Source organism: Polyodon spathula, chromosome 19 (genome assembly GCF_017654505.1).
Source record: "Polyodon spathula isolate WHYD16114869_AA chromosome 19, ASM1765450v1, whole genome shotgun sequence".
In the NCBI taxonomy this organism is placed as follows: domain Eukaryota; kingdom Metazoa; phylum Chordata; class Actinopteri; order Acipenseriformes; family Polyodontidae; genus Polyodon; species Polyodon spathula.
The window spans coordinates 12,053,075-12,184,819 of record NC_054552.1 but is presented as its reverse complement, the minus strand read 5'-3'; the positions used below and the strand labels follow the sequence as shown (position 1 = coordinate 12,184,819).

Sequence of the window (131,745 nt, the reverse complement as noted above, 5' to 3'; positions counted from 1 at the left end):
CGCTCAGCGGCCGCTTGTGTTGCTATAGTGTTGCAATCGCCTCGAACACTAGCTCTTCTGCATTCTTAGACAGATGTAGGCTTCTTGAGCACATCCCCCCAGCTATAAGGACCTCCCAATAAGCTCAGCCCCCGGCAAGCCTTCAAGTCCTCCCTGTCACAGAGACTTATTTAATTTAGTATTCTTTATTTATTCTACCTTAAATACTTCTATAGCAGCACATAATAACAACATAATTTTACATAGAAAATGCATGTCTGATACAAGCTGGTAACAAATATGCTCTTCCCTTGAAAGGCAACTATACCAGCTTGTATTCAGCAATTATCAATTATTATTGAAAACCCTAACATCACATTTCCCTATTTATGCTGTTTTTAATATCAACCTGAACGGATATATAAACAAAGTTTTTGTGCAATTAATTTTCTTCCTTACCTACCTGCCCTAATTCTATAATTCTGTAAAGCTGTGTGGTCCAGTGGTTAAAACAAAGGGCTTGTAACTAGGAGGTCCCCATTTCAATTCCCCTGTCTTTTGGCTGAGATACAAGTACAAGGTTGTCCTGGAAGAAAACTTTCTTCCTTCTGCTCTAACAATGTTCCCCAACTCTGAGGATTGGTTTTTCCAGCAGGACAATGCTCCATGCCACACAGCCAGGTCAATCAAGGTGTGGACGGAGGACCACCAGATAAAGACCCTGTCATGGCCAGCCCAATCACCAGACCTGAACCCCATTGAAAACCTTTGGAATGTGATCAAGAGGAAGATGGATGGTCACAAGCCATCAAACAAAGCCGAGCTGCTTGAATTTTTGTGCTAGGAGTGGCATAAAGTCACTCAACATCAATGTGAAAGACTGGTGGAGAGCATGCCAAGACGCATGAATTTTATTCCACCAAATATTGATTTCTGAACTCTTCCTAAGGTAAAACATTAGTATTGTGTTGTTTAAAAATAAATATGGACTTATTTTCTTTGCATTATTCGAGGTCTGACAAAACTGCTTTTTTGTTATTTTGACCAGTTGTAATTTTCTGCAAATAAATGCTCTAAATGACAATATTTTTATTTGGAATTTGGGAGAAATGTTGGCAGTAGTTTATAGAATAAAACAAAAATGTTCATTTTACCCAAACACATACCTATAAATAGTAAAACCAGAGAAACTGATAATTTTGCAGTGGTCTCTTAATTTTTTCCAGAGCTGTATATATATATATATATATATATATATATATATATATATATATATATATATATATATATATATATATATATATGTGTGTGTGTGTGTGTGTGTGTGTGTGTGTGTGTGTGTAACAAATGAATGCACTTACCCATCACATGCGATTTCCAACTCCGTCACCAGTTTTGTGATTCAAAGCCCATCTCTTCAATGTTACAATTTATCTGAATTTCCATCACAGCCCGTGTTTAACAAGAAATATATATTGTGCAGTTTCACCTGACAAAAATGCACCCAAAACAAAGCGAACGTGACAAGCTAGGGCAATGTAACAGTTAATCAGTAAATAGGTTTACATACTGTGAGATCTTTTGTTGCTTTTGTGCATTTTCATTTGCAAGTGAACTGTGACATTAGGGCCTATCGAGCACTGTATTCTGCAATTTAGAATACTAACTTAGGATACTGCTTTAATTCTGGAAACTAGTGTTTTTTTTTTTCTTTTTTGTTTTTTGTTTTGCTAAATTGCATTGCCTTTTACATTTTACATGGTTCTGTGTATGGGTAACATTTTGATTTAATTTTGCTGTTGGGCCGTTAATGGGAAACTTTACATACAGCTACAGTGCATACTGGATTTAAAAGTATTACAGTTAGCGTGTTGTCTCTTTCGTATCTTTCGAAATTAAAATACTACTTCTGCTAAAAATATAGTACTGTACCAGCAAAACCAACACGGTACATCTAAATGGAAGCCTACTTACTTTAAAACACAGTCCTTGCAGATATGTATTTTTGATATGGTTTGTTTTTCAGGGGACACAAAAAAGATACAAGGGTTGGAAGGGGTCAAAATGAATTAATCTTATATAATTCATACACGTTTAACGTTGCTGTGGTCTAAATTTTATATGGTCCAGGATATATAAGTGCTTATCTTGGGAAGAGCCGAGTTCAAATCAGCATGAAGTTTTTAACATCTACTCTCATGTAATGGAAATCATCATAAACTTGTTTCATGCTGCATTGAAAAAATATATATTAACTAGAGTTGCAAGCAACTTTACGGCTTCCAAGCAGTTATTGTGAAATTTAAGCGCATTGGTTGTTAATGTGGCCAAAACATCAGTATGGCCACCACCCATGTGACCAATCAGCTCCATTTAGTGGTGGAGATTACTTCTCATAGGTCTCTAGAACTGTGTAAAGTCAATGCAACTGTGTTCTTGTTATGGATTACGCAAAATGTGAGTGAAAAGTCAAAATGGCCGCCAACCATGTGATCAATCACCTTTATTTTGTGGTTGTCATTACTTCCCTTTGGTCTCTACAACTGTGTGAAGTTACAAGAGCTTCTGTGCATCTGTGTTCATTTTATAGAACATGCAAATTTTGGTCAAAAAGTCGATATGGCGGCCAAACCATGTAACCAATCAGCTTCATTACGTTACTGACATTACTTCTCATAGTCCTCTACTACTATACAAAGTTTCATAAGTCTACTGCTTTGTACCACTGACATATACTGCAATATGTGCAAAAAGACAATGCTGAATTCTCACTGCTAGTACTGTACTCTGTGTGCTTATAGCAGTCTGCAACTGATGCTTGCCTCATCTGCTGAAAAAAACTCTCTTGGCTCCTCCAATTAAAACCTGTGCTCAGATCATATGATCTGCTACCACTAGGACTGTGGTTAATAAAAGATAGGCGACCATAATGGAGACTTGCCTCCTCCGAGGAGCCAGAACTGCTGTTAATATAGGAATCTTGAATCTACGGTTTTGGTTAAAATGTATTATAATGCTGCACAATTCTCTCTCTCTCTCTCTCTCTCTCTCTCTCTCTCTCTCTCTCTCTCTCTATATATATATATATATATATATATATATATATATATATATATATATATAATATAATGAGTGCGAACAGCCAATCAGCTTCCAGATCTAGCAGATAAATACCAGCTTTTTCTCTTAATATTCTAATCTGATAACATAAAAAACTACTTAAACATACTTTCTGATGCTGGTCTAGAGACAAGCAAAATCAATATCTGTCTGTGACAGGACACGGTAATGAAGGCTCAATTCGCAGCTGCTGGACAGCAAATCAATAGGGAAGACACGATTGATCCACAATTCTGTTCAACCCTCCCTCAAAATCAGCCAGTCAAACTGCCAACCCTGTTTCAGTTCTTTCCGCACCAGCCTGTCCACTCCCTGCCTGCTTGAATGACGCCCCGCCTCCAACTACAAGTTTCGAGTCCGACTCAACACTACGCAAACTATTCAACAATTGTACATGTCCAGATAAATTATAATAAGAAAGAGTAAGACCCCAATAATTAAATGTCAACAATAACAATAATTTTAATAATAATTATAACATTTTCTCTACGTGTATGTTATTTTTCTATTCTAATTATGTTAGGGACTATTTTCCTCAGTGAAATGTTACCTGCTGAAATAACAGAAGTTCAAGGTTTTAAGGCTTTTTTTTAAAAAATAAAATAAATAAATAAAACGTTTTCTAATAGCGATAGAGTCCTCTCGGTGCGGGCTCTACCATGTGGTGGATGACCTTGACTTTCACTAGTGACCTCGCCTATGGCTCGGGACATATAACTCCAGTTGCAGTCATCTACCACATGGTGCAATCTACTTCTATCACTTAAATTATACTTGCAAAAGTATTCAGACCCTTCCTATGGTGTCCCATTTTGTGAAATTACAAGATGATGCGTACACATTTTTTTAAAACTTAATATTTTATTCAAAACAAACTGAAGACTTCTAAGGGTAAGATAAGTTACAGTAAATGTCAGCAAAAACTAAAGAAAAAAAACTGAAATATGTTGAATTCAGACCCATCAACTCAATATTTGGTGGAAGCACCTTTGGCAGCAATTACAGCCACAAGTCTTTTTGGGTAAGGCTCTACCAACTTTGCACACCAGCTTGATGCAATTTGCTCTTGACAGATTTGCTCAAGCTCTCTCAACTTGCTTGAGGATTGCTTATGGACAGCAGTTTTCAAGTCTTTCCACAGATTCTCAATAGGTTTCAAGTCAGGACTTTGACTGGGCCACACAAGGACATTCACTTTCTTATTCTTAAGCCACTCCAGTATAACTTTGACCTTGTGTTTTGGATCATTGTCCTGCTGAAAAGTGAATTTTGCCCAGGTTTTAAGTCTTTAACAGACTGAAACAGGTTTTCTTCTATTATTTGCCTGTACTTTGCTCCATCCATTTTTCCTTCAATCCTAACAAGCTTTCCAGTCCCTGCTGGGGAGAAGCATCCCCATAGCATGATGCTGCCACCACCATGCTTGACTGTAGGGATGGTGTTGACTGAGAGATGTGCTGTGTTGGGTCTGTGCCAAATGTAAAACTTTGCATTTAGAACAAAAAGTTCCAATTTGGTCTCATCTGACCACAACACCTTTTCCCACGTTTTTGCAGGATCATTCAGGTGCTTTGTTGCAAATTCTATGCAGGCTTTGAGATGGCCTATTTTTAGTAATGGCTTCCTTCTTGCCACCCTGCCATAGAGGCTACTTTTGTGAAGTGTTCTGGATATTGTTGACTGATGCACATTTTCTCCCATCTCAGCCATTGAACTCTGTAGCTCTTTCAAAGTTGTCGCTGGCCTCACAGTGGCATCCCTCACCAGTATCTGGGTGGTACAATGCACCTTCCATTTCTTGATGATTGAGTAGTCTGCACTCACAAGAATATTCAGACTTCGATATTTTTTTGTACCCTTCTCCTGATCTGTGATTTTCAATGACTGTATCCCTGGCTTGCTTTGAAAGCTCCTTGGTCTTTATGGTTGAGTCTGTGCTTGAAATTCACTACCTGGCCAAGGAACCTCACAGAGACAGGTGCTTTTATTCAGAAATCATGAGAACCACCAAAATTGCACAAAGACAGAGACCATTCAACCAATTGTGTGGTTTGGGCACATGAATTAATTTAGAAAACGGTTATGTAATCATGACTTTTCCATTTTTATTATCTATTTACTTCTTTTTGTTTTTGCTTTGAATGTGTGGAGCAGGTTGCGTATATAACGCATATTAATTCCTACTTCAAAGTGTCATGAATGCAAGCTTTAAAGCAACAAAAAGTGAAAACTGTGAGAAGGTCTGAATACTTTTGCATACTGATCATCCCTGTCAGCACAATGAAGTCCATCACTAAGAAGTGGAAGATGCATCATACCACTCAGACACCACCCAGATCAGGTCGCCCTCCCAAACTGAGCAGCCGGGCAAGCAGGAAACTGGTTCGGGATGTCACTCTGAAGCCAACAGTGACCTTGAGAGATCTGCAAAGTTCTGTCTCAGAGATAGGAGTCAGTGTTCATACATCAACAATAAGCCTGTCCTTACACAAAGCTGGCCTGTATGGTCGGGTGGCAAGAAAGAAGCTATTACTCAAGAAGCCTCATCTTAAAGCACAAATGAAGTTTGTGAAAAAGCATGCAAATCATACTGCAGACATGTGGAAAAAAGGTTGTGTGGTCAGATGAGACAAAAATGTAACTTTTCGATCTAAATTCCTAGTGTTATGTCGGGCACAAGCCCAACACTGCACATCACCCTTTCAACACCATCCCAACTGTCAAGCATGGTGGTGGCAACATCATGTTATAGGGAGGTTTCTCTTTAGCAGGAAATGGGAAGCTTGTCAGAATAGAGGGGAGAATGGATGCTGCAAAGCACATGCAAATCCTTGAGGAAAACATGTTTGAATCAGCCAAGACTGAAACTGGTAAGGAAATTCACATTTCAGAAGGACAATGACTCGAAGCACAAAGCCAAAGCCACACTGGAGTGGTTGAACAAGAAGAGAATTAATGTTCTTGAGTGGCCCAGTCAAAGTCCTGACTTGAATTCAATCTAAAATTTACAGCGAGACTTGAAGATTGCAGTTCATCAACAATCCCCAACAAACTTATCAGAACTGGAGCAATTTTCCCATGAAGAATGGGCAAAAATGGCACCATCCTACTGTGCAAAGCTAGTAGAGACCTACCCAAAAAGACTCAACAATACTTAACAATAATTGCTGTAAAAGGTGCTTCTACCAAGTACTGACTTAAGGGGCTGAATACTTATGCAACCAGTAAAAAATCATTTTGTACATTTTCTTTGCAAGTTTTGCTTACATTTAACCTCCTCCTGATATAACAGTTTTCAGTTTAACCACTAGAGTTTTGAATAAAAATGTTTGTTTGAAAAACTTTGCCCCCTTATTTTGTAATTCAACAAAATTACTGGTAGCGGGTGAATACTTCTGCAAATCACGGGGTATATATAATTTTTAAAACATTTTCACTGAAATTTTGAGGAGGCCTTGCCTCCACCGGTGTAAACGTGCTAGTCAGTATTCATTATTGTTTTGTTTAACCCTTTTATTTTGGCCCTCGTGCCAGTTTATTTGTTCCTGTGTTTGTGTAATAAATGTGTGCTTTGAACTGCAGCTTCCAACTCCAACTTATATATCTCAAGCTGTTTGTTTTTCATTTTCTTCCAATAATTTGAAATCTTCTCTGTTAAATAAATAGCAGTTAATTAAAGACCGGAGGAAACACTTGGAACTAAGTACAGCCAGTTAAAATATAAAAAAAGAGTCCAAAAGTGCCATTTACTTACAAGACAAAAAAGACTCACACTGCTGGAGAGGTTTGTTTTCAAAAAATCCACTTCTTTAATGATGTATTGTAGCAGTGTTTATATTACAACCCTTTATTTCTTCCTGGATCAGTTCACTAAGTAGCTGACTGTCTATCATGGCCCTGCCAGATAGTAAGAAAAAACATATTCCAGTGACTGAGACAAAGCATCTCATACAGTGCTGTTCTTTCATGTAGTAGCTTTTTATTTTCAATAAACCATGAGAAGACCAGTCAGTGTGACTTTTGGTCCACGTAACACCTTGTTAAGACTAGCTGTGTACGCTTTTAAAAAAGGGGAGCCTTCTCCATTGATTCACTCAAACCCATTCATCCCTGTAATGATGTTGCAGAAAATGTCCAACACAGCCACTGACTGCGTATTTGCTTACAAAGACTGCACTGTTACTAAGAGACTGTTATTTAATTTTTTTAAGCACCTTCCAATGCTTTTCTGTTACTAGGAGATTGTGAAAGGCTACCTCGTGGAATCATTATGCAGAACACTAAACCACTGTCAATGCAGCTGCGATCAGCCAAAACCATGTCCCTTTCAAAAACACATGTACTGCCCCTGAAACTGACTGCTACAGAACCGGAAAGGACATCATGTGCCCTGAATTTTATTCAGTGAAAAAGACATACGAGGATAAAACTGCTTCTGTGTGGCCACCATTCATCAAAAACAGCACATTTCATTTTACAGGGACACACAACACTATTGATCAATAATGACAATTATTTATCTGTTGCCAAGTACTGAATGGTTATCAGTTCAATCAAACCGGTATTCTAACATTTACTGCTCACAGGTTTTATGTATCTGTAGCGTTTTTGTTTGATTTGACATCTAAATTATTCTTTGATTAGGAGTCACTGTATAAAACTGCAACCACCCAAAAAGGCTTGAATCAAGCCTTTGATGAGATTTCAGAAATTTACAAAATGAATACTTAATTTACAAAATGAATACTTAATTTTTTTGAGTATCATATAATGGAGATGACATTTCTATTTTATAAAACAGTCTTTGCAGAAATTGTAAAATGTGAACCCTTTACACAGTTATCTTTAAACATAAGGATCTCAGCACTAGGTTAGCATTTTAAGCCCAATGCCATACCTGACTGTAGGCAGTGTCATTATCACTCATCTTTAACAAGCAAGTGCCTGTAGCAGTGTCTGACTTGGTAACAGCACAACTGCATGGTGTACAGGATGAGTCATAAGCCTCTTTCACTCTGACATACTCTACCCAAGTGGACCCTACCCAGGTCGCAACCCGGTGTCATGCAGTTTGGCTATGCGATTTCATACTGCTTTTGAAGAAGCAAGGTTGACCTGGATGTCAGAATCCTGGGTAGGAGTGCCAGTGTGAAAGGGGCTGTACAGTCAGGGAAGCATAGGTTTGCATCCTGGCTGTGCAAAGCCATCGGTTTTTACTGGGAATTCCATAGGGAGCACAGCATTAACACTCCTGGGGGTTCACAAAGCAAAACCGGCAGGACTGTTTCTCCTCTTCGTGCTACAATGGACCGTGCTTCAATGAACACTACAGACCAGACGCTTAGTGAGATCAGTCGGACACTTGGAGCTAACCTTTTTCCTCCAAAGGGCGCTGACATTTGCTCTCAAGTTCCTGTGTGTAAAGAAGCAATTGACTTGGTCATGGGAGAGAATCAGGGTCAAAATTATATATATATATATATATATTTTTTAATCGGCGAGCAAGTTTACTCAGTTTACGTTAAAACTTTAACATAAAGTTATGCAGGTAAATAAAATAAGGAAATGCGTTACATTAGGTACCTTTTTTTAGCAGTTGCCTCTGATGATGGTTCCAGTTGTATTTCTAATTGGACTGGTGGTGTTTAGGCTTCAACCTGTGTAGCTTTGGATTTTTCTTATTCTTACTGATTGGCTGCAAAGACAACAGGGTTAGCCAGAGATTGGTTAATGTTTATTGGGTTAGTTTTTCTTGTGTACAGTTTCCTAGTAACTGAAGACATTGTATTCTGGGAGCTGTAGTTGTTTGTGGAAGTTTCAGGGGAGGCTGGAGGGGAGACAGATAAGCTGTGCAGCAAATTGCAATGCATGTTTTTATGCATTCAATTTAAATTTAGTGTGTATTTCTGATTTTTTAATGCATAAAAACAGCAGGTACGCAGCTTATCTGATCCACTGCTTCCGACATTTGCCAATTATTTTCTAAAATAGAACGCAGCAAGAAAGTACAGTGCAGCCTATGTGACACATGTCTGGGATATTCTGGTTACACTCATTTGATTGACAATTTAATGAGATGGGACCCTACAAAACTCCAAACAAAATTTGACAGTGCTAAAAATAAGCATGTACCGCCAGTTGCTGCTTTAAAAAAATAAATAAGTAAAAAATATCTTAATAGTGACAGAGCAAAGCAGATTACAGTTATGGTTATGGATGTAGAGACGCAAGATGTATTGTAAGGCCTGCAAATATTGTTGAGGGAGCTGTGTTCTGAAAACTGGTTACAAATCTTGCACCAGGCTACCAGATGCTTTGTCCGAAAGATGGTGTCCAGGTAAAATACAATTTACTGAACTGCTGTGGACAGTGTTTACTTTTTGTAAATTAGTTATGTTGTTCTCATTGGTTGTTAAACTGAATGGATTTATAGTTTTTCTGAATCGCTTGAGCACATTTCTCAAAAAATCATCCACTTTTTCAAAACATTTAACACAACCCCCCCCCCAAACTGTAACTGCAAAATGACACATTTCATTTGCAAAAGGGACTAAGACTCTCAAAACAGCAAATACATGTCACAAAATCAAATAAGTCCATCAAAACAGTATCATTTGTCATCTAATAAAAAGTTCTTATCAGCCTTTTTACAATGACACAATAAATTCTAACTATGAGCATCAATATGACCATATGGCATGGTCAATATGTCTATTGTCTGCTTGTTGGTAAAATAAGCGGAAATGGTAAGTAAACATTTCACCACAGCATGAGCTGTATTCATGTTCTGTGGGCCAAAGACCAAAGTAGAAAGAATTTCACTCAACAGCAAAAAACACTTTGACAAAAGATTTTACTTAATTCAGTTACAGTAGTGTTCCTGATAGATCGAATGATGCTGGAAATACTTTGAAGATACTCAGGACCAAGCTGGAAGTTACGACAAAAAATAATACATATTAAAGCAACAACAAAAATAATTGTTCATTTACGTAATCCATTTTTTGCTGTCTGTCAGGCCACATATTCTCATCCACATCACATTGAATATTTTCCCTGGCAATACAGTGAGGGAAAAACCTCCTGGCATGTCGGAGACATCCTTGGCAATCTTCTGCGGAGATTGCCAGACAACCCACATTTATGGCATCAAGAAGCGACATTTGGTTATACGGATGGTTGTCACGCTCCTTCCATTGCCAGGCCGAAAAGAACTCCTAGATGGGGTTAAGAAAGGGGAATTGCATGGACATGTGTGGGTGGGCTTCAAACCACTCTCTTACTAGATGAGAGTGGTGGTTTGCTACATTGCCCCATATAACCACAAAGTTTAAAATATCAGGCCTCACCATCTCTCTCTCTTCAGGGGGTACAATTCTATTGTACAAGACTTCAAGGAATGCAATTAGGTGTGCTGTATTGTATGGTCCAACAGTGGGGATGTGGGAAAAAACACTTTCTCTTGAGATGGCTGCACACATGGTAATATTCCTACCTCTTTGGCCTGGCACATTGACTGTGGCTCTGTGACCGATGATGTTGCTCCCACGTCTCCTCACTTTGGACAAATTGAATCCCGCTTCATCCACGTATATGAATACATGTGGCAACACATTTGCCTCAAGCTCCATTATTCTTTCAGAGAAACACAAAATGAACACAGGTAGGCATTCTAACTGTCTGCAGTGAAATATTGTAAGGAAATACATCACTGTGATGAACCTTTACCTGTACATACTGGAACCTAATCTCCTTCACCCTTTCAAAAGGTACCCTGTACAGCTGTTTCATCCTTAGTTGGTGTCGTTTCAAGACCCAGTCAATAGTTGCCAGACTGACACAATGTACATTCTAAAAAATGTTATGGTCTTGTATAATTGTAGTCTTCCTCAAATGTTTTGAGTTGTTTGCAACCACCATATCTACAATGGCAGCCTCCTGTTCAGAGTTGAAGACCAGAGCGGGGTTGTCTTTCAGTTCTACAAATGGATATAATGAGATTTTCATGGTCAAGGAGAATGACGGGAAAACTCCTTATGTGTATATTGTATAGTACTGTAATGCAGTGAAGTAATATATGGTCACTTACCAATTCGCATTTCTGAATATTCTAATTATTGATGCCACAGTTGACCTGCTTAGATTGGGTTGCAACCTCTGCCCAGCCTCTCACATTGAAAGGCCATGATTTATCACATGGTCAACGATAGTGGCAAGTATGTCATTGGAAACATCTGTTCTGCGTCTTCCCTTTTGAGCTGCTATACCACCTCGCATGTGAACCCCTCTTCCTCTATGAGCTCCTGATTGTGGTTCCCCTCTTTCTCCCCTTTGTCTTTGCCTTCTGACTTGCTCCATTTCTCACCAACACCAACTCACTGGTGACTTCTTTTATATGTGAATATGGACTGATTGTTGATTGAACAATTGAGCAATGAGGATTTGCACATGTGCAGTAGAGATTCATACTTGTGGGAGTAAGTGCTATCTGCTGTGAAAAAATGATATAATTTTGTTTGACAAGACTTACCCAATTGGTTTGTGTGTCATGTATAGAGTTGTTTACTGTTTTGCAAAAATGTGCTTGGCATTTGCATTTTGTGTAAAAGCAACAATAATGACTTACTGTTTTGCAAAAATGTATACTGTTCTGCTCGTTTAGTTTATGGTGTTGGTCATGTGGACCACAGTTTCATTCACATTGACTTAGCAATCGACAAAAACTGTAAACAACTTTTTATTTATTTATTTTAAATAAATGGGTTTTGCTTAACTCTCAACATGGATAAGGCAAGAACATTATTAAATATTTTTGTTTGTTTGTTTTTGTTATTATAGTATATGCACAAACTGATGTAATCAGCTTAATGGTTTTTAAACGCCGAGGTCTGCGAGTGCCATAATTGCGTCACAGGCTCTGCGAGCATCTTTGATATATTTATTCAGGTTTCAGGTCTTAAAGAGGTTAATATTCATTTGTTAATGGTTACATTTCGTACTTGAAAGGGAACACACAGATTTATTACGGTTATGACTTGGAGAGACCTGGCAATCAATATGTAACTACTTTTACACTAACATTTTCTCAGTAGCTGTTTGGTTAGTTACCAATAAAGATACAATGTGCAATACAAACAATGTGTTAAAATGCCAAATTATTAATGTTTATGTATTTTAACTAAGCAAATGCTTTATCATTTGAGGAATGGGGACAGCTCTGCACACTGGTGAGATTTCAGTGTTTTTATCAGCGATTTTGTGTAAAGTTACGTATATACTGTATTGTAATTTTATATTTAGAAATACATTTGTGTTATTTGTTCTGAAGCTGTGTGATAACGATTTCTTCACAAACGATTTGCAGCAGGGGATCAAGGTGTGAACGCGCATTTCTAAAATCTAGAATACAGTACAATGATGGTATAAAGATGACAATTCTAAAAAAAGAAAAAATAATGGTATTGACAGGTATTACTATACAGTAATTTATAAAGACATGACACTAGCGGTGGTATAATCCCCATCTCATGTGGCACACTGGGGTAATATAATCCTCATCTCATGCCGTACACTGGGGTGGTATAATCCCCATCTCATGCTGTACACTGGGGTGGTATAATCCCCATCTCATGCTGTACACTGGGGTGGTATAATCCTCATCTCATGCTGTACACTGGGGTGGTATAATCCCCATCTGATGCTGTACACTGGGGTGGTATAATCCTCATCTCATGCCGTACACTGGGGTGGTATAATCCTCATCTCATGCCGTACACTGGGGTGGTATAATCCACATCTCATGCTGTACACTGGGGTGGTATAAATCAGTTTCCTCCTAATAAAGAGCACAAAAACTGAAACATAACAACAATGTTGACAGGGTAGTCAGGGAATTAAACTTTATTTATCTCTTAATTATAACACATTAACTTTAATAATTTACAAAACAATGTTCAGACATGAATCATATAGGATAATATCCAAGAGTGGGGAAGGAATGCCTTTCCTTCCCTGTAACATCACTTTGAACCTCTTGAAGTTAAACAGTTAGCTAGAGGTGTGAAAGCTGCATCCCTTATGCAGTACCCCATCCCACCTGTTGGAGATACCACCAGTTTTGTGATGCAGTCAAATAAAGGGTACCTTTAGGGGACCAGACAAAAACAACACAGTATCCTGATGAATGAGACTGCCAGAATGCAGTGTTATGGCGTGAAGCTGCTGTACCATCGCACAAAAGCAAAATAACAGGAAATAAATGTCAAATTCTGATACATATTTCTCCTGGATGATTTCCCAGAAAAATGCGTGGTCGTGATGATGTCATTCTCAGCGAGTGAAGCTTAGAATGATAAAAAGCTCTGTACAACCAAGACCTTTTTCTCTTCTACACAATAGCTTCCTGTGTAACTTAGATACCAATGGCAAGTCTCCAGTCATGTGTTGGATCACTAAATCGAGGGGAGAAGCGGTATGAACTAACCAAATCATGTTGATTTGATCACTGGCATTCACAAAAAAAAAAAAAAAAAAATTTTAACACCTGGGGTGTACAACAAACTAGAAAAATGTGTCGTACACAGGGCTGCAATATACTGTGCTTACTTACGGTCCACAGTAGCTTTTACACGTTCTATCAACTGTGAAAGGGCCCTTCACTGATTCACTGCTCTTCATATAGAATTCCGATGGGTAAGCTGAGGAACTATATATAACTGTATAGGAAGTGTGCCAAGGTGGGAAATCAGCCACCTGATATTTTGAAAACAATAATTCAGTGGCGATATTTAATTTGTTGCAGCACATCAAATGTTTGTTTTATGGGAAAAAAAGTTTTTATGGTTATAAAATGTACTGATACCCCATTGGCTCAAAGTTAGTCATTTGGTTTTCAGAGTAAAACTTAATTTATTGCAATTATAGCTGGGTTCCTAAAATATTGCATTAACGGTTCAAATACAAGTCAAAACAGCACATTTTGGCCAAAATGCCTAATCTCCCATTTGATAGGCACTTATCTTTTCTAAACATAGATTTACTGCGTGGTCTAGCAGAATCATGACATAAGATATTGGCCACCTACAGCAGAGTTCATTCACTGAAAATGATCTTACAAGTGCACCAAGGGAATGGACAGAAAACAAAATAAATACATCAAGAATAACGATGAGATTGTCCATTCTGTGGTCTTAAAAAAAAAAAAAAAAAAACACTTTTGTAACAGACTGCATTCACAACTGCTGTGGTCAATTTAATGTTTAGGTTTTCTTCAGTAATACTAAATAAAAACAAATGTTTGGGCAAATACCTTAATCACAGAATGTTACTGAGAAACAATATATTGTTTTCCAAAACCTTCTTATAATATTACTGAAGAATGTTTGGGGTTATAGTTTCTTTCTGATTTGGGTAAGAAATATTCAGTGAAGTCTACAGTTTCAGAGGGTGTGCTCTACACAGTGAGAAAAGGAACCACATTCACACAGAGAACATGGGTATTGTGATGAGAAAGGTGATCAGCCAAATATCATCCTAAGAAAATTTAAAACGTTTACGAACGAGAGCGGGCCATTCAAACCAGTAGTGTCAAGCCACACATGCCATTTCAAGATTTTCCAAATTGAAGTCTGCCATAATATTCTATGTATACTAATTACAGTGTTAATCTTGATGAAAAAATAAGACATACAGGGTGGACCAAAAGTCTTGCAACATTGTCAGTCCCTTTTTTTCTTTTCAGGTAACAGTCGTAGTGCTTAAAGCAGACACGTTCAGATGGGTTTAAAAGAACAAGGACAGCAATTGGTGAGGATTTGTTGAACTAAAATGAACAACCTCCATTTTGCATAACTTTTGACACATCCTGTGAAGATAGATAGAGGGTGACTATCAAGTCAGTTAGCGACTTTGTGCTGCTGTTGTCCATCACAAAGCAATGCAGCTAGTGTTCTGGGACTACAGCATAATATCTTTAATTGCTTAAGAAGCACACCGTCACCAAAAGGATAGTTTAAATCAAGATGTTAAAACTGAAAATACTAGAATGCAGGAAGGTTCAGAGTTTTCAGATTTCACAGGTTTTTCCACAACAGCAAGTGCAAAGTGGCCAACCAACTTCATCAGCCCCCTTTATATCGGTTTGGAACTTTATTACACCAAGTAAACAGAGGATGACATGGTCCTCCTCCCCTCCTCTCCAGTTCACGTCGTTCCTCTCTAATCCATCCCGGGAATATTCAGATGAGTGCCATGCGCTGGGGCCTCTCCAGGTTGGCTCTGAACTTGTCCAGGAACTGAGCAGCCAACTGGTCATCTAGCAGGCGCCCGTCACTGGACAGAGTCACCGTCATGATCTGCTGCTGTCGCAGTGCAGGGATGCCATCAGAGTCTAGGCAGGGAGAGAGCTCGGGCCGTGAGCGCCCCACTGCCAGGATGCAAGCCTGCGGGGGGTTAATTACTGCGCTGAAGCCGCTGATCCCAAACATGCCCAGGTTAGAGATGCTACAAGAGGAAGAGACATGGAGAATACTTGTATATACCACATCTATACAACAACCATTCACAAAATGTCCTGTTATGTTCTTAAAGAGTAAGTAATGGCGTTATAAGTCTTGACGTGTTGCTACAACTGTTTAAACAATGTACCTGTAATGTTTTTTATTCATTGTTAACATCCTGACAACTTTTTACACTTGCAACAAAGTCTGTTTCAAAGCTCTTTTCAAAATGTCCACTCTAGTGCACTGGGGTTTGAGATCAGTACTCAAAATCACTGCAGGAAGAGCGATTAAAAAAAAAAAAGAAACAAGTGCCCTAAGGCTGTCAGTTAAGCCTCCAAAAAGAAATTGATTAATTGGACACATAAAATATAATTGTTTGAATAAATATCAATGATTGTACCGCCCACATACATTTTTGACACGTTCATACTTGGGGGGACGCACTTAGCTACACTATATATTTGTGTTTTGTTTTCCATGTTTTGGACTACTGTCTGATTGCGGCTGTGATGAGTTTAGTTTGACTTCGTTTTTGCTCTGTGATTCTAATGTTTTTTTATGCCGATGTAGAACTGTAGCACTAGTTCTTGTTTATATGTATATAAAGATGCCAACCCCCCTCCTTCTGCTCACACACTGACATACGGACATGTTTTTTTCTAAATAGTTTGGGAACCGTAATCAAACTCAAAATACCCAATTCCAATGAAATGCCCGTTTCGGATCCCATTCCAAATAGCTCCACAAATGCACATCATTAGTTTTATCAGCTGTGGGCAGATAAATGGTGTGGTCATCAATCAGGAAAGATAGACGAAGCACGCAGCCCAGTTTGAAAAATACCCAGTAAAAACATAAAAAAGCAGCACTATTCCCCAGTTTAACAGTTAATTTTGAAACTCTAAAGAAGTGCACGCTATTCACAGTCTGTTTTCTTCAGCGTGCACAATTTATTTACATGTTGTTTGCCAGGAATACAAGCCTGTCATCCTACTCTGGATCCAAGATGGCGTACTTTTTATCTACATCATATACACAGAGGGCCGTACTTACAAAGCATTTTCAAAACTGATTCGCTGGTAGGATGAGACTAGCAAATCAGATGCTAGTTAACAATAGAAGAAAAAGAAGAGCACGCCCACTGCTTGTCTTTGGCAGAAATATCGTAAATAGCAAGGCAGAGTGTTCAGTGCAGTTTCGTTAACAAACCTAAATAATGTTATTAACTATGCACATTCAAAAATGTAATTATTTAATAGATTTTCAAGTTAATCGTATCAGCCCTAAAGTGCTCTGGCTTTTCTGTTCTGTACCACATCATGGATCGTTATTGCTGTGTTACCTGTTTGAGGCAATTATCCTTACACTGTCAGTGGACATTTTGAAAAAAGCTTTGAAAACAGGCAAGTTAGAAGTGTAAAAAGTTGCAAGGATGTTAATGAACATCTTCCAGAATCTCTTACTCTTTAACACCTAAAAGACAGTTCTTGGTCAGTATTATCATGTTTGTTTGTATTCAAACTGACTTTTTTTTGATAATATAAATGATAATCTTTTATTGCTAATTTAAAAAATAAAATAACAGTAATTTTTATTGCTAGTAAAAAATAATATATATATATATATATATATTATATATATATATATATATATATATATATATATATATATATATATATATATATATATATATATATATATATATTAAAAGAATTATCATTTATATTATCCAACAAAAGTCAGTTTGAGTACAATCATAATATAGTATCATTCAAAAATGCTAACTAAAATACAAATTAACATTTTGTTCAGTTTGCTTCATTAGTTTCTCCAGACTAATAGTGCCAATTTAATTAATCATTTTTTAAAACCAGTAACATGGTTCAGATTTAGGGCCTGGTTCATAACATTTTAAAGACTGATCAAAGGAATAATTTTCCACCACTGTTAACAGCCCTGTACACACCTACATAACCCTGCTAGGTTTCACTACCTTGAAATATAAATCTGAGGATGGAGAATATGTGATCTGAGAGCGTTTTCTTTTACTAAGGGGCTACCTAATAGTACAGAAGGGCTGTTTCCATGGAAACATGAACACTGGTCATTGTTAGAGCTGCCTCTCTGAGATGAGGCATCCCTTATGCTTTATTGCAATACTAACTGCTATTTAATAAATGTAAAAAAAAATCTTATGAAAAAAATATGCTCCCAAGGTTCAGTAATGGACAGTGTCAGGATGACATTAATCTACAATGCCACCTCTTTTGGTTTTCAGAAGATGACAAGTCTAAGGCATTTACAATGGGCCTTGGATGGCTGGCTATGTATATGAAAAAAAAGAAAAACTGTTGTACTCTGTGTTTCATGATTTTCTGCTGAGAGTAACTCCCTTTATTAGTAAGAAGTAAAAGTTTATAGCAAGATGTGCTTGACTTATTTTCATATTGTATGTTTCTTTTAATACAACAATTAGTCATACTCTACCATTGGATAAATACCATTTTTTGAATGATTTAGTTATATTTTTATATAAGTTGTTGTTTTGTTGTTAGTGCATGATATGGTTAACACAGATGCTTTTAATGTTTACTGTTGTACAGAGATTTATCAGAGTATCAAAACATGAAAAAACTCTAAATTATTTCTCCCCTTCGTAAATCAAATTCATGTTGTACACACTGCTAGAAGCAACAGGACAGATACAGATCTAGTGAACTCGGCCTGCCTGCAATGAAATGATAAGGACCCCAAAGCGTTCTTAATTTCCTAATAGAGTTGAGTACTTACTGCTGTTAACAGAAAATAGGGGGTGGCACCTGATCGCGCTAGTGATCTAATACTAAATCAAAAGTAAAATGAGCTTTGAAGATCTGGGTGTCACATTTCTGTTGACATTTATTATTGTCCTTAAGATCTACAGAGGCTGTGGGAACTGAACAGACAATAGACAATTCAGCCAGAATTCACGATCCTCCATAGATTGTGCTAGAATTGATAAAAACAAAAGAGAACTAGAACAAATAAAGCATCCCAGGAGTAGAATGATTTCTGAAAGTGACATAAAATGGATGAGAATCTCAAAGGTACACTGTGGCAGTGAAATTGTTTATGTTTACTGTACAACACCCACAATGGAACTTAAGTGAGACAATCAGCTGTGTATTGAATTTTAAAGATAACGTTTTGTCTTTTTCATTAGGAAACCAAAACATCACATGACTACAATATTGCAGCCTTCGGTCAAAGGCCAAAGAGAGGGGTCAAAGAAATGTGAAGGCTGTCATTACAAAAACATTTCACGTGGTTTGCAAGACACCTCCACTGAAATACGGTATTTGTTAGAATAATCCTCTCCTAAGCATACCGTTTCTCTCAGCCCAGCTTACCTGAATGAGCCACCTTGGTATTCCTCTGGTAGCAGCTTTCCATCCCGAGCTTTCTGGGCCAATGCCTGAGGAGACAGCACACAAAAACAGTTCAGATCCAGTATCAGGTGGCCCTATATTCTGGGGCTAAAAAGCAGAGTAGAAATCTTCTTCACGTACAGATTAACTGCCCAGCTCAGCTGCACTCGAGTGCAAACAAACCTTATATTGTACCTTCTATCTTTTTTTTTTTTAAATACATTTTGTGTGCTCAATTATTTTACCCCCCCCCCCCATTTTCAGTAGCACCAGATTCAATGTGACGCAACAAAATCATCCCAGAAAAAATCATGGGACTACGGTAGCTGGATTGTACATTTATGTTTTGTTTTTAGTTTTTCATTATTTGAACAGTGGTCGTATGGATTTACATTTCTTTCCTGCAATCACACTTGTTGGGCATTCAAACCAATACTGACTACTTGAGAGACAAAATATGGTCACAATCCACAGGTTTAGGCTGTTTACCCAGACATGTGGTTTCATTAATTTTCTTAAAACCAAAAGCAGCATATATACATTAGCTTACAAAAACCTACAACCACAGCCTTAAATGTACATTACTTCTGGCAAATAAATGGTAAGAGCTGCTTTAATTAAACAATTTTGAATGACAGAACTCTGTTCCATACTAAACCAATTAATCTTTTAGGCTATTCAAAATATTAACCAGCACCTGCCTTAATGAATTGCTTTCCTGTTAATACTGTATGCCGTAGCTATTCTATGCATGTCAATAGACTTTAATACACAGTCCCTGAGGAATTACATTTAAATACAAACTTAGAATGTTCTATAATGCCATGCTCACCTACTCACATTAGTAGAAACCACACTTAAATTGAATTGCCTCAATTTGATGTTTTTAATTACCAGCATCTCAACTATAACAATCATGAGAGATCTGCCTAGAACAGGGGGTGTTGCCTGGCACTGGAAAAAGAGTTTTCCTAAAAGAGCTGAAAATGTCTACAAATCAAAAGCACATTTTCTGCAATTCTCCTCTAACTATCTTGTTTGGTTGTAAAGCATCCAAAATGTATGATACACAATAAAATCACTATGCACTAAGGTTCGCCACAGCCATTTTGCAATGTGAATTCTGATCTTTTAACTGGAAAATGTGTAGGGACTAGACAAACTAACTCTGAATCTCCCACACACTAGGACTAGATTAGATGTTCAGATTTGTAGGTTTTATAATTTAGATAAATATTGAACACATTTTTTTAAAATCAGAATATATACAGAGAGTAGGGTGAATTAAGGTTCATTCTGATCATCCCCCAAAACATCAGAGCTTTGTTTTTTGAAAATACAGGTAATTTGTTTAAGTAAATACCCTGTATCTATAATATCAACCTAACATTAGTAAATGGGTTGTCAGGTTAATATCTAATTTAAATAAATAAATAAATTGTATTTGAGATTATAAATGTATTTTTATTGGATAAAACCATTAAATCTGAACCACCTACCATACTTGAACATTGTGAACTGCACTTTCATATGCATGAGAAAGCTGACCAGGTTATAGAAGACTTGCATATCCTGTCCACACATACAGTATTTAGAACTACAGAAAGTAGCTTGATACCTATCACGTTTCAATGACATGATCATGTGTTTAATGCTCCACCCACGTGAACTTCTAGATAAACGCTGACAGCACTATGATAAAAACAAGCACTATGTTAACACATGATTTCCTGCGTTTTTGCTAGTTACAATTTCAATCATAACTTAAAATGTAGTCTTTTTCCACTAATAGTACAATTTTAAAGACTTTAGAACCATAACAACATGACTATTGTATTAGTGTTCTTGTGTTATTCACCAGATTGAAGGTGTAGAGAGCAGGGGTATTTATTAAATACAGTTGAAAACTAATTTTCAGACTTATGAACAACATCCCTACCCAAGGTGTTCATAACTCTGAGGTATATACAAATAAATTAAATTACAAAATGAGCTTAAATATTCAGTCTAAACAGCTTATAAGAAGCATGCAGAGAACTCTAGTTTTCCATATTTCAATAAACAATACGGCCAACAAAACAGAAATAAATTAATGTAACTATTGAACCATCGAATGCTTGAATGACATTGACTTCAAGGGTAAGAAGGAGGCATTTCCTTTGTCATTTTTTGAATTACAATCACAATATTTTGAACCTTGCGATACATTTAAATGTGTTGTAGTTCTGAGCAGCATTCCCTTTACATAGCCCCTGCCCTGTAAAAGATCCCAGACTGTCACCAGTCTCGGTGACGTTACTGCATTCTGTGGAACAAGAGAACAGTATGGGAAAACAGTTTGGGACAGGGAGCACCTTCTGACTTTGTTTTTCTCTGCATACCCTAAATGCCATCCGGTTTAAGCATGATATTCTTGGTTTGACTGTTTCCTTTGCAAATAAATAAACCGGACCTATAGTAATAAATATAAACATGTACATCCCTACAGGTGAACGGGTAATGGGTGAGCTTGGGCATTTACAGGCTTCAGGTTTGCTGCTTAACAAAACAACACTAAACATGTTAGACCTGCACAGTGAAGTGCGTAATAGGTAAGATTAATGGAATTATTGAAATAGCTGGGACCACTTAAAGACAGGGGGTTCTGCATGAAACATACTACTAAACATATATTAATTGTAAAAGCCATCATATGGTCACATGACTATATAACACAGTTTCCAGTTATTGCTAACAAAACCTAACTATTTAATTGGGAGAAAATAAAGAAGTGAAGAATTGTTTCAATAACCACAGTATGGCAGCCACTTTAGATAACAGGTCAAAGTGCAAGGTTAGATATTTCCAGAATACTGAAAACATGCAGTTGCAAGTTGAAATAGTTATTACATAAGAGCAGTAGAAACAGCAGCACTTCACAGTGATGCTTCAAGCATGTAAATGACCCTTATAAGACACAATCCTATGGAATTCTAAAAGCAGAGGGCTAAAGCAAATGGGCTATATACCGATTATGACTAATATATCCATATATATATATATATATATATATATATATATATATATATATATATATATATATATATATATATTACTATATCAATAGATCAATTAAGCACAAATGGTACACTTGTTCAAAGTGAGACAATCACAATATAAAATCTTTAGTTTTAGATGTATTTTTTTCTTAAACATAAATAAAGGCTCAACTCTAACTGTTGCTGACAGCTGCAAGAAAAACTGGAGTTAGTACTAATGCAGATTGCGCTTTATGATACACATGTTAACTGCCCACCTTGTAAATAACTGCATCCTGTGTACAGCTCGCCACAATGCTTCTAAAATTTGAAAAAGGGCGTGCTTATTCCAAAAGCTACAGTATGGCTTTTAGTGACTTCACGGTATCCATGAAGCTGGTGTAAAAGCAACCCTTATCAAGTCCTGTTTCTCATAGTTTAGTTTCAGATTAAAATTATTACTTATCCAGGCCAGATGCTGAAGAAACAGAATTAGAAACAATGAATAAGGCACAACTTCAGAACTTGCTCAGTGCAAAGCTAATGGAAAGAACGACCGCATACATAATGTAGGGCTTTAATTACTCAGTTGCCCCACTGTCTGAACCACACTGCCACGTTCATCACTTTACAGTTTATGATGAGATGTTGTTCTCAAATTGAATACACTGTGTAACAATTTTTTTTTTTTTTTTTTTTTCCTGGGTAGTAAATACAGTATAATGGTAAATCTCGAAAAACTACTCACTTCTAATTCTTTTGTAGTCATCTTTGTATTACTTTAGTATAAATACATGTTAATTTGGATTCATATGTTGTTTTTTTCTGACTTTATGTGAACGAAAAGCCACACATTTTCCCATTGGAAATAGTGATATTTCAAAATATCACTGTCCTGGTCACAAAAGCAAAGTCTGTGGGGAATAATAGCCATTTTCTATACTTCTGAGGCATAAGCAATTAGGAAATAACACTTACTACCCAGGAACAAAAATTGTGTTACATAGTGATATCAATGCAAGGATGAAAAAATAGATAATTCTAGTATTTCACATTGTTCAGATTGATACATTTTTGAATATTTAAATAAATAACAATAATTAAACAAAAAAATTTAGTTTAGGGCATATATACATTAAATATACAGAATAAAGAAGTGGAGATAACAATTTTGAATAAAAAACAAGCACAACTAGAAAAAGGACTTTTAGTGAACAAAAACAAACCACTCCAGAACAATAATCGAATGAGCATGTCATATCTGACTGAATGGTTTGTAAATATGAAGCAACATAGAAATGTGAAAAAGATTGATTACTGAGGTTAAAGGCATGTGGCAGTGGAAATTTACATTTTTTACTACACAATAGCTGTACTGGAACTTTATTGAGGGAATGACACAATACAACTGCGTACCAACTATAAAGGCCAGGTGTCAAAGAATGGGGTTTGTATCACTGGACTGGCCAGAGGTTAACACAATCAGGCAATGAAAAGCTACATTTTTACAGGAATTAAGTAATGGAACTTAAATAAGACATTCAAAGCATGCAGCTGTGTACCAAATATTGAGACAGTAACTCAAAATGTATTGTCCTAATGCAGCTGTAGAAAAAGGCAATATAAGAACATAACAAATGTACAAATGAAAAGGAGGCCATTCAGCCCATTCGTGCTCATCTGGTTCCTAGCATTGATTTCAGAACTTTGATAAGCTGGGTCTTAAAGAATCCAAGTGCTTCTGCCTCAACAACATGATTAGCTAGCCCACTCCATGTTCTCAACACTCTCTGTGTGAAGAAGTGTCTCCTTCCATGTTCTATCTCCTTCATTTCCAACTGTTTCCTCTGAAGCTGGTTTGTGTATCAATATGGAAGTCATAGCAGGAATACATGGCTTGACACTGAGAAACAGTGCAGATATATATATATATATATATATATATAGTCATATATATATATATATATATATATATATATATATATATATATATATATTTTTTTTTTTCAACCCTTAAAATCAACCTTGACCTATAGAATCACAAAATACAGATGTGATACATTGATGAGCTAGGTATTTATCATACCCGAAACCAAAAAATGACATGCTCCCATTTGGTGACTATATTAGGTTACAGGTCAAAGTGAAGGGTGATCTTAGATTTTACCCATAACACTAAAAACATTAAGCTGCCAGCTTAAATGGTTTATGAGCTATTAACAATAGTACGTGGTAAAGTCATACAAACTCCCTTAGCGGGGATGCTTGATAATCAAAGTTGGGGGTATTATTAAAGGCTAGTAAGTGCCGTAATTAACAAAGGTTTTGTTAAACATTTTCCATGTTTCAATGCAAAGTAAAGAGGAAATCACAAAATTGACTTTAGTATTATATTTTAAGTGCTTCAAATGCCACATGCATACATTTTATAAGATTTATTCAATTGAAAAGGAGTTCTGTGACTTTCTCATTTATGAAACCGATTTCAATGTTGTTCTCATTTGGTCTGGTTATTTGTGTCACACACCGTTTGGAGAGGAATGAATGCAATTTTGACTGAAATGAATACCATATTTATATGAAAGCACCTGCAATGTCAAGTCCCTGATCAATCCCAACCTTTAATAATATAAAAGAGAAGATTAGATGAATAAAGACTATGTTTTACCAAGGGCTTGGATTTATCCATTTCTCAATGTTTTCAAGCAGTCACCTCTGACCCATTTAACACTGGATTACCCTTGAGTAATTCTTTCCTTTTAGTCTAACATTCCTTATGTGGTTCTTGACTAGAATTGTCTTCCTTGAAATGTGTTACAACATATATATTGCAGCCTGTTAATAATCTGTTAAGCATTTAAGATTCAAACATATGTACGGCACAATGACTCGTAATACTTACATTTTCTCTTGAAATGTTAGTGTTTTTGGTCAATGACCACACAGCAATAAAAAAACTCAATAACTGAGAGGAAATGGGATTGTGCTGTTGAGCCACACACCAGCAGCACTTTGAGCCTGTAATCGAGTATGCTTCTAGCAGTATATTAAACTTAGCTACTCTGGGCCAGCTCCAAAGGGATGTCATTATTTTTTAAATGACTCTGGATGCAGTGTCTGGATGTGCTTGCCACAGCACGTCTAAGAGACAATAATACTTTCAACCGTTTATCTCTTGATGTCAAAGAATATGGAATATGTTTCAAAGAACATGGAAAATCTTTGCACATGCAACCATATCTCACAGAAAGAGCAACCCACATACAGCTGCTGTGGTAGTAAATTTAGAAGATTCACCCACACCAATCTGGGTTGTAATACAAGTGAAATGAGGTGTATTTAGCGCTCATGACAAAAAGCACCATATTGAAAATGCTCCTTCATTTTACTGTAATTCTTCCAAAACGATGCACACTTTTACATATTTTAGCAGCACGCTATACACAGTACGTGTGTTATATATGAGGTGTGGTGTGTATCTGAGTGCAGTTTACATGTGTACCAAAAATCACAACCTACATGAATATTAAACTGTTTTTCTTGTAGCTGTTGGCAAAAGCACATTTTACAATTGAGCCTTTATTTATGTTTAAGAAAAAAATGTATTTAAAACCAAAGACTTTATATTGGGATTGTTTGACTTTCTAGCACAGTTTATGCTTGACTGGTACATTAATAATATAGTATATAGACACAGTTTAAAGTATGATTGATCCTACCAAGTATTATTGTGTGCATTACTCCTGTGCTTTAGCATACCAAATGAGCTTTACGTTCTGATAATTACGGTAAGTTACACATTGCTCCTCAATATTTTACGATTTGATCATTCACAATCAGGCTATGTTGACTATAAATTAAACACAGTATAAGGGCCCTTTACTGTTGTAAATATTTCCCAATTTCTTTATGTGCAAGACCAACAGCGAAATAACTATGTTGCACCACATATCCCAGTTTAAAGTATGGGCTTAAAGAAAATAAATGTAATTAGAGTAAAATGATAATCATACAAAATAATGTCTTATTACAGCAGAGCACAGTTATCATAACCCTGGTTCCCTGCTTCGCACAGCACACAAGGCCGTGCGTGGTTGGGCTTAATCAGAACCTAGGTTACAACAGAATTATACGCTTAATATTAAAGCAAAATTATTATCATCTCTGTAGTCTTGACTTATAAAGTCAGAGCTCACTCCTTTCTCAGGCAGGCTGAAAGAAAAATGGCACTGATCCCCTTGCGATGGTCACTGATATCTCCTGGGGGCGGAGACGACGCAGACAGGGCTCTAAAAGAAGCAGCTTTGATACAACTACTCACGTAATTCTTGATTTAAGAGTTATATCCCATTTGGTAATGGTTACATTTTGTACTTGAAAAGGAAAACTGCATTTCACCCTTTTCAGAATTTGCAAATAGTTTACTAGATATTGCTCGTAGTTTGAAAAAAGGTGTAATAACCCTCACTGTACGTCATTTAACAAATTAGATGCTGTTGTACTGAGTGATACTCTATACTGTGCCTAAGGGTGAAATAAACAAACTAAGATATAGCTAAACCCAACCATGCCATATATGTGATAAAATAAATCAGAAGAGAATGCTGCATCAATGTATGGTTGTAAACGAATGTGTGTCATGAAAGTTTAGGCCATGACCATTTTTACTGTACCGTCCAAATAAGCAAACAGACAAGGTGATGGATTTGCTGTATGATTCATTTTAACAGCTCAAGTGGTTGACACCAAGTCTCCCCGAGATGTATCAAAGAAGATGTAGGTAATAAAATGTAGGTTATAAAACATATAATAACGTGCACAATAATGTGCGGAAAACGTGAGTTTGTAAAATCTCATGTCCCTCCCCACTCCTCTTTGGCAGAGTCCAGTCTTACCTTGGCATTAGCTGCAATCTCTTGCACCCCTTTGGTGGCGGCATCTCGTATGATGGGCGTGAGCAAACCCTTCTCGGTTGCCACGGCAATGGAGATGTGGATTGAGCCCAATGACTGTGGCCCCTCCCCGCTCCAAGTCACGTTCACCTCTGGCATTTCCTGGCAAGAGAGTGGAAAGATTGGGAGAGGTGCGGCACAAACCACTGAGATTCTGTCATTCTAAAGCAATGCACGGAATATTAAAGAAATGTCTGCAGCACTACAGTTTGCTATGAACATTTTTCAAAAAAATAATTATATATTTTTTTTTTCATTGGCTAAAATGCATTAAAAAATTAAAGATATGAAGCTAACATGTGGGCAATGTGGTTAATAAAAAAGCCATAATAAGCCAGTTGGCCCTAGTGTCTGTATTTCTTCTTGTACAGCTGACCCACTTTTTTTCTCAAGTCTGAATGCACATCTGTGGTTGGTCTTTTTTTTTTTTTAAAAGGATCAGTTGTAATGAACCAGGCTAGTTTATTTTGGGGTATTTCATTTCATAATTATATAAATATGAATGGAAGAACGGTTGCGTTTGGTGTTACCATACTATATTAAATAAAAACCCATAAAATACAAAATAAAACTACATTCATGTTTGACTTAACACACTTTAGAACCATGTTTCACACAGCAAAATACACCCTATTTGTGTATATTATGGGTAGTTTAAAAGCACAATTGTCAACTTCTTTTTATTGAACCCCACGTGATCCTCTGAGAAAGTTTAATAAGAGCATCATGAACTTCCAGGCTGCTATTTTAATCTAGTAAACAAAGCAATAGAATGTCTGAAACGCTGTCAAACACCAAAGCTGAAATGTTTCAAATAAATAACTCTGTGTCATATGTAGCTAACTCACACTGCAGTACACATTTTAGATAATGCTGTCTAAGCCTTGTCAACAACACATTAATCCCATCATTCAAGCTAGGCATTTACACAATAGCAGTCTGTATTTACCAGCACAAATAAGCAACAGTTTTTTTTTTCATATATATATATATATATATATATATATATATATATATATATATATATATATATATATATATATATATATATATATATAATAATTATTGCTGATTACAGGAGCCTGTACACTGAAGTCATCTGTGTCACAGGAAGTGTTGGCATGAGTTCATCAAGTTAATCACATTTGTAACTGATTTCAAACACTTTTCTCTCCCCCCCCCGCCCCCAAAGAAAATTTCCGAACGACAGGAAGCCAACCAGCCCATCTAAATTCACCTGGTTCCTGGTAGGTGATTGATCTCAAAATGTTGGGTCTTAAGGAATCCAAGCGATTCTGCCTAAACAACATGACTAGGTAACATGACACTCTCTGTGTGAAGAAGTGCATAATTTGCTCTATCCTGAGTCTACCTCCACTTAATTTTCAACTGTGTCTTCTGGTCCTGATTTCTGTACTGCACTCAGGGTAAGGGTCAACTATGTCAAGTCCTTTTAAGATTTTAAAGACTTAAATCAGTCCATCCCTAATTATTCTTTGATCTAGGCTAAATATATTCAGTTATTTCAGCTCATTCATTTAAACCATGGCATTGGTCTGGTTGCTCTTCTTTCAACAATCCAGGGCCACAGTGTAATGTAATGTAAATGCAAGTGGATACAAATCTTGCTTAAAACACAGAAAGCAGAGAGTACTTGTAAGAGGGGAAGCCTCTCACTGGGGAAGTGTACTCAGTGGGGTGCTGCAGGGCCATCATGTTTCTTATCTACATCAATGACTCAGATTGGGGGATAATTAGCAAACTTGTCAAATTGCAAACAATGCAAAGTTTGGCAGACACACTTACCACCAACCAGAAAATCCAAAAAGATTATCGGGGTATTGATAGCTGGCAGGTGTGCTGTTTGACCACAATCAATATTCATTTATTAGTCACACACAATATTTATTTTTGATAGAAATGAGTGACAAATCCCGAGCCTGCTTTATTTCAGGATCTCATTTAGTTTAACAATTGCACTTTTGAGGATATTAGAATCACAGTATTTGTTTCAAGAGATATTTGTACTTTTGTAATGATTTATCTTTAAAAAAAAATAAAAATATATATATATATATATATATATATATATATATATATATATATATATATATATATATAATATATATATATATATATATATAAATGTCACAAGACACACCCTATTGAGTCATACATCTTTTATAGACAACAATGTGTTTGAAAGATGCTGAATCTAAGAGATGGGGCTTGTATCCATAGTTATAAACCTGTTCATTCCTCTGTGAGCCTGTGTATGCCCTGGAGTGAGCTTACAATGATTCTGGAAAAATCCAAGACAACCAAAACACCATCCCAAGTCACATTCACTTGCACTGGCATGTTTGGGTGATTACTCAAAATTTGCATTATTAAATCATGTTACATTCACTTCAATCTAATTGGCATGTAAAAACAGCATCGTGTTTGATCACTAGGATGAATCAAAGAAAGCTTTCTCTGCCCTCCCACGATATGGGCATGATGAATCTTAGAATGGTACCTATTCCTGTTCTCTCTATTCCAGCCTGCATTCCAGCTTGCATTGGGTTATAAAAAATGCATGTGCTCATCACAGGTCACAGTGAAGCCCTTTGCGATTTGTTGTTCTGGGGCAGCCTTGAAACAAGCACATTCATACATGCGCTACTAATATACATAGTGCTTAATGCTGATATGGTAGAATGAAAAACACATGAAAGAAATGAGTCTAAACCATTTCAGTAGGCAGGTGACAATTAACTAAGACAAAATATATACAGTACTGCAAAAAGTAGACTACCTTGATAGGATATTGTTTTTAATAAATTTAACTCAGTCCTACATGCAGAAATGAAATTAAAGCTATGAGCCAACAATTTCTTGGTGAAATGACCAAGCAAGTGCAATACTATCTGAAGTGAGTAAGAGACCAGGTCCGACATTACAATTTTCCCTTTCCCGTCCAAAAGACGTAAAGCATAGGTCTCTAGTCGTTTTTTATCCGAATATCACTGACATTTGCAGAGCTTAGTAATTATAGTAATAAAACAATGACTTGGATCGCATTATTGACGAGTTTGGTGATAAAATGAGTGATCAGGAGAGGATGTGTCAGTATGCAAGTCTATAAAGAGGTATGTGAAAAATACCGTGAACAAGGAGTGGGGCTTGGCTAGAGATGCAGTACTGAGTGTCCTTTTGCAATTCAATGCCTTTTAAACATGTTGTACTCTGAAAAAATAAAAAATAAATTGGACCTGACGTGCCTGACAAGCGCGGAATAATAAATGGACAGCAAAGGGTTAAGCCATAGACATGTATCTCTAAGCAGAATACAGAATTAAAAAATACTTTGCATTTAAAAAAAAATTCTAATAATAAAACCCAAGAATATTGTTTTGAAAAGATGAATCCCCATTACATTTAGGAAAATAAGTTTTGTTTCTTGCAGCTATGCAGATACAATTTGAATTAGAATGATTGAAAACCTCTCTGAAGAATTTGGAGACTCTGATTTATTTATTAAATCCATGCACCCAGTGGAAATTCAGGGCAGTATCTCTGGATAGAGAATGATGAGAAATGCTGGATACCCATTATTATTCAGAATCTTCTGGAAGGGAAGTGGGTAACGTAACATTTACTTCTTTATTTATTTATTTATTTATTTATTTTGTTACCTTCTTGCAACTTGACGTTGACCTTTCCATATAATTTTTTTCAGATTTTTATTATTGGAGCTTTTTCCAAGAGGTCAAAAAACTTGGTAAGGGGTAACTTTAGTTATTTAATTTAATTTTAAATGTCTTTTTTTAAATACACAATTCCCCCCAAAAAGACACCTAACACAAGTCTCCAGGTCAAATAATTTTTTGGTTAAAGACCAATTAAAAGGTTGGGGGGTCTAAAATTAACCAAAATGTTACCCCTCTATAACTTTTGACCCCTTGACCCGATTAGGCTGAAAACTAAAATTAGTTCTGTTTTTTTGCCATGAACCATCCTGAGCACCGAGTTTAGTGTTAATCAGAAATGGTAAAATCCAATACTTTGTGGGTGATTGGTAATGGATTGACACGATTATATTTTCTGCTAATGATATTTTTCCAGTATTATCAGTATAAACATATATGCCATTAACAGCAGCAGCCACAGGCTGACAGGCTGACTAAGTAAGTACAAGCCAGCTGCTGAAGAGACTAATTTAAAACAACAAGGTACCGTGTTTGTGTGATTTTTGTTTTGTTTTGTTTGCTGGTAAACGGCTTAGCCGTCCAGCTGTAGTTAGGGACAGGGAAAGTTTTGTTAGTACTCCAAAGTGAAGTTGGGTTTTTGAAAGCTGTATAGTAATTGTATGTTTAGAGCTAGGTTTCTTCCTCTTGAAGTTTAATTAAGCATTATGCATCTTACTTTAACGAGACAGATGAATTGTTTTTTGTAATCTCAAATACCATTCCCCTGCCTCTCTCATTTGGAAAACACTAGCAATGGATTTCAAGGTGCGGATCTTAAAGTTCCAACTCTATTTCTGTTCCGCATCTACAACAAAAATAGAGGTAGCATGCTACAGTAGTAGGACTATTATTCCAATTATGACATGCATTAACAACAGACTTCATAATACTGTGCCAGTGGGTGTAATTAAGAAGGGGCTACACTAATATTTTGGGTGCTAATGACTTCAAGATTTTAGAATTACAAAAACACTACAATTTTACTTTCTAAACTGTGGTAAATGTAAATCTCTAAAGGGTTGTGAAACGTAATTATTTGTTAAATGTTTAAGATTCCTTTGCAGCACAAAAAATAAAATAAAATGCTGTATTAAATTTGTGCCAATACTTCTATTAACTGAGTTGAAGATTATTTGTGACCTATGTACTATTAGAAAACGATTCAGTACCATCAGTCAATCAGCTTCCAGCTATAGCGGGCATTAATACACAGTAGATTCCTGCTGGAATGTCACTGCATCACCTGTGAACCCAATTTAAAGTCAATCTGTGCAAGTACTGGCTTTTTAATTTTGACTAAAAAGACACAAAATCGTTCCAAGTGGATTTTATTATCCATCAAAACCAGCCAACCAACACTTAGCATCAACAAAAGCAACCAATTCTGTACTTGCAACTGCCGAGTCAGCCATTCACAGCCTTCACATGGACAGTTCAGTAGTATTGCTCCATTTAGATATCTGGCACTGTTTAGGTAAACTATAAGCAGCTCTGACAAGTAAAGTTATTTGCTTAATAAAAGGTTTTTTTTTTTTTCCCCACCCTCACATTATGTTTGTAATCCTTTACGAACCTTATTTTCCTAAAAGCGGAAGGGTACCCAACGAGTTATTATAAGTGCAATCTAGTGCAAGGTTTTAAAGCCAAAAAAAAAAAAAAAAAACATAAAAGTAATTTTCTAATAGCGGCAGTGCCCTCTCGAAGGTTCTTCTGTGACTTTCATTAGTGCCCATGCCTTTGGCTCAATTTTTAACTCTAAACCAATACAATTTTTAAAGAAAGTCAATCACTACTATATTGTTGTAGTAGTTGTAGTACTATGTAACAATTCTTTTCAACAGAGCTCAATGTTAAGAGCTTAAAGACGACAATCAAATTATTTTATGATTGACCTACAGAGCGTTCCGCTGGAAGTGTGAATATCTCAAATGTATTTGTAATTTATATTTATATATAAACTGTCCAAACTGGATTAAAATGTTTACTTGGGGAACAGCTTACTCAGGAAAGTCTGTTGTGAAATGCCTGAGAATGTACGATTAACAACTGCGATGATGCACTGCTGCAGTTCTCTGCCTTTGCCAGGTTGAGATTAATAGTGAGTTTCATTGGCCCGTTTGTTATTTTTGTGAGACACCATTCCTTAACACAAGATTTGCAACACAATTACAGAAGATCAGAAAGTCTCATTTTTGTCTCAGCATGACGATTCTTCAATTTGTCCCTGGAATACATGTAACAAATACTGTATTGGTATCACTTACTTTTAATGTAACAGCAGCTGCCTTGATAATGAAATCATTGACTGACACCTTGATCGCATCTGTAAAACAAAGAAGAGGTGCAAGTTACAATAGCAGGCCCTGCAAGATGGCCTTTGATTTGCAGTGCACAAGCTGCCTGAAGTCAGGCAAGAATGGGATCCCAGCTGATCAATCTGAGAAATCAACAATAATGGGTCTGCTGACAGCCAGCTCTTCTGGCAGTCAATGTCCTCCACACTAATGACTACATAGGGATATTTCCAGGAAGGGGATTACTGTTCATAGCAGGATACGGCCTCTGCTCCACTTTCAATTTCTTTCTGAAGAGCAAGGGGGCAAAAGGTTAAGAATACATTTCTCCACACGGCTCAGGAAAAGGTCACCGCTGCATAATCCTCCCAGGGAGTGTGGCTTTTAGGTGGGACACCTCACCGCTGGCATTTGTACATGCTGTGTTCTATAGCTCAAAGAGTAGGTAGCGGGAGGAGGACCATGTCAAAGGGCTGCAGGCTGCCCAGACAATTTAATTATTGGTTCCAGTCAGAGCACTTCAAGGCCTGATTGGGGCAAATGTCAGCCCTTTTGTTGGCCCCTCCGATATGACCTCTATTTTATTTCATTGTTCAAATGGAAAGAGATTTATTTAATACCAAAGAAGGGTTGTTTATCCTGGCATGCCAAGGGCCCTATCCTGGGCTTCCAGGACAAAAAGCTGTTACCTTTTGTACTTCTCCCTGCAGCTGTTTGATCACCATCAAATCACAGGCTTCACATCATTTAAGCGGAATTTTGACACAGTTGTGAGATCAATCAACTGCTCTTAACCGGATGAGCTGCGACAGACTGCATGGTGGCCTTTCGTTCATACATGTTCTTACATTGTTATGTTTTCTTATGTGCTGACTGAGGGAGACTTGGACTGTTTCAGTTAGAAAGTATATCATGTCGAGCGACAGTAGCACAGAGCAAAAACAGTGCAAGTCAGAACAGAAAGTGGTACGTCAATCACCAAGAGAATACATAAACTGCGCTTCAGGACACAGGAGATTGCTAACATGTTAATATTAATTCATCCACTACTTCTGGACCTGGATATTAGCTGTGCTCTACATAATGTGTCATAATATGTGGTTTATGTATTCTCTCCCAATGGCATGTTCTTGTATGTGCTAACTAGGTCCACACGCTGTATGTACCACAATTTTTGTTTCAATAAACCAATTTCGCCTAACTACGCTGTTTCTTTTGTGATGCATTAATGAAAATAATATTACATACCTGATATGTTTGATCACCATCAAATTCACAGGCTTCACATCATTTAAGCGGAATTTTGACACAGTTGCGAGATCAATCAACTGCTCTTAACCGGATGAGCTGCGATGGGCTGCATGGTGGCCTTTCGTTCATACGTGTTCTTACATTGTTATGTTTTCTTATGTACTGACTGAGGGAGACTTGGACTTTTTCAGTTAAGAATAGTATATGCTGTGACCTATTCTCGGGATATTTCTGTAACTGCTTAGTGGATAATGTTTATCTCGAGCAGTGCTGCTTTTGTTAAGATAAACAGCAACCCCCATAGTTTTTTGGCCACGAGAACATACAAGCTAAAAAATAAGTTATGTGAAAATGCAACACCAATCAACAGCACTGACTGCAACATTTGATGCAGTTACTAAAAGTCTTACCATTTGGCAACACCCCTTTCCTTTGACAATCTGGGGTCTAAACTATATTCTCCAGCTGGAGTCATTTGTTTTGTGACCAGTGGACCTGGGTTAGATATTTAGTTTCCCGCCAATTCCCATGTGCAGAGTGTCAGCTAGGAGTGCTGATTGGTCAGCTCCCAGCTGACATTCCTAAAGTAATTGACTCTGAGCTTTCCGGCTGAGGTCTGATACAACCTTTTTATAGTTTTGATACAACCCCCATTTAAAGTGTTTAAATTGTAAAAGTATCATTTACACTTGTTTGAGTTTTTTATATTGCTGCACTTTGTCGTCAACTATGCTTTGAAGACAGTAAACATTGGTATGGCATGATGTCCCCACCTTTAGCAAGATCCATTCGCAGCTGCTGCACAGCCCCAAGGTCACAGTCGATAGAGGCGTAAGAGTGGGGGATGGTGGTCTTGGACTCTGTCAGTCTCTTGGCAATCACACGTCGCACGTTACTTGAGGGGAACTCTGTAAACGTGCCCTGTGGAACAAACACACACAATGCACAACAATACAGCAGTTTAGAATAGGGCAGAACACTATCAAATGCAATACCATTTTGATTTGTATAGCGTGGTACATTAAACAAACATATAAGGCATGAGCATAGCTGAGCATCTCAGAATTCAGGGAAATACAGGAATCTTTTCATTTTCTTCCTTTATACACGCCTTATTGGCAAACTTTCCAAGAACCACCTATGGGATGGATTCAACAGTAAAACAATAACACAGGACAGTGCTATATGTCCTTCTGGTTCGCAAAGTCAAGACAGGTGCTAAATTGAAATTCAGCTGAGTGTTCAGAATCTGAAGAGTAAATTCAGTTTGCAATAAGCAGCTGAGCTTCTGTAAAATGTTGCAACATTAACAGATTCTAGTAATGTTTTATGGAAAAACCAAAATTGGCTCAACATAAATACATTACTTAAAAAAAAAAATATATATATATAATAAATAAAAATATATATATATATATATATATATATATACATAAATCAGTCACCTTTTAAAGAAAAAAAGAAAATGAAGTGCCCACAGCATGCAACTACCCCTTTGATACCCGAGGAATGCTCTCAGCTCATTCTTTTTCCACAGCGTGTTTAAAATTAATAGTTAATATATTTTCCATTTTTACTCTGAAGAGGACAACTAGCATCAAGAGACTGTGATTTTGCATAATCCCGAAGACTGAATACAACAGTATTAAATGCAGCTTTTGAAATGTAAATTTGTCAATGAAATTTGGGCCTGTGAAAGCAGAGGGGAGGCATAATCCTGCTCCCCCCAACTGGTCCAACACATTTTCCTGAAGGTATGTTTTATAGATATACTTGTAGCATATTTACATTTAAAAAAAAAAAAAAAAAAACAGTGCAAGAATGTTAGTGGCACACTGACAGTGCCCAGACAACAAACGCTGAGTAGGTTGTGGAATCTGCTACCCAATCAGGGCCAGGCAACAATCCCTTTAAGAGACAGAATGCGCTTGTGTCACCGCAAGGCTTCGTTTTGAATGTAGAAGTGGCGATCATGTCGAGCGACAGTAGCACAGAGCAAAAAAAAAACAGTGCAATTCAGAACAGCAAGTGGTAGTTCAATCACCAAGAGAATACATAAACTGCGCTTCAGGACACAGGAGATTGCTAACATGTTAACATTCATTCATCCACTACTTCTGGACCTGGATATTAGCTGTGCTCTACATAATGTGTGTCATAATGTGTGGTTTATGTATTCTCTCCCATTGGCCTGTTCTTGTATGTGCTAACTAGGTCCACACGCTGTATGTACCACACTTTTTGTTTCAATAAATCAATTTCGTATAACAACGCTGTTTCTTTTGTGATGCGTTGATGAAAATAATATTACATACCTGATATACCCTTCCTCTCAATGGATGAAATTATAGTATGTAAACACCCATGATTGTTAGGGGTCTATTTAAATCATGGAGAATTTACATATTTTTCCTGGGTAGGTTATGGAATAAAATTATGATTTTGTGGACCCGTTTAAACATTAAATAAACCTATATATGATAATTCAGAGCACTATAAAATCCTAAAAATAGTGGCCTTCTTCCTTCCTAAAACAGAGTGCTGTCATTTGTTAAGTTAAAGGCAAGCATACAACCAGAGGTGGAGAAAGAGGAAGATGAGTCCCAGTGCAGGACCTTATTGTGGGCCCCCCTTCCCAAATGTTAATTTAACCGTTAGTTATAAACATCAAAACATACCAAATCAAGCGTTCAAAATATTGAACTATATTTAATTGTCAGAATGTTAGCATGAATGAAACAGTAGGTAATAAAAACATTTTCTACTCACCTACTTTATTTTATTTTGTGTATATCTTTGCATCCAACATTACACTATTGTTTAATCTTAAACAAACAGGTTTAATCACTAACCTTACCTGGATTCCCCAGTTCTGAGATCACAGAAATGATTACAGAATTCACAATTTTGCACAAACATTTGCAGAAATTGTCTCACATAGGAAACAGTTTGTTTATTATCATTATTTTTAAATCAGAAATGCAGGCGTGTTGATTTGCTGTAGTTTATTTTGGTGCCTCCAGCAGCACCCAACAGCTTCCATCTAAACTACAAGGTGGAATCGTGCACACAGAATATAATTGCAAATGTCTGTGCTGAATAGTACCCCAAAACCTTCCATGAAGGCGTGCCTCGCACCAGCCTCCGGGGGAAAAGTTAGGATAATTAAGACAATAGCGATACCTGTTGAAATGAGAGAGGATACAATCTGACTTACTGGCACCGCACACCGGCAGCTACAGTGATACAAACGTGTAACATCTGCAAATATAAATGCCAAGGGTATTATCATTGTTCAAAAACAAATAAATCTAAACTTTCAAATGCCTCCGGGGCCCTCTGAGTGCGCGGGCCTGTGTGCAGTTGCACCTGCTGCACCTGCTATTGCTCTGCCACTGCATGCAACGTCCCCCAGCAATTGATGTCGACATTCTCTGTTGTGAAGACTTGCCCATACATTTAGACTGCACATTCTGCATCCAATGAATTGGTTGGAAGTGTAAGGCAATGCTTTGACAAGTTATATAGATGTGGAAATCGATAAGAAACATTCCCAAAACTCGGTTACCCTCAAGGGCATCTGGCATTCTTTAATAAAGGCTATATATGCAGCACGATCGTTTTCAAGTTTTGTCCCATGCAGGAATTCATTTTATTAGAACAGTGAAAAGAAAGAAAACATGCTATTCGGATCTATAAATTCTAACTGTGTTTAAAAAGTAAGCTGCAGGTTGTTTGAAGAAAGGTGGCTGTGCTAGATCGTTACTGTAGTGCTGATTTAACTTGGGTACAACTGACAGGAATGCTTTTTTGTCTGTGCTGACTTTCAAGTTTGTTTTCTGAAAGCTGTCGTTTGTTTTACGTTCTGTATAGCAGCCTTTCTTAGTGTGTGATTCTGAAGCTGAATAGCGATCGATTGTATTTTCTCTAAAGTCCCCTACAACACGTGCAAAATAATTTGCCTCCATCATCATGTAAAGTTTGACATGATCTTCAGCCGTAATATACCTTGCTTTCTTTGCTTTGTTGTCCATTTCTGGTATTTTACCTCCAATGCTGAGAACTAGATTTTAGCAACCTAAATCCAAATAACAATGCAACACTGACTTTGTCCCACCCCCTACTGCACAGTACAGGTCACAGAAGAGCCAGTACAGACACACTGATAGGTTGACTAAAACATCATTGTCATGTGAACATTAAGCAAGAAAAGTTAACCAATACTGTGCTTTTTTTTTTTTTAATGGTATTTTGTCCAAAGAGGTTTTTTTTCTTTTCTTTTACTTTCCTTTCTTTGGTTTTCTCTTTGTGTGTCAGTCCAAATGCACACAGTTGCTCCTTAGGACTATTTAGTTTTTTATAGTGTGTTTAATTTTTAAAGGTCCTGATTGCACCACTAAATAAACCTGGTTTCAGCGGGTCTTAAATTAGTGCTCAATTGTCTATTTGGGATCCCACGCAGTGGGGTACCAAATATCAACATCAGAATCAATTCGGCGAATATGCCGACCCGTGACGATGGGGCAGACACTCTATAAAAAGGCGCAAGACATGTCTTCAGAATACCAATTCAGTGCAATGTTTTCATTCCATTTATGTGGCACAGAATTTGGGACAAGCACCATTTGAACTTGCACTCGCATTTGCACTGTAATTAGAAAACAGCCCTATGTTTTTAAATATTTTGTATGAATTCATAACCTCATTTCTTTTCAACATATACATGTTAATGAATTTATTAACATAAATGTGAAAGGAATAATTGAAAATAGTCTGTAAAAATGACTTAAAATGGCAGTTTTCAGCAAGAATGAGGAGAAAATATAACTGACTGGTGCAGCTGGTTTTCCTGGGACTGAGATGGGAGGAATGGAAGGCCGTGGGTAAGCCTGGGAGGTGGATGTCGGATGTGCTGGCTGTGAGGGCTGTGGGGGCTGGGGAGCTGCAGAAGGGACTGATGCTACTTTGGATGCTGCTGGTCCTCTGGATCCAGTCTGCTTCAACAGGTTGAGGGCATCCCTGGAGGTGAGACAAAAGAAAGTGCAATAAAGACATGTATCTGGGAGAATACAGCTTCTTATGTTCTTATGAGCTTGTATAATGCAATGGTGACGCCACACTTGAGTTTTGTGTCCAGTTCAGGTCACCACAATACCAAAGGAACATTGTGGGCCTGGAGAAGGTCCAACAAAGAGCAACCAGAATAATCTTAGGGTTTAGAGGAGAGAGCCAAGAAGGCTGAAAGAATCTATTTAGCATAGAACAAAGATTAATTATGGGGGTCGGGGGGCATGTTGGAAGTCTTCACATTCTTAAAAGGAGTTGACAAAATTAACCCTATTGAACCAATATTGTAGACGAAGCACAGAAACCTGGATCAGAGGATACACAGTTGGAATTAAGTGGATAGAGGGAAGACACTTCCTCACAGAATGGGGGGGGGGGGGGGGGGGGTATGGAATTAGTTAGCTAGTCATGTTGTTAGTGGTGAATCACTTGGATCCTTTAAGACTTGACTTGACACAGTTCTGAGATCTATCAGCTACAGAAACGGGCAAGTACAGATGGGCCGAATGGCCTCCTCTCGTTGGTACATTTTCTAATGTAAAATGTATAAGTCAGTAGACAGTGCAATGATTTAGACTTCTTTGTTATGACAAAGACGGCACAACATGGCAAGTTCACAACAAAGTACATTCATTTACTGCACCTTATAGACACATGGGCTTATGATACAATCACATTCATTCAAGACCATCAGCAAGGTGTAACAAGTGTAAAGCAAGCTAATTAGGAATCGGCTAAAGAAATGTAAATGAAAAGTGGAATTTAAATACAGGTAGTCTAATTAAGAATATACACAGTCGCTGAAATTAGGTTTTATCATTAATATGAAAAGATAATGACTAATTACAACACAATCCTACAAGATGGTTGCTAGACCACCGTTCTTAATAGAAGATCAAAGGAATGACCACCCGTCAAATTCCTCATGGTATGTATTACACCTGCTGGTCTCTTTAAAACAAAACCATCAAAGGACAATGAAGTAGAGCCTGGTAAGTAGAGACTGGTAAGCTGCTGTCATCAAGCCCAGAAGTTTCTGGAACGTCCGACAGAGTGGACAGCATGGACCTGGAGTCCAAGCATACTCCTAGATAGGAGGCAGTGTGAGAAGGTGTGAGCTGGCTCTTCACATGATTCAATGCAAGGCCCTGCCGTTGAAGGTGGCTGGTGACAAGTTCCATGTGGGCTGGACATTCGGTACAAATGCACAGTCATCCACATAATTGAGTGCTCTGATGCCTTTGAGTCTCAGTAGGGCCAGGAAAGCCTCCACCCCATTAAAAAGGCACAGGGAGCTAGTGAGAGGCCAAATGGCAAGCCAGGGACCTGAAAGGTGAACTGCAGGTACTTCCTGTGTGCTGGTTTTATGGGGATGTGGAAATAACTGTCTTTGAGGTCCACCATGGTGAACCACTCACCTGGCCTGAGAGCGGTGAGAGTGCTGCAGCACATCGTCCACCACAGGACCCAAAGCCTGACCTGGAGTGATCGGGGCATCCTATAGTGATGCTTTGTCCCCATCAGGCACGCATGCCTGGGAAAGCCAAAAAGATGTTTGCGGCCAGCTACCAGCACAGTCAGGTTTCTGCCTACAGCCTACCCATTCAGTGTTGACAGACAGAGGAGGTTGGTGGTGAGGACCTGTGGCTGTCAGAGAGGGACCTCCGTAAATAGCACCAGTAGGCTGCTAGAATACTATTAATGTTGCCCACCCATGCAGCGAATGCTTTGGTTGAATAGGCATGCTTGAGGATCACCTCTGAGACCCGGCACTGTTTATTGGGCCAGATAGCGTCATTGGACAGAAGCGTTAAATTAGGCGCTGTAATTGAAGGCTCCACCAGCGGAAATTGGGCCAGGCCTATATAGGGTGTCCATACACCGGGAAACAGCAGCTGTAGCCAGGCCATCTCAAAAAGAAAATCTGAATGCACAGGGCGGTGGGGGTTCCTTGGGAAATGTGGTAGGCTCGTCAAAGATGAACTGCCTTTTCTCACCTTGTGTAGGCCGGGGCACTTGAAAGACTACTGTGGCCCTCTTGATCAGCGGTAGAAGCCTTGCTAAAAAGGAGTGCCTAACCGCAAGAGATATGCTGTCGGACTCCACGTCCTCATACGGGAATGCCACCTCCTGTTTGCCCATCTCCTCAGCTGCGATGGAGAGCACGTCATCCTGCTGCCAATCTGCGCTCATAGCCCTGTCACAGACCCCAAGGGAACAAGTGGGGCAGATGGCAGTGAACTCTGCGAGCACTGTTCCTTGGTGGGGAAACTGCTGCCCAGAGCTTCTTCATCTGTTCCGAGTCTGCCGTTCGCTTGGAAGGACGATTCTTCTTCCTCGGGGGAGGAGAGGCAGAGGAGGATGAGGAAGATCGTGATGACAGCTTCCAAAGTGGACTCCTTTCTTGGGTGTGTTGTCCAGTCTCCCTTGGCAAAGAGCCATGGGGTGAGGATGCAGCAGTCTAACAGAAGGTGATGGTGAAGAAGGCTGTGCAGCAGTGAGTGATGTAGAGCGCTCTGTAAAGCTGCAGGAAAGACATTTCTTCAGCGTGCGCCTGGAGAAATGTGCACAAACTTACAGAAACTGCGCTTCACCAGTGCCTCCTTCGTGTGCTCTGGCCCCAGGCAGGAAGAACATCATGCTTGTCCTCAACAGGCAGACTGGCCCTTGCAACTGAAACTGAGAATACCTTCAACTGTTTATGCCTGCCTCTGCTCACTAATCATTGGACAGCTGCAGAGAAAGTGCAGTCTATTAGTTGATTACAATTTTTGTAAAAAAAAAAAATGTAATTGTAAAAAAAAAAAAGTCTGATAATCTGTTCATTGGTCACACACACACAGTACCAGTCAAAAGTTTGTTTGCTAGAAACTAGTTTTTTTTCATAATTGACTGTTTTACATCATATACATTTCTGTAAATACTTGAAAATGAACACACATGTTATAATATACAAAACAAAACATAAGGAGTATCAAAGCAATGTTCAAGAAAATTCTCTCTAAATCTTGGATTCCTCAAAATATCCTCCCTTTGCCTTAATAACAGCCTCACAAACACGAGGCATTCAGTTAACAAGTTTCAGCAGGAAATCACCCAACATGTCTTCCCAGCTCTTCTGCAGCAATTCCCAGAGATGCAAGGCACTTGTGGGTAGCTTTGCTGTGACTCTTCTTTCCAGTTCATCCTATACAAGTTCTATGGGATTGAGGTCTGGAGACTGGGAAGGCCAGGTCATTAGACTGAATTGTCCTTTCACTTCTTCGCTAGATAGTTCTTGCACAACTTTGAGGTGTGTTTCGGGTCATTATCTTGCTTATCTGTGTTCTTTTAGTAATAGTAAGTAAACCAACATCCTGTGATCGTCTGGGAACATCTAGGGTTAAAAGATTATTTAAATAGCAAGGCCATTTATAGCCTTAGAAGTTAAAAGCAACACCTTAGAATCTATCCTAAAACAAGACAGAAAGCCAGTGCAGAGATGCACAGGGGTAATGTGTTCTTCTCTTTTAGTTACTGTTAAAACTCTAGCTGCAGCATTTTGTACAAGTTGCAGGTAAGATAGAACATGACTACGAGTCCTAGACGATACAAAAGCAAGCATCAATCTCAGCATCTGGTAAGGAAAAAATTCTTCAATTGGTGATATTTTAGACCAAAAAAAGACATTTTAGTAGCATTTCTAATGTGTGGTTCAAAAGAAAGATCTTGGTCGAATAGCACAACTAAATGTCTAATTTTGGCTTTAAATTCAGGAGAGAAGGGGCCAAGGAAAAAAATAAACTAATGTATCTTATTTTGTCGTTTCTGAGATCCCAGAATCATCACTTCTGTTTCATCTGAGTTTAACATTTTTGATGTCAGCAAGACAGGTACTAAGAATATTTGCAGCTGAGGTGCGAGGTGAGAGATGGATATAAAATGAAACCCATGTCTACGAATAATGTCACCCAAAGGTAGCACATAGAAAGAAAACAGAGTTGGGCCAAGATTCGAGACTTAACAGAAGAGTTCATTGAAATTCAATAATTCTCTCAATGGGAAAGATATTTATATTTGCTGACCTAATATAAAGCTACAGTGGCAGAGAACCTGAGTCATTGTTAAATCAGATACTCTGCATGACACTGAATCACCTCCAAGACTAGAAACAAGCTTTCTTCCCCGCATCTCTCTTCTTCCTAGGGCTCCTGTGGAGCTGGAGTGCAAGTTCCCATGGAAACAGACCTTAATGAAAGAGCTAGAGGGTCCGCTGGGTAGTGGAGGAGGGGGATCTGACACCAGCTGTAGAATGTGAAAGATATTCAACACCCACCTAGCTAAGTGAGAATGGGCAGCTAATACAGGTGATATACAGAGTTTAGCAGCTGGATTTCAGGCAGTAACACTATTTAACAGCACTGAAGCTATGTGGGGATCTACAAACCATTGAACATCCTACTAATTGTACATAGCTACAATAAGATTTCATGGGAAAAAAACGATTGTGTCTTAAATCACTTACCCTTTAACATTTAGTTCTTTTGACTTGTAAAGTGTTAAACCGCAGGAAGCATCGTAAAGGGAAAGCCATCTGTCTGTTTTACCTTCCTTTACAGTAGTTTAAATAAAACACTGCTATTAAAAGGAAACATTTTATCTAAGGTTGACTGCTTTCCTTATTTTAGCCATGAAGATATTAGGTATTTGAGGGTCGAGATGAGGTCATGCAGCCTCTTTGTAGGGTTGAATTAGAACCACACATGTGCACGCTTTTCTTTTCACTCTTGCCTACCCCTCTTTAACCCAGGTTTATCAGGCAGCAACTTACTCCTTGTTGATGAGGCCTCTGGGCCCAGATGGTTTGGCCTGTCCTGGATCCAGTCCGTGAGTGTCTAGGATGTGCCTGGCAGCTGGGCTAAGCCTTAGTCTGGAAGGGAAGGAAAGAGACACTAATATTAATCTCTTGGTTTTGTATCTTTGTAAAATACTAAAATAAAAACAACACCTGATGACTGAAACCAGTATAAGTTTATGCTTGCTAAAAAACAGCCTCCATATATCTCCAGAATATGATACACGCAATAATTTGTACTAAAAACAATGTAATTTGCAAGTTTCATCAGTATTGCATAAATGAGTTCTTTAGCTACATGAAAAAGAAATGTTAGTGTGACTGTAACAGGGCGATGTTACATACATGGGTCGTCACTGAATAATACCGAGGCAGACACAGAGCACTGGGTGTTGGCTTGCCGCACAGGTGTGCAGAATTAATTACCAACACAGTCTCGATGCTAGGGTACCAACAATGGTAATCCTAGCGCCGGATTTAATTAAGAAAAGAAAAAGAAGAATTTGCCACACAAGGCGAGCGCTAGTCCCATTAAAAGGAACGTCCCACTCCAGGCACCTACTACTCCACGCAAACCTTCTCTTACTGTTTTGAATGAACATCCCCTTAACATGACCTACTTCTGGGCTCCCGGAGTCCCGGCATCCTTATGGCGACTCCGGCCTCTTCAAATGGCCTCAGCTAGGCAATGCCTTCATGAGCACGATCTTGGAATGGAAGGGTTTTGTGTAGTAGTTCTCTCCATGTTGGATGATCTCCTCCTCGATGTCAACACTGCAAACCTTCGCTCAGAGCTGGTTTGTATGGCTATGGCCATGCAGTAGCCTCGAACTGTGGCGCAGACACTTTGAGCTGAGCACAGGCTCCCCCCGGGCACGTCCCCAGCCAATCAGGACCTCACAATCAACTCGGCCCCGAGCGAGCCTTCTTGCTCAATATGTTGCTTAGCAATGCGTCTCCTGTTGAGTGTCCCAGCTGCTTCCATAAAGGCACACATGCACTCAAGAACAAGCGATCGGGTCTCCCTGTCACATAACCTCCCCCTCAGTATGGCACCATCAGTCAGATCGATACCTCCGGCTGGTTCCTCTTCTATTTGGGGTTGGGTCCACGGTCGTCTTTTCAAAAGGCTTGAGAAACGGCAACAAGGGAACCGGCCGGTGTGGGCAAGGCCACCAGAGTGCAGGCTGGTTCTTCTGACTGCACATCCTGGCAGCCAACTTCTCTGGGCCTATCCTGCCTCATCTCTGTGGGACCAGTGACATCCCACTTCTGACATCAAGTGTAATAGGGCAATGTTACATGCGTGGGTTGTCACTAAAATAATACTGAGGCAGACAGAGCATTGGGTGTTGACACACCGCACAAGCACGCAGATTTAATTATCAACACAGGCTCGATGCTAGGGTACCAACAATGGTAATTCAAGCACGTGACTTGAGTAAACAAAACAAAGCTAAAAATAAAAGTTTGCCACATAAAAGGCGAGTGTCAGTCCCACTAAAAGGAACGTCCCGCTCCAGGAGCCTACTACTCTACGCAAACCCTCTCTACACTGTTTGAGATCAATATCCTCTAAACTGACCTATATCTGGGCTCCCAGAGTCCCGCATCCTAACGGCAACTCCTTGGCTGGGGAACGCTTTCTCGAGTATCATCTAGCAGTGGAAGGGTTTTGTGTAGTTAATCCATGGAGCGGATGCTCTCCGCCTAGATGTAAACACATCACCCATCTGTGTAGCATGGCAGTGCAGTCGCCTGTACGGAGATCAAAAGTCCCCAGAGCACGCCCCCCAGTCAATCAGGACCTCCCGATCAACTCGGTACCAGGCGAGCCTACCTGCTCAATTAGTTCCTTAGCAATACATCTCCAACTGTACGTCCCAGCGATGAACCAGTGACCGTCTCTCCTTGTCACAGTGATCTACAGACTGCATTTGTAGAGTCATACACCAAATATCCCTCCACTATATCCCTCGGTGGGGATACACATCCCTGGAGGGTTAGTGATATCTGAAAACATGGAATAGCAGCCACTCTTCTAGGAGATACACAGTTCCCTACTGGAAGAGGCAGAGAAGCTTCTACTCGTCTACAGCAAACGGCTGCTGGGCTAGGTCACAAGATACTACGTCTGAGCAACTCCATCACACTTTCCATGTGCTTTGCCCATTTTAACACTGTCAAAACAGAGTATGCAATCCTACATTACAGGAGCTAAAAAAAGAAACATGCAACTCACCTCACTAACTCATACACAATCCCTCTAATCTTATCAGAGGCCATGGGCCTGCAAACCCAGCACCTCAGAACTGACCTAGGGAGACAGACAGTCCAACCTAGTGTTGAGTTGAGGGACTGGGCGGCAACATGGTTTAATGTTTAGAGCTGTAGGGCTGGGGGGCATGGTCAACAGCAGTACTTAGAGTACAGGGAATGGGAGACAATGTGGCTATGTCCTTAGAGCAGAGGGACTGGGAGGTATTGTGGCTATGTCCTGAGGAACTCAGGGCTGCCTGGTCTAATGGGACTGTATAATGATACAAGTAAGGGACTGGGAGGAGGGTGGTCTTGTGGACTCACTGTCCAGTCTCCACACGTGGTTCCACTTTACGCGAGACAGTTCCTGTGGGTGCTGCAGAGGAAGGGGGGGTTGGCGGCGGAGCTGCTGGGGAGCTCTCTGGTGCTGGAATCTCCACCTGCTTCCAATCCTGTCCTTCATCCACCATGAGGGCGATCAGAGTACCCAAACGCACACTCTGGCTGCCCTCCTTGATCTGCAAAGAGAGAAAAAAAAAGCTTTAAAAAAGGTCCTGTCCAAAAACACATGGGATATTTCAAATAAGGAATTCAAGCTGAAGAAGTAAAACAGGTGGTACTACATAGTCCCACCTCAATGTACGTATCTTCAACTCGTCATTCAAACCAGACTAGTTCTGTTTTTTGGGTTTTTTTGTTTTGTTTTGTTTTTTACTTTATTTGCCACAGTATGCTACATTTAAATAGATAGGAGAGCAAGGGAGTAGAATTAGTCTACATTGACAGACAACATTCAGAGGGCGTGTACAAGACCAGAGCTTTCAAGCCGAGAAAAGGTCAAACACACAAATACTGTATTTATGTATTTTCCAGCAGATTGATTTGGAACAGTGATTAAACATAGTTTGAAAGATAACATTCAAGGTACTTTACCAGAGATTAAAGCCCTCATACTAACCAAACAGGTTAAAGGAAATTTCCGATCCATTTTCAATTTTTGAATCAGTTGAATTAGAAGTGTTTTATAAAAGGGTAAAGCAACTCAAAGTTGTGAATAGGTTTGTCGACTCAAACACAGCTTAATTTGACAGTAAATATCCAAAGCACATTGTTCTTGTTCCCAGGCAATAATCCCCTACACTTCTGAAAAATAAACTAAATAAATACACAGTGCATTATGATTACACATTTACAGTCTTATTTTAATAATAAAATATTGTACACATACATGTGTATTTTATTTTTATTATAAACATATTTGTCAATCTTCATGTTTTAATAGGTTTCACAATCGATTGACTGTGCACGTCTAAAAAAAAACTAATATTGCTTCTGTTCAAATCTAGTTAAAAAATGTAATAATTTTTTTATATATTCCAAATTAGCGTTCAAGTAAAAAAATAAAAAATAATAATAATTCGCTCAAATATCCCCACATGTACATGCTTGACCACAAAGCATTTGGGCCATTTCACATAAAAAATGTATAGCCTGCACCCCATCTGCTGTACAACAGTTTCCAGAAGGACCCCCCAGCTCAGAGACACCTTTCCTCCACTGTCCTGTGCTTTCAGTGACCCTGCACTCTTTCGTTCTCCAGCCCCTAGCATTCTGCCAACACGGATTGATAGAAAAAAAAAAAAAAAAAAAAAAAGAGGCTATCAGTGGAAATTTCCCTTGATGGAAAGAGAAACCACTCCTTCAGTCTGGGGATTTTCCATTTCAGACATGCCTACTTGCTTCTCTGGGTAGGATCCAGATGATATCAAACAGTCAGGACACTGACTTATTATTTAATATGTGTTTAATTTCTGTCACCTATTTTTCATCCCACCTCCCCTTGCAGCCTTGCTGTTCTTTTCTCTGCTCCTTTACAACATTTTACATTATTAAATTGGTAAACCAAACCCCTTGTCTACCATTCTGATCTGAAAAAAACACTACGATGGATTTTCATTTTAACATGATGATATCTTGCACTTCCTGCGTTATTTCACTTCAGCACTGTCTTCAGGGTCAAAGCATGTTACTGGCTGAAAGCATGTCATTCTATAGGGGAGTATCTGACTGCCTAGTGAATGGGTGGGTACAATATCACCTCCAAGTGGAATGACCAAGCAAATGCAACACTAAATAAAGGCATGGCTGCAAACAGAGATTTATTTCACCACTTATTGTACCATATACCATGTTTTAAAATAAAAAATAAAAAAAAAAACAAGTTAACTAACATGTGCTTCTTTCAAAACTGGGCATTTGAGACTTAACGAATAGATGTACACTACCTGTACTGGACAACCGTGGTCAGGCAACTTAAATGAGAAAGCAGTTGTGATACTGTTAGTGGCAGTGGATTGACAATTACATACAATTCATCCATGGTGATGGGAATTGTGAAATCACAGGAGTTTTTCCTGGAATTAATAGTCATACTAAAAAGGAAGGCTTCTTTGTGTAACAACAGGACATTTTTTAAATGTTTACCTCATGTGCTTGTAGGAAGCACAACAGATCTGGAGACTTCTAAATCAGTCCAGATTTATATTGGTCTAACTGTATAGCAGTACTAAAAACAAACGTAAAAGTTAGAAACATGTCTGAGAATAATTGCGCTATATTGCAAATATTTGTTTCTACACCAACAGAATAGTACATCTGTCAGAAGGCTGCAAGTTTAACAAGAGCAGTCCCACTAATAACAAAATCGCAGTACCATGCCATGAAATCGGTAACAGGCTATAAACCACCTGTCAGATTTGCCTTGTCCTCTACATTAAATCTTAACTTACCTGTGATTTTAAATACAGTAGGACACGCAGATATAGAGTTTTGGATAATTAGGTTTTGTATAAATCGAGCGTAACAATTAGTCTACATCTTACCCCAAATCTAAATGGCAAATCTACAGTTAAATGGCAGCTTTCTGCAGCTCTGATTAATGATATCATCTGTGAAGGCCTTGATATGCATGCTGTCCAAACTCCTCGGAAGTGCACCAACACCCTATTCTCTTAAAGGGGAGCTCTGCTTTGTATCGGATTCTTTGCAGCCACACAAAGCTTGCTTACTGCTGTGCCGCTATTTAGAATTACATTGCAGCTGCTTATTCAACCATTACCCAGAGTTTGCTACAGATCAACAGGACAAACAGAGCTGACAAAACCTCTAACCATGGCTCTACGTTTCGTTTTTTAACTACTGGCTCCTCGGGCCACTGAGCTAGTGTTTTCACTGGCCTGTTTCTAACTGTGTGTGGTAACCAAAGAGAGCCCACGTCTCAAAAGAAAGTGGCTAAACGAAGCCTTTCAATACGTTACTTCATCCACTTAACCTCAACTAATTATTTTGAAACATACTTTGAAATGGTAATATTATTTGTTTTGGTCATCCCTCCACCAGAAAAAAAAAACAATTTGATCAAAGGGCATCAAATTTGCCAATTTTATTAAATTCAGACAGTGTTCTGACCATGTTACAAAGCTCTTATTTTCCAAGCACACAACACCTGCCCTATTTACTCATCATTATATGGGTTCTATATTGGAGGTAGCACCAAACAGTCGACCAGATTGTGAAGTGTGCAACCTAGTAACGAAGAATGACATTTTAGAACATTAATAAACCGTGATAAACAGCACTGTTACAAAACAGTGTGTTCACAAATAGGGCACCAGACATTATCAAGTACATGATTTTTTGTTTTTTAAGTGGCGACTAGTCAACATATTCAATGAGTCTTACCTCAACTACTCAACTCGTTCTACCCCTATTATGCATCATCTACCACAAATGGAAAAACCGCTTCTTGAAAAGGACTGCACTTGGGCTGAAATGACCTCCTGTAATTCCGTAGGTGTGCCATGCTTTTAAAGGTCATCTTTGAAATAAGATGTAAAACAGAGCCAGTATATATGTGGAAAATGCTTACTGAATAAAAGCATAGAGCATTTACCATGGTTCCTGGTTAAACCCACTCAAATGAATATAATTCACAGTAAATGTATTTATAGTCCTGGATTTAACAAACATATTTGCATTATCATATTAAAAACAATATTTTAATTACTATCAAGTAACGGGGTGTAGTTTCTAGAATAAATCATTTCCATTCCCTCGATTGTTCTGAGAACACAAGCTTGCCATCATCTGGCACTCTGTAATACTGCAACCATCACTTCCAACTCTCTAAACACCAGGCTTCACAGACCGAGATAGTGCCAATCACATGTCTATTAAGCCCCACTTACAATTACCACTCAAAGCCAAAAGGTTGGAAGGGTTGAGTTCCAAAAGCCAAGATGCTCTTCTTGGCCACAGAAGAGGAGCTTCAAGGGGTGTTACATTCCAATTAATAAATGTTTATTAAGATAAAGCAAGTTTAAATGTTTACCCTTTAATATACAGTACACCCTCGCTATAACAAACCTGTTGGGTTCCAAGCCTTTGTTCGTTATATCAATGGGTTTGTTATAATGAAATGGCAATCAAAATGAATGATAAACTGTTGGAGTAAGTTAATGAGATGAGACTGTGAACACAAGTAGAATTACACTGACCTGTTCATCTCATGTATGCAGTATTTTGCCTTTGCAAAAATTGAAGCTGAATATTTATTCAAAATCAAATCTGACATGAATCGTTTCAAAATCCAACATGCAAGAATCCCAAACTGAGCTTTTTTTTTTTTTTTTTTTTTTTAATCAATTTTGCTTTGCCGCATCGTTGCTGAACAAGCCAAAAAATTGCTTTTTGACAACCTATATTCACGACAGAAATATATCTGCGTTTCTCATTTTTTTCAAAAGATCAATATTGTTTTCAGCTTTGTTGTAACAGAAAATTATTTTTTGTTTTGGATGTATAGTTTCACAGTGCACGCTTTTTATTAAGACAGAAGAGTTGACGTCACTGTGGAGGTGGCACCCCGTGCCTACAGACCAGGATGTTGACAGTGTGTGTTTATATGATCTCTGTAACCACTTTGTTCGCTCATGCCATGAAACACTCCAAAATAAATCAATGACTGCAACAGGGTTCTCCCCAGGCCTTATCAACTGGATGGGCCACCCAGCTGAAAAACCCTGAGCCATCCGTCTTTCAAATGCTACTGTGTCTTTACCAATAAGGACTGATTGCACTGTTAGCAGACTATTTCACTTGCGCGCGCTGTGTGAAAAAAATAACCTTGGAAGCACATGACAGCTGTGTTTCTGTGTTACGTCTTGACACTACATTTAACCAATCAGAAAGCTGAAGGGGTGGGTTTTCTGTTTTAAGCACTTGGAGAGGCTGACACGTTAAAATGACTTCTAAAAAAATAACCGATTATTTTCAAAGCAAAAATAGTGACAATGAATGTGGAAATTACCAAACTGAAGTGGATGATGAAAAAGAAAATGCAAAAAATGAAAAAGAGCAGCATGACACACTCAACGAAGAGCAACTTGTAAAAAGCGAACTGGAAGAACTGCAGGAGGGGCCAGTGCACAAAAAAAAAAGAAACATTGTGATAGTGGGTATGAGGTTATGTGGGAAAAAATAGAAATGGCTTTTTTACAGGAAGGAATTGGATGGTTTGATGTGCAAGCTCTGCCAGAAACAAGAGAAATCACAAAGGATTAGGGGGTGAATGGAGTAATGTAGCCTGTGTACGAATTTGGGTGGTTTACTATTTAATTTCTTATTATTGAAATTCTTGGTTTTATTATATATCTATGGCAAGGCAATTTTATTTTTCCATTAAAACTGCTCCTGCCTAATGCTCTGCCAGCCATATATACATAATTCCTGGGCAGAACCCTGTATAATATTAGTGTATTGTATTACTTGTGTGTATAAAAAAAAAAAAGAACCCTAGAGAAAAAAAGAACCTTATACTATACAGTTACTACTGTATATACCCCAAGATCAACAACTGATAAAGTATTAACACCCCAAGAAGTCACCATATATTGTAGAACTGACTCAGGAGGGGCCCCGGGGATAGAAGACCCAAACAAAGTGGACAATCATCACCTTTACTGTCCTAAGATTTCCAGGGCTTTCCCCTTTGCCATTGGAAGATTGGGAAGACTGATACATTGTTGCTGTTGACCTGGATGAGCTCTACAGAAATCCAAACAACATTAGCATGTGTCTGATTGAGAGCAAAGATCGACCAGGCAGAGATTTACTGTCCCACCATGCAACACGCAGCAAAAGAGAGCTCTCTGGGGACCAGTGTGAGAGTTTGGTAGCAACGCACTGACAGGGAAAAATGTATTGAGCTCACACCTCTAATGCAATTCCAGGCTGTTAACAACACAAGACCTGAAGAATGCAATTACACTGCATTCCCCAGAACGAGAACTAGGGAAAAGTACGCTGCAGAATGTTCTACTTAACCACGTTGCATTAATTACAGTTTTATTCACCACACTATTGATCCTCAAAATGCCTTGAAAAGCCCTGAAAGCTTCTTCCTTAGTTATTTAGTGCATACGATTTGATGCTGTTTTCTGTACATCAGAACAGTGTGTAACAGGATCAGGGACTGTTCTACAATATTGTCTGCCCTTGTCTAGTTGACACCCACAGCACAGGCAGGGCTGGGGGTAACTGCTCACAGGTTTTCACAGAAATAAATTCTTTGGGTCAACAACAGTTAACTGCATCATCCTCTGGAAGACATTTTGAAATGCAATACTGCTGTATTAGAGGACTGACAGTAAATATCCACAAAATAGTTAATTACCTCAGGGATCCATTGCATCATCTTCACTGTCTTACCATTTACCAGCTTACCTATATCATATATGTTTCCATCATTCTCTATTGTTGTTTCTGCCTACCAAGCTTCCCAGCAAAAAATTAGCTTTTCAACTGCTGAAGATACTCCAGAAAACTGAAATTTTGAAGTGAGGTGTTTTGAAAAACAACCACTAGGGGTGTGCAGCTGATGTTTCTATGTCCTCTATTCCCACGTACTAACTCACAACGCAACCACTAGTGTAGACCTCTAAAATTACTTCACTTCAGTAATTCAGCTTTAAGGATGTTTTTTTCCCCCCAATAAACAGACCCTGTGTTCACAAAGAAATCCAGATGGTATTAAGTATCCATTTTAACAGTCATTCAAATCAAATCAGAGATTATTTAAAAATCAATAACGATGTCCATCAGATTAAAATGTTGCTATTAATCTATTTGAGTTTAAGGCTCTCAAGTTAAAGTCTGTTTGACATAGAGACTTTCTTTATAAACCTTTTTCTAATAGATTGGAAAGATTTTACATAGTACACCACATTTTAGACAAACTGAGAATTTTCTATCCACTCCACCATCTCCACAAAAAGACTGAACCTGTGGAACAGCAGCAGTTCTGTTTTTTCTGCTAATGAAGTGGTTTCTCCCTGGAGCTACCCACATATCAGGTTCCCTTTCAAAAAATGTAATTACACAAAAATGAAGTCTATGTGCAACCCTAATTGCGACAGGAAGCCTGTCCAATTACTCAGGAGATGTGACAGACTGTTTAAATAATGACAGGTTTCTTTTGATTTATCTCGAGTGTGTGTTTGTTTCAGGCAAAACGTTGGCTATTCTCATTGTTGGCGAGACAATGAGGCTTAATGAAGAGGCAGCACTATCTCACAGGGGGATGAGACAGTGATTAGATTTTTCAGATTGTGATCTGGCTTTGCTGGATCTCTATCCCATACAAACAATTATTGCTGTAAAACTTGAAAAATGCAAGCCAGAAATGTACAGTGTAACAGAAAAAGCAAGGCTACCTGACAGTAAATCTATACATAAAAAAAAAATATATATACATACCCATGATATCATGGTGCAGTAAGCTACACGCTAATTAGGTGTTTTTCACAACTGATGGGTGGCATTGCCAGATAGTTGCAAAATGATGCTTAATTATTTTCACACCATTTAGCAGATCGTTCTGATGATACATGTATATCACATCTGCAATGTCATTTTAGGTTTCATCTACCCTTAATTAAAAAAAAAAAAAAAAAAAAACAGCTTCACTTATTAAATGAATTGTCAACCTGACATTGCAAAATATAATATGCTAGTTTAGTTTTATCATATTCCAAATCAATCTGAAGCAGTTCCTCTCTCTATGCTCTGAATACATAAGCCTCTACCGTGTATATGACTATATATATAACAATTATTTATCTACACATCCCATAAACTTCTTTTAAAAGTTCAAATTGCCAGTTCAACAGTCAACAAATAGTGCTATACAAGAGGAATATCTTTATAGCAAGATTTAAGTTCTAAAACACAACTACAGGTTTTCAGAAGTAGTTTCCAGTAGTTTTATAACTACAGTTTTGGCAAGGGGGTGCCATTCATTTTTTTTATTTTTTATGGGTTACACAATTCCGGGGAAAGTTCCTGTACTCAGTGCTGTGTAATAGTTTGTGCAGTGTCCTTTGTACAGGGTTAGATTTTGTCCCTCTAACTCCTCAAGGACAGCTCCTATTAATACCACCCTAACAATTAATTAAAAGCTAGATAAAACAAATAATGTATGCATCTCAATGCTTCTTAGTTCTCTAGGCTGGGAGTTCCAGAGTGTAGGTTATTTTTCAAGTGCATGAGTGCAAATGAGTTGGTCCCACAGCTGTAAATTCTCTAAATGTTGAAAGAACATCATTCTACACATTTCAAATCAGTGGTTATCATATTCTGTACAAAATGATACACAGTAAAGCAACATAACCAAAAGCCTTTTAAAGCATGCAGTACAATACATTCCTCTTCCTCCTGCGCTGTCTATCCACCTGTTTCCATGGAAACTGCTAGCTGCTGTTCCAGCAGCAATTAAGAGTCTTTTTTCAATGACTGATGGACCCTTCCAGCAACAGAATTAGTGATTTTAAAAATAGAACATGCAGAATTGTAGTATAGATTTTTTTGGTTGCACATATCACTGTGTTTCAAAAAATGGAAAATCACCCTTTATTGTCTGTCATATGTTTCAGATCCTATTCTATTCTACACAAGGAACCACAAGGTACACAAGCCTACTGCAGACACAAAACCAGTGTTCCAGAATACCAAAAGTCAAGAGATGCAAAGGAAAGGCACCAAACAATTGGGACAAAACTACTATCTCGTAGAATGTAAAAGGAAATTAACATTTCAAAATGATGTACTTGCATTATACAGTTAACAACATTTTACAATTTGATGTACAGAAGTGCAGATGCTGTATAATGACCAAACATGGGACATGTAGATGGTGGTGTAATATAGCTAGCCCACACATGTAATGTGAAAAATGTCCAGTAAGAGGGCTCAAAGGTATATAATAAATAGACAAAAATGAAAGAAACTAACAAGCACAGTAGGAATTACTAGAACAAATTCAGTTATTCTATGATGGACATAATTAATCAATCTCTCGGATTTTCTCCTTTACTCACCAGGATTTTGGCCAGAACACCATCCTCATTGGAGTCCATAGATATCACAGCTTTGTCTGTCTCGATCTCACACAGCGCGTCCCCGGCACTCACAGACTCCCCTGCAAGGAACCAGAGCAATTCAATGACAACTGTGCAAGAACCATGTTCCCTTATGATACTGTTTTCATAACTAAAAAACTTTGCTCTTTGTGAATCATTTCCAAAAGGGACTAAGGGATTGATTTTATCATTTAAAAAAATTGGGATGATAATTTTTCCAAAGTTTTGGCTTTAGAAATTCTGTGAAACTTGGTACTTTTGGACAAGTTTGTGCAAACGTTACATAATTCTAAACCAGGGGTATCCAAAGATGGCCCTTCTACTCCTGGTCCAATTAATCTTGGAGTGGAATGGCTCTCCAGGACTGTGACTGGACTAAACAATTAATTGACAGTTTTATTGTTTGTTTGTTTGTTTTTCAAATATTGTTTATGCAGCAATTGTTTAGCTTTTTGTCAATATTGGGATTTGGGGCATATTTGTACACCCCTTAAAAAGTCACTAACACCACCTAAAAAGCGTTTAACCAAAATACAAAGTGCATTTATTGTAGGAATTTGACAGTTAATACTAGATTATTTTGTATGAACAAAATTAACTGAACTAGAAAAGGGTTTTGTCTCTGCTGCTGTAACTTCAAAAGTCACATAACCTCAATATGGCAGCAGGGTGTCGTTAGTTTCAACAACACAGAAAAACTGAAATTGACAGCTTTAATGGTTTACAAGATATTAGCAGTGCAGTGGAGGCAGTGGTAATTTTTATTTAAAGTATATATAGATATATATATATATATATAATACATTACACAACACATACACACACAATACATATATATTGTATGGTTTGTGTGGTTGTGTGACACCAACAACACACACCACACACACTACTGGTCAAAAGTTTTAGAACACCCCCATTTTTCCAGTTTTTATTGAAATTTAAGCAGTTCAAGTCCAGTGAATAACCTGAAATGGTACAAAGGTAAGCGGTAAACTGCCAGAGGTTAAAAAAAAAAGTTTAGGTTACCAAAAACTGAAAAATAATGTACATTTCAGAGTTATACAAAAAGGCCTTTTTCAGGGAACAAGTAATGGGTTAACAACTTACAGCTGTTCTGCAGCAATGGAAGTAAATTAAGCCTTGAAAGTTGATACTAACAATTCCTACAGGTGTCCCAACTTTTGTTGATTACTTGCAAACCCTCTGTCTGTATAAAAGCACTGTTGGAACAGACTGTGTTACTACACCCTCTTAAGCATTATTTGGACAGTATTGTACTGCAGGAAGTAGTATATTGCTATCATAATGGCGAGAAAAAGGCAATTAACAAAGGAAGACAGACAGACCATTATAACCCTTAAAAGTTTAAGTCTTTCCTTTAGAGAAGTTGCAAAGAAAGCCAAGGTGTCAGTGAGTACAGTTTCCTACACCATCAAAAGGCACTTGAAAACTGGAGGAAACTCTGACAGGAAGAGGTCTGGCAGACCCAAAGCCACAACAGAATCAGAAGACAAGTTTCTGAGAGTCAACAGCTTGCGTGATAGGTGGCTCACAGGACAACAGCTTCAAGCACAGCTTAACACTGGTCGAAGTAAGCAAGTCTCAGTTTCAACTGTGAACAGAAGACTTCGAGCTGCAGGTTTGACAGGTCGAGTGGCAGTAAGAAAGCCATTGCTAAGATGGCAAAATAAGAAAAAGAGGCTTGCCTCGGCCATGAAGCACCACCAGTGGATTACTGAAGACTGGAAGAAGGTCTTATGGACCGATGAATCAAACTTTGAAATCTTCGGTTCATCACGCAGGGTTTTTGTACGCCATCGAGTAGGCGAAAGGATGGTTCCTCGGTGTGTGACACCAACTGTCAAACATGGAGGAGGAAGCGTGATGGTCTGGGGCTCTTTTGCTGGATCCAGAGTCGGCGACTTGCACAGAGTAAATGGCTCCCTCAACCAAAACAGCTACCACAGCATTTTGCAGCACCATGCAATACCCTCTGGTATACGCCTAGTTGGGCAGGGGTTCATCCTACAGCAAGATAATGACCCAAAACATACCTCCAGGCTATGTCAGAATAACCTTAGAAGAAAAGAACAAGACTGTAGGCTTCAAATCATGGAATTGCCAGCACAGTCTCCAGTCTTAAACCCCATCGAGCTGGTTTGGGATGAACTGGACAGAAGGGTGAAAGCAAAGCAACCTACAAGTGCAACAAATTTGTTGGAACTTCTGCAACAGTGTTGGGAAGAACTTTCCGAACAATATTTGATTTCCATTGTAGAAAGGATGCCATGAGTGTGTTCTGCTGTTATACCTGCAAAAGGTGGCTACTTTCAGAGTGAAAAATTTAGATTAAATTTTGTTAAACAAAACGATTCCATGATTTCTTTTTTTATCTCCAATTGTTAATTTGTTCTACGCTTTAATTTCAGAGTACACCGAGACATTAAACTGTGTAAATTTCAATAAAAACTGGAAAAATTGAGGTGTTCTAAAACTTTTGACCAGTAGAGAGTGTGTGTGTGTCATATATATATATATATATATATATATATATAAAAATGTGGTTTTAATTGTAAAATTAGAAAAACTAAGAAAAAGCTAGTTTGTAGAAATATAACAATGAAGAGAGTCTACAACAAATATATACGTTTGGAAAAATGCAGTTTTGATTGTAAAAATAGGAAAACAGAGATAGAAAACCTATTTTGTAAAGAGTTCCAGTTTCTCTGACAACAGAAGACAGAGCATTCCATAATTTAGCAAGACATCACATATTTTGGGACACCAAAAAAAGTGCATTACAATAATCCATCCTAGATGAAACACAGACATGCATTAGTCTTTCAGCATCAGGTAAAAATAGGTCTACATTTAGCCATATTTCTCAAATGATAAAAGGACACTATAGTAGCTTCTTAATATGAGTCTCGAATGATAGATCAGGGTCAAATATGACCCCCAAATCTTCATTTCTAGTTCAAACGACAGACTGCTAGTCTAACAAGTAATTCCACGTTTTTTAGATGATTCTGAGAGCCCACTAGCATAACCTCAACATTCAACATTAAAGTTCTGAAACATCCAACACCTGATGCCTGCAAGGCAAGCAGCTAATAACATGCCTAGCTTTAAAAGACAAATGTAGCCAAGTATCATCAGCGTAACAATGGAAGTTCACTCAATGTCTGTGGATAATGTCACCTAAAGATAACATGTATAGAAAAAAGAACACAAAAGACCTAAAATAGAGCCCTGTGGAACGCATCTGGCGAACACTCCCAAGAAAATGTTGAGAAATATATTGCCCATCTGATTTATAACCAATCATGAGTGATTAAAAATGTCAAGAGTCGGCAATATGTTACAAAGATAATGCTGCAGTTCAGTAACAGCAGATCAAGGGACTATATTGTAATCTCATTATTTTTGGGTTTGCAATCCCGCCGTGTACCCCCCCAATACCATTGCTGGTAGAGGGGCAAATTGTTTTCTTTTTGGTCTTATAATAAACACGGATCATTTTTGGGAGACGTACTGTTTGGGCAGTCAATTTGTTCCACCACACCACTTGTACCTGACGACAGTAACGTAATGCATTTCTTGCAAACTTTGCAGGCTGGTGAGATGACCAAAGAGTGGCAATAGTCTAAAATCATGGCTTTAACCTGGTGTAGTACCAAATATCATATTGAAAAATAAAATACATGTCTGCTTAAGCATGTTTCTTTCAAAATTGCACATTTGAGACCCGTATATTGAATGGATGTGCATGTCAGAGATTTTGTAAAACTATTTTGTTAGCTACAACTAATTTAAGACAATAACTCAAAATGTACAGTCCCTATATAGCAGAACCTTAAAAAGGTCACAAGACCTCAATATGACAGCCTTATTAGACCAGAGGTCAAAGACTTAGCTTACAGGGTTTACATAAAACTTGGGACACAGGTCAAAGTGAAGAGTGCCATTAGATTTTGCTTGAGGTGTTTCCATAATACTGAAAATATAAAGTTGCTAGATGAATGGTTTATTGGACATTAGCAATTGCAGGGGCAGTGATGGACTAGAAAACTCATACAAGCTCCCGGAGATGCTTAATTAGTTTCCAACAAAAGCAGTGTATGGCAAGGTCAGTCCTGTAGTTGAATTATTAATGAATATTGACTCCTTAGAGTGAGAAATACAAATAATAAAATTAAATAAAGCTACACTGTGAAGTCCAGTACTCACCTCTCATCCTTGAGGGTATAGTACTCCCATTTTAACATGCTCTAGATAATACTCTAACAATCAGTTTAAACTCTAGCCAGTGGCACGCCCTACTCAGTCTGTATCACTCCTGCCATTAACAAAATACCCTGGAATCATTTCTGACAGTACATGACTAATAAAATACAGCCATATCTTTAAACAATAAAAGAAATTCTCACAAAAACCGAAAACAAACACTGTGAAAAACCTAACAAAATGAAAAAACCCAATCTAAGCTCTCTGCCTAAAGTGGAGTCCCATAGCAGGAAGCAGTGGTCTGTCTGCTCTGACAGAAAGCACCCGAGGCTGAATCAAGTTAGTCGGGCAGCTAGCTCCACTTACCTTCAAACCAAAATAAGGGCCCACAATCTAAGATGAATCTCTCTCTCATTCTAATATGACAATTTGAGAATCTTCAAGCTTTTTGAGCGACAACAGGAAATAGTTTCAAAGGGTGGTGGAACTAAGAAGAATGTAGAAAACATACACCAAGGAACTATGTATTTTACAGTGTTATTATTATTGTGGGGAATGGGAGGTACAGGCTGTGTTCACATTAAGATTGTTATATGGGGGGGTTGGTTCCTTTGCTGTGTAGTGTGAACAACTAAGTTCACTTGGTAAATGGCGGTGGTCTCGGTTCACTTGGTAAATGCAGGTGGTCTCGATTCACTTGGTAAATGGAGATCAGGGTAATACTTCCGATTGACTTGCTATCAGTGTATACCCCGCACTAGGTATTCATTTTTATGGTATAAAAAAAATCTGTCAGAACATCCCTGTTAAACTAGTGGGGAAAATAACAAAAGCACTCGTTAAATTTAAATTAGGCGACTGCAAAAATTAAATGCGAGTTAAAAGTAGGATCGGGGATAAACAATTCACATAATTTGTCAGCTCTGCTTGACATAATATTAAATGGGACCAGAATTAGGTTCAGGCAAGATATGAAGGTAAAGGCAAAGATGGTTTTGTAATTAACAGAGTTTCATTATGAAATAGAATCAGCTAAATTTGTTTAAAGGGATGTCACCTGATTAAAAATAAAGCCCCAAAACTTCTACTTGTGTGTGTGTGTTCAAATTTACTTCTTAGCAATATGGACCTCTAATAAAACAAGTGTATGGTGTCATACTATCATTCACTTTTTCCCAAAATACTTCTTAGCAATATGGACCTATGTTAATATGGGGAACAAAACTATTTTAAAATTAAAATACAGTGTATGGTGTCATACTATCATATTAACTTCCACTATTTATCGCGCTGCTAGGAACTGTAACCAAACTATTTTAATAGTAATAGTGTGAGAATATGCCGCATTAGACTGCCTGACTAAACATGAAATGGTACTTCAGTGTGGGCTTTGAGCTGGATTCATTAAAACACGGTTTTGAGTACAGTTCGTATTTAGATCAGTTATGTAGTGTGGACAGGGCCTAAAAGTAAATATCCTTAATATTGCTGCGTACTGCGCCAAACTGACAGTGGAGGCTTATAAACTGTAGTTACCTTCATAACATCTTAAGACTGCGGCCCCTCCCCACCCCCCGAAAAAAAATCTTTCAATAATGGCACAGTATTTTATTATTCCTTTAATTTCTTGTTTTCTTTTATTTATGTTTAAACTGGGCAGTTACATTAAGTGACAGCATGTAAAAAGTGAAACTGAATTCCTAATTGTTTCTTTTATTTTTGTTTTTTTCACCTGCAAATGAACCCATTCTGTTCTGCTAAGAGCTGTATTCACTATTTTAAATCCATAATAAAATGTGCACGGTTCACTTTCCATCAGTACAGGTCTGTTTGTAGTACTGGCCTCTGTTCATCAAAATGGCGGTGTTCAGAATTTTCTTTATAAATGTGTTCCGAAATCTTCATGCTTTTGTTCTTAAATTGTGAGTGATACTCAAAGTTTTATTTAGAAAAGCCGTTATTCAGACAGCCTTTTCTGTGAGATTTTCCAATCTGTTCTACACATAACAAGGGTGCTTTATATTTGGACCACCTTAAAAGCAACCCAGTTTAAATTCAATTGTGTCATATAGTCTGTAAGACGTTTCTCATTGATTTAGTGACCAGTTTTGGCAGTTTTGTATTGGTCCAGTTTTCATCCATTACTCAGATTGAAAAATGGACTAGCAGTGAGTTGGAATCATGACTTTTCATAAGATTTTTTTTTTTTTTTTTTTTTTTTTTTTTTTTTTAAATGCAAGGTGTTACATTATTGTTTTATTTTGTTCAATCATCAGGTTACTGTTTTTATTTATGTTAAATTCGCTTTTTTTTTTTTTGTACAAATGAGGGATGTGATTGCCCCTAATTTATTACATATATTTATCAGGGAACAGGTTTTGATGTAGAAAGCAGGGGGAGTTGTCACAAAGAAACATGCTAAATATTTATTAATTGCTTCTGCCCACTCACATCCAAAAGTGAATTTACAAGATGCAATTATCTTTAATGTAAAACATTATGTACATTTCACATAAAAAGAAATGGAAATACAACCCCTGCCATCTTACTGGTACAGTGACGTACTTTGATGTAGAAAACATGGTGATTTAGTGGGGGAGGGGGGGGGGTTAAATCTGTGATCGGTTTTCTGTGCGCCAACAAGGCAAATGTATGGTGTATTTATATTCAGTGATACAAATATGCATATTTACACCCAGTGCTAAATTTGTACAGAGAGGTTTAAGAACTGCACATTCACAACACAGGTGTCCATCCATCTTTTTAGCACAGGAACTAACTACAATAGAAGCCACTGATTTTTTTTTTTTTTTTTTTTGATAAACTTACACTAACCCTTCACATGCTTGTCACAAAAAATACTATAGTAAAAATTCTGGTGGTGTTATCATAGCCAATAGCACCACCACAAATAAAACGTCTTCAGGTTTAAAAATGTGCAGACAGGAAAATAGTAGGCAATAAGAAAGGAATGCATCACCCAACTCGGTGGCAGATAGACAGATCAGTGTGCACAGCTAGCACACATAAATTCTGACTGATGGCTTTACTTTTAGATATTGTGATAAAATACTCTAAATAAATTATTCATTTTGTTCACAGTACAACTTTGTAAACATATTCCCTGTAATCTGACAATGTGGTCATTTGTTGACATCATGGATATATGCTTTCATATACTAATTAAATTTTCATTTTCACATTAAATTCTAAAGTATCATGGTTGGTACCCTATGGTATGAGCAATGTTTATTTTGGTGATTTGTGTCACGTGACCATTGTTGTTCCAGGAAGTTCCAGTAAGTTCCACCACCTATTGCGTTGTTGACAAGAAACATTAATTACTTCTCGGTCTTAACACACAGCTGTACGGTAGCTGAAAATAAAGGATGAACATGTATTTATAACTACAGTAGTTTGCATTTTACACACAAATGAAACATCATATGAGAAGCAGGATGTTTATTTGCTTTGCTTGTTAGTGTGCATACCCACTTTAACAACAAATTGTTTTTCTGTTAGACCTCTTCAATAACAGCATTGCTTAACTTCGTGATATGCTGTAGGTTTCGGCATATTCAAGCTGTTACAGCTATCGTTCAGTACAGTATAAAACTTACTTTAACTTAATCAATGTAAACTTTGCACTTTTCGTATTCACAAGCTTCAGTGTGTGACATCCGCTGGTGGAATGCTGCATAACTGCTGCTAACAAACCAGTTTCTAGGCAGATAAAGACTCTAGTGTAAAGAAGATTTAGGGCGGGTTGACAAAAACGTATACAGACTTCAGTTTTACCGCGGAGATAACAACGCCATATTTATAGCTTGTTTTGGATACCACTGAATGGTTTGTGCAACATACAATGTTTGTTTCCAGACCACAGCTCCCTTACCCTCTTTCTTCAACCACTTGATGATTCTGCCCTCTTCCATGGTGGGGGAGAGTGCTGGCATCATCACCTTCATCGGAGCTGCTCCTGGAACACAGACGAGAACAACAGACATACCTCAATACAAGAAACAGAGACAGACATATACATAGCCAGTTACAGCCATACTGAAGTACACAGCATCTGCTAGATCGATTATTATGGATGCTAAGAGAATATTCGGTTGACAGTCAATTCTACTAAAAAGAAAAGAGGCAGTCTGAAATTGATGCTGTGTGTCTGCCTGAGAGTTTTATAGTAATCCTGACAATCCAAGTTGGAGCCATTAAGTTACCATCTGTGGCTTCAAAATGTATTTCCTTTACTTTCAGACTCTTGGAATCAATAACATTTATAAACCGGCTTCATATTTATTTGGGGTATAACAGATATGCCTTAATTATTTCAACAGATCAATATATAAATGTTGTTGCACATATGTCTAATCCATTCATAAACAAAACGTGGCATGTGTTTGTAAGTAGATCAATGACACTACAACATTAATAAAAACACCTATCCATTGACCATTATAATTCATTAGCAAAAAAAAAATATATAGTCTGATATATTTGAATTAACATTGTACCCAGCTTTGTTTGTTTCTATTAATGCAGCAAACAAAAAGACGTTTATTCAAAGGATCAAAATATGGCATAACATACAAAATATATTATGCCATGCAGCCCATGTAGCAGGCAACCATTTATATTTATGCAATATACAATTGTGAAAGGGTAGCGTCACTGTCACAGGAGGAAGGCTGAAGCATGTGTTAATTCAAAGAAAACGTGTACCAAATCAGCAATCTGAATGCAAAGTCTAAAGGAAAAACTATTAGTGACTGAAAATGAATACAAATACCCAAGTTAGTAGGATTGAGCGACAGAGCCAAGAAAACTATGGGAGAAGTCTAAAGATCTAAGGTATAAAGATCCCTTTATTAAAACAGATTGAATTCATTAAACAATGATAACTTACTGCATAGATTATCAACCAGTTCACTTGTTCTAAATTTAGGCCCTGTCTCAAGAACCGTATTCAAAACCATTCCAATTAATCCAGCTCAAAAGCATCCACACTGAAGTAACACCTCATGTTTAGTCAGGCTTAATGCGTCCTAGCAGTTCCTAGCAGTGCAATGAACAGTGCAAATTAATACGATGGTATCCCACAATGCACTGCATTTTATTTTAAAGTAATGTATTATGTTCCATATTAACAGAGACCCATACTGCAACAAAACTAAATGCGAGTAGGGCTTGTAGTTTTGAGGTTATATTTAAATCAGGTGACATCACTTTACACACAATTAAACTCAGAAAAAGTGATTAATTACAAAACAATCTTTGCTTTTACCTTCATATCTTGCCTGAGCCTAATTCTGGTCCCCTTAAATTTGATTTCAAACAGAGCTGACAAATTACATGAATCGTTGATTCCCGATCCTACTTTTTTTGCAGTCACTAACGTTGTGCTTTTGTTATTTTTCCAACTAGTTTACAGAGATGACGTGACAGTTTTTTTTTAAAGCATAAAAATGAATACCTAGTGTGAAGTGTACACTTATAGCAAGTCCTTCAGGCTCCATCTCAGAGTATTTAGCCAAACATATCACAAAGCATTTTGGGATATTGGAGGATACACAAAAAATATAATTTGGTATTACAGCATCCACACTTCTGACAAACACACTACCTGATGCAATCTAATTTAGAACCAGACTCGGTTCTCGAGTACGGTATTAAACGTTGCATAGTGTACACGCTAACCGTATTTAGCACTTTTAAGCCAGTTTAAAGGTAATTAATACGGTTTAAAAAGCATAGTGTGGACAAGACCTTAGTGAAATGTCATAAAATCTGCCTGATAAGATATTAACCACTCAGCCCCATAAAAGACATACAAGATAAAAGACATCTGTACAGAGATAAGGAAACATAGCTGAGCTTACAATGGAGTTCTCTTAGCCTACCAATTTTACCAAATAAAACTGATTAGCCCTCTGTTTATTAAGAAAGAACATTAGAGCTTATTTAGCCATTATCTAAAACTGATTGGAATAACCTGGCCAGGTATTCTGCCTCTCAGTTTAGTGCAGAAGCAGCAGCAAGCTTCTTATGCTACATTGGCATAGCAGGTGCTACAATTGTACAATTGGATATTCTAAATTGGGAGAAAATGACAAAAAAAAAAAAAAAAAAAAAAAAAAAAAAAAACACAAATTGGCGTTTATGATACCTCAATTTTTTAAAAAATGGGTCACACAATTTAAAAAATAGACCCAGTGTGAACAGGCCCTTAATTGAGGATCAGTTATTCAATAAAGATCCTACCACATTCCACACATGTATTCAGCAGGAATGGAATTAACCCAATCCCTGCCAAACAAATAAAATTACTCCACCCACACTGTTGACACGAGCAGGGCTTACACTCTGCCACAACAATATTTTGCAAAGAACAGTGGTTTGCTAAAGGACAGTTTATATTGTTTTAGTTTAGATTTTCATTTAGGGGACTGTGATACACCCCTCATGTGTGCTTGCTATGCGCTCCCAGTTTAGCAACGTGAAAGTGCAAAAACTAAAAGGTGAAAGTCATTGACCTCAAAGAGTGAATTAATGTCAAATGTCAGAGGCCACTCTTGAGAGCTGAACTATTCTATACTGTGCTAGGCGTAGGGGCCATTTTCATTAACCTTTTATTGAGTAGTTAAAAATGTTTTTTTTTTTTTTTTGGGGGGGGGGGGGGGGTGGGGGAATAATCTCATTTTCAAGAGATACAGTAATTATGGTGACTTGAAAATAATATCACAGTCTTCAGCATAACAAAATCTTTACATGCCCTTTCATCAATGCAGTCAATACTGCAGAACTGTTGATGCATGGTGGAGTGTGATTTGCTGAGATGCTGGAAATCTGAGCGAGAAGCTTTGTTAGGATTGATCTGTAGCGCTTATTGTTTTTTATGCCTGATTAAACCTGTCGAACGATCATCTGCTACCACCAGGCCCACCAACTGTGAAGGAAGCACGAAAAAATATTACTAGTTTGATATACCGGTAGTTGACTTCCAGCTTCCCTTTGGTTTCACTCCAGTGGTCTAGCTGCAGTGATTTAATTGATAACATTGTACTTTTAAAATGTACATATTTTCACAATAGAAAAGTTATTAAAAAAACAACAATAGGCAAAGAACCAAAATATTTTAAAAGATTACTGGAGATCAAGATTACAGGATAGTTCAGAGTAGCAATCCGTTCAGAGACAAGTGGAAACTAAACCACTCATAACTGTCATCAGCACCAATCACAGAAAACAACTGATAGTCCTGCTGGACCAGAACTAGAAAACATGGAGTCTGTTTTTTCCATGAACTGCTTGCATGTATTCAGTCACCGGAGTACAGATCTCAAATCAACTCAACCAGCTCAGTTTACCAGATCATGGCCTTCTCCACTTAGCAAGGGAGACATAGTGTTCTGCTGCCCTCTGCTGACAGATAAGGGCAACACTGCTTGGATAGTATGAAGAAAGGAACTATTAGGCAACTGGACTGGCAGAAACATTGACACTGTTGAGGCCCCAATCCATATACTGTAATATCATAAGTAAGTAGAAAACTGTAACTGAAGATTAGGACATCTTGTTTAGTGCTAAATTAAAATGTTTATTATTCAGATTTATTTTGTACTCAAATGCACCTTATTTACTGTACTGTGATACTGTACTATCTTTCTTGTAACTTTCTTACTACCTTGGAAGTTTGATCTTGAGTATTTGTGATAAAGAGAGAAAGGATCAATGTTGTAAATCTCTCTCCCGATTAGAAAGGGTGCTGTGTAAGGGTAGTGTCTTGGGTTTTCTCTTGGTTATTACTGATATTATCAGTCTATGTCACCATCCTATCCATGCAACCCACCGATTTGTGTTGAAACTCTTGACACATTCTTGCAACACACTGTACTGAAATGTTGCCCCAGCAGTAAATGTGACTAAAGATAATCGCATGAAAAATGGTACATATTGTTTATAGTATGTAATTTTCAAAAATGAATTGCTTGGTAGATCTGTAAAAATCATGTACCTAAAACAGCATACATATAGTTGAAATGTCAAAATCATACCTTCAAGAACTATTTTTTGTAACTAGAATTTGTGTTAGGGCATAAACCAAGGAGAATGTCATCTCAGATTGCATGGTTTAAAAACGAAGTAAAATGGGTATGTGAAAAATATCTGAATCACTGGTACAGTATATCCAGGTCAAAATAAAGTAGCAGTTAAGAGATACATTTCTACTTGCAATGAAACTTTACTGAGAGTAGGCCAATCATTAAACTATTCAGAACACCCCACTGAGTTGGATGTATGCAATCACTCAACCATGCTTACAGCGCAATCAGAAATCTGTATAAACAAGCGTAAGGTTAACCGACTGAAATGGTAAGAACTGGGAAATGCAAACATGTTACATTTTCAATTAAAATAAAACACTGATAATATATATATTTTTTTTAACTTGACAATGGTTTCATTCTCGCAATAGGGAAATTGTCAGCGATATTGAACGAGGCCAAGAAAAAAATTTGCAAGGAGGCAAAAGACAGCAGAGCAGTAAAACAGATGCACCATATCAGTCAAAGCTGATGATGAGTCCTGAAGAAGGCAAAACTACTGTACAAATCTGCCCAGACAACGGTGAGGCAGATGTCAAAGCAAGTAAGGCAATTCTACTAGAAACAATTTTGGTTTTAAACATAGCACAGGGTTTTTGGGGTTTCAAGCCAAAGGCTAAATGACCTGAACATTTTTGTTTAAAATAAAATAAAAACAAGCATCGTGTTAACCCAGGTTTTCCTGGATGTTTAAAATCTGTGTTTTTACTACAGTTAATTTCAAAGGCAACTTAAATTCAGACTTTCCATTTATAGTATCATTTTAAAGACTAGAACCATAACAATATGAGTATTACATACTGTGCTGTATCCTTGTATTATTCGCTAGATTGAGGCTGTAGATTGCAGGTGTACACATTTATTAAAGCCACTGAAAACTCATTTTCTGAATTACAGACATACATAATTAATTTTACTGTTGAGCACAACTTTATCACTGCATCTTTCTTTGGCACACTGCAGGGATGTCTAAAGCACATTCAGGTTTAGTTTATTCCCACTGTACTTTTAAGCACATATTATATCTATCTATCTATATATATCAGATTATTAAAAATGTAACACATTTAATTAAACTTCATGACTATAAAATACTCAATTGTAGATTGTAACTGGGGGGAGATCTATGCTGACTCTTCTGGTGTGTTCATTGTGCTGCAGGAAGAGGGCAGCAGCCTTACAATATCTGCCTGTCGGTCATTGCAGTGACACGGAGAGGTGGGAGAGAGGGTGTGTGGGCTCTCTCTTTCTCTGAGTGGCGGGCCTTGGAGGGATTGCTAGCCCTATAAAATAATGTCCTGGTATTCCCTCAGCTCTGCCCCTTTAAAACAAACGAGTCAGCTGGCGGAAGCTCTGCTGCCGGAATGAGCATGGCCGGAGAAGAACGAGCACCACAACAAATTAAAAAAAAAAAAAAAATAATAATTTTTAGTATCGGGGGGAAAACTTGGGCAGAACCCCGAACAGCATCAGCATGTTGAGGGAACTGGTGAGTGTAGGATTGCAGCACATTTACTTTGTAGTTTTATTTTCCCTTCTTTCGCCTTTTGTTTTCATTATTATTTTTGAGCATGTGTATGTGCACTGGACTGTATACCAACATTGGTAAAACTGTGGTCCTGTCTACTGTTGCCAGTATTCAGGCCATGGACAACAGTGCCCTCTGCGGGTTAAAATAAATCACTGAATGAAAAAACAAAAGAAATTGAAAAAAAAAAAAATCAGTGCGCCTGAGCGATGTTATAAATAAAGTTCTGTCTCTGTGTCAGTGAATTGCCCACCACCCTTCCACACAGATAAATAAGTAATTTATGTAAATTATTTTACAAAAGTTTCGACTGGAAGTCTTGCTCAATGTTTTCCAACAATAAATAAAAGTGCTGCTATCAAATTGTATGATGTGGCTTCTCACTAGTATACCTTTTCCAAGAAGGGAACCATCCGTGTTTAGAGATTTTCTCACAACCACCATGATGCTAAAAACTGCAGCACAACTACAGGTGCTGTACCAATACTTACGTTTACTGTTAAGACTATTACTCTCTGAAAAAATATATTGCCGATGCCTATTTTGTGAATTGAGATAAAGTGCTACCTGTAGCTGATTAACAGATTGGCTGTGTGGGTATTGTAAGTTGTGTTATACAGTTCTAAGGCATTTACCCATGGACCATAAATTAGGAAACTGTGCCCTAGACTACAGTAAAGATTTAATGTACTTTAAAAGATTGTTAGTGGGAGCATTTGCATGCAACACTGCAACTGGGAAATGAAGGACCACAGTGAACTATTCTTCTGTCTGCAGTCAAGAAGTTCATGGAGAGGGGTGGAAATGAAAAAACATGGAGAAACACTGGTGTGTATAACTTCCCAGTAAAACAGGCAATTACTTGAATTTCAATGCAATGGGCGTCTCTAAATTGAAACTATTTGCTCTATTAAACCTACCAATTATTATTGCCAGTTATAACACATGTGAAGCAATACAACCTCTGTTCTCGGTTGGGATAATCATTTAGCTTCAAAATGTTATTTAATTCCAAGGCAGTCATCACATTACCTACACTAGTCACCTCAAACAACCTTCAGGTCAACAATTTCGAGTCAATACAAATAGTATATTTCTGAATGTATCAACATCGAAACTCGCTGGTCCACCTTCATGAAATGCATATTATTCTGTATTATATTTAAAAAGCGCCCAGGTTATCCTTTCACTGTATAAACAGTCTGTGTATACATTATGACAGTTATTGTGTAATCGCTACCAGTACTGCACATAGCTGTATGACCTATATATGCATACCATAATAATGTGTACTTCCAGGAATGAACAGTCACGGTTGTCATTGAATATTTATATATATATATATATATATATATATATATATATATATTATATATATATATATATATATATATATATTGTGTGTGTCAAACACAAACGTGTGACAAAGTAAACTGTCACATGACAGTTGGTAGTAGTAACACCGGCAATACACAATGCAACCAACTTTGTTTTTATTTTATTTTTTTATCATCACTTACCAAACAGAGATTGTGACTGAAAAACATGTCTGTAATGTCCATGGTGACTCTGCGGTATTCCTCTACATGTTCGTATTAATTTTATCCCGTTCAGGATCCCCTGACATCCCAGTCTCAAGGAGGCCGCCATGTTCGTGTCCTTCTAGTGTAAGGGCTGCCCCAACACCGCCTGAAAAACACAGCCGCTAGCGTAAGAAATATTTTAAAATATTACACGCAATACAATATATATATATATATATATATATATATATATATATATATATATATATATATATATAACTCTCAAATCTCTCGGACTATATACTGAATGAAATAGAATTATATTGTAAATTAAAATAATAATTTTAAAAAATTAACAGATTTGAGATGGTGGTTTTAATAACAAGAAACGAGGTGGCACACAACTATTTTTAAATGCCAAAAGCTTTTACTATTACAAACAATCACCACGACTCTCGAATTCATTAACCTTGTTCAAGAACAATCTAGCTGAAGAAAACTGGTGCGTGCGTGTCATCTGCAACAGCGACAGGTGTGTTGACGGTCCCAACACAGACTGCCTGAAGCGACCCTTTCTTCCTATCGTCGCCTAGGCACCTTGCTGTCCATAGCTGGTTTACTGTACTGTGAAAGTGGGTAGGCTGAACTGGCAGGCTGGATACTCTTACAAACTGACCCAGAATTTAACGTCTGTTTAACAAAAGTGAATAGGCTTCAGTGACGTGTTTACGTCTGTCGTAAAGTAGTTGTGTGTGTGTTTGGTCAGAGAGGTAAAGTTCAGCAAGGGGTAGTTTATCCTGCCCTGGCTTCTGGTAACACAACACTCGCGATGGCCTGTTCTGCGTGCGATGGGGACTGTCCTGATCAACAGACAGAACGCTATGAGGTACTGTAATATGTAAGAAGTAGTTGTACTGCTTAACAAAATATAAAGAACATAGTATACAAAACAGGTAAGATGGTAGTTGATTTTTCGGACTAACAGACACGACTGCCAAAGACCAGACAGCAATGAGATACCTGCTGCATACTTTGTTCATGCACACCGTGCAACTTTGGCAGGCAACCAGAATAAAAAAGTAAGCTTTTGTCTTGTATACATTTGAGGTACAGTTTGCAAGTTTTCTGTTTTGCGACATTAACTAAAGTACACGTGAGAATTCAATAATGCACTTAACCAACGTACAGGTGAGAATACAGTAATGCACTTAATGTAAGAACACGTGATAATTCAATAATGCACTTAAACAACGTGCAGGTGAGAATTAAATAATGCACACGGTACAGTATATGAATCTTAGCTGAAGTTGTTTAGGGAGCGAGAGCAAGGGCAGCGTGTTGCTTACCACGTTTTCATGTGTAGCTGAAAATAACACTACAACTGTGCAATATTAACATAGAAGTAATATGTGTTGTGTTTTTTAGTACTTCAGACCATTTTTCATTTGGAATACTACAAAAAGTTGGGAACACTTATCTCTCCATAGTGTGAAATTGCCCAACCTCACCCAAGCAGCTACTTTGTATAAATGTCTGATTTATACAACTATTTATATTAACTAGAACAATGGTACTCAAACAACATTTCTTTTGGTTTTGTTTGTGGAACTCCACTGTACACAAGGAATTGAGTGGTGATTTTTTATTTTTTATTTTTTTCCTTAAAATACATTTCAGAGTGACTCACGTATCACAAGGAAACTGACAATTTGGTTTACCAGGTAAAACCTGTCAGTAAATTTTAAGTTTGTTTGGTGCACATTGCAAAAATAAGAAAGTTGTCATCCTTTGTATTTGTTGGACTGGGCAGGTTGAAACAATGGATTCTTTCAAACACTCTGGGATGCCGTGGTGTGAAGGGCACTGTATAAAAATAAGTCTGTATTGTATTATATTTTAACTTTTTGTCTTTTCATTACTATGTGATCCCAGTGAATAAAAAACATAAAATATTTAAAATTTTCCCTTGTCTAAACATGTGGTATATTATGTATTTTTAAATTAAATAAAAACTTAAGGTTATTTTTCTTGTTTAGATTCACTTTATTTTTTTCTGTTTCAGGCACATGCCATCCTGGTGACCTCCTGTTGCTTCAGTACAGCTCCTTGAAGTACTGCATGCCAGAGTGAAATCATTACTCTGCCTCCTTGTAACACACTGCCCCTAGTGTATGTATGTAGCCTAATAAATACATACAAAACAATGACACTATAGTTAATTCAAACGTGGAGGGGAAACGTTCTAGGAGAAAGGAATCCTATGAAATAGTAGGGAGTAACCTTGAAACTAAAATGAAACACTGATTCTAACAGCTTCAGTCTGTCACAAATTTTTATATATAGATATGTGTGTGTGTGTGTGTGTGTGTATGTATATATATATGAGGTCGGCACAGGTAGAAAATCTGGAACTGGGTACCCGTCGTGAAAAATAACTGGGTCTTTTTTCCGGTAAAGATAAAAATAACACCAAAAAAGACACACACAGATATTAATGTTTTAAGTTCATGATACCTATTTAAATACTAACTAGTACACATACATTTAGTCCTGCCAGATCTGTAGACTTATGTAACTTTTTTCAGTACTGGAAAAATGGAAATAATAATAAAAAAAAATCTGTTTGAATGCAGTTTGTTAAATGCGCTTCTTGCTGTGGGATTCTTTGCGACATGTATTGGCCATATTCCACTATTGTTGTCGTTAATGTAAAGTTGTACTTGTATTGATTCAGGGCGATGCAAGGGATCCAGTAATGGAGGTTTTATTTATTTTCTCAATCAGAACACAGTGTAATTTACATAAAACAAAAAGTATAGACAAGGAGTATATCTTACTGCTCTTTATCTCGCTTTTCCTGTTTGTCTCTGTGAGTGTGCAGGATTTATTAATACAAAAAAAAAAAGTAAAAGGTGGTAATGTGACATTACCAGCCATGGTAATGAACATAGGACACCTACAGCAAGCTGTACAAAAATAAAACACCGTACAAAAACTACAAATAAAAGGTGCCATACAGGTCGAGCGCTAGCCTTATAAACGAGGCATCCCGCTCCAGGAATCGGCTGCACTACGCAAACCCCGCTGTACATTACATGGGATCACTATCTAAACTAACCTACTGATGAGCATAAGTTTGGAAGTTTTTGGAAAGGTCCTGCTTGATTTACAGAGGGGACACCACATTTTCCAGAGTGACTGTAAAAAATGGTGCCCCTTGTTTATTGAGTGCAAATGCACACCCGCGTGACAAAAGTTGTTGAGTGTGCAGGTGAGAGAGAGACACACTAACAGTATAAGTTTGGTAGTTTTTGGAAATCTCCTGTGTGATTTAGAGGAGGGACACCACATTTTCCTGGGAGACTAAACACAAAAATTCAGTGTCCCCTTGTTTTTCATATGCAAATGCATGGCTGAGAACCGTAAATGCACCACGAGCAAAACCCACTACTACGATTCTTTTTCAGGTGCCAAATTAATAATAATTATAATCTCCTTTCAAGTTCAACGTTTCTGTTATTGGTTTATCTGTGTGTGTGTGTGTGTGACAGTTGTGAAAAGCTGTCCGGAATGAAATTACTTACAAATAAATAAGTAAATAAACATTTAGAAGATTTTACTGTATTTAACTGAATTATAAAATAACTGGATTAATTTACACATGGTAGATTACTTGTGTAGTAATATAATAAATATAAATGAGTCTCAATTTGTTTATTGTGGTCTGAAAAATACACGTACAATTCGTCACAAGACTCCATTTAATCACCTACATGAATTCGTTGCGTTTCGTTGTTTATTATTTTTATTATTATTATATTATTATTATTTATTATTATTATTATTATCAGGCGCCTTTACTCAGGGCGACTTGCAGTTGTCACAAAATATACATATTTCACAATACAGTAAGAGCAGATAAAATATACAATAACTTCAGTCCTGATAAGAGCAACTTTAACTAAAATATATAATTTATACACATTTCAAGAAACACGGTATATCGTTGCTGTTGTTACTGTATTTAAACAATCTATTCTGGATGTAGAATCGCCGAAATCACAAGCTTACACAAACATCTGCAGCCAGAAGCAATAAACTTGTTCCCTTTTGCGGCACAGCACATATTCATGTTGCATATTCTATTTCTGCTCTAGTGGATTGCAATGACAAATTACACGCTTTGCGTCGTGATCGAGTAACCACACGTTCCCGCTGACAGATAGCAAGGTTTGTTGTGTACTTCCGTCAGGGACACATGAATCCTAGGGGGCACTGAATTCGTCGTAACACCTGTCTTATAATGTGTAGTCGGTGGGGATGGGGTTAAAATCGCTGCCCAAGAACCCTCATGGGAATGTGGTAATTATTGTATTAAATTAGGCAATTAAGGCTCCAGCCACAGAATATAAAAGTACGCACTCCAGGCTTATTAGGAGGAGTGTCAGAGACGAGATGTGAGTTTAATTGAATAGAAAAAACAACTGCTATATCGAGATATACCTGTTTGAAAGTGTTTGTTTTACTTTGGCCAGTGTTCTTTTGTTTACGCTGTTTATTTTGTTCATTGTTAAATAGGAGCGCAGCAGCGCCGTTTTGCCTGTACACAATTTGTTATTGTTTCATTTCCTGGTCCGTGACTTCACCACACCTGTGCACTGCAACCACTCTGCCACAGTAGCAAAATAAAATGCAATTAGAAGTTGTACCAGCACATTGTCTCAGTTCATCCAGGAATTCTATTTTTCATGGGATAAGTCAAAAACATTACATTAGAGCTATGAAGTTAGGGTGAGAGAACTGAATTTATTTAGCTTAAAACAAAAGATTGTTTAGAGTGGACTTGATTGAAAGTCTTCTTGATTGAAAGTCTTCCAAATCTTAACAGAACCAGAGACCAGAGGACCAGGACCAGAGGTCACACAGTTGAAAATCGAGTGAAGACTAGGACAGAGGGTAGGAGATGTTTCTTCACACATACTGGTGAGGGTTGGGCTACCAAGTCATGTTTTTGATCCTAATCATTGGCTTCCTTTACAATGTTTTGAGATTAACCAGCTTCTAGGAACTGGATGAGGACTGATGGGCAGAAAGGTCATCATTGAATACATTTTCTTTTTACCTTGTATCAGGTGCTAAACAGTCCCAGATTTATCACATCTGTCTAAAGAGCAGCATGGTTAAATAGAGGCGTGTCTTTTGTTAGGAAACCATTAACACTGGTTACAGGCTTAAAAACCATGAAACATTTATTCACAACATAAAGACATATCAAAACATAGCATACAAAAACTTTAATATATTTATACACATACAGTTCAAAGTAATAATTCAGTAAAATAAAGAGGCATACTGTGACAAAATATGTCTATTTCATGCTTCGCAGTATCTCATTTTGCAAGAAAACCTAACAAAAATAGATATAATTTTAAAGAATAAAACATATAGTTTGATATACAGAGATCAGCACCTTTCCTATGCTTGCTGGCCCCATGTTACCTCCAGGTGGTCTCCCTTGATGATCGGACTGCAAGACATACAAAAATAATCTAAGTGACCTTTTTTATTTGTTTTGAAATATTTGCTTAACCTCTCCAGGTGCACATGGTAAAACAGGAGCATGCATCTTTGTTACAAGCAAAGATTAAAACAGGAATAATTACAGCTGCCAAAGATGGCAAATATTTTGTTCAGATGTTGAAAGCCCTTCTATCCCTTGGGAGAGAAGTACATAAAGCACACCTTACACCAGTAGATTGTCTGACCCCTGATTTACTCAATTTTCGCTCTTATAGGTTTGCTTCACTGTTTTTCAAATCAAACACAAAGTATTTGCCTATGAAATGTATTGAGTTTTTTGCTATGTTGTAGAAGTATAATTAAACAACTCAAAATGTTAATTTTAAGAACACACACACACACACACACACACTCATTTTTATTACTCTTATGAAAGTGGAGCAATTTTTTCACTGGCGGAAAATTGAAGTTGTTTGGCCCATTAACATTAAAGCTGCCAGTTTCTGTTTTTGGTTGCAATGTCAGTGTAGATATTTGATATTTTGGGTTATTTTAGCACAAAATAATTATCATTCAGTTAAACTATAATGACACCACTTATTTTTTGTATTTCAAGTTGCCAAATTAAAAAATGCAGTTCCAAATATCTTATAAGAACTTGTTCATATTGGGTTTATGGGGGTTTGGTTAGCTAGGAGAGGAGTGTGAATAACAAAGCTGAACAGATAAACCTGAAGAAGTGAGTCTGGGTTGCGTGTTCGTGTACAGCATTGATAAAAACACTTTGATGTAATGTTGATGTATCAAAGGGTTTTTAAGATCGGGTATTAAAGTTATTGGGGATTAAATTAATGAAAAAAATACGGTCTACAGAGCAATGATAAAAACATATATTTTCTTCCTATTGCGTGCTTGTAATTTTTTTCTTCATGAAAGGTCTATTCCCATTGTAACAGTCATGCATGGTTCCAAATAGGGATGCAATGTAGTTATTTACTTGGGGCTATGTTGAGACTATCACTGTCACCTGTGACCTGAGTGGATTCAAGGTGAAAGGCATTCTAGTGAATTAGTCTGCTGTGTTACCGAGCCCCTTAGCAACGCAAAAATCTGGTCCATCAGCAAACAAAACAAATAAAGTGTAAAGTGCAGTGTGTACACATGTGAACTTAGTGAATCATGAAAGGGGTCTCTACTTCACACCCAAACAAACTCTACACATTTGCTTCGAGTTAAGTGCAAACAATACCAGTACAAACCAACTGTTTGTAATGAGCTCATTGTCCACACACTCTAATAAAACACATCTTCCCATTTCTGTAGTGTACTTAAAACATCAAGAGATCTTGTCGATCTTACCGCAAATTATTATGTGAGGATAGCCCCAAGCCATTAGTTAACTGTGGTGTTAAACTGAAGGAATGGGTAGTGCCTGACAACTTTGGAGTTAAAATAAACCAAATGAAACCATGAAAACAGGACTGGCATAAAAGATTACCAGCTCAGCAGGCTTGATCTCTTATACTTTCTGATTTGACTGTGCCAAAGAACACTTGTAATAGTATTGGCCTAATGTAGGTATATCACAAACAACATACAATTTTATGAAAGATTATAATTATGATTTATAATAAATGTCTGTATCTGTATAAACTACTAGTTTACAGCCTTATTATTTACAGCTGTTGAGTAACCCCTGTAGGAACATAATACTGTGTGTGGCACCTACAGATAACAAACACAAACATCTTTGTCTCAGCTGTGCACAACAACTGGCAAAATCAGCCAATCAAAAAAGTGTGCTTCTCAAAATGGCACAGGGAGATTTCATTGCACTTTCATTGATTTCTGTGAGAATGTAGGACAAAGTCAAAACCTTGGACAATGCCCTGATTTTTCCAAAGTTTTAGAACATTTTGGATTTGAAGTGTATTTGACAGTTTCTTTTGGATCAGATTACGATTAAATGCAAAATATCTCAGTATAAGATAACAACCATTGCTGAACCAGTAGCAAGCCGTTGTGGCAGTAAAGTTAACCCAGAGAAGAGCACAGAGAGAGAGGGAAGGAGAGGGAGAGAGGGATAGTCTGTAACCCTGGCAAAGTGGGGACCAAGAGTCTGCTTTATCCAGACGTTCCCGGGGGACCCCCGGAGTGATGCTGAGCTGGGCAAGGCTGGCTAAAAGCTGGCAGGCAGCAGGCAGTTCAAACATACACACCCTCTGGATTCAAGCTGGACACCAGTGGATTCTGGAGGTTGCGAGGGTTGCCCAGGAGCTGTTTAGCTGTGGGCAGCGGAGGGGAGTCTGTGTTGGGGATTGGAGAACCTGCAAACAGAATATTTATTTGTTACGATAACTAGTGTTTTGAAGGTTATGGGGCATATTTGGGAAACTGTTGCTTCAGGGAAAAGAAAATGTAACGCAAAATGTGGCGTGCATATACACTGAGTGTACAAAACATTAGGAACACCTTCCTAATATTGAGCTGCACCCCCTTTTGCCCTCAGAACAGCTTCAATTCATCGGGGCATGGACTGTACAAGGTGTGGAAAGCGTTCCACAGGGATGCTGGCCCATGTTGACTCCAGTGCATCCCACAGTTGTGTCAAGTTGGCTGGTAGTGGATCTCTACTCTGAATAGCTCATTCCATCTCATCCCACAGATGTTCAATTGGATTGAGATCTGGTGACTGGGCAGGCCACTGCAGTAAGCTGAATTCACGGTCATGTTCGTGGAACCATTCCTGGACAATCCTAGCCAATCCTAGCCTTGTGGCATGGGGCATTATCCTGCTGAAAAAATCCATTAGCAGATGGATACACTGCTGCCATGAAGGGATGCACCTGATTGGCAATGATGTTCAGATATCCTGTGGCATTCAAACGTTGCTCCACTTTTATCAAGGGGCCCAATGTGTGCCATGAAAACACACTCCACACCATCACACCACTATCACCAGCCTGCAATGTTGACATGCGACATTATGGATACATGTAATGTTGTTTTCTCCATACCCTAATCCTCCCATCAGCGTGAAACAGCAGAAACTGGGATTCATCAGACCAGGCAATGTTTTTACAATCCTCCAGTGTCCAGTGTTTTCGTTCCTTAGCCCACTGCAACCGCAGTTTCTTGTGTTTTGCTGAAAGAAGTGGAACTCTGTTAGGTCGTCAGCTGCCATACCCCATTTGTGTCAAGGTACAACAAGTTGTGCATTCTATTATGGGTCTTTCGGCACCAATGTACTGGACTGTCAGTTGACTAACTGTAGCCCGTCTGTTACTCTGCACAATTTGTGTCAGCCTCCTTTGGCCTCTTTCATCAATGAGCCGTTTTCGACCTCTGGCCTTCCATTGGCTGGACCATCCTTGATACACACGGGAAACTGCTGAGCGTGAAAAACCCAGCAGCGTTGCAGTTCTTGACACTCAAACCGGCCGCCTGGCACCTACTACCATACCCTGTTCAAAGGCACTTAAATCTTTTGTCTTGCCCATTTACCCTCTGAATGGCACATATACACAATCCATGTCTCAATTGTGTCAAGGCTTAAAAATCCTTCTTTAATCTGTCTCCCCTTCATCTACACTGATTGAAGTGGATTTAACAGGACATCAATAAGGGATCATAGCTTTCACCTGGATTCACCTCGTCAGTCTATTTCATGGAAAGAGCAGGTGTTCCTAATGTTTTGTACACTCAGTGTATATATCGTATAGGGTGTTGCCGATATCCACACCATGAGAAGACAGAGAGGCTTCCACAGGGCGTGGGTGAAAATCAGCTTGTATCTTACACAGCACCCTATACTATATTTAAAAAAGAAATACTACATAAAAGAATAATTAAACAGTATATTACATCACTTCCACAGACTATAGTCCTCTGATATCTGATACAAAGAAACTTCAGATAGCTGTATCACATTAGTTATCAGGATTTGCTGTATATTTTAGTAAAATATTATCCATGTGTGTTTTGTTTGTTGTAATCTACAGTTTAGCACCGTATCAGTAAGAAAGTTGACATTGCAGTTTATTACTTCCTCCAAAGGTAGTTGTTGGGACAAAGGTGTCCTTCCCCATTGAAACCTGCTAGCCACTTTTTCATTCTCGAAGCACTTATAATGCCTCCTTCCCGCTGCCTTTTCCCAGATATAGCTGAGCTGGCTGGTCTGGGAGAGCTGTAGTTGAAGATGGCTGGCTGAGTTTCAGAGTCATTTTGTCAGGTATAGCTGACTGAGGAAGTAGTACTGCAGCAGTAAAGGTCACATTGTTATTATCTTTAAACTTTAATATTTATCTTTGTTTGTATTGTATCTCAACACAAAATAGCAGTGCGGAATTTCCGTGATTTTGTTAAACACTATTACGTTTCAAACTATGCCTGATAGCTGCTCATGAATGGGGTTTTACACCCAAATATTGTGGAGAGCCTGTCATTTCTTCTGCATCCCACAAAGCAATGAGTTTGTTTTGAACACAGCCACCATTGCTCAAAACAGTTTGTCTCTAACACATGTCGCAATTTGAACCTGGGGTATGAGATACTAAACTATACTGTCTGATGTCTCATCCAGACCGGCCAGCTCAGCTGTACCTGGGGAAAGGCAGTGGAAATGATACAGTAGTCATTCTAGAAGCCTGATTATTTTTCCATATTTGTTTTATGTTCTGCAGATAACACTTCACAGAAAATTCCATAGCATTTCAGTACTACTGCAGTTGTTATTTTGTCTAACCGGCTACGCAGCAATACGTAGCAATGCTTGTAGCATAATGTATGTAATATGTTTTACATCTGAACTTCACAATGCTTACCATTGCTCTTCCATGCTTTGACTATGCTGTGTTAAACTTTGCTATGCTTTTACTATGGGGAACTTGTATAAGGGCTGCAGAGTAGTGAAGGGAAGCTCCCATGACACCTGGAAGTACAGTTGACTAATAGTTGAAATCCCTGTGGAAGAGAGGCTCTGTACCCCCATTTGTGTGGCTGTATGGCAGGGGCTCCATGGGTCTGTCCGGCTGCTCTGCATGCTCGCTGTGGGGGTGCTGGGCTGTTACGGGGGTCCCGGTCTGCTGGATGAACTGCTGGAGGTTACACTGTCTCAGCTCCTTGTTCAGCTCCTCCTGCTCCAGTTGCTTCATCTGGAGAAAGAAATTAATTTAGGATTCAGACATTCAACTAAAAAAGGCAGCAATGCACACAATACAATCTTGACTATCCAAACTCCTCCTTGTTACCCTATTTATTTATTTATTTATTTTAATTTAGTCAGGTTATTTTTACCTATTTTTCTCCCCAATTTAGAATTGCCAGTTGTGTTATTATTAATCCTGGTTCACCGCCGCAACCCCCTGGTGACTCGGGAAACACGTGTCCTCCAAAACGTGTCCCTGCCTAGCCGTCTGTCTTCGCACTGCGGATCCACAGCAAAGCCAGACCTGTAGTGCCGGAGGACAATACAGACCTGAATGGCTCCACAGCAGGCCCGCAGGTGCCTTGTCAGCTGTTCCCCTATTTTGTTATGTGCAGTGCTCTTCTGCCTTGTTGTTTATTATGTCGCAATCATTGTTATTTATGGTATGCAGTATTGTGTATTATGTATTCAAAATTTCACATTTTTTTTTGGATACACACCAGGAGTAATATTAAGGGGACAGATGGAAATGCAGCTCATCAGCTTTTATTCACTATGAAAGCTAACAACTGTCTGGGTGACCGTGAAAAATAGGCGAAGTTCACCTTCAGTCTTAACTTCTCCCATTCCAGTCCTGACCAGCGCATTCACGCTCCAGAGAAGAAAGAAGAGCGCACAAGGCATCGGCATGGACAGAGCAGCTATCCAGTTTCCACAGAACTCATATGCTTAATATTAAACTCATTGTAAATGATTAATAGTACACGTCATACCTCCAGGTCAGACACCTGAATAATGTATTCAATGGCTTGCACACCCCATACAGTTGCCATGTATTAAAATGGAGATTCACATTGTGTCCACATGGGGGCATTGTATACATAATATCCTACTGGAATCAGGACCTACTGTGGGATTTGGAAAACTCTGTTGGGTTATGATAGTTATCTGTACCATGGGCTGTTCTAAAAATGACAGAAATAAGTTCCAGGTGTCACTCATCTTAGCTGTAAAGTATTTTGGAATGCTGCTACTTGGGAATTGAATATGCCAGGACTCACTATCATTAGGAATGTTTGGACTAGCTTGCAGGTTGAGGGGGAAGTCATGTTCAGGCTGAACAAACAGCCAATTGTAGCATCTGATTTGGCACTCAGATCTCGTACATATTGTCAATGGACAAGGTTCAATAAGTGATGGTCAAAAATGAAATATTTCCTATGGAAGTTGTTTCACCTTTAATGGAACTACCATAGGGCCAATCTGAGCACACCTCCCTTTAAGGTTAGAAGAGAAAGAAATGATTGCTAAGATTCATTAAAAAAGCGACTAAATGTATATTTGGAGAAATGAACTTCTGTATTACCACACGTATCTATGTGTAATCCTATGTAGGTCCACTTGTGTTCAATTTTAAGATCCCTTTTTCTGCTTTTCATCAGTTTAATATTAGCGGCAACATATTTTTGCCCAAAAAACTTGTAACCCACAAAAATGTACTGAATATGAGTATAAAACTGAGGGACTTTCATTGATTAAAATCGTATAATTTCAGAGCTTAATTTGAATGCAAAAGTTATTACTGTGCAGAATATTTGGGGGAATTTTATATCACATGGCTGTGAAAAATCAGTTTAGCGATCGTTCAAACTCTTTGAATAATTGGTTATAGGTTCTGTTATTGGCTATAGGTTTAGTATTTCTACAATAGTAAAAGAAATTGAATACATGTTGTCATTTGTCATTGAATTTATTAAGTTTATTTTTTAGTATTTTTAAATTCAGCACTATTGAGTGTTAATAGCTATAGGCAATACTAGAGGGTCATACCTGGTTTATTAGGGCACATTAAAGGAGCAAAAACCTAGGCTTTATGAAGCTTGTCACTAGCCACCCCACCCTTTCAATTCAATGCTAGTTTTGATTTCTACAAATTTTAATTTCTGCTGCTTACCGATGATCACTTTATGTGCTATAGGTGGAATGCTTAGGAGTGACGTACAACACTATTAGGTTCCAGGAGCAGCTACTTCTAATGTAAAGCAGTGGGGCATTCTGTTGCAAAGGTGTGTGTGTGCATCAGAATTGGGGTGCACCTTCAGCAGTGGGTTTGGTCAGGTTTGTCCCCGTACCTGAAGGGTTCTCTCAGCCTCCTGCACAGCTCTCTCTGTGATGCTCAGGGAGGTTTCCAGCGCGATGCTCTGCTTGGTCTTGGCCTCTATATCGTCCTTTATCCTGGCCAGGGCCTCTTCTGGCTCTGCATGACTCGAGGAGGATTTGCTTTTTTTGGAGCGCTCTGTGCTCTCCAGCTGGATGTTGCGCTCCAGAGCCTCTGACTTGCTGCTGCAGTTGGAAAGTTTATGGGCACAGTCCTGAAGGGTCTTGTGCAGGTCATTTAGGTACCTCTGCATAGCCTGCTCGCTCTCCTGCTCGATCTGCAGCTCGCTCTCCCAGAACTCCCCCTCCTCCAGCTCCACCCCATTCTTCTTGACTCTGAGCTCCAGCAAGGACAGCTCGTCCTCCAGGTCTTGCTCAATCGGCCTCTCCCAGGAGTGGATCTCTGATTCCAGGGACTTGATCTGCGATTCCAGAGCGTGAAGCTGCTCCTGCTGAAGCAGCATCTTTTTGAAGATGTCCTTTTTGGAAACGTGGGCAACAGGAGAAGCCTGGTCCCTAGTGTCTCTGGAGTCACCTCCGTTTTGTCTGTGTTGCTTAAATTTACTCCTTGGTGAAAGATCCCCTGTCCCCATAGGTCTCAAACTGAATGTCATGGACTTCTTAGGCTCCCTGCATTTGGGCAGCTGTGTGCCCTCAGCTTTGTTTTTAACAGGCAGACTTGCCCTGACAAACGTCCTTTCAGGAGGCTGCGTGTCTTTGCTGGAGGAGGGTCGATCGCTAGCGCTGGGGCCAGTCCGCCGTAGGATGAACTGCACATCGTTGGCGTACTGTCCGCAATTTGCCAGAGACTCCAGAGGTTTTTCATTGGCCAGCAGCTGCCTCTCTGTATCCCGCAGTTTCTGAATCAGAACATAGCGTCCCGTTTGACCTAGAAACAGAAAAACACAATTCATCTGACCGTCCTCTTAACATAAATCAAAACAGCAGGTATTATTCTCTGCAATCCTGCAGATTTCAAGCCAAGGGCACTGACTTTTTTGCTGCACACTATCTAAACAGGAGAACTAAAATAGAACTTTAATAGATTTTAGTTGAAGTTCTATTTATTTAAATCATGAAAGGGGCTTTGAGAAATTCTTATTTAATACAAAGTACAGGCAAACCTGCTTAACACTCTCTTAGGGGAAAGGTGGACTTTATTTACAAGTGGCATAGAATACTTTTGAGTAACACATTTCACAAACAAAAACATTCTTACCCGTTTACCAGCTTTGTTTAAATAGCACAGCATCTTATCTCAGATAGTAATGTATTTTAACCTGTTCAGCACTAACTTTGCAGAAAAAACTACACTAGGATAATGACTTAAATAGTGTCAGTGTCTTTTACTGGCAAAATTAATTATGGGTTGTTTGCAGCAACGGGAGTCTTCCTGCAGTAAGAAAGCAGCCTGTCGTTTTATTTCCTTGACCTGTATATAGGAGTGCTGTGTTGAAAGTGTTAACTGATATATATGCAGAGAAATCACTAAACCATTGTGCTTTAAACTGTCTTAATTCATCACTTACATGATTAGTTTATTTAGCTTTATTTTATTACCCTATTATAGGATTACATTTGAATTATGACAAAGCACCGCCTATAAATCTGCACAATTATTTAATGCTAACCCTCCAAAAAGGCAAAGCCATCAGTCATCTTTATCAGTTTTTTGTTTTGTTATTTTCAACAGCAGCAACTAATTACAACGTATTACACTTAAAAACACCAAGCCTGCTTACAACTTGATTCAGTGCACTGCTTTTTTCAAAAACATTTGTTTGAAAGTAACTGGAAGAAAATATTTCCATACATCTTACCTGTTTTGCTATTCAATTAGCTGCATAGGTCTAAAGCTGGTTAAGGCGAACTTGTATTTTCATTTTAAAACATGACATCTGGTTCTACACTGGGTAAGAAAGTTCTTATTTTATAAACCTTATTCACATGATATCTGTTACACTCACACTTCCTTGGTTAAGTAGCCTATCCTGTTCAGATTAGTTAACAGTGCATTTTAATGTATGCATTACAAATAACACTAAATAAGTATTTAATTGACCTAATTGTCAGATAATTAATTAATAGATGTTTTTATTATTACTATTGGCTGAAATACATGTTCCTGAACACATACATTACACTAGGAAATCTGACCAATAAAATCATATATTCTCTGCTTGGTCTGAGGTACATGGTAGTTATGATGCCAGTAAGGGTCAATTAACAGCACCATTCACATTTTTGACGTATAATATGTTAATGGTCTAATTTTCCTTGCCTTACTCTCATGAAATGTTTTACCCATGCATTTCCTAGGCTATTTCAACTCAGCAGTGTGTTCTGGGTGAAAGTAAATTACTGGCTGAAAACATATCAGTCAGTAGGAGAAGGAGCTGGTTTGTTAATGACAGGAATGAAGCCGCCAAAGGAGTAGCTGTCCAGGTTAAATGACCAAGGCACTGCAACACTGCCTGAAACCATGGTTAAGCAAACAGAGATTTCTTTAGTGTCGTATCAGATATCTTTTTTTTTTTTTTTTATTGTAACGTGTTTCTTTTAAAACTGTATGTCTGAAATCTAAATCACAAATGGAGGTGCCAAGGAAGTAAGATTCATGGCTTTATTTTGCTGGCTACACTCACTTTAACTGCTTTACAGCTAGTTTTAATCCCATTCCCAACCAAGCTCTCGAACTGGATAATGGCCAGGCCTCTTACCGATTGCTTGCGCCAGTGCGATCACCACCTCCTGGCATGATGTCTGCTCTGACAAGCCGCACACCACCCTCATAATCCCATCCACCCACACCTTCAGCTCCATTACCAATACCAGACAGGGGCTCTAGACCATCGCAGTCACTGACCTGGAAGAAAATAAATCCCCATTTATAAATCAAACACAAACAAGCAATTAATGGAGCTATAATGCTCCTCTTTTACAACACTATAGTCAGGCGCCAAAGTTAAAAGTCTGTGCTACTTGTGTTCAGCCCTATAACGAGAATGCAAGTGCTAGTGAAATGGCATTGCGGGGCAAATGGTAGTCATGTATATATATGTAAGTAACATACAGTGCCATGAAAAAGTATTTGCCCCCTGTCTGATTTTCAGCATTTTTGCACATTTTTCACATTGAATTTGGCCAGATCTTTTTGTGGGCTGTAGTAGTATATAGAGGGAGTCTGAGAGAAATAATGACACAAAAGTTTGGTGCTTCTTTCATTTATTTTGTGTGCAAGGTAATCAAACATGCAATCTTCGGGTTTGATTACCCCCCAGTTAACTCAACCCAATTAAAGGGATAATTAGGGTCAGCTGTTTCAATACTTTGGTTAACAATCAGGCATGATTTGGGCCAGCCCCGCCCAATATAAATCTGACTAACTTTGGCCCTTAACATCAGAGTGAAGTTGTCAGCACACAGGTTCTAGAAGCACATCATGCCACAATTAAAAGAAGTTCCTGAAGACCTCCTGAAAAAAGTTGTTGATGTCTGTCAGTCTGGAAAGGGTTACAAAGCCATTTCTAAGTCACTGGGGCTCCACCAAACCACAGTCAGAGCCATATTGTCCAAATGGAGAAAGTTTGGAACAGTTGTGAATCTTCCCAGGAGTGTCCGTCCTGCCAATATCTCTCCAAGAGCAAGGTAGTCACAAAGAACCCTAGAACAACATCCAGAGATCAGCCTCTCTCGCCTCGGTTAAGGTCAGTGTTCATGACTCCATCATCAGAAAGACACTGGGCAAAAATGGGATTCATGGCATAGTAGCAAGACGGAAACCACTGCTCACTAAGAAGAACATGAATGCTCGTCTCAAGTTTGCCAAAAAGCACTGGGGTGATCCTCAAGAGTTCTGGAACAATGTTCTATGGACAGACAAGTCAAAAGTGGAACTTTTTGGCCAACATGGGCCCCGTTATATCTGGCAAAAACCAAACACTGCATTCCACAGTAAGAACCTCATACCAACAGTCAAGCATGGTGGTGGTAATGTCATGATTTCGGGTGCTTTGCCACATCAGAACCTGGACAACTTGCCATCATTGAAGGAACCATGAATTCTGCTCTGTGTCAGAGAATTCCACAGGAGAATGTCAGGCCATCTGTCCCTGAGCTGAAGCTGAAGCGCAGCTTGGTCATGCAGCAAGACAATTATCCAAAAAACACAAGCAGAATGGTTGAAGAACAAGAAATATAAAGTTTTGGAATGGCCTAGACCTAAATCCCATTGAGATGTTGTGGCAGGACCTGACACCAACAGTTTATGCTCAAAAACCCACATATGTCACCGAGTTGAAGCAGTTCTGCATGAAGGAGTGGGCCAAAATTCCTCCACGGCGCTATGAGAGACTGATCAATAACTACAGGAAGCGTTTGGATGCAGTTATTGCTGCTAAAGGTGGAGTAACCAGTTATTGAGTCAAAGGGGGCGATTACTTTTTCACACAAGGCATTGGCTGTTGCAAAACTTTCTATAATAAATAAATGAAATAAGTATCAATTTTGTGTTATTTATTTACTCAGGGTCCCTTTTATCTAATATTAGATTTTGGTTGAAGATCTGATAACATTCAGGGTCACAAATATGTAAAAATGCAGAAAATCAGACGGGGCAAATACTTTTTCACGGTACTGTATATGCATCCTTCATGAGGGATACCAATATATAAGTATATATTGACCGTTGGTATGAGGTTCTTACTGTGAAATGCAATGCTTGGTTTTCACGAGACATAACGGAGCCCATGTTGGCCAAAAGGTTTTACTTTTGACTCATCTGTCCATAGAACATTGTTCCAGAACTCTTGACGATCATCCAGGTGCGTTTTGGCAAACTTGAGACGAGCATTCATGTTCTTCTTAGTGAGCAGTCGTTTCTGCCTTGCTACTCTGCCATGAATCCCATTTTTGCCCACTGTTTTTCTGATGGTGGAGTCATGAACTGACCTTAGCCGAGGTGAGAGAGGCCTGCAGATCCCTGGATGTTGTTCTAGGGTTCTTTGACTTCCTGGACGATTGTACACCTTGCTCTTGGAGAGATTTTGGCAGGACAGCCACTCCTGGAAAGATTCACTACTGTTCCAAACTTTCTCCATTTGGACAATATGGCTCTGACTGTGGTTTGGCGGAGCCTCAGAGCCTTAGAAATGGCTTTGTAACCCTTTCTAGACTGATCGGCATCAACAACTTTTTTTCCGGAGGTCTTCAGGAATTTCTTTTAATCGTGGCATGATGTGCCTCTAGAACCTGTGTGCTGACAACTTCACTTTAATGGTAAGGGCCAAAGTTAGTCAGATTTATTTTGGGCAGGGCTGGCCCAAATCAGGCCTGATTGTTAACCAAAGTATTCAATCAGCTGACCCTTATTATCCCTTTAATTGGGTTGAGTTAACTAGGGGCAATAACTTTTTCACACCTGAAAATTGCATGTTTGATTACCTTGCACACCAAACAAATGAAAGAAGCACCAAACTTTGGTGTCATTTTTTCTCTCAGACTCCCTCTATATACTACTACAACCCACAAAAAGATCTGACCAAATTCAATGTGAAAAATATGCAAAAATGCTGAAAATCAGACAGGGGGCAAATACTTTTTCACAGCACCGTGTGCGTGTGTGTGTGTACACATACAGTACACAAAAACTGAAATGTCTTGCTTGCATAAGTATTCAACTCCCACACATTAGTATTTGGTAGAGCCACCTTTTGCTGCTATAACAGCTTTAAGTCTTTTGGGGTAAGTATGTACCAGCTTTGCACACAGTGTCGGAGTGATTTTGGCCCATTCTCTTGGCAGATTTGCTCCAGGAGACTCTCTTGTAGTATTTTCCTGTATTTTGACGGCCTTTTCTTGGCAGTGCCTGGGTGGTGTGATGCAGCTTCTACTTCCTGATTATTGATCCAACTGTTCTTACTGGGATATCCAAACATTTGGTTATAATTTTGTACCCTTTCCCTAATCTATGCATTTGTATTACTTTATCTCTAACTTCTGTAGAATGTGCTTTGGTCATCATTTTCCTTCAGATTCAAAGCCTTACCAATGATCCTTCAACAGTGGGGTTTTTATCCAGAAAATGTGACAGCAACTTTAATGGTTCACAGGTGGAGGCCAATGGTAAGGTAATTGTGTCCTCATTAGGGCAATTTCTTTCATCGGTGCAAACTGGGAGCTTCCACAGCACAGGGGTTGAATACTTATGCAAGCAAGATATTTCAGTTTTTTTATTTTTCTTAAAAGTATTTCCCAACATAAAACCAACATCACCTTACAGTAATTGATTTTGAGTTTAAGTGTTTAAAAAAAAAAAATCAAACAGAAATAAATTTCAATGTACCATTTGTAATTCGGTAATATGAGAGAATTGGTCAGGGGTCTGAATACTTTTGCAAGGCACTGTGTGTATATATATATATATATATATATATATATATATATATATATATATATATATATATAAAAAATACAAGTGATCTGTTCCATATTATATTTTTATTTAACACTACACAGCACATAACTGTATTGATTTGTATGTGTTGCTATGTAAATGCTCTTTGATCCTCTGACCCTGAATATAGCCCTTACATATCAATGGCCCATGATACTGATAAGTGCAGCCTTCCTGCCTTAGGGATCAGTCCAGGTCCTACAGCTGTAGACAAAGCTAATAGACGTGCTGTTCTATGACATGCTGAAGCTGAAAATGGGTGAGAACATTACATTGCAATGAATAAAAAAACAACCAAGTTAACCACGGACCCTGTCTCTTATGATCTGATATTGCTATTTTGGCTATCAACCAAAGTGTGATTGTGAGCCTAATATCGTAAGAGACAGAATCAACTGGGTGTGACAGAGATAAGCTCTGTGCTCATGAGAGCTCATTCATACTGCTTCCACTGGCTGCAGGGTGGATTTCAAACAGCTTTGTTTTGTCAATGAGAAGCTGAGATAGCCACAGGGGCTGTACAAATGAAATAATACAAAGAGTAACAGCACATGGGTGATATCATTTTGCACTCCCTTATAAATTACTGAAATAAAATGATTTTGATTATGTTACGTGAATAATGCATTTATAATTTCTATAGGATTGATCAGGAATAAGTTATTGTAAAAAAAATAAGTAATTTATAAGGGAGTTCATCAACCACCTAACTATAGCGAAACACTCAATCATAATTCATAAAAGTAAACCCAAGATAAGCCATGTACAGGACAAATGTATTTAGCCAACATGCTTTATGTTATAGAATGGTGGGGTCACAGTGTCACATGACTTTCCTGGAATCAGTAATCACAGATATATATCCAGATATCAAAGCTAAGCTCAAAGAAGTTAGAACCAGTTACAAAGAGTGATTAGAATCGTTTTATTTTTCTTTCAACATCTGCCTGGGTCTTTGCAGTTCAAAATAGGGCACCTGATCTGTTGTAGGATTTGGATATTTACGCCGTTGGCCCTTTAAGAAGTAAGAACTGAATATACATGATCAGAGTAAACAGAGTAGTTCAGTCTGCAGTCTGACAGCTGACACACATAACTGGCTTTGTACTGTAAATCTCTTAGGAATATGCAAACTGCTGATACTGTACATCCAGTTTATTCAACAAGAACACAGGACTATTCTTCAGTCACCTTGCACAGATATCTGATCCCTTAGTAAACTGATATGTTCTACCCACATGCAGAACACAGTCACCTTTTGTCCTTTACTTTTTCTTGAAACTGGAGACAAAATACCTGCTTTGTGTTCAAACAAAATAATAAAGCCAGTGCATTCTTGTGTTTCCACTGTTCTTTCCTGTCCAGCAAGTTAGTACTGGAATGTTACTTTACTGGATTGGGATACTGCGCACCCTGCATACCTCCAGTGTTTCTAAATGGGGAGCCAGTCAGAAGATTAAGAACCTGTTCCAAGTAAGTAATATCCACTCTGTCAACTGACGGTGACAGAATGGGCATCACAAACTGAGGGACACTTGATAAGGAGTTATTTTAATTGAAAACTAAAAGCACTAATCACAGAACTGAGCACATGCAAAATTGTTTTAGACTAATCAGTTCCATTGGAATAGTACACGACCGCTTCTTAAGACAAATCTGAATGCGCTCTTGTCCCTTATAAAAGTTTCCAATAGTAAAAGCATGTAAGTAGTAATAAAGCATAGGTATGCATTGTTAAGCTCAGTGAGGCATGGTAAAGCATGTTAAGAAAACATGGCAAACTGTGGTAAATGCATAGTACAGCCGTGAGAAAGTGTGAACAGGCTGGCTGTAGTGTTGATGTCAGACTCGGAACAACGCACAGTACTGAGGATGAAAGGAATTCACATCCACAGCAGATTGGGGTAATGAATGCACTGCAGCGCTTTTATTATTAATAAACATAAAATAAAAACAAAATAAAGGCACAATGGCCAAACAAACAGACAAACAAACAGTTCCCAAGCAGACAAACAGACAACTGGTTAATAGCCAGCACGTACAGCAATTGTTTATAATTACTTTTTGCTTTTATTTCTCCTCTGTCTCCACACCCGTTTTCCACTCACAAACACACTAATCATCCCAAGTGAGTGAAACGTGCACCTATATATACGGTTGTGCCGGGATTCAATTACTAATTAATTATTCACTTGAATCCCAGCACATTAACTCATTTGTGTACTCCCCATGCTCACATACTAATACACATTTTATCTGCACTTGAAGTGATTGTGCAATCCTCGTGCCTAGATACATATTACAACACTCGTGCTACATAGACCAATTTATATTCTGTATACCACTATATCCACATATAACAGACAACATGAAACACAAAATACACACGGGCGGGGCACACTGCCACAGAAAGGCATGGTGTCACAAGTGATCCTCAAACCCTTCTTTCTTATATAAGGTGCTGGCTCCTTTTGAATGGAAGGGTTATGCTGCTAAAGTATGTGGCCCTTCGATAGAACCAACTTCATTTCTCAGGGGGTTCCCCACTGATGAGGTGGGAAACGATGGTATAGAAATATGTTAAAAAAAAAAATCTAATGCTGTGATATGGACAACTTAGGTACAGCAAAGATAACATGATGCTTGTTTTATTGAACCTTGAAAGACAGCTTTGTCATCATTTGCTTTCTGGACTGGATCACGGAGCTTGTGCTCAAGACGTTTCAGGTCTTCAGGCTAGTATTTCTCTATGGTATGTGTGACATTGCAAAAGATAGCGATGTATGTTTTTATTACTTTTGTGTTCATCTTTCGTTTCAAATTTTTTTGAACCGCATTTTCAGAAAGCTGTAGAAAACTGGCATCCTCCATGTTGTTTTCTTTCTGATGTGTTTGTGAAAGATCAGCAGTGAGGCGCAAGCATGTCAAAGGTCACAGCCGTTGCTTTGTGTATATACTGTTGCTGTAGCACAGATTGGAATCACAATGTGCTCAACCTCTACTAATGAAACACCCATTTCATTTAGTATTGCCTATTATTCCAAGCAATACAGGGTGCACTATTTGTCTTTATAAATGATGTTAAACCAGCCAGTGGCCAAGCTAGCTACATCCCAACCTTTCCCAATGGCAGATACTGTTACTTTAACTATTATGAGGTATACTTTAATTATCATAGTGATAGTTTTGCCTATACACAGGATTAATGTATGTGTCCAGATTAATGGATAACACAGCTAATATCAACAAGCCACACAAGGTCTAGCTTCTCTGTAATTATTAACTTTCTAGGGAAGTTACCTAGAATAGTGTCAGTAAATTATTGGTAGACAATAATACGATGTGACTGTTTAAGTCTGTAATAATGTCAATAAACGTGAAGGTCCTCATTTCTGTTTGAATTAAAAAGGTTTTTCTCCCAAGGTAACAGGGATTCTCCAGCCATTACATTATGGTATGTAAAATAAAACCAGCCTTATCTCTGCAATGGATTTGATCTTCTTTTAAAAGGGTAGTAAGCAATTAAGGTTGAGCTAATAATTTATTATTTATTTTCAACCCCTCTGTGGATTTTTCACGTTTTGTTTTAGCTCTGCCCTGGCTGATAACCCCAAAGTAATCATTAACTACACCTACATTCCTTCAGCTTTACAAACCAGCTTCAGGGCCAATGAATCTGCAGCCATGTTGCTGGAGTGCTGTCCTCTCTGCCCTTTCAGCTTAGCTCACTGAACACATCACAAAATCAGACCTCATATTTTGCACAGTCAACAAATCTTATCCATTATGTAACTGCACCCGTTGCGATTTAGCATTTGACAGGCTATTTAAAACTTTTTTTTTTTTTTAAATCAGTACCGCGTTGTAACAAACTCTGCAAATTATTTTCCTTCTTTAATTCTAAAGACATCATTACGAATGTAATTAGCTACAAAATAAAATACAGGGCTATATTCAGTAAATGATTATATTAAATTAGCATATGTATCTGTGAAAGAGAAACATGTTATACTGGCTCTTGCATTTATTAACCAATCATGATGCAATTAAACATATAACTATTGTTTCACTTCCCAACCGCCTTCATTTGTCCACTCACCTTAATCCTTTTTTTTAGAAATTAAACATAGTTTAACAGATTTCTCATCTGCTCTGTCTATGATCATCTATCAACAGTTCTCACAATGCTCATTCAACCATCGTCATACAATTGATCCTCCTGTATTCCATGCAGGGCTGTGATGAAGGTTGAACCCTGTATTTGCTGTGTGTTAGACTAAGAGAGTCTGAGACATACAATCCTATATCCCTCACAGTCTCCATAATCCCACTTCCTAGACCACACACACCCATCCCCATAGGAATGCAGAAAGATGTCAGAAGGCAACTCACAATAATAGAGAGCAGAGACTTTGTTGTGCATAGGCCAAGGAAGCACCCCCCTGTTAATTATTACAAAAGTATTCCAAGCAGGAGACACAGGTATCAAATCAACGACCTTGTGGTTTCTATGAAAGAATATCACGCATTAGGAAATAACTGTGTTAATACTAAAGGTATTCAAATCAGAGGGTCCCGAAGGTTCCAGAACTCAAGCTTTGGAAATGAACACAAAGGAACCCAAATGGCATTTGATTGAATGTGTGGTCTATCAGATCTGGCTATTTTAAAATGATGTACCTACTGTAAAACATCTCTGTTCTTAAATCCAGCCTTTGCTGATGGGTTTTTGTTATCTTTCTGGAATAAAGGCAATATAGACTATGATTCTCTTACACAGCGTGAGTTCAATTATTCTCTATTAACGAGATCCTTCTGCACAAACCACAGGTAAAGGAATTTCTCCATTGAATCAACATCTTTTACAACACATCCAGGAAACACTCCCCAAGAGCAATATGCTTAGCTATACCAGAGCAGCAGTCCATTTAAAAAAGTGGAACTGAAAGAAACTAAGTCAAGAGTGCTGATACAAGGCATTAGCCAAAACCACTGACAAGTTGTCTTCTACGTTGTTGTAGTTTTACCTGTGGATTTACGATGGAGAGTTTGAGTTTATGGAGGAGCCACCTCCCCTAGGACCACACTCCGTCAATCTGGAGCCCCTCTGCAATCTCCTGCTATGCAATTAAGACCATTTTACTCAGTTTCTTTAGTGGTCATAGCAGCGAGATTTTATTTTGGACTGTGGCAAAGTGCCCGCCCCTGTGTGTATTTTGTGTTGTGTGTTAATGTTGGTGTATAGTCATTGGTACACAAGATATAAACGGGTCTGTGTAACACGAGTGTTTAAAATGTATATTTGTATTTAGGCACAAGGATTGCACAGCACTTCACGTGCAAGTAAAAAGCAATAATATGTGAGCACGGGGAATTGCACTTTATTAATTCACATGCAGTTGTACCGCGACGCCAATTGAATGATTACACTGTGTAACAAAAAAACATTTTGTTTTTGTTCCTGGGTAGTAAGTGTTATTTCCTAATTGCTTATGCCTCAAAAGTATAGAAAATGGCTATTATTCCCCACAAACTTTGCTTTTGTGACCAGGACAGTGATATTTCAAAATATCACTATTTCCAATGGGAAAATGGCCAAATGTGTGTCTTTTCGTTCACATAAAGTCAGAAAAAAACAACATATGAATCCAAATTAACATGCATTTATACTAAAGTAATACAAAGATGACTACAGAAGATTTAGAAGTGAGTAGTTTTTCAAGATTTACAATTATACTGTAAATACAGTAATTGCTTATGTAAATACATAAGCAATTAGGAAATAACACTTACTACCCAGGAACAAAAATTGTGTTACATAGTGTTATCAATCGAGTCTCGGTACAGCTGCACAAAAGTTGCATGTTTTCACCCACTCGGGGTTGGGTGTTCGGGGAGTGGAGAACGGGATTGGAGACGGAGGTAATAAATAATAAAATAGTAAAATAATAACGTAAAGTTAAAATATCTGCTCACCGTGTTTTGTGTAGTATTCATTTGATTTTACTGCTGTACTGTATACGGTATAGATGTACTGTACAGATTTAGATTTTTGTCATTATGTATAGCTTTCCCAAAACACATTAGTGTTAATTCAGTGCAATGATTTATACATTTAAAATACATTTGAAAGAATGTCGACTCTCGATAAGATGACGAAACAAATTTTAAATTTAAAAAATTTAAATGAGTATATTGTGGCTCTCTTTCATCAACATATTTTATCTTAGTACATACAAAAAAAATTATACTTTGCAAACTGTTGCAACAGAAATGCAAATCGCAGTATGTTTGCACTGCGGCTGGCCCATCTTAGTACATCTACCCCATGTCTTTTATTACATTGTATGAGAGTTCAGTCGTGTCCAAATTTGCATTTAAATGCTCCTGGATACTGAAGTGCACCCAGCACATTGATGGCTTATATTAGCTGTAAACCAATGTGTGCCTCAGTCAGTACATGCATGAATAATACATCAGCACCTACTGAATGAACAAATATTCAGTGGCCTTAGTGACCTCGTTTTTAGAGACTCGTGACTCTGAAGCAATGGGGGGGGGGGGGGGGGGGGGGTGGGGGGGGGGGTGGTACTTCTGAAACTTCGAATGGGTTGTTTGGACTCCGAAGCTTGTTTTCAGATGGGGCTTTGAATAGGTAGTTTTATGATGGTACAACAAACTTGAACTATCCAAACACCTCTTATCTGAACAGCCCTTCCTAACCTGTCTGGTTGAGTGCTGTGCTCATCATCCTTTATTTACAGTAAAGTGCAGTACTGTAGTTTAGGGTTGTCGTAAATCTTATTTTTGGAGGTTTCTAGGTTTGGAAAGCCATTGAAACAATGTTGCCGTTGTAACTTGATTATCATAATAAATTCATTATCTTAACACTCCCGGGGTACTGTACGAAAGTATAGGCATTATTGCAGAGGGAATATTTTTAACGTTAGGTAGATAGATTACATTTACAATTAAAATTCAAAAGGTAGAGCACAGCACACAGTCATATTTATTGACTGGTGAAATACGATTCAAAGCTACTGCAGTATGTCAACTGTTTTGTTATTTCAAATCTTTTTTTACAAAACAAAAAACATTACACTTTAAAGCTGCTGTGTCCAGTGCAAACCTGCAGCATGAAAAAGCACATTTGTCAGTGAAAAACACTAAAAGAAAAGTTGTTAACATTTAAAAAAATAGATAAGCGTGTGAAATTTTAGGTTCACTAAAATAAAGGGCTTTATATAATCTCTACAAATTGCAGTGTGAAAACTAAATAATAAATTAACATCCAAAGTAGCACTATAGCAGGGGTCTCCAACCATGGTCCTGGAGAGCTGCTGGGTCTTCTGGTTTTTGTTTCCACTGAGCTCTTACTTAATTGCTTAATTAGTCAAGATTAACAGGTGTTCCAGATCTTTACCCATTGATGATATAAAGACACCTATAAAACCTGCTCGATAGGGGCTCTCTAGGACCAGGGTTGGAGATCCCACTACAGTATTCCAGATCTTCAAGCCAAAATAATTATGGGTAACTACTATATTTCTGTTGGATTTTTGGACGAGCTATCCCGAGAGGTCCGGGGTCCAGGGGACTCTAGGGACGGGATCCTGCATCTGCAGTATCATAAATTTTAAAAAAGTAATGGTGCCGAGTTACCAAGCTCTTGCACTCAGTGTCAGAACTACACAGAACTATAGTATACAAAATGTTATATACAAAAAAATTGTATATATATATATATATATATATATATATATAATATATATATATTATATATATATATAATATATATATATTATACATATATAATATATATATATATAATATATATATCCTTATATATTTAAATAGGTAAGCATAATCATTCAGACTAGGACTGTTGGTTTGATCTGAGAAGCAAATAGACTTGACTACGTCTTCGGAATATCTGTAACTGATGATAACCTTATCCATAACCCAAACCCTAATCCTAACCCTAAAACTGAGAATTGGGATGAGTTTAGTGCTACTTTCTAGGCAGTTTGTCCATACAAACGTGCCGTTTATTTTTTGGTTATTTAGGAAAGGTAAGGTTTTATGATGAAAAAATCACCGTTGGATCTAAACACTATTTGTTTGCGAGTGCTCTCAAGAAAGCGAAGGGGGTGTCTAGGTCGTTAGCCAAATTGACTGAGATCGGTCAGGACCTCACATGTCTCTTTGGCAATGTTTAAAGATGAACCCGTTTGGTCACAGAAATGTCCTCCAATGGTTGTCTTTTTTTTTTTATCGAGATTCATGTATGGTAGAGGATCCCAGCAATAATCCAGATCTGCAGCAGCTTGTATCTTTTACATCTGTTCTGCCAGTGTCATTCAAGTCGCGTTTTGTTCACAGACACAGCACTTTGTTCAAGTTCATGACTCGTCCCCATGAAACTTGTGTGGAAGCACTGGACGTGATTCTGAGCATCTCAATAGGAGATTTGGAGCTGGAAAATGCTGACTTCTAGTTAGACATTTGGGTTGAAAAGTTTTGCACTAAATTAAAAATGTTGCACTTTAAACTACATAAATTGTGTGTTTATGATTTCATTCTCAAACATCTAACTTGAAAAGCTGTACTGAGCATGCTCAGAACTCAACATTGTAAATACATACAACTCATGAACAGATGAATAATTGTTCGACCAAACCAACAAAAGACACTATTCTGGGCCAGTTCAGACAAAAATTCCAAACTGTTTTGTGCTAGACAGTGACAAAGAACAGCAAAAAACTAAATTTTTACACTTTCTGGATCTTAGAATCTGCACATCCAAATGGAACAAAATGTTAAAAGATCTAACCCATAAGACCAAATTTAGCTAGTGTTAGCTCTTGAAGGTATGTGGTCACCAATTAAAAGGGTCTGGAAAAGCCCCACCCCCACACACTTTCCTGGAGAGAAACTACTGACGTGACTAGGAAGTGATGCACATGAAATAAAAAACAAAACAAATAAACACAACAGTCTCTCCAGGCAAATTTTAATTTGAGGGAGTGCTAGGATCACAACCTTTTGATACACATTATTAACACGGCTCTAACTCTTTTCTGGCAGGGTTCGGAGGTCTCCTATGAAACATGGTACTTTTTGGAACTGAGTCAGCACAGGTGCACAGATACAAGTACAAACATTTCCTGTTGGCCTAAACACATGCCAGCTATCATAGTAGTCAACAGAAAAAAATAAAAATCTTGGTGTGCCAGTTGCATATACTAAAAGACTGGTTGGGTGTAGGTAGTCCATTTTTTGTTATTTTATTTTTTTTGGCATGTCAAAAACAGCCAGGCACACAAGCTCCCTGAAGCAGCCCCTTCTTGTCACTCTCTGTGTCTTAAGCAGGAGGTTACAAACACCACCTGAAGGTTCTTAAATTCTTCAGCATACTTTTTTCTTTTTCATTTTTGAAGAGTTGTCCTACAACTTTGAAAACACATACCATATATGCATTGTAGAACACGTGTATCATAGGAAAATGGTCACGGTACCATTATGCAGTGAAAAAATGGATGTTTGTTCCTTTTACAGATATTATTTTTACGGTTTTGTAGCAATTGTAAAATAAAGAATTTTCTGGGAAGTTCCCACGACCGAAAGTGACAGCTCGCAGCATACCTGTATAACACTGGCAGGTTAAAGCAACTTCTCCTCACTGTAGTTTGCCACAGAAAAGTGGCTGAGTGCAGACACACTAATAAAATCCCACAGCAACCACAAGAAATTTTCAGACAATTTGTTTGGTGGCAATTGCTAATGATCTGTAACAGATACAGTGATGGGGGGGAAATGCCTACCACAGTGTCTACAGACAACATGGGCAGCCAGCTTCAACATGACAGGGAAACAGAGATACAAAGAAAACTATTTCAGGCGGGACAGGTGATAGAGGACCAATATATATGTTGCGGTTATACCCCTAAAATGTTCAATTCAACAGGCTGTGTACAAAAGAATGTCAGATTCTACAGCTTTAGCACTGTCACACATCATATTTATTTCACTATTAGTGCAAGTGGTTTCAGTTAACTGACCTTAACAGAGAGTTATCACTGTAAATATATTTTATACTTTTACTGAATACAAACAACAGTGTTTTACAGCATATTCATGCAACTATATTTGTTATACTTTGAATAAAGAAAGACTACTATTCTCAGCCCTGAAATTCAACGGAAGAGAAAGTCTGGCACACATCCTATAATTTATGAGACTGACACCTGCTACATGGTTTACATTCCACACTGGTGAGAAGGAATGAGAGTTTCGGATCAAAACAACCTGCTTCTAGTCCAGCATATCCCCAGCTTGCTAAAACGATCCCTGTGTTATTGTCTAAAGAAACTCAAGTTAGTTTAACACTTTAAATAACATGCCTAGGCTGATTAGCAGTTTCACTCCTTCCTTTAAAAGCAACAGCTGTTGGCAGCTGTAAAAGTACAGGGCTGTATTATGTGTACTCTCTGTGTCTTGTACAGGTTGTCACAATTCATAATGAAAGGTTACTACAGTCATTGTTAAAATGTTCAAAACTGAGAACACCTATTTTCTGTTAGTAAGGAGTTATAAGCAAGGCTTAAATGATTTATAATTGTTTTAATATGCAGATTTCTATTCCTGTTGCATAAAGCGTTGCTTTCCCCTAAACTTTATTGACAGTATTGGAACGAGGTTTAAAACAGGCAGTAGAGAAAACTACCTCTCAGCATTATATTTAAAGAATGCTTTTTAAAACCATTTTAGGTTCTCAAGTGAACAGAAATGAAAACTGTTTTGTCTTCACCAAAACTGTAAACAAATCTTATCTATATTTTATAGGTGATACATAAAAAATATCAAATGTTTTTGTTCCCCTCAGGGACTTTACAGCTTAAAATTAAACATGAAGACAGGTGAGGCAGATAAAAAAGCTGGAGCCTTGAGCACAAGTTAAAACTCAAACAGTTCCATAGAAATCCCTTTCTTTCAAATAAAACATTGGTTTTCCTGTAGGGAGTTTGCAGATTCCAAAGATTGTTTTGCGTTGTGAAAGCGATGAAAGCTTGTGGTGAATCGTTAACCCTGCTTTTTGTATCTCCTTTACAATGATTTATAGTCTGTCTGCGACATTTCAGAACATGCCTTTGCTGTATATTCAAATAGCATTGGCATTGCATAAGACTATAGTATTTACCAGCACATACTGTAACTGGTAATGTGTTATGAATGCAGCCCAAAATCCCTGAAATTATTACTTACCTCCATGAAATCAGGGACCAAAAACTCACTCTGTGTAGGTAGAAAACTGACACCAAGTAATACATAAAAGCACCTTTTATCCATTCTTTTCAAAAGCCTCTATCCTAAGTAAGCCAGGATTTAGATTTAAGCTCCCAAGATTAAGTTACTGAAGACGGCATATCTTTAATGATTGATGTATTTTTAATTTTAACAGGAACAGGTTACTGCACTCTGTACAGCTGCCAACCCAGCTTTATTAAAACTTCTCCAGACACCAAGCTGTGGCACCAAGATTTACATAAGAACATTTACGAACAAGAGGAGGCCATTCAGCCCACTGTGCTCTATGTGCAGTCTCGCCAGTGCACTATACAACCTTGTCATAACCTTCTTTGATTTGTACTCTACACTTTTGGCTATATACCCAAGCATTCTGTTTGTCTTTTTTATTGCTTTTCCACGCTGTCTGGTTCCTGACAGTGATGGCATACTGTATAGCTATAAATATACAGCATAATCAAGTCGCAACGTTAATCGAGTAGTATAATTTTATGGCTACAATTACAAGTTCAGCAATATACAGTAACTTTAAGGTTTATTGTATATTTACAGATTTGTGCTGTTCACTTCACTTTCATATTTTTCTTTTTCTCCTAAATTACATTGATTTCATATTGCATATCCCTGAAACTGGGATTTATAACTCAATTGAAGGAGCAACTTATTAGGGAAAGTGGAAAATCTAGACCACTGTGACCGTTCAGCTATTTCTTTTTGCTGCACTATACTCCTTTTTCTTTATAATACTAATAACACAACTGAAACGTGCCTTATAAATACTAGACAGATTCAAGTGGCACTAGTTCAGTTACTGTTGTTTATTAAAATATGTGTTTAAAAGCCCTTGAGCACTGTTAAAAGCATTTCTGCAATGGTGACCACCAAGAACTATGCTATGACATTCAATGTCTTGGTAGTCACCATTGAAGGTAAAATGAAGAACAAATATGCTGCAAACTCATTTTGCATGGAAAGTTAATAAACACCATTCTGGGTTCCATTGCACTTTTGGATGTCTTGCTTACTAATGTTTTTTTTTTTTTTTTTTTTGTGCCCAATTATTTTACCCTCGATTTTCTCCCCAATTTGAAATGTCCAATCATTTTCCCCATCACCACAGCAATTCTCCACACAATGAACTGAAGGTTCAGTGGGCATCCTCCAATCCCATAATCTTCCTCTTTTACACCCAGGAACTCAAGAGTGGATGCAAGCTACCGACTTCTGGAGGACAAAGGCCAGGCCTGCAGGTGTCTGCTTTTGTGCTCATAGAGTTCGCTGTAGCGCGATGAGGAGTAACAGTTAGTGTGGTAACCCACAGAAGCACCAGAGCCAATGCAATGCTTCTTTCAGAATCTCCAGTGAAGATCGTATACTTCGCAAAGCCACAACCTGCGCTGTATGACCCCCTGCACACCACACAGCTGTGTTTTCACCAGGTGAGCCACTCTAGGACCATTAGTAAATGTTTTGTCTGTGTTTGCAGAAGGGAAATGATCTATTCAAGGATCAAGGTATTTTGTAAGCAAGGGGTCTGAGAGGGGTAAAATATGACTGCCCCATCAACACAAAACCAGCTTTGTTTGTGTGCTTTCCATTCTGTATACTACAGTATAAGCAACACATTCAGCACTTAAAAATCTGCCTTATTAAAGGCTGGCTTTGAAAATAATAGACATTATACAGGTTAGCTTTTATTCTATATCGTCAAGTTAAGAGTCATCGCTGGTAGCAGGTGCTACCATTTAATTTTGAAGAGCACACACATTATTAATAAGGTTTTGGTAGGAAACCAAACAGAAGCTTGATGAAGACATTGTTTAACTCAACTTGCCCAGCACGACAGGTAAAGATTTCCTGCTCTAATAAGTACACTCTAACAGATGCTACCCAATTACTGACTACCCAGTTTCTATACACCTGCTATTCAACAGTGGCTCTATTGGGACTTGTAATTATGTACCTTCAATCTGAGGCAGCTCAGGATGATACCACAGGTTAAACTGGCTTTTGACACCAACAATGAATAAAGTGTCTGTCTGGCAGGGAAGCTGGGTAACACTTCCCCGACTTCAGATTCGGAATGACAATGTAACCTTCCTAGATGCCTTGCGGACTTCTAGCTTTCCATAAAAGCCCTACATCCCCTGTTAACTATGCTAAGGCAGGTGTTGCTTGTTGTTTTTATGTTCCATGCATAAGATGTGGTTGGAAACATTACAATGGAAAAGGAAGCGTACACATGTGGTGCAAGATTTAATAGGGGAAAAACGCAGCTGCTTGAAATGAAGCAAATAATCGCAGTGATCATCACAATGTATTTAACAAAAAATAAGTTTTCAAAGTCATAGAAAGTGGGACACCCTGTCTTGAAACAATGTGACAAAATCCATTTAACTAAAGTATTGTAACCCGAATATACTGTATTACAGTACCAATTAAACAAGTTACTTAATGTCAGTGAGTAACAAAGTTTTATTTGAGTTTTGTAATGTTAAAGGTTGTACTATTGTTCATTTCCTAATTATGTAAACAAGGATTTACTGTAGATGTACAGTACTATATCCACAGCACATGTGCGTATTTATGCAACAAACTTGGAAAGGAAAAAATCACATGACTTGGTGCTAAACTGGACAGTAGAATTCACGTTGGTTTTAAACAAGACTTACAAATCATGGCGAATTCCAGAATAGACAGGCTGTGGATTAGGGCTGCAATGATAAAATCGAAAATCGATATTTTTATCGATTTTCCTCCTTATTACGATAATTGATAATGGCTTAAGTTTATTACATTTCTGGAATTTATAAACTAAATGTTGCACCGAACTTCCTATCTTGGCATTTAAATTACAGGACGCCACCAAGATGGCTACTTTAAACACCCGAAACTAATACCCTCAAGTGCAGCGCGAAACTGATTAATTCTCTTCCGGTTTGATAACACTGCGGGTAGAAGTGCTTCTGAGAGGACAATTGTTACACAACCCAGTATGAAAAGAAAATACTGGTATCATCTTGGATTTGGGACGATTGGAGGACAGATTGAAAATAAAAAAAAAATGTTGTATGTAAATGATGCAAACGCGAACTCCCCTACAATTCAAATACAACGAACATGAGAAGCCATTTGGAAAATCACAACCCCATCGAGTGCAGCAAAATACACGGTAAGGAGGAGGGATCAGAAACGGCTGGGCTTTGGTATCGTAAGCAGCGACGAATGACAGCGTTTTTCAACAAACCTCTGCTGCTGCTTTACCCGGTCGACGAAGTGAAGCAATTACGAAATCTCTTGTAAAATTAATCTGCAAGATATGAGACCCATCAGCATTGTCGAGGGTGATGGTTTCAGGGAATTTTGCGGTGAAATGATTCGAGATACCGAATTCCGGGTCGCACAACAATTTCAATGAACATAGTTAAACTGTATGATACCACTCGTGCAAATGTAAAACAAATACTGCATGATTGTAAGGACATTGCTTTAACTACAGATGGTTGGACCTCCTTAGCCACCGATGCTTATGTTACCGTAACATCACATTGCATTACCGATTCTTGGTAACTGCAAGATTTTGTTCTGCAAACTAAAGAGCTTCGAGGAAGTCACACAGCAGAAAATGTTGCAGTGTATTTCAGAAATTCTGGATGATTTTAATATACGCGTAATTCAGTAATTGCTGTCACTACTGATAATGCACTGAACTACGTCAATGCAATACAAAGATATCTCAATTTGATATGCATCCCATGTGTGGCTCACACAATTAACCTTGCTGTACAGAAGGGACTGAATACTGGACCGATCGAAAGAACACTTACCCGCGTAAACATTCGGCTTCAATAGACCACCAACTGACAAATGTCTTCTGGAGGATAAGCAAAAGTTGCTCGGCTTAAAAAATGACAAATTAATCAATGACTATGTTACACGCTGGAGCAGCACCTACGACATGATTTGCCGAGCATCAGAACAACAGGCTGCAGTGGCCGCTGTAATCTTTGAAAAAAAGCTCTTGCATGTGGAGTTAACAACTAACGAATGGATGTTTGTTGAAAATATCCGTGACACTCTGAAACCATTCAAAACGGCAACCGCTGCATTATCAACAGACAAATACCCCACAGTGTCGGCTGTTTTACCTCTTCAGCATATCCTGATCAATCAAGTTAAAAACTTTGCATCATCTGCATCATCTGAAATTCCTGTAATAAAGGAGATGAAAAACAAAATATACAGTGATCTGAGTTTGAGGTACGACAAAGAACGACAGTCAACATTAATGCTTTTGAACAAAAAGTCATTTTTTAACCCACGCTTTCACCGATTGATGCATTTATCGGAATAAACAAAGCATCAGGTACAGAAGAAATTCAAACAGAAGTGATACAGCGTTTTGTAAATGAAACTGAGTTGGTAAAGGAATGTGGCAGTTCTGAAAATAAAGACGCTAGCAGAAAAACTGTGCTGACTGCAATGGGTGACCTGTTTGGGGACACTTACACCTGCAGGCAAGAAGAAACAGAGAATTGCGAAATACAACTAATGCAGGAGATGGCGTGCAATGTCAAGGAGACACCACTCTCAGCAGACAGCAATCCACACAAATGGTGGAAAAAATCAGACCTGAAATATCCACACCTTGCTCAACAGGCCAAACAATACCTGTGTGTGCCAGGCACATCTGTGCGCTCTGAACGTGTCTTTTGACAGCAGGAAACATTGTAAATAAAAAGCGAGCAGCCATGGATCCAGAGCAGGTCGACAGGCTTGTGTTCCTTGCAAACAACATTTAAAACACGTACGTTTGAATGGACACTAGATTGGATATACACAGTTTGTTTCTTTTTGGACTTACAATTCTGTGAGCTAGTTGGACATTTCCTAGGACAACACACAGTACGTAACTTATAGTGCCTTAAATTACATATTTTTCATTTGGAAGCTTATATTTTGTGTACCTGGGTAACCATATATACACACACTTCTTTTATAACGCATTTTTATTTTAGTTTGATTTTTGACCGTCATCCAGTTGCCATCACCCGTCGCGGGGAGATGCAGATGTTTTTCTAAACTTGAAGGGTTGCGAAGATACTAAAACATTGTAAGAGTATAATATAGAGGTGTCTTATTTTGTATTGTAGGTAAAACAAAAATAACTCTAAAATATCGATTTTTTTTATCGCACGATTTTATATTGAGGGCTCAATTATCGATTTCAGTTTTCGGGTTAACCTGACACCCCTATTGTAGGGGTTATCACAACATTCATTTCAATAAGGATTTGGTTGGGCCCATGAATGATGTTGAATTAAACAGTACTCTTGTTTGTAGAGGGGCTGGAGTAGGCTTTACTTGAACCTACAATAATTGAACAAGGATATACAGCTTACTGCTGAATAAGCTTATGGATCACATTTTGATAACAAATTAATCAGTCCTCTTTTACATACAAGTGTGTGGACCTTTATTTTATTGTGTTACATGCTCCCACGTGTTGCTACAACTGTTTACATAAGGTGTGTGTACTGTTTAAATTTTTTATATATTTTTAATAATATTTTGACCACTTTTTTAAACTTTTAAATTGCATTCCCTGCCTCAAGATGGCTTCACATGTATCCACATGGACTGCTCAGAACTACATTTCCCATCATCCTCCTGCTCACATATGTAACTAAGATGGATTTACCAGTGAGCAGGAGGATGATGGGAAATGTAATTCTGAGAGGTCCATGCAGGTAAATGTGAAGCCATCTTGAGGTAGCGAATGTAATTTAAAAGTTAAAAAAGTAGTCAATGTAAAAAAAATCAAAAACAATACACACACCTGACATAAACAGTTGTAGCAACACAAGTGAACATGTGACAATAAAATAAAAGGTCCTTATGTATCCTTTAACATACGTGTGTTTCAACAGAGTACTTGCACGTATGATTACCCTGTTTTAATTGTAACTGTGTACAGTTCATTTTAGACAGTATAGATCTGTTGACTACAGTACTTTCTTGATGTCGTCGGTCTAATCTGGGAGCACAGGATAAAATACAGGGCTCTATTTGAAGGATTTTAAAGTTAATTGAAGACTGAAGTAAATTCTTTCTAGTATTTCTACTCTGAACAGTACATTAACCTCATGGTTGGTTTACTGACCTCTTCACCTGCTGAGCAGCTGTTATCAGCCCAGCAGTAATAGCACTCAGTGTTCTAGTGCACACAACAAATGACCACAAAGCTATTCAAGCCAGTTTATATATCAATATAGGCTATGTACCAGTATTCAGATTAGACAGACAAACATTTCAACAAAATAACTGAAAAACCTAGATAAATATTGAAAAAACACTTTACAAAGGAAATTTACAACTGTTTTACTGTCGTAAATGTCTCTAAACAACATACGTGGTAAGAAATATTGTTTGTGCAGGACAGTCCACGTGCTTCTCAATACTCTAGTAATACACACATAAAAAGAAGCACACAGCTCTGTCATGTTTCAGTGAAAACCTCCTACCCACAATAAATATGTCAAATTAATATCTATCTGAGGTAAAATTATATGAAAAGAAGCTAATCCTGGTTTATGGCGAAGCATTCAGATAAGTAGCCTATGAAATAATGTTGTAACCGTTCAGTGACGGAGTGACAGTGTGTGTCTGTAACTGAAACCACAGGAATGGAATGCAAGCAAACCAGTCGACAGACTCTGTTTTCTGGTGAAGTGGCCCGCACAGTAACAAATGGAAGAAAGTTGCCGCACAGGAGAATTTTTTTTTTAACAATAAATTGAGCACTGCGTGTTTGTCCTTTAGTTCACCTAATGTACATTAAAAGCTTTTTTTAAACACCAGTGCCATTTAGGGCCAGTTTTAGTGCAAAACACCCTCTTTACATTGATCTTACTATTTACCTTGGGTGTATCAGAGAGGTAATATACTTTTAGCAAACATCCATACATCAAGAAAAACAAAAATGATATTGCAAAATGTAGTAGATGAGTCTTAATGTTTATGTCATTCATAAAATAGGAACATAGGAATGATCAAAGCTGGTCTAGTTCCTAGTGTCTGACTGATCCCAAAATGTTGTGAAGTTGGGTCTAAGGATCCCAATGATTCAGCATCAACAACTATTTAATCAGTACTATACCCTCACCACTCCATACGTAAAAATATGTCTCTTTCCCTCAGTCTACCTAGTTTCCAACTTTGTCCTCTGGCCCTGGTTTATATTTAGAGTTTAAAGTACTGTGTTGACTAGGGTTAACTTTGTCATGCAGTCTACATCAATAGAATTAGCATGCAACTTCTTTTTGTAAAGTTAGTTTCCATAACCACACACACACATACTGTGCTGTATGACACCTTGGAGCTAACTAGACTGACAGACTACAGTGTGGCTTGTTTGCATCATCAGGGCAAATGTAAATACAGGAAAAAAGTACAAATTAAAAGACACAGCCTTTATATTTCACCTGTCTATACCAAAAAACACATGCCAGAAACAAATAGTTTTGACTGGGTGTTAACCACGGCTGTATTTAAATGCTAGATAATGCTTTAATAATGTTTAGGATGAATCAGGATTATTTACCTGCTCTGTATTTTACAACAAGTCTCCTGCAACCTCTGACTCACCATGTGTTGCTTAACGCATGACATCAGTTAAAGGGCTCCCGTACATAACTGTGTATGTATATACATGGGCGTGCTTGTGTGCAAGTTACCATCTGTGTTTCATCAACAAACAAAGCCGACAGTAACATTGACACGGACGGGGATATTGACCTTATCTGAGTTCATTCATTCTGTTTGAAAGATCAAAGCACACTTGGGATGTGGTATGTTTTTTAAAGCTGTTTTCAATGTGATGCCCAAAGCAGAAAACTCAGATATGCTTGATATGAAAACAGACCAGTAAACTGTTACAATATTCAGTATTGTTAGGTTCAGTAAAAAAAAAAAAAAAAGTACTGTACCCTCTCTCAAATAGCCTTCTGCAAAAAAGTAATTGTAACTAACATAATGCAGTGGTTTACGTCCCCCACATGTTGCTACAACTGTTTAAATAACATACCTGCAATTTTTTTTCATTGTTAACATACTGACAACTTTTTACACTTATAACTTTAAAGTCTGTTTCAAAGCCCTTTTTAAAATGGTCGCTGTAGTGTACTGGGGTTTGAGATCTTTACTTTAAATCACTGCAGACTGATTTAAAAGAAAAAAAAAACATAACAAGAAGTGCTCTGGCTTGTCTCTTCCATACCACATCATGGATCGTTACTGCTGTGTTACCTGTTTGACAATGTGAGTAATAATCCTAACACTATCAATACACTAGAGCAGACATTTTGAAAAGAGCTTTGAAATAGACTTTAAAGTTATACGTGTAGAAATTATTTTGTTTAAATTGTTTAAATTATTTTAATCAGCCTTTAATCACAAAATCCAAAAAAAGGTGTTTTTTTTCATTAGACATTGAAAAGGGCACTGAGGTCAGAAAGTTTAAAATCACAGTATAGATGCCCTTCATAAATAGTTTGCAAACAAACATAGATTATATGTTTTATTTATACTTTTAAAATACTTTGAATAGAATTGGAAATCATCCATGTGCAAAGTAGCTCCAATGTATATGCATTATGAAAACAGCATTTGTTTTTAAAGCAGCTTACTTTGCTGTCCTCTGTCACAGACATCCATTGCAAGTTCACACTTTAGAAGGAAGTTCTCCTTCAACCTCAAAAAACAGAAAAGGTCATAAGTGGTTAATCACAACCTTTTCTAGACTTTTTCCCAGAACTGTGACGTCTATTCACACATTTTAGACAACTATGGTGTGCCAATAATTGACCGTGAGATGGATTTCACAGTCACTGGCCTGGAATTGTGAGTATCAAAGCAAAAGTCCCCGACATGCATCTCTAATTTCTTCAACCATAGGCAAATGTGTGTCTAAAGCGAGGAAGTCCTAGTGGAACAGGCCCCCACAGTGTGTCTGACTGAAACACAGCTGCCCTGGTACTAACAGAAGGAAGACTGGAAACTATTTAGTGGATAGAAACTGCTGGAGACTTCAGAATCAGTTAGACATACATACAATAGCACCAACAATTATACAGACAGAGCCAAAGCAGTAGGGGTACTACTGTACGTTTTGCTGCAGTGTCGATATTTCTATTATCGCCATTACCTGCCTAATAAATGTAGCTGGAGACTGTTAAATTCACATTAATTAGTTTAATTTAAACAATTAGTCATTTAACTTTCTGAACATTGTTCCTTCAAATTATGTGTGACTTGTATTTAATTATTTATAGAATAATTATTTAATGCAGGCCAAATGTTTTAGGTAATATTGTAAAGTTAGGTAGTTTACAGGAAATGCAATCAAAACTTATATAGAACTCCTACAACCTGATACAGCCCCACAAGGTGTCTCTTTAGGAGGGGTTAGAAAATACTCATTCGTACAAGGTACATGAGTTCACTCAGTTTACAATTCTGTAAGACTACAGTGTAAGTCAAGAAGACAAATGTCAGTTGAAAAAGGCACCTTTGCTGAAACCTTTAACAGCAACATTTGCTACAAGTGTCCTTTACTTATATAAAGCATTTACAAACTATTAAGGGATTATACATGTGATTGTAAAGCATGGGACAGAAGTAATACTCAGTTCTCAAAGAGCTGCTTAACCAAAGATAATGTTTAGTAATGCTATAACAACTCAAATAGGAGAAATCAATCACTGGTAAGGATTGGTCAAAATCCCAGAACATCTTATCTTGTGTGCTAATGTCATCTTGTGCACAAAACGTCCTGTGTATAAAACAACAACTCTTTGTTATGTTCAATAGGGTTCCTGAGCACAACTGTGTTTTTGTGATTTATCAAGTGTGTCAGTACGTCATTTGTAGGCCGTGTCTTGTCATAGTGAAGCAATTTCGCTCAGATTCGGAGACCTGTAAGACATACCATACAGCACGATGTACTAACTTAAATAAAACATTTTTTAAAAAATTACAAAAAAAAATACTGAAACCAGTCCTTCAAGTTTTGTGAATAGTGAAAATGTAACTGTAAACTTTCACTTGGGGTCAAGAATCATCCAAAGTTACTTTGAATTTTAAAAAAGCAAGAGAAAGGTGACAGATTTTCTAATACAAAACCACAGACAGGTGTTGAGAAAGATCATTCCTGTCAAGCCATTATAAGGTAATCGGAACAGTGTTTTTCTTTGTTCTTATTAGTGTCTCATACTTATTCAGTTCCCCAGATTCAGACAAACAACCAACAGCGTAGAGGGCCTAAGCACATAGGAGTGTCTCGCTACACTGCACCTAGAGAAAACTTTCCTATGTGACAGGAAGGCCATAACAAACAGGAAAAACAACCATACACCCTTCAAGGAATTCTTGAGGGATTGTTGTCGTGGCCATGCCAGTTTCGAGCAGGCAAGCAAGACATTGAAATACATCTGAAAGACGTTTCCTCAGTCCAGCTACTGTAAATATATATTTCGTTAACATGTTTCCCTGAATTATGGAACTTGAAGGTGGAATTCATGGTATTGTATTAGCAACGTTGTAAAGTTAGCATGATTGGTTTCAAATACATTTTGCACTTTATCTGCTGAATTTGAAGCTATGTTTAAAACACCTTTATATTATGTTTGCTTATTTGCTCAAAATGCACCACGCAATGTCAAAATAACCCCTACATATGCCACTAACTTATCTTGCTTACAAGTACTGTTAGTGGCACTTTAGGGTTACAACAAAAAAAGGGAAAGGAGCATAAATCCCTCAACATCAGCACTTAATTTAAAGGGGAGAAAAATGCCTTTATATGGAGAGAACAGACATGAGCTCTTTATGTAGCTATATTTTAAAAGCAGCAATACTTCCTTCTTACAAAAGTGAGAACTGGACTGGGCTGGAATCACAAGCCTGCACTGTACCTGGAACTGGACTGGGCTGGAATTACAAGCCTGCACTGTACCTGGAACTGGACTGGGATAGAATCACAAGCCTGCACTGTACCTGGAACTGGACTGGGCTGGAATCACAAGCCTGCACTGTACCTGGAACTGGACTGGGATAGAATCACAAGCCTGCACTGTACCTGGGACTGGACTGGGCTGGAATCACAAGCCTGCACTGTACCTGGGACTGGACTGGGATCGAATCACAAGCCTGCACTGTACCTGGGACTGGACTGGGATCGAATCACAAGCCTGCACTGTACCTGGGACTGGACTGGGATCGAATCACAAGCCCACACTGTACCTGGGACTGGACTGGGCTGGAATCACAAGCCTGCACTGTACCTGGAACTGGACTGGGATAGAATCACAAGCCTGCACTGTACCTGGGACTGGACTGGGCTGGAATCACAAGCCTGCACTGTACCTGGGACTGGACTGGGATCGAATCACAAGCCTGCACTGTACCTGGAACTGGACTGGGATAGAATCACAAGCCTGCACTGTACCTGGGACTGGACTGGGATAGAATCACAAGCCTGCACTGTACCTGGGACTGGACTGGGATCGAATCACAAGCCTGCACTGTACCTGGGACTGGACTGGGATCGAATCACAAGCCTGCACTGTACCTGGGACTGGACTGGGATCGAATCACAAGCCTGCACTGTACCTGGGACTGGACTGGGATCGAATCACAAGCCTGCACTGTACCTGGAACTGGACTGGGATAGAATCACAAGCCTGCACTGTACCTGGGACTGGACTGGGCTGGAATCACAAGCCTGCACTGTACCTGGGACTGGACTGGGATCGAATCACAAGCCCGCACTGTACCTGGGACTGGGCTGGGATCAAATCATAAGCCCACACTGTACCCTGGAAGCTGTTCAAGCTGATCAGTAACACGTTTCAGGGCAGACTATGCAACACTTGCAACCACATTACAGAATAGCTGTTTCACAAGTAATCAAACAAGAGACATTTTTTTTCCAAAAGGCGTGTATGCAAGTGCTTTCAAAACTGCAGCTCAGTATAGATTGGAAAGATAACTGCACTGAAAATGGCAAAAACCACTGTTCAAGTAAAACAGTTATAACTCAACGCAACGCAACACAACACAACAGACTGGTAAACAGCATTTTTATGTATTGTCAACTTTCACAGAATGCAATTAGCATTACTTTTATATCAGGTAATGCAAGATTAGTGCTAATCAGCTGAAACGTTTGGCTCAGAAGTTTCTTTAACTTAATGTGTACATTTCAGAATTTAACACACACCCTTATGCACATTTTAGAGAATCTCTTTGTGTTTTATACTCTGCGTGCTTTTGTATCCAGTATTATTCTGTAATATTAAGAAAAACTAAAATAAACTTTGTAAACTTAAATGACAAACGTTTCAACTGTAAGGCTTTTAGTTTATTTTTGAAGTTTTAAATGTATCCCTATTATTGGTTTTACAGTTATGGGTGAAATACTGTAATAGTACTCTATAATGTTCAGATTTGGTATTAGAAAACAGTATGTGTTTATACAGGTACCTGTTTGTTTTCCCTGTGAATTTAGCAAAACCCTTTAGATCATCACAAGCCTTGAGTCACTTCTGCCTTTATGGCAGCTTCAGACAGGCATATTACTTTGACTGTATTTCTACTGATTTTAAACTGTATGTGATTACATAATGTACAGTAACCCCAAAAATGATTCCGACAGCCACCCTCAGTCATCCATAGTTTCATATTGTGTAAAAACAAGTCCAAAGCTAAAGACAAATACACTTTACACTTTGGAGAAAAAAAAAAAGATATTATAACAAATAATATTCAGACAGTTACATAGTATGCCATGAATGGTATAAAAGGAAACGCTGTGATAACTGAACTAATAAGTAACTATTGAATCATTTTGATGCCAGTTACTGAACAGTATACTTCTGAGTACCACAGTTTAAAGCCCTGAAACTCTTCCCTAGTGACGAGCTGGTTGATTTAAAGCAACACAAACACTAAAACCAAACAGCCAAAGCTGGAAAAGATAGAAGCACTCTCTCCTGTTGGAGACATGGGTTTACAGATATGTGATCAGGTGAATTCAAGAAGCTCTGGAATAGAAATTCACTTGCCTGCTCGGAAATTCCAGAGTTGTTCTTTTGCTCCCAAACTGTCCTTCTCCCACGGAAAAAAATTAATATTAAATAAATACAAATAATTTAGCCAGTCAAAACTCAAATATGGTTAAGAGAAAGTGAGCCACAGTATACAAAGGAGCAGCTTCCTACTGTTTTGCTCTGACAGCAGTTTTCACAGGAATGTTGTAAGTCATGGGTTGTTTCACTCTAGCTGACAGCAGCCTGACTACACATGAATGCAGTGTGATCTCTCACCAACTCTCTCACTCAGCCCCGCCCTGCTGAGCTAACAGTGCTCCTCCCCTCCCCTTTCAGGTAGCTTAGCAAGCTTAAATGGAACCTGAAATCATACACTTGACAAATTGCTTCTGCCTGTCTAAATGACAAAGTCTGTCTGTCCATGTCTATTTCTTTAGAACCTCTGTGATTCTTATCTGAAGACACATGTAAGGTATCTAAACCTGGGAACTCACAGGTGAAACTGACAAATAATGAGTACTTCCTGACTGCTAATGAGGTCATCATCTTGTCTATGATATCCTCTGTTTGCAAATAGCTTTCAAGGGCCAACAGCTGTGCGTGGTGTTGTTGTTGCCATGGCGCATTGTTTAGAAAGCCATTGCAATTTATGATGAGGGGAAACTGAATTTACAGGTTCTGCTTCTGAAGTAACATTTTCCATTGCTGTCTCCTTTCTGGCATCTGTTTTACAGCATTCAGAAACAACAATTAAAAAAAAAAATAATTGATTACCTTAGGGTCAAAGGTTGTGGCCGACGGGAAATAACTTGTTTTTGTTGTCTTTTTTTATTTTATAGGCCAGCTCTTTTAAGCTCTTTATCAAATACTAGTTCAAGTGTCATAACTCTGTTTCTATCAGTATTTATTTATTTATTTATGATTCTATTGTTGGTTAAGGGAAGTTCATATGAAAATGGGACCTACGCAATTTACAACAATATGCTTTCAAATAAAAACCTGTCCCCTAATTGAAAATATAAAATTACCATACAACCTGTAGCAGTGACAATTATTCAGATTTCCCATAAAAATGCATATTCTTTTCTCTCAAATTTAATAAACAATTTGTTTAAATGTGCTGTAATAAAAATAAGAGGTCAAAAGAGGGAGTACCTCAGGGTTTTATTTCTTTGATACGTTAGTTCCTAGTTACAATTAGTGGAGTTTTATTTGGACTTGGGGGGTTGGGGGGGGGGTGATACGGTTTGTGCAATAAAACTATTCTTTAAAACAAGTTAGTTAGTCTTTCCTTCTGTATGGGAGAGGGGTGGGTGGTGCAGCTATTCCAAACCTAGGTACAAATTTCAAACCTGTGGGAAGAGGAATCCGTTCAAACTTACAATACGCATTGTATCTCTGGCTTCCAGTATTCTGTCAGTTCAAATTAGTATTATGTAAGGGATCCTAGTAACCTGTTTAATCACTAAGTGCCGTGGGACTTCAGAGGAGGTTCCTTGCCAGACAGGAAATAATTATTTATATTTTTAAAATGCCAACTAGGATACTTATTTGACTATTTTTTCCCCGACTCTTTGACAGAAATTTGTAGTCGTTCCACCCCTAGGTGCTGCAGACAGAGCCAATAAGGAAACCTGTTTGTTTCAGATTATATTGTTTCTTCAGGTACTAAATTAAAAGCAATGACAGGAAAAAATCTCAAAATCTCAATGCTGATCTGTCACAGTGACACGTTTGTCATTTTTAAAGAGATTTCCCTAGACCTATAGTTATGTTTGTCATTATACTCAGGATCAGCCTTGGGTAAAGTGTGTGCATCACACAGAAGCTCCTAAGTGAGTGTCCTAACCACTGTATAAAATAATCTATTCTCCATGCAGGGTTCCATCAGTATCCATTACAGCACTGCTTCACACACCTTGTAGGGTAAAAGGCACTACAAGTTCTGGTATAACTTATTATTTATTGTTTCCAATGCTGAATCTTGTCAGACAAAATACACTTCCTACTGTATTATTCTTGGTAATAGCTTGTAGATGTCTAAATTATTGATGATTCTATGTGTATTTTATGTGTACTACTTGAGTTCTCTGCAATGTCACCATTCTGAGACAGAACTGACACAAGCTTTGGGTCTCCTGAGAAGTTTAACAAATCTGCTATGAAACCAAAGACAAATAATGCCGGCCTGCTTCGAAAGCAAGGAACCCTGTGATAGGACCGGCAGTGCACAAGGGACCCTGTGACAGGACCGACAGTGCACAAGGGACCCTGTGACAGAACCGGCAGTTCACAAGGGACCCTGTGACAGAACCGGCAGTTCACAAGGGACCCTGTGACAAGACCGGCAGTGCACAAGGGACCCTGTGACAGGACCGGCAGTGCACAAGGGACCCTGTGACAAGACCGGCAGTGCACAAGGGACCCTGTGACAGGACCGGCAGTGCACAAGGGACCCTGTGACAGGACCGGCAGTGCACAAGGGACCCTGTGACAGAACCGGCAGTTCACAAGGGACCCTGTGACAAGACCGGCAGTGCACAAGGGACCCTGTGACAGGACCGGCAGTGCACAAGGGACCCTGTGACAGGACCGGCAGTGCACAAGGGACCCTGTGACAGAACCGGCAGTTCACAAGGGACCCTGTGACAAGACCGGCAGTGCACAAGGGACCCTGTGACAGAACCGTCAGTTCACAAGGGACCCTGTGACAAGACCAGCAATGCACAAGGGACCCTGTGGCCGGACCGGCAGTGCACAAGAGACCCTGTGGGACAGGAGATGCAAACGACCAGAGGAGAAGAACGGACAGACCGGGGGCAGCGGCAACAAAATATCCATTCAAACACCAAAGGCTCTTAAAACTATTTATTTTCAGAATGGCACAGAGGAATTCTGTACTACAGGGAGTGATTTGCCCTTTTATCAGTCAGGATAGAGTTTATAATACACATTTTACAAAACCTATATAATGAATGGATGTGCATCCAGGAGAAGTAACTATTTTGTGAGTTGCAATCACTTTAATTTGGTTTAGTTGACTGTTTACAGTTATGTATGCAGTGTGGACAAGTGATGATGAACTGCACAACAATGTACCCCTATTGGTGAAATGTATGCATACTAAAGAGGAAGGACATTGGTAACTTCTGGAATATTTCTTCTAAAAGTCCCTGAGAAGTTAATCATTACTTCTGCATGCCCTTACTGTGAAATCTAATTGGTTATTGTCTACAGTCCTACATGAATCTAAATGATGTAAGCCATGCTGTTGCTTTATAGCAGCTGGGTAAATTCTGTACCAATTCTCAGCTCAGCTGTACCAAGTGGAGGGTACACAGCTAGGAAAAAACAAATGACAACATTTTTTCAAGCTTTCTTAATCATGCTTCTTATGCTGATTAAAACATACAGTTTCTCCAGATGAATACTTGCGGAGAATGTTAGCTGTTGCTATCGCTCTGTTATCAGTGATGGCTGACAAACTACTAGGTTATGCCTGGGTCTTCCAAGTGTTTCTGAAGCACTGAGTGTAGCCTCTTGTGTAGATATGCACTGGTATCAGTGGCTTTTGTTTGGGGTGTTCATTATTAAAGTGGAGGTCATGTGCAATTCCTCTTGAAAATCTCATCACATGTGGTTACAGGTGCACAATTACCCACCATGGGGGGGGGGGGGGGGGGGGGGGGGGGGGGGGGGGGGGGGGGGGGGGTCAACTATATTCACAACCAAGGGCACTGGAACCAGGGGTGCTTGGCTTTGCATGGCTTCTATCATATGTTCAATGGCTTTCAGCACCGCCGCTTTAAAAATCGTTCCAGTGCCACTGTTCACAACTAGAAAATAAAAAAACATAATGCAGTGCTTCATGCTATAGATGTGGTTTAACAGAGCAATTAAGACCTCTGTGTGACTTGCTGGGAAAATATGAAAAGAAAAACACTCATTATCTTAGCAAGCAGCAAGTCAGAGCATAGATGTGAAACCAACAGTTAAGCAATTTCATACTGTATCTCATTTTACATTTTCTTGATTTTACTTGGCAAATTTTATACAGTCTGCGCCACCTAATCAGGTACTGATCAGGATTTCTGCTTCAATGGGAAGCAACTCTGGGAGACGATTCTTCCCAAGGGTGTTTATGTTGTTTAATTGGGACGTTATTTTGTTTAATTGGTACATACTGCTTTCAAATGGTGAACAGAGATCGCTTTTCAGAGCAAGACAGGTTGCATAGCACAGTGCAGTGAGTACATGATTACGCTGTGACTTGTGTAAACCACGTTGAACTCTTGGAGGAGGAGTCTCCTGTGGTTTCTCAGGCTGCTGTTGCTTGCCATGTCAACATCGCAGGTGCCTCGTCTTGTGATGAGATGTGATTTCATTCTTTTTCATTTCATGTAGAAATAAAAAACAACGATTAATTTTGTTGAGGAATTAAAAAAAAACATTGGCTCATATTTTAAACGATGTATTTAACATGTAATCATAATGTGATGTGATTTCATTATTTTTCTTTTCATTAAGAAACAGAAAAGTATGACTAAGGTTGTCTCAACACCTCTCGTTTAACTGGGACAGCTGCATTACTATTCAGGATATTTTTCCTTCTCCCAAGGCGTGCCGATAAAGTGGCGCCGACTGTACTGATTTAGATCTGCAGGTCCCCTGAAGGTGCTTCACTTTAAACAAGGTAAAACAAGGTACAAATGCACACATTACTACAGTATCATTATTCAATTTAAGAATTTCAGATTATTATACACTGCTTTATTAGAACCTGTTCCTAATATCAAGTTGGGTCACGTTTTACCTTGGGTTACGTTTCACGCAATCGGTGCAGTGAGGTATACAGGAGATCGTGATGAGAAATGCATTGTTCAAATTCACCCCAAGCTTGCTCAGTTGAATTGAGATCTGGGAATAGAGGTGGAAGATTCCTTAAACCATTTGGTAGACAATTCTGGCACGGTGAGTGGGTGCACTGTAATCTTGAAAGTAGCCATCCCCATCAGTATACGCGCAGCATTGTTGGGTGGCACTGATTTGCAACAATGGTTAAAACCTTCTAGAGTAAGCAAGGCACCAGGAGAGCATGCAGTTTCTTCTTCTCTGTTCCACAAGTTGGTTATATAAAAAAGCTCCTTCATCCCAAGAATGCCATGTGACACCCAGAATACTAAGCAACCCCTGATCAGGAGCCAGGCCAGACAGAGACACCCAAGCTGTCAACTCTGGCCTCAAGGGTTCAGTAGCTTCTCAGTATCTACTTAGGTTCACCAGATGCAAAGAAGTGATTTGCTAGACAGCGATTACAGAGGATGTCCTTTGATCTTCAGTACATGTGGGCTAAATTTGGCATGCAAATCTATTATAAAAACTGCAGATTCAAAAACACAATTTGTTGAGTTTCTATATATTAAAAAATATGTTAGTGGCTATAACAATTAAAAAGTCACATATTATTTTTCACAGAAGTTAAAGAAAGAGCTGTTTGTCTATTATGTCAAGAAGCCGTTGCTGTAATGAAGGAGTACAATGTGAGACAACATTATGAAACCAAACATGCAGTGTCATACTCCCAAGTATACAGGCCGTAACGGAAAGAGAACACCAAGGAACTGAAATCCATTTAAAATATACTTACATGAGGCTCTCACACTCAAGAAACTATCACCTGTGTGAGCTATGGCACTGCAGAGTTCATTTGCAAGAGCGGTAAACTGTTTGACAGCAGCGGATTTGTAAAAGAATTTCTAACACTGGCTGCTGAAAATGTGTGCCCAGCAAAGGAAGATCTGTTCTCCATCACCAGCTATTCTCGAAACACAATTACTTATGGTACTGAAGATGTGCCAGGATATTATCTGAGCAGGTGTGTAAAAAGGCTAAATATTTTTCTGTGGTTACTAAAGTATAAGATGCGGGCATGAATATATCTGATACTGCACAACTTTGATTTTCTTAAGGGGTGTTAATGAAAAACTTGATACAAGAATTGGCTAGCATGCAGAGCCTTAACAGGGTTAATACAAAGAGGACTGATTTGTTTGAGTGCATTACAAGGGTAATAGATGAGTGTGGACTAGCATGGGAGAAGGCGGCTGGAATTGCACCAGCAATGTTTGGTTACAGGAACGTACGGCAAGCCAAATGATCATTTAGAGGTATCTAAATGTTTGAAGACATCTTAAAATATCTGAAGATATCTCTAAATAGTTTAAAGATATCTAAAATACATTTAGAGGTAACTGAAAATGATCTCCACATATCTTTAAATGGGGTTTTAAATGATATCGACCATGTTTTTCAGATATCTTTAAAACATTTTCAGATATCTGAAATTCAATTTAAGATATCCCAGTATAACTTCCTGTCTATTTTAAAATACCTGAAATTAATTTTAAGATAGCTGAAAATTACTTCCTGTTCATTTAGAGATATTTGTAATTCATTTTAAGATATCTCAAAATAACTTCCTGTTCATTTAGAGATACGGTGGAACTCACCTATAAAGTACCTGGGATATAACGTACACCCAGTATATAACGTGGTCTGCATGATGGTTCCTGCTTCCAAGTACGTCCCACTTTTTAGCTACCTGTAACTTGTCTACAATGTTTTTAACTCGTACAGTGCCGTTGGCCAATCACAAGCTTTATTACAACTGTGGGGGAGTTTGTTTTTTTTTTCTTTGCCAAGTGAGCTAAACACGCACAAGCAACTTTTGGGCAACCTGATCTGGGTAGTGTCTGGGTGGTATGATGCATTTGAGTCCACAGATGGACTTCACTTTGCAGAGAGCACCTTTGTAATGTTCTTGTACCCTTCTCCTGTGCCTCTCTGCCACTTTATCCCTGACTTGTTTTGAAAGCTCCTTGGTCTTCGTGGCTGCTTTGTTGGATCACTATGTTAGTTGCAGCTTGAAAGTCTTTCAAGCTTTTTTTATCAATGTAGAGTAGTTTGTGTAGATCCTACATGTAAAGTCTAATTTGAAAGCGTCGTGAAGTACGCTCAGTTGCCAACAAAATATGAAAACTTTGCAGGGGGTGAATACTTCTGCAAACCACTGTGTGTGTGTGTGTGTGTGTGTGTGTGTGTGTGTATAATTACAGGAGCAAGTGTTTGAAAAATTAAATATTGGTCATACGGTTCCTGATGCTACAACAACCTTGTTGTATAATATCATGTTTGTTTTTTCTTTTTTAAATGTATTGTGTAACAAAATTATTGCAGTCTAGTAGAAACGTAATAAATAGCAAACATTTTCCATCAGTGTTTGCTGATCATTAAGTTTACATGAGATTTAACGTTTGTGTTCAAAGTTATGTAAGAATGAACAGAATTGTATTTATTTTTTATAATACTGAAACTAGGTATATTTACTACAAAGCCTCCACTGCACACCAGTGCTCTGAAGTACAATATTAACACATCTAGTGTGCAATGGATTGACAGACGACTTTTTCGGAAGACGGATTCTAAATGACGGAAAGGATCCAGTGTGCAAAGGCCTTAACTTTAATATTATTAATCCCATTAAAAATCAAACTTGTTATACTACCTCGTTATATTACCTCGTTATTGCCAAAAGTAATATTATTACAGTAACACATTACCCCAACTCTCAGCTGGCAACTTCATGTACTTCTCAAGCTTTAAAGAAATTAACAGTACAGACAACACAAGTGAACAAGCAGTTGAGTACACTGCATTTATCAAAGATCTATTGCAGGAGTTCCAAAGCTGTTTTACAGATTTTCGTGCCAGCAAAAAAGATTTTTCTTTATTTTCACACCCATTTTCTTTCAAGGCTGATGATGCACCAGATGAACTGCAAATGCAGTTGATTGAATTTCAGTGTGACTCAGTTTTAAAAGAAAAATACAGCATTGTTCCACTCCAAGACGTCTACAAATACGCAGATTCAGACAAATACCCAGAAAAAAGAAAGCATTTTCAGAGGATGCTTTCCCTTTTTGGAAGCACATATATTTGTGAGCAAACATTTAGCTTGACGAAACTCAACAAGAACAGACCCAGAAAAACCTTCATTGATTCCCACTTGCAGGATACGTTGTAGTTGTCTTAAGCCAACTGCATCCAGAGTTGGAGAAAATCATGAGATCTAAGGAGAAGTTCCATGCACCCCATTGACTGGAGGGCTTTGGTCAGCCAGTGTGTCCTTGGTTGACTGTGCACCAGCGACCCCTGTAGAATGGCCAGGCGCCTGTGGACTTGCTGGTAAGCTGCTCTGGGTTGGCTGCATGGCGGGCCTGCAGAGTGAAAAGAAGCGGTCGGCTGACAGCACACATTTCAGAGGACAGCATGTGTTCGTCTTCGATGCTCTCGAGTTAGCGCGGGGGTGGTAGCGGTGAGCTGAGCCTAAATATAATTGGCCATTTCAAAATTGGGAAAAAAACGGGGTCAAATCAATTGGTGACTACTAAATTTTTAAAAACTTTTAAAAATTGAATAAATAAATAAATAAATAAACTGTTCCTCGCTTACAGCTGTATGAACAACTTCTTTTTGTAAACCTACAGACTCAGCTGTGACTTATTCATGCTGCGATAAATGCAATCAGTTCAGAGCAGATTTACCATAGGCCTGAAAGTTCAAACTCCTGGCACCTGGTCATTTCAATAATATACCCAAACAAGAGAAGTTATAAAACCCAGGAGTGGGTGCAGGGCTTGTGCAAGTTTCAAGCCCTGATATAACAAAATAACAACAAAGCAATTCTATGAAACTTTATTGAAATGTATATGAATTTGCAGCCATTATTTTAAAGATTTACAGAAAATGCAAATACTCTGTGACAACCTCCAACATATCCCCATCACTAGAAATATTCATCATAAATTGGGAGGTCAATCGTCAGCTTCGACATCACAGAAAAGGAATTTTGTGAACCTTTGAGCTTTGGAATTAAATTCAGTATTACTCTGAAATGGAAAGAATGATGCCATATACCCCATTCAGCTGACTATTGTTTCCCTCTTCACTGAGGAATTTAAAACTATACACTTGAATTACTTGTTCCAGGAAACTGCATCTGTGGGAGGAATTAATTAAGATACTGGCTGTTAATAAGAAAAGGAAACTTGCAGCTAGATTTAACAACCCCCCTTTGCCCCTCTGACTTCACTGTAGATACGCAGCCACAATTGTCCTACAGTTTCTTATTCATTAGATCATCTTGCAGAAGAACAAAGGACTTGTCTTGGCGGATTACTCCGAGATTTAAAGTACATTGTGTGTCATCTTTCACACAGCAGGTCTCACTGGGTTTTATGGAATGTGCAACTTATTGGCACTTTTTTTTTCCATGCAGGTTGTTTAATGTTGGACAAAAAAGAAGTCACTTGTATCAGTCTGACAGTGTTTGTGGCTACTTAATTAAGAGGGCTGAATTACCCATCTTTCAAAGACATTAAAAACGACTTCTACTCAAAGTTTATCATTGAATTAATTGTACCAGTATTTCTAGGTTTTAAATAATGTAAGCGCTTGTAACAAAGTGAATGCCTTCTGTATGTTGCCTTATGCCTTTTTGCTCTGTACACCTCTGTGACGGAAAAATGAGTTCTGGTGATGAATCTTCCTCCCAACCTGTGAGGGCGCTAAAGAACGAGAGGAGAAGTATCTGGAAGGGCTGGCCTGACAGTTCGTTTCCGGGTCAGGGAAGTGGGTCAGCCTGGAGGGAAGCGCGACTCTGTTGTAAGACCGTATTGATTTGAAAGGTAAACGAGAGGAAGTAATAAGGCAGCTGCAACCGTTTACCTAGATATCATGCGGGATTACATATAGGGGCCAGGGTAACGCTGATCTTTTCCTTCGTTTGGGTTAAACGAGTGGAGAGAGAGAAGGACTGAGAGAGGAGCTCTCAGAGTGGATTGTGTTCGTGTTTTGTATTGTTGTGTCTGTCCGTGTAACTGTCTGTTTTTGTATTCAGCACTAGACAGTTAACGCACATCTCCGGAGCTGTCGAAAGGAGAGCACTATCCGGAGCACCACTGCACTGAGCACCTGCACGTTTTCGATCACCCAGGACTGGTGACCGTACCGTTGTTTTTGTTCAGGACTGTGCCCTTGTTTTCATTATCCCCGTGCTTTACACATTGTTGTGTATTGCCGGGGATTTATTATTTTTGACGGTCGCCAGACCTGGAAAAGAGCAATAAAGCACTTATTCACTGAATCTCTGTTGTCTGTTCATCACTCCTGCACCGCATCACCGCGACATCTGTTCCCCTTACCAACCACTTTGCCACAACCTCCCAATACGGTGTGCTCTCCCAATAAAGTCTTTGGAACCCACATTATGTTGGCAATTAATATACAAGCCTTTTTACAACAGATTTGTGGACATATACTGCATCTCCAGTCAGTTTCAGTCACAATGGGATAGTAAAGCTGCAACTTTACTGTTTTTAGAGGTGAACAATTAATAATGTGATTCAAGCTATTTTCTTTACATTGTATCGTAATGGAGGTATAGTACAACATAGCTGATTGTAGTTCACCGAATGTTACACTCATCTGTATGAGTACATATTCTTCCTACAGTATCACATTAAGGGGATGATGTAAATATAGGCGCAGTGCAAATAATTGCGGACGCAAAATTAAAATTGGATTGCAGTCTATGTAAGCTTAAGAGCAATGCAACATGCACAAATAATGATCCGCAATTATGATAACGAGGGTCTCAACAAGCGCATCGGTCTATTTAATGGCCGCACGAGCAAAGCAAAAAAAATGTCATGTAAAAGCATTCTTCCATATATTTGTAGTTTATATTTTTACATCATATTTAGCCAAGACAAAAATAGATGGATAGTGTATTTTGTGAAGTCTTCAAAACTGCTAACCAAGTACCTACTACCAGCTCTGTAGTTTTTGCATGGTTGCATATTTTACTTGATGATTTTATTACAGAATAACATCTTTTAATCAATTGACCATATCTACAAATCCTTAAGAATAGTGTCTGTGTGAAAAAACACAGCATGTTGTCTCCCAGTGTAGAATGTCCAATTATGTTGCCTCACTGGCCCAATTCCCCACATTTCAGAGAACTGAAGGTCAGGTCAGTAGATGTCCTCGATGTCCCACGACCACGCCAACTGCTTCTTACACCCAAGAACTGGAGAGCGGATGTCAACAAGCTACCGGCCTCTGGGGGACAAAGTCCAGCTCTGAAGGTGTCTGCTTGAGCTCACCAGGCACCTGTTCAGTAATTACCTGGATTATTTGAGGCTCTACCGCCTCATAATGTTTATTAAATATATTTTGTTTATTAAATATATTTAAATTCCTAATAGTTGTTTGTATTAGACAGTCAAGTGTACCTACTGCATTGTAAGACAGTATGTGATACATTAGAAATTCCTACTATTGGGCTACCTACTATTGAGGTGAGTGAGACAATAAACTTGTACTGAGGTGCCAGGATTGAATCGACCCTCAATCACATCTACAGTGCTCATTATCAGGGACCACTCAGTGATTGACTGCAATCACTAAGAGGTGGAAGTGACTTGCTGCTTTTTTATGAACAGGCAACCTAGAAGAGAGGTCTAATAGAGATCTGACATTTCACATTTAAAGCCACTTCAACTCACAGTGCCTTATTAAAGACACTAATTAAACATTAACATACATCAAACGTTGGTTAATCATACTGAGTGATGATGATTAAACTGTTACCATATGGCCACAGTATCTATAAATGGTAAATGGGTAAAATGTTCTAGAACTCCCTGCAGTGTTTACAAGAAACACATTACTTTACCTTTGTTGTGTCCCGTGCCGTGTTGTCCATATCGCAGCAATATATTTTTAGATCATATAAAAATATCATGCTCCCTCCTGCAACAGTGCTGGTGTTCTGATTAAAATGAGTGGCATATTGTGGGGACAGAAACCCAACATTTCTGCAGGAAGGATGGATAGATACATTGTGACTAGAATCTAGCACCACCGTGCCAATTTTGCACCCCTGAACGTTTGGCACGCACGTAACGAACACATTCAATCTCATGGCACATTCAATCTAACGGCAGTCCGGTTGAGCGCAGGGCCCCCAAAAGTATTTTTTTTACATTTTGACCACTTTTTTAAACTTTTAAATTGCATTCCCTGCCTCAAGATGGCTTTCCATGTTTCCATGGACCTCTCAGAACTGCATTTCCCATCATCCTCCTGCTCACATATGTAACTGAGATGGATTTACCAGTGAGCAGGAGGATGATGGGAAATGTCATTTCTGAGAGGTCCATGGAAACATGGAAAGAACATAAGAACATAAGAACATAAGAAAGTTTACAAACGAGAGGAGGCCATTCGGCCCATCTTGCTCGTTTGGTTGTTAGTAGCTTATTGATCCCAAAATCTCATCAAGCAGCTTCTTGAAGGATCCCAGGGTGTCAGCTTCAACAACATTACTGGGGAGTTGATTCCAGACCCTCACAATTCTCTGTGTAAAAAAGTGTCTCCTATTTTCTGTTCTGAATGCCCCTTTTTCTAAACTCCATTTGTGACCCCTGGTCCTTGTTTCTTTTTTCAGGCTGAAAAAGTCCCTTGGGAAAAGCCATCTTGAGGCAGGGAATGCAATTTAAAAGTTTAAAAAAGTGGTACAAATGTAAAATAAAAATTATTAAAACAATACACACTCGTTACGTAAACAGTTGTAGCAACACATGGGAACATGTAACACAATAAAATAAAAAGGTCCTTATGTACACTTTAAGTTATTAATTTATTCATCGCCGTGGTCTACTGTGACTTTTCGGTATTACAAATTAAATGTACATTTTATACATTAAAACCGTATAAAACATCAAAACACAAAATAACTCATGAATGGCCTTCACGTTACGTTTCTTTGCAACGGATCATACGAAATTGTTATTTTAATATTTTAAACTAAACCATATAATACGAAAGCGTTAGTAATAACACGTGGTTTACTGTGTACCATCGGTATTACAAATGAAATGTACATTTTAAATATTCTCTCCTAATGTTTCCGCTTCCCTCTAACTTTAAATCCTCCCTTTCTCCCTCTCTTCGTCCTTTCTTCTCTTCCTCACCCTCTTCCCTTCCCTATTTCACCCTCCCTTTCTCTCCTTCCAACCCTGTGATGGGATTGTGATGTCACCTCTCTCTCTCTCTCTCTCTCTCTCTCTCTCTCTCTCTCTCTCTCTCTCTCTCTCTCTCTCTCTCTCTCTCGTAGATTCAACCTACAGGTCTCTGGTCTAGCAAAAAGTGAATAAGCTAGCTATACACAGGTATTTACATATTCATATTTTCTTCATGCCATCTTACTCATAGTCAAATACTTTGCAATATAAGAACCAATACAAACCTGGTTATACAATTATCGAAATGATTTATCAAGTTTATGAAAAGCCTTATTCTTTATAATTGTCATGTGATCACTCCACAACAAAATAACATAACTCTTATACAGTTTACAAAACAAAGCGCTGAAGAAGAAAGCAGTCTTGCACTCACCCCTTGGCGCTATTGTAAGTCACATAAAGAACCGCTTCTCCAAATCCTCCACCTGAAGCTCTCCCTGTAGACGCGAGCCAGGATATGACACGTTCCCGTAGAAATAATGAGGGGACTCTTTTTGTTGCCATGGGTACGGATGCTTTGAATACGAAGGTAGCCAATGAAAACTCCCTCAATTGTGCTCTGTTTTGAAGTCATGTGACAGCACTGTGTTGCTCTGGAAAGAAAGCATGGTAATTCACAAGGGAGATGAAGCTCAGCAGCCTCTCATTGTTCTCCAGGGAACAGACGCTATTCACTGCTCCACACCGCCCTCGGAAAAGACTTTTCATACGTTGTATCAGGTAATAATGGTAAAAAAGTGTATCATACAAACAAAATAAACTGAATGTTAAAACTAGCAGTAAGAATATCAATTGTGTTTTAGTTTTGGCAAGAATTACCATCACTGATCCAAATCCAAATTATTTTGAATGCAGCACTACACTTGGTGTGTCATGATCTGAAATGATACAATTACGCGATTATCACCAAGTGTTTATCTGCAATGATTATGATTTTTTTTTTTTTTTTTTTTGGGGGGGGGGGGGATTGTAACCTTCAAAATACAAGCCATAATAAATCAGAGAAAACAATGAACACACCTTTTAATTAACATCTCTTTCATTAGACCCAATATTTATAACATGTATAATACTCCGTTCAGATTATAATAACAGAATTACCAGGGCAGCTGTTAAAGGTAATTGCATGGGGGCAAGACGACGTACAAATTTTGAACAAACTGCATTTTCACTTAAAGGTGTAACTTTCGTTACCTGACGACATTGAAGGTACTCATGAATTTCAATGTTTTACTTATAAACTAAAAGTACGGTAAAAACAAAAACAAATCTGTGATCACTAATTGTAAATATACTATTTTATTGGATTAATAAAAGGTATATTAGTAGATTCTGGCAAAGTGTTGTACTGCGATTATTAAAATCGGCTGGGAGGTACTATGAATTTGAGCTGTTTTCGTTAATATAACTATGAATTTGCTTGGAGGGAATAATTTCATTACGTTAACGTTATTTTAAATATTAATTGCAAATTGCGCCCTTCTGTAAATGTTACTTTATTTGTATTTGTAAGGTGTGGTTGAGGAGAAAAATTTCACCGTGTCTTACGAGTAGTTTTTATTCAATAGAAATCTTCATAGTTTACAGTGTCGTCATGCGGATTGGCTAGCCCTTTGCAGTACAGAGAACTACAAAGGAGTCGCCTTTTCATTTGATATTTTAACCAATAACACACAGCCTGCACATCAGGCTCCTCCAGTGGTTACCATACATCATATCTGATAACATGGGATGTACGCAACACAATGTTCAAGAACACTCCGCTATGCAAGTAGAAAAATACAACCCATACACCTTCAGCCTGAGCAAACGAAACCAATTTCAACTATCGGTGGAATTTTACCCAATATATCAACACATTTTCAAATATATTCTTCCCCTTTTCTGTTCAATATATATAAAATACAAGCTACAGCAGTTAATACAGCCCACATTTCCTGCAACAGAACTGTACAACTCGTTCCATACACGCATCATCTTATTGGGAGCTTTTTCTTATCAAGGCACATAATTACAGTTAAGCCTCCTGAGTGACAACATAATCTCTTTATGGTAATTAATATATAGCATTATTGTCTACATATAGTATGAAATGTTTCAGAACTTTGAAGTAGTTCCCCACGCCTGACCCTCTTCGGACAGACTTTGACTGTGTATCTGTGAAATAACACGCCAGTTTTTTCGATCGTCCACAAATAGACGTCAGTATTAAAATAAAAAGGTTTTTGTGTTTGCTTATTTATTTTCTTCCTTTTTATACACTGGCCCAGGGACTGCCAATGAAAATGATCTCATATTAAATCTGGGTGCAACACATTTTATGTCATAAATGTTTAAAATTGTACATTGTCCTTGTCAAATAAATAAATACAATTTAAAAAATTGCATTGAATAAGACATGGCTGTTTAGAGGTTGTTTAATTCCAAACCTATACAGTAAAAGACATCCATATTACCTTTCTGTACAGTATAAATACTCTCTAATAAAAAAGAACATTCAACACATTATTTAATATTCTTGAGATATTAATGTTCAAAATGACCCCTATATTGCATTTTCCCATTGTGACATGATGGAAGTGGCTGTTTTAAAGGTGATTCATTCCAAACCTGTACAGTAAAAAATCCCCACATTACCTCTACATACAGTATACAAACTCTACTTTACTAATAAATAACAAGAGTCAACTCACGGTAGTATCTGGTGGGCAGGAGGTAGTATCTGGTGCGCAGGAGGTAGTATCTGGTGCGCAGGAGGTAGTATCTGGTGGGCAGCAGGTAGTATCTGGTGCTCAGGAGGTAGTATCTGGTGCTCAGGTGGTAGTATCTGGTGCTCAGGAGGTAGTATCTGGTGGGCAGGAGGTAGTATCTGGTGCGCAGGAGGTAGTATCTGGTGCACAGGAGGTAGTATCTGGTGGGCAGGAGGTAGTATCTGGTGCGCAGGAGGTAGTATCTGGTGCAGGAGGTAGTGTCAGGGGCAGGTAGTATCAGGAGGTAGTATCTGGTGCTCAGGAGGTAGTATCTGGTGCGCAGGAGGTAGTATCTGGTGCGCAGGAGGTAGTATCAGGAGGTAGTATCTGGTGCTCAGGTGGTAGTATCTGGTGCTCAGGTGGTAGTATCTGGTGCTCAGGAGGTAGTATCTGGTGCGCAGGAGGTAGTATCTGGTGCGCAGGAGGTAGTATCTGGTGCTCAGGAGGTAGTATCTGGTGCTCAGGTGGTAGTATCTGGTGCTCAGGTGGTAGTATCTGGTGCGCAGGAGGTAGTATCTGGTGCGCAGGAGGTAGTATCTGGTGCGCAGGAGGTAGTATCTGGTGCGCAGGAGGTAGTATCTGGTGCGCAGGAGGTAGTATCTGGTGCGCAGGAGGTAGTATCTGGTGCTGCAGGAGGGTGGTAGTATCTGGTGCTCAGGTAGTATCTGGTGCTCAGGAGGTAGTATCTGGTGGGCAGGAGGTAGTATCTGGTGCGCAGGAGGTAGTATCTGGTGGATCTGGTGCAGGAGGTAGTATCTGGTGCGCAGGAGGTAGTATCTGGTGCGCAGGAGGTAGTATCTGGTGCGCAGGAGGTAGTATCTGGTGCTCAGGTGGTAGTATCTGGTGCTCAGGAGGTAGTATCTGGTCTGCAG

The 131,745-nt window shown here is 38.3% G+C and overlaps 2 protein-coding genes and 2 long non-coding RNA genes across 5 annotated transcripts; 1 reads left to right on the top strand and 3 right to left on the bottom strand.

Annotated features, from left to right (window-relative positions):
- Positions 1-12,972: 12,972 nt before the first annotated feature.
- pdhx (pyruvate dehydrogenase complex component X) lies at positions 12,973-71,905 on the bottom strand. The gene is made up of 12 exons (XM_041218848.1): positions 71,749-71,905; positions 71,277-71,445; positions 64,013-64,096; positions 55,849-55,949; positions 46,739-46,932; positions 44,132-44,230; positions 39,087-39,273; positions 35,028-35,175; positions 32,974-33,032; positions 26,919-27,077; positions 18,989-19,053; positions 12,973-15,600 (listed from the first exon to the last, which is right to left on the bottom strand). The coding sequence occupies exons 2-12, from the start codon at positions 71,404-71,406 to the stop codon at positions 15,336-15,338; spliced, it is 1,491 nt and encodes a 496-aa protein (XP_041074782.1). The 5' UTR covers positions 71,407-71,445; positions 71,749-71,905; the 3' UTR covers positions 12,973-15,335.
- A 149-nt stretch (positions 71,906-72,054) lies between these two features.
- Positions 72,055-76,235, top strand: LOC121294771. The gene is made up of 3 exons (XR_005946825.1): positions 72,055-72,165; positions 73,342-73,448; positions 76,168-76,235. It is a non-coding gene; the product is annotated as an uncharacterized LOC121294771 (long non-coding RNA).
- Positions 76,236-76,637: 402 nt separating this feature from the next.
- LOC121294770 (ras association domain-containing protein 8-like) lies at positions 76,638-115,648 on the bottom strand. Of its 2 annotated transcripts, none has more exons than XM_041218849.1 (6): positions 114,988-115,648; positions 86,823-86,968; positions 84,078-84,991; positions 81,784-81,952; positions 79,019-79,126; positions 76,638-76,806 (listed from the first exon to the last, which is right to left on the bottom strand). In XM_041218849.1, the coding sequence occupies exons 2-6, from the start codon at positions 86,923-86,925 to the stop codon at positions 76,775-76,777; spliced, it is 1,326 nt and encodes a 441-aa protein (XP_041074783.1). In that variant the 5' UTR covers positions 86,926-86,968; positions 114,988-115,648; the 3' UTR covers positions 76,638-76,774. The 2 variants fall into 2 exon arrangements, with proteins under 2 accessions (XP_041074783.1, XP_041074784.1); XM_041218850.1 differs by lacking the exon at positions 114,988-115,648 and adding an exon at positions 110,551-111,092.
- A 3,670-nt stretch (positions 115,649-119,318) lies between these two features.
- LOC121294772 lies at positions 119,319-128,588 on the bottom strand. Its single transcript, XR_005946826.1, has 3 exons — positions 128,497-128,588; positions 119,786-119,889; positions 119,319-119,358 (listed from the first exon to the last, which is right to left on the bottom strand). It is a non-coding gene; the product is annotated as an uncharacterized LOC121294772 (long non-coding RNA).
- Between the last annotated feature and the right edge of the window lie 3,157 nt (positions 128,589-131,745).

What these genes read in the sequence shown, in the direction of transcription:
- pdhx (XM_041218848.1), bottom strand. Translation starts at nt 71,406, where the DNA reads ATGGCGGCCTCCTTGAGACTGGGATGTCAGGGGATCCTGAACGGGATA. An exon ending in AGAGGCCTCATCAACAAGGA is followed by an intron (nt 39,274 to 44,131) that starts GTAAGTTGCTGC and finishes TCTCACCTCCAG; the next exon opens with GGATGCCCTCAACCTGTTGA. An exon ending in GCGAATGGATCTTGCTAAAG is followed by an intron (nt 33,033 to 35,027) that starts GTGGGGACATCA and finishes TTTGTTTTACAG; the next exon opens with ATGCGATCAAGGTGTCAGTC.
- LOC121294770 (XM_041218849.1), bottom strand. Translation starts at nt 86,925, where the DNA reads ATGGAGCTGAAGGTGTGGGTGGATGGGATTATGAGGGTGGTGTGCGGC. An exon ending in AGGCTGAGAGAACCCTTCAG is followed by an intron (nt 81,953 to 84,077) that starts GTACGGGGACAA and finishes TTCTTTCTCCAG; the next exon opens with ATGAAGCAACTGGAGCAGGA. An exon ending in GTCCAGCTTGAATCCAGAGG is followed by an intron (nt 76,807 to 79,018) that starts GTGTGTATGTTT and finishes TATGTCTTGCAG; the next exon opens with TCCGATCATCAAGGGAGACC.